The following is a 144,179-nucleotide window of genomic DNA, read 5'->3' on the forward strand; positions in this document are numbered from 1 at the left end:
TGTCTCTGTCTCGTGGAGGAACTTGCCTGGGAAACCCACCGCGTGTCACTGAAATGGGAGCTCTGGTGGAACCTTTCCCAGAGTGAACCCAAGGGGTGAACTCCAAACCCACAGACTCCAAAAACAACGACACATAGACTGTGATAACTGTGTAGTTGCAGCTTGTGACTATGGAGTTGGAACTCAAGCCTTCTAACTTCATGTATATTTCTCTGTCTGCCATTCCACAGTGCCAGACAGGGTGAGGGGTTTGAACTTGGGGAGAATTCAAGTCACCTGGGCCTCCCTGGTGGTGTAAGGAGTTAAATCTCATCACTAGAAAGCACAAGTTCGATCCCCAGCCACATGGCGCAGCAGACCTCTCCTGTCTTGCCCACTGCTTCCCTCAGCAGCATATTTCAGTCAATTTGCCTGTTCTGCTCCCCACTCTGTCTCTGGTAAATCCTCTCATGTCTCCGAACTTCTGGCCTGCACCCTAGTTCTTGCATGCATAAATAAATAATACATTTTTTTTTTTAAAAAAGAGACTTCAAAAGGTGCTTTTCACAAATTCAAAAAACCAAAAAGTTGAAATTTAAACCATAGAATATCATGATTCAGGGGTAGGTGTGTGTGTGTGCGCGCTAACAGGGTCACTGAAAAATTAGGTCTGTTATAGCAGCAAAGGGTGAATTACTTTCCAAATTCCTTTCCCTTAGTAGCCAATAGAAGAAGGAATAAACGTATGGAAGAATAAATCTGCTTAAAGATAAATATAAGATCAACTTTTAAAAGTTCATGAGGCACTGACAGAGCATTAGACCTACTTTGCAATTGAGCAGAAAGTTCTTTCTAGAACAGTCTCACCGCAGTCCCTTGTAGAGACAGAAAAGGGGACAATGAGACCATTCAAGGTCACTTCCTGCAAGATAGGGGTGTGGGCATATTACTGGGTCATTTTCACTTTCTGTGATTTCAAAATCTTACAGATTCTATTATTCTTTCTCCTTTCTGTGCTTTGGGAACCACTCATTCTATCTTAAAGCTTTTCTAAATCCCAGGGCAAACATTCTGAGTGAGGAATTTATTGAACTTAAAAACAGCATGCTGTGTCATTGCATTTGGAAGGCAATCATTAAGATAGTTTTCAGGGAGGTGAAAAGACCAGCACAACAAACTGATAAAACGCCTCTGTCATCTGATCTCCTGCCGCCATTCTGATGAGGAGCATGTTCCTGTTAGGAACCTGAGCAAGAAACTCTGACCAGGAGACCTTTATTGTGCTAGAATCCTGCCCCAACTTTGGGTCAGGTTGCAGCCCTCCTCCAAACTTGCTCTGTAATAGGCTGTATTACTTAGAAAATTTCAACAAAGTACCAGAATGTCTGAGATAAGAGAGCTCTTTGTAAATTAAGGAGAAAAATAAAGGACATCAGCGTAATCCTATCTCTAAGCCAAATCTGGATAATGTTAAAGGACTTCAAATAACACCATTTAACTCCTTCTTTGCTAGAACTACAACAATTTGCATTGGGCAGAATCTTGTGGGTTTTCTCTCTTAAAAAAGCAAGTAACACCTCATGATCTTACCATTTAAACTGTGAGAAGGAGAATTAAAACAACAACAACAAAAACAAAAGGTGGCTAGAAAGAGTGAGTGGGAAGATATCAAGGAAATATCTATCCCACTCCAATACACACACAAAAAAGTGTAATGCCAAGGTTTGCTCACACAATTTCCTCAATCCCAAAATACCTAGAAGCCATTGCCTTGACACCTGTCATGGCGCCTACCTCCCCCTACATTTTGTATCTATACTTCCCTCCTTACCCAACTTCCAGTCATGGCCCCTGTGTATATCTTTAACTTCTTTGTCCCTTTCTCTCTCCAAAGTCCTTACCTGGCAAAATCCTAACTAATTAAAACCAATTCTGCCTGCTTAGGCTTAAAGTGTTGGGAAAAACACATAACCATGCTGACTGGACTAAATTTATTTTTTTTTATTTTTTATTTTTTTCACTATGGGACCCCAAGCAACATAAAATTCATGACTTTTTTTTTTTTTTTATAAATTTTATTGTTATATTCCCCATACAATTGCAGCCCCCCCATTCTGACCCCAATCCCTCCCCTCCCGCCCACGCCCCCCTAAAAGTGTCTCTGGTTCATAGTTTTTTGTTGATTTTGATTTTCACTTTCTTATAGTTATTCATTTTCCTGGTCCCTTATTTAAGTTTTCTAGATTCCTGCTATGAGTGAGACCATCTGGTATTTTTCTTTTTCTTTTTGGCTTATTTCGCTGAGCGTGATCCCTTCCAGCGCCATCCATGTTGCTGCAAATTGCATGTGTTTATCTTTTTTGAATGCTGAGTAATATTCCATGGTATATATGTACCACATCTTCTTGATCCACTGACTGGACTAAATTTAAATGCATGCTATGGACATCCCTCGGCCTTCCATGTTGCCTGGTTAGTACATTGCACTGTCTGCTCCTCTGGATGACTAGTTCACACCTGCTGTCCCTTTTACTTACTATTCCTTTTCTGAATAATCAGAGGAAACTTACATCTGCTCCGTTAATCCAGTTCCCACACCACTCACCTCTGCTAAGCTTTTGGAAGACGGTGCTCAGCCTTGCCTACACGCTCTTACCTTAAGTTGTCATTTACTAAAAGGGCAGAATGTTTATTGGATGTTAAAACAATGAGACAGCATCAGGATTGTACTGCCCTGGGCAAGCTCCCCGACAGTAGTGTCCCTCTGCCCTGTGTTGCTGCTTCTCTTCTGTTTGAAGAGTAAGTGAATGCAAATCTGTCTAAACCAGGAACCCAAGTGTACCCTGCCTCTGTTTTTTGCTAAACTGCAAATCATGTGTCATTGGGCTTTTGATTCTCACTCCTCTTATATTTTTTATTTATTTATGCATACAAGAACTGGGGTGTAGGCCAGAGGTGCGCGGTATGAGAGGAATCACCAGAGTCAGAGTGAGGAGAAGAACAGGTGGATCTGCTGAAATACACTGCTGAGGGGAGCAGCGGGCGAGGCAAGAGAGGTCTGCTGTGCCATATGGGTTAGCAACCTGACCAGGAATCGAACTTATGCTGCAGTGGCTGCAGATAGCTTGATAGCGCTGAGACTTTAAGGCCCGCACCTCCAGAAAGGGCCCTGATTCTCACTCCTCTTAACCCCGTCTAGCCGCTACCCAAAGCCCTGCCAAAGTTTCTTAGGTGTGCATGTCCCAGGGGTAGGACGGGACCATACAGCCTAGCATCTGTGTAGGACTCTGGGCTGCCCTGCTTTCTACTACCTCCTTTGATGTCAGCCAAAAGAAAACAATGTTGGGCAGAGTTATATAGCTACTGTTTATTGAGTATCTATTAGGTGTCAGCTGCTTACATACATTTACTTAATTTCACAACCACATTCCAAGGTCAAGTTTCATTGGCCTCACTTTCTAGATGCGAACATCCTGGTATCTCCAAGGTCTCAACTTCAGATTTGTGGATCGTTCCTCCCCAGGCAAGAATACACATTTTCCCAGGCACAAGCAACAGAGCTGTCCTGATCCATTTAGATTCATATGAAGAGAAAGAGACAACTTTTTCCACCTCAAAAGCAACAAAACAGGCAGAGATAAAGCACAGCTAATAAGCTCATGATTGTGTTACCACAATTATGCCACAACCCAGGGAAACTAAGAGTTTTCACTTTTGTAAAGGTTGGGTCATGCCACCAGAACACAGGGTGATAACAATGAGCAGTCACATTTTTGCCTCTTTTGAGACTGAAAATTTCTTTAGCTTTTCTAGATTGTTTCAGTTTCCCACCAACCCTTCCCCTGCTTTGAAAAAATTTCCAAGTTTTGGGCAGCCTGTTGAAACAACCCCATTTTAGCAATTAGAAACCTGAGATCTAGAGAGGCTTCGTATTTTGCTCAAGATCAGTCAGTACATGAGCCCCAGTCTTCATAGAACATATATGTTCTCCATCATGAAACACTGTAAAATTAAACTGGTGTAAAATCAAATGAGAGCCATTCCTTAAAAAGGTTGTAGAAAAGAAGCTAACCCAAAATTTCCATGGAACTATAACTGGAAAAATAAATATTGATCTCATTTCTGATAATTCTGAATTCTAGATCACAAGAGCCAACAGTTGGTAAGCAAATTTCAGACATTTAGTTCAAATTATAATTTTTAAGTGTAAGGAGAAATTCAGAATAACCTTATTTAAAACAAAAAATGCCTTTAAGTATAACACCATTTTCACAAACACATTATTGATAAACGGATCTATTGAGACTAAAATATTAGGATAAGGTATCTTTGACATTACAACTGGTCCTTGTTATGTTAATGGTAAAATTACAGGTTGAAACATGTTAGGATAAAAGTGAATAAAAGCTGTTTTACAAAGATTGAAAGTACAATGAAAGTTTCAACTTGCATAAAAGTTTATATTTGTTTTGTGGATTATTCCTTGTAATTGGATTTAGGGTTTAGATAATCTATGTGACTTTTATGAAAACAGAAGTTTTGGCCAAGCATGTCATTTTGACATGCAAAATGAAAACAAAATACTTTTTCTTTCAAGGACTAACCTAGTTACACTTTTAGCTGGAAGTTCATTGCAGCTACATAGGCATGATAATTAAATCTAGCCTCTAACAAACTTAAAGTTAAATTTTAATGAACTTTCACAGCTGGGTAATAAATTGTATGTAAATGAGTCGTGGTTGAAGACCTTAGTTTATAGAAAATGTCAAAAAATAAAAAAACTAGTACTGATTGAAATACTGCAAGAAAAACAGACCTTGGAGATTTGTGTTCTAGACCTAACTCTGCCACCATAGGTACTTAGTCAAATCATTTAGTTATTCTGAGCCTAAGTTTTCTCTTGGTAATGTATAATGATTACTTTTGGTAAATTGTAACTAATGTGTGTATAGTGATTAAGTTTTCAAAGCTTTTTTCTGTGCAAGGTCTAATTTAATTCTTTTAATTCTATGAAGTAAGGGCAGTTGTTACCCTCATTGTTCAGATGAAGAAACTGAGACTCATAAAGGTTAAAATAAAGGACAAAGTCACAGTTGGCAGAAAGCTAAGATTCAGACTCAGCCCTTTAGATACAATTTTGTGTAGGTAGGCACCATGCCTACCACCTCTAAAAGTCCCATATAATAAAGTCGTGTTTAGTCATTACTCAATTATAACCAGACTTTTAAAGTACCTTAAACACTATTCAGCAGGTACAACATGTTCTCTAGCCTGCAGGACTGAATGCACTTATGATTCCCCTGTAGGAGGATCCAATTAAATGCTAAGTTAATAGCCAACTTTATAGCCAAGTTAATAGAAAAGCCACATTACATTGGCTCCATCTTGTCAGACCAGCCACTCTTAAGACTTTGTGCTGATTTATGTCCCCTGATATTTGCTGGACACTCTAGGTTACTGTCAAATAATGCACTCTGTCATTGCTCTGTTACTAAAATGTGTCTAGCGCCAATAGTAGTCAGAACACTTGGAGATAAAAAATGTAGTACATTCAACTAGCTTCAGAAATGATGCTAGTTATATGTCTCTAAGCTCTTTCCTCAGATATTTAACCCCAGGCATTTGGTAACTCCTAAGAAGTTATTATTTCAGCAGTTCTTGGTTACCACTTGAAGTCAGGCCAAGTATTACATTCACATGACACACTGTTCTATTTTTCAAAGTGCCTTCACGTTCATTATTTCGTTTTATCTTTATGTAACACTAATGTGTAGGTTGAAATTGTTCTCTGTGGTCTCCAAAGCAATTATTTATTTGTACATTTATTTAGTCTCTTATTTTCTGTCTGCTTTTTACCCTCCAGGGCATTACAAATGCTAAGGAATAAATACTACAGGTGGATCACAGAACTTCCACGACGATGACATAGTGAAGAACAGTGAAGTGTGGTAACCCCACCAAAGGTTAGTGCTGCCTGAAACTAAAGAAGCAGCAATAATAAAATAGGGGAATGTATGTTTCAAAGTGATAAATCAATCTTAAAATATAAGCTATGTTCAGTAATGAAATTTACAATTTATGTTCAGTAATGAAATTTGCAACAAGAGAAAGTTGGGAAGAAATGGCAAAAATACCTTTGTAGCAAAAATATTAATAACACTTAAGGATTCAGAAGCAGACCAAAATAACTAATACTAATTGTTTTTTAAAAAATAAAATAAGAAATAGCAATCCATGAATAGTCAAAGTTGGAGAAGAATATGTGTGTCAGTTAATGTCACGGTTTAGTCAGTAGTCCTTTTTATAATACAGTTGAAAGATTAGTTAAAAGCGTTAGTTTTTTTTTTTTTATAAATAAGAAACATATTCGTTATCTACTTTAAAAATATATGGACGCGGGCCTCCCTGGTGGCGCAAGGGGTTGAGACGCAAACTACGAGGCTGTCTGCTGCCACTGCAGCGCGGGTTCAGTCCCCGGACAGGGAGCTGCCCACATGGCTCAGCAGACCTCTCTCAGATGCCCACATGGCTCAGCAGTCTCGCCTGCTGCTCCCTTCAGCAGTGTATTTCAGTCCATCTGCCTGTTCTGTTCCCCACTCTGTCTCTGGTGAATCCTCTCACCTCCCACACCTCTGGCCTATACCCCAGTTCTTGTATGCACAAATAAATAAATCTTTAAAAATATATGTACATATATGGACGCATATAACCCACTTTATTAACTTCAAGGAGAGGCTTTATTTGTATGGATCTCCATCTGATATTATATGATACGGAAGTTTCCAAATGTTCTTGAAATATGTGTGTGAGTGTTCTTTTTCATAAGACAGTAAGCTCAGTCTCCTTTAAAAATTCCAGATGGAGAGTACTGATCTGCCTGTAAACTTACTATCCCTTGAGACATTTTTAAGTTAGTGTGTTTCAATCACAGGCCCATCACAAGTTGGCTTTGTGCCTTGCTCATAAATTCTAGTGCATGAGGAAGAAGGAAGAGAGGAGATAGTAAGAGTCGGAATCACAAGATGGCGGGTAAAATATTATGTTCCTGTTTTAACTCATCCAGGAATAGAGTGAGTAGCATTTAAAGTCTAATGCCTGTCAGTGTATTTCAGAGTACCCAGGGCCTTCTAACTATTTTATATCTGGAAAGGCTCCTAGAAAAAGCCTAATTTGGTCTACTGCCACTTTGGGGCAGTCCTGTCTCAGGCCCAGTTGTTTACCTCAGCTGCCTCCTCTGGGTGTAGTTAAGTGGCCACCTGCTGACTGGGTTGGGAATTGCAGTTTCTCTACAGCTCTAGTAGCTTTGCGGTTCAGCTGTGGAATGAAAGAAATTATGTTAGCAAACCTCTCCCTAGGAGAGACCACCTTAATGATCCACTTTTAAGTCTGTCTGCTTGTCCAAAGCCTCTCTCGTGGAACCTTAAAGTCTCGCATTACCTAACAGAGTTACCAGGGGAATAAGATGAAATTACATAAAGTGGAATGGGCATTGTTTTTTAAGTCACACTCTTGAAATAGGTCATAGCAGAACTTTCTTAAGTGCAAATCTGCCATGAGATCAGAGATGTTAGTGTTAGGAAAGACTTGGGAAACTGATAGTAAAACAGAGTATGGAGGTGCAGTGGTCAGGCTGTGCAAAGGGCCTCCCCCCCAGAGACACTGGGTCCCTTACATAGCAACACACTTTCAAAAGTGCACAGAACACACAAAGTGTGGTGATTCCATACAATGGAATATCATTCATCTTTAAAAAGAAAGTAAATTCTACACATGCTATAACAGGGATGAAACTTGAACACATATGCTAAGTGAAATCAGTCACCAAAAAGACAAATACTTTATGATTCCACTTATATGAGGTATCTACACTAGCCAGAAAGTAGAGTGCTGATGGCCAGTGACTGGATGAGGGGCGGAGATGGGGAGGAACTGTTTAATGGATACAAGAATTTCACTCTGTGAAGATGTGAAAGTTCTGGAAATAGGTGGTGCTGATGATTGTACAACCGTGTGAATGTGCTTAATGCTATGGAACTGTACACTTAAAAATGGCGAAAATGGTAAATTTTCCACTTATGTATTTTCCCACAACTTTAAGTAAGTACAAAGAAAGCAATGAGAATAAACCCACCGTAACCCCACACAATATGACATGAACTCGTAATATTGAGCAAAGGAAGCCAGACACAAAAGGATGAAGACTGTGTGTGCCCTTACTTAACCCATGTGTTAAAAATTACAGTGGTGGGCGCTTCTGGGGGAAGCAGAGACTGGATAGCCTGGACTTCAAGGGATCTGGTAATGCTTCAGTTTCTTTTTTCCAACAATAACTGACTTGTTTCCCCCAAAAAACCAACACTGGCTTAAGGAGAATTTCTATTATTTTTATATACAAAAGACATTACAGTGTGTATTTAGCCTAGGTGTATTAGGTGGTGGGTTTTTTAGTCTTCTTCTTTGCTAGCTTGGCAATTCGAGCCACAGATTTGGGGTCTAGGACATTGCCTCCCCAGTAATAGCAGATCTCAACATATCTGTTACCGTAATTGGTACTGATAGCTTCCACCAGCTTAGCCAGGGCACCTTTGTCCTCCAAGTAAACCTGCATGAAGGCAACGGTGATATAAGTCCTCCTGTGACCCAGATACTCCAGCCTGGCCTTCCCCTTGATAATGCAATAGGGAACCCCAGGACAGGCAAGAAGACAACCAGTTCAATGGGATCCACATCATACATAGTCACCACCAATAGAGCCTTCTTGTTCTCCATCACTGTGAAGACTGTTAAACCCTGTTCAAAGAATAGGTGGCTTCATAGTGGAGACACCCCCTTTGTCCGCATCTTTCTTCTCAGTCCAGGTCAACCATCTCTGCTTCTTCTTACTTGGTCTCTGTTCTGTACTCATGGGTCAGCTTAAGCAATTAACTAGCTGTTTGCAGCCCAAGGCCTGGGTGAACTGGTTAATGGCAGGAGGCACTTCCAGCTGCTTCTGGAGAATTGACCTTTGCCACTGCAGCCTGATGTAGCTGGGTCACTTGACAAAGCAGGTAATGTCCCTTTTGGGCTGGATGTCCTGTCCAGTGCCAAAATTCTTTTTTATTTTAAGAGTTTTTTTATTATTAAGATTTTATTTGTTTACTTATACAAGCACTGGCTACAGTCAGAAGTGCGGGAGGGTGAGAGAATTCACCAGAGCCAGAGCGGGGAACAGAACAGACAGACTGACGAAATACACTGCTGAGGGGAGCAGCAGGCATCAGGAGAGGCTTGCATACCATGTGGGACCCTCTCTGGTGGCCGGGGATCGAACCGGTGTTGCAGAAGCTTCGGGTAGCTTCGCAGCCCAGCGCTCAACTGCTGTGCCACCAGGGGAGGCCCCAGTGCCAAAATTCTTGGGCCTTTTCTCAAACAAGGGATTTACCGCCTCCTGGCCTTCTCAATGGCCAGGGTTACCTTCTTCCCCTTGGCCTACTTTCCTTCCAGCATTGTGGGTGGCTGCAGGAGAGAGAACTGCTTCTGGTCTTGATCAAGGAGTATTCACTTTATTAAAATTAATTGCACTGTATGTATATAATTTGTGCAGTTTTCTATATGTATGTGTTAAGCTTCAGATTTTGTTGTTGAATTATGGGACATAGATCAACTGAAGAAGCATCCCATAAACCTTCATGGGAAGGGAAGTTGAATATTTGGGGGATGTTTAGAGTGGTTTGTAGTGTTCAAGTAGCTAAAGGAGTAGCTATGGAAGAGAGAAATGACTTTGCTCATTAAAGAAGCGGTGAGTGGAATGGCGGTGGTGAGTGGAAGGAAATGGCGGTCGTGAGTGGAAGGAAAGACATAATTCAAGTTTCATAAAGGATGCTTCGATTGTAGGGTTGGAATGGGGTATGTCAGAGATCACACAGTAAAGTGGAATGAACCCTAACTTCCACTTCCTTGGATTACTTATGTTGCTCTATTGAGTCTCAGTTCCACATCTGTAATTTAGGGCCGGTGTTAACCATCCCTTGTTGGATTACTGTCAGAATTCATGATTATAATTACAGCACTCTGAGTGCACAGGAGGTAGAAAGTTAAACAGAAGGAGGACGACCTCCCGGCAAGGTATTAATATATATATTCAAGCATTGATCCTTATCAAACCCAAGAATCAGTGATTCTTTATAACTTTCCCAAGGTTACATAGCTACTAAGTGGCAAGACCTTCTGTCCCTGAGATCAGTCTAGTAGGCTGCCTTAGGCAAGAGAGTTGCTAGGAGGCAAGCCATTGCCCATCAGGGTTAATTAAATAATCACACCAGCAATAGGCCCTGAGGGATAGGACTTGGTTCTCTTAAATTCTAAGTGTGTTCTGGAAAGTTCAAAGAGGGGAAAACCTGGGAAGGTTCTTCAAATGGTGGGCTGTGATAGACAGGTTACAGCTTGAAGATACCATGGATCCCTGTGTGTGGAGGAGATGCAGATGGGGAAATTATTTTTAAAAAGCAAATTGAGGAACAAATTTGAAAACAAACTCAGTCTCTCTCACCATTTTTCAGAGCCCAGCTTTTACTGGTAAAATGAATAAATCATAAGGTATAAATAACGGATGCTACTTTGAAAACCAGTTTTTTTATTTGTAGGCAAACATAATAGACTCAATTTTCATATGCAAGAAAAATCTGGGTTAGTTTAGCACTTTGGGCTGTTTCTCCAAAGTCTTTCTTACCCTGACCCCAGGCTTCTTAGCCCTCTATTTCCAAAGAAGATGATTTGCTAGAGTAGGGTTTCTCAATTTTACTCTGGGCGTCCTGCCTGACCTCGCTTGAATATTTCTGTATTGGAGTTATGTCTTGCAAACAAGGAGAGTCCCTGTGACAACAGACCTGAGGAAACAGACACCTAGAAACAGTCTCTCTTTATCTTAGGCATTATACACTCTAGTCAGGCTGACTCTTTGAACTTGTTTATTCTCTCCAGCTGCTCAAATGTTTTATCCTGGCCCTTACAACTTTCATATTGGATGAAAAAATAAATGGTATGAATTTAGCTTGCTATAGCTTTGGTCTTAGCCAAAGGAAAGAAATACAGCAACTTCGTTTTGGAAGTGGCAACTTACCTAAGCAGTCTTCCTCTTCAGACTAAAGTCCTTGGTAGAAACCAACATTACAGGTCAAGCCCACACAAAAACCTCGGATTTTAGTCATATGTCTCGCAAGGATGTTACATCATTTCTTAGTTTACCAAAAGGAGACATTTCTTGAAACAGAGGCCCACTGCCAACTGTTGCCTAAAGGTTTTGGGGATGATTTCCTTACTTGACTGTCTCATTGACAGGTTTTTCTTTTCACCTCGGCCCTTGGTCCTTTTTTATGGGTGGGATACAAAACTGTTAGTTGTCTTATTTTTGAGATTCCAGGAAGTTTCAAGTATATTATGTTAGGGCCCCAAGGGAAATGAGGGCACACTCAAAATGAGTAATTTGAGGAGAGTATTACAAAAGGACTATTTAGAAAGGAAACAGAGTTTTGGTAGAAGCAACAAGGGATTGGACAGTATCTCAGGGTTAGTTACTGTGAACAAAGGACAGGTGGTAATAGTTACAGCAGTGATTCTCAATTTTAGTGTGCACCAGAATCACCCAGAGGGCTTGTTAAAATAGATTATTGGGCCCCACCCTGGAGTTCTTGCTTCAGTATGTTTGGAGTAGAACTAGATAGAGTCATCCCTCCGTATCTGTGGGGGATTGGTTTCAAAAACTCTTGCAGATACCCAAATCCACAACTGCTCAAGTCCCTTGTAATGGGCTCTCTACATCTGCATCTGTGGACTCAGCCAACTCATGTCTGTGGTTGGTTGAATCCATGAACGTGGAACCTAAGGATATGGAGGGTTGGCTGTATTTATTGGGAAAAAAAAATCCCTATATAAGGGGAACTGTGCAGTTCAAACCCATGTTGTTCAAGGATCACCCGTGCTTGTGTTTTTTAAAAATTTCCTCATGATGCTGGGTCCTGGTAGAGAGGTGCAGGCAACCTGAGGAGAACCAGCAGGTTGGACAACTGGGAATCTTATCCAGTCAACCAAATCATCCTCTTTCCAGTGTCCTCTGTTGATCCTCACTGGTTAACTCTACCAGCAGCCAAAAGGTGTAGGGGCCCATTGATGCAGTTTAGAAGTTCAGTCATGCGGACACAGATCAAGGTGGAGAATGAATCTGGACAAGCTAATGGGAAATATCGAGCACTTCTCCCTCCGCTGGCCCCCATATCTTCATATATCTTCTCCTCACATTTTTTTTTCATACTGCCTTATATTCCTTTCATGCTTTCTAGTAGACATCAACATTCATATACATAATATAATGTGATTCTCATAGTAACCCTACAAAATAGGGTGGGATGATATGTATTTATACTCATTTACAATGAGAAAACTGGGGCTCAAAATGGTAAAGACTGCACATCTGATAAGTGCTGAGACTTAAGTTTTCTGGCTGTCAATTCAGGACTCTTGCTACCACTTTACACTTCAGACTTGGGGGGAGCTGGCAGTGACACAGTAGCTCCACTCCATGCTTTCAGGAAGCTGTGTCTTTGCCCTCACTGCCCATGTACAAGCCCTTGAAGCTGCATTCTCTTCTGGAAAAAGAGGCCCCCTTCCCACAGAGGAGCTCAGTCCTTGCTCATTAACATACAGCAAATTTGGTCTCTTGCTAGAGTCACTTCTTTGGCTTATTCACTGGTTTACAAGACTTTTAGTCACTGGGCTATTTCAAATCTTTATTTGGGAGCTTTGAAGAGGCTGGTAACCCATAGCACATACCCACTCTGAGTTCAGAATCTTTGGAGAAACAGATTAGTGAATCAGACACATGGAGATACATAATCCCAGCTTTGATGGGCATGAGGCCAAAGTAGAGGACCCACTGGTCAGGGTTTACAACAGATTTTCTGTACTGTCTGAGGAAGCAGGTGTGTGTGTGTGTGTGTGTGTGTGTGTGTGTGTGTGAGAGAGAGAGAGAGAGAGAGAGAGAGAGAGAGAGAAAAAGAGAGATTGAGAGAGAGAGAGAGAGAGGTGTTCTAGGCTGGGATGCCCCTGATCTAGTGAGCAGGCCCAGAAATGAAAAGGCCCAGAAGTGGCCAAGCATAGTCAATGCATTCCTAGTGCCCCAATCAGATGAACCATACCTTCCCTGGGGAGAATCACTGGCAGAGCAGAAAGCAAATATTCTTCACAATTTTAAGGAAGTGAAAGTTTGTTTGACTTTCCCCAACAATAATGACCTTTGAGGCGCATCCTGCTCTTAGCAGTGTGTAAGAACGATTGATGTCATTAATTCCATCATATGGTCTAGGTACTGTATTTTAAAGATGTGACTCTCATTAGTGCATTAGTATAGCCTCAGGCCTCAACAGTACTATCGACTCTTTGGAATGTCACTCTTATTTCCTTTAACTGGATTCACTTCTGATCCCTTGGTCACCTTCTACAGTGCCCTGGATCAGGACCTGCTTAAATATTGAATAAGTTCCCATGGTTTCTTTCTGAGAAACCCTGCTTATTGAATCGAGAGCCCATTTCTCTTTCTCATCCAGGATTGGGTAGACTATTGGGAAAAGTTCTTACAAATATTTCCTGGGAACTGGATTTTTAAAACAAGTGCCTGTGGGAAAATACTCTTCAAGTACTGAGGGGCTCTGTTTTTTGTTTTTTTTTTTTTTTTTTTTTTTTTTCCCTCAAACTCCTTGGGGAAAGAAAGTCTTACAGGTCAAATCTTTTTTACAAGTAAGAACCACTGGACTATCCAAATATGTGGTATGGATCAGAATTTGGTTTCATTGACTGTAGCTTGAATTAGATTAGACATAAACAGGGCTGTGGAGGACCCTTTCCTTAAAGAGATATTTTCATTGTTAAGGTATTTATTGTAGAGAACTTATCTGAGAACTCTAAACTAAACAGAGAACTCTTCTAGCTAATGTTTTTACCAGGCTGATTCAGACTGGGGAGCAGCAGTGGGGGAACTGTGGACATAGTCTGCTGGCTGGCAGTCAAGGCAGAGGAAAGAAAACACAGGCAAAGTTCTGTGTGAAATGTGAATCTGAGTCACAGAGGAAGAGGAAGAAAATAGCATGTGTCATTCTGAAAAAGCTCCTCTTAGGGCAGTTTCTTTTGGCTCTAACCACTGCCTCTCCCCGGGAGAGCATCACAGGATCTCACTAAGTTCTTCCTGCTGCTTTTTCAGACTTAAAAGGAAACCACCTTCGGGCAAATTCCCTCTTCCTCCCAAGAAAGAAAATAAAAGGAAATTGAGTCCTAGTCTCTGAAGAACCTGGGTCAGGTTTTGATTAACCCAGGACTGTGCCCTGCTGGCAGGGGCTGGGAATGTTTGCAGTCACAGCTACGGTGGTGGTGGGGGGCTCCTCTGCTGCCCCTGGGCATGAGCGGATAGCTGTGTTCTTTAAAGTTTCCTAAATCTCCACCATTGGCATCCCCAGAACTCTAGTCAGTATGTCTACTTTTGTAGGCCTTGCCTCTCAGCTTGGAGAGTTTCCGGAACAACTTCTTGTCATTCTCAAGGTTTTTCTTTCCAGCTTTTTCTAGGGTCAACCCCTGTAGACTTTCCTCAATGTATTCATTTTTCTAAACAAATTCTTTCTCTTTCCATTTCTGCATTTATCTCTGGTGATAGAATTATTCTGTAGTAACTGTCAATCAATAACACTAAATAAATGAAATTCATTTAAAATTTTTAGTTTTATTGAAATATAATTTATATACCATAAAATTCACCCATTGTGCAACCACTGGGTACACATTACCGCAATCTAATTTTAGAACATTTCCAAAACCCCAGAAAGTTCTCTCATGAGTATTTGCCATCGATCCTCACTTTCACCTCTAGTTTAAGGTGACTGCTGATCTCACTCTGTCTCTACAGCTTTAACTTTTTTGCCATTTCACATAAATGGAAACATAAAATATGTAATGTTTTGTGACATTTTTTTCTACTTAGCACATTTTTGAGGTTCAACAATGAAGCATGTATCAGTACTCTAGTTATACGTCCTTTATCAGGTATATAATTTACATAATTTTCTCTCAGTCTTAGTCTTTTCAATTTGTTAAAAATATCTTTTGAAGCATAAAAAATTTCATTTGGAGGAAATCTAACTTGTCAAATTTTCCCTTTGTGGATTAGGCTTTTTATGTCATATTAAAAACTCTGCCTAGCACAAGGTCTTAAAGATTTTGTTTTGTTTTCCTCTAAAACTTTAATACTTTTACTTCAAATAATTAGAACTAAGATCTATTTTAAGTTAATTTTTGTACGTGGTGTGAGGTGAAGGTCTTTTTTTTTTTTGCACATGGATATGAAATTGTCCCAGCCTCATTGGTTGTAAAGATATCCTTTCCCTATTGAACTATTTTGGAAACTTCATTGAAAATCAATTGAGGGCCTCCCTGGTGGTGCAGCGGTTGGGTTGAGCGCTGGGTTGCGAAGCTGCCGGTACCTCTGCAGCACCACTTTGATCCCCAGCCGCCTGGTGAGGGTCCTACATGGCGCGCAGACTTCTCCTTCCACCCATTACTCCCCTCAGCAGTGTACTTCGTCTGTCTGCCTGCTCTGCTCTCGCCTCTGGCTCTGGTGAATTCTCTCACCCTCCCGCGCTTCTGACTATACCCAGTGCTTGTATAAATAAATAAATAAATAAATAAATAAATAAATAAATAAATAAATCTTTAAAAAAGAAAATCAATTGACCATAAGTATAAGAATTTATTACTGACTCTCAGATCTGTTCTTTTAATGTATGTATAGACCCATCTTTATACCAACACTATACTGTCTTGACGACTGTGAATTTATAGTAACTTTTGAAATTGGTTATGATAAGTCACATAGTTGTTTTTATATTTCATATAAATTTAGGATCAGCTTGTCCATTTCTACCCAAAAAAGGTAGTTGCATTTTGTATCAAATATATAGATTGATTTGGAGAGACTAACAGTATTAACAAGACTGATTTGTTCAATTCCCATTTACTTAGATATTCTACCTATCAGCAGAAGCAAACACTGATAAAATTGAAAGGAGAAATAGACAATACTACAATAATAATTAGAGATTCAAATATCCACTTTCAATAATGAAAACAATATAGAAAGTCAATAATGAAATAGAAGCTTTGAATAACACATAAATCAATTAGAACTAACAGACATACATACCAGCAAGATAGAATACACATTTTTCTCAAGTGTGAAAATACTCTCCAGAATAGAGTACATGTTATTCCAAAACACAAGTCTTAATACATTAATACAAAGGTTGAAACCACACATACATACAATATATCTTTCTGACCACAATGGAATGTATTAGATTCAAAAACAGAAGGAAAATTGGAAATGTGTAGAAATAAAACATACTCTTTTTTTTTTTTAAAGATTTATTTATTTATTTATACAAGCACTGGGTACAATCAGAAGCGCGGGAGGGTCAGAGAATTCACCAGAGCCAAAGGGGAGAGCAGAACAGGCAGACTGACTAAGTACACTGCTGAGGGGAGCAGTGGGCGGCAGGAGAGGTCTGCGGGCCATGTGGGACCCTCACCAGCAGCCAGGGATCGAACCGGCGCTGCAGAAGCTGTGGCAGCTTCGTAACCCAGTGCTCAACCACTGCGCCACTGGGGAGGCCCAATAAAACATACTCTTAACCAATAAAAAGAATAAATCACAAAGAAGATAAGCAACAATTGTCCTAGTTTATTATTACTACTGTGCCTAATTTGTAATTAAGTTTTATCATAGGTATGCATATATACATAAGTAAGTAGACAGTATATTTTGGGTTTGGTACTATCTGTAGCTTCAGACATCTATTAGGGGGTTCTTGGAATATATTCCCTGAGGATAAGGTGAACTACTGTATATTGATATTCTTTTTTTTTTTTTTAAAGATTTATTTATTTATTATTTATGCAAGAACTGGGATACAGGTCAGAGGTGCGGGAGGGTGAAAGAATTCACCAGAGACAGAATGGGGAGCAGAACAGGCAGATGGACCAAAGACACTGCTGAGGGGAGCAGTGGGTGAGGCAGGAGAGGTCTGCCGCGCCATGTGGGTTTCTCCCTGGACAGCCGGAAATCGAATCCACACTGCAGAGGCTGCAGACAGCTTCACAGCATGGTACTCACCCACTGTGTCACTGGCGAGGCCCTGTATATTGATATTTTTATTTATTCACTCTGAGGCACTGTTTGTTTTTCATTTTTGTTCTGTTTTTCATTTTGAATCATTTCTATTGATCTACCTTCAAGTTCACTGATTATTTCTTTTGCCTTCTTAATTCTCTTTTAGAGAATTTTCAATTAATATATTTCAGTTTCTTAATTACCTTTTGGTTATTTTTATAGGTTATATCTCTATTGAAATTATCTATTTGCTAAGTGATTATTTTAATGTTTTGATTTTTCAAAATGTGACTACCTTTAGTCCTTCGAACATGTTTTTTCTTTTTTAAATATTTAATTATTTATTCATGCATACAAGAACTGGGGTACAGGCCAGAGGTATGGGGGTGGGTGAGAGGATTCACCAGAGACAGAATGGGAAACAGAACAGGTGGATTTACTGAAATACACCGCTGAGGGGAGCAGCAGGCAAGTCAGGAGAGATCTGCTGCGCCATGTGGGTCAGCTTCTTGGCTGGTGATAGAAATCATGCTGCAGTGGCTGCAGATTGTTTCATAGTGCTGCATCTTAACCCCTTGTGTCACCAGGGAGGCCCCAAACATGTTTTTAATAAGTACTTTACAGGGGCCTCCCCGGTGGCGCAGCGGTTGAGTGCTGGGTTGTGAAGCTGCCCGGAGCCTCTGCAGCGCTGGTTCAATCCCCGTCTGCTCCCCGGCCACAGGAGGAGGGTCCCACATGGTGCGCAGACCTCCCCTGCCGCCCGCTGCTCCCCTCAGCAGTGTACTTCGGTCCTTCTGCCTGCTCTGCTCCCCGCTCTGGCTCTGGTGAATTCTCTCACCCTCCTGTGCTTCTGACTGTACCCAGTGCTTGTATAAATAAATAAATAAATCTTTTTAAAAAAAGTACTTTACATTCTTTCTCTGCAAAGACAACATCTGAGCTTACGCAGAGATTCTATTTACTGCTTTCCCCCCCTGAGTATAGGCCAAACTTGCTTGCTATTTTGCAATGCTCATAATTTTGATATTGAAAACTGGACATTTTAAATAAAATTCAGTAGCAAATCTAGTTTGTGATTTCCACTCCCATGATAATTTGTTGTTACTGTTTTTGTTTGTTTAATAACTTGCCTGGACTAAATTTGTGGATCTCTCTACCTCCCACTGTGTTCTCACTGATGACTCTGACTTCCTAGGGGTTCATCCTTGTGTCTGTGGAGCTCGGTGGTCAGCCTTGATTGGTCAGAAGTTGTGCTCCGATAACACACAGAGCCAGTAAGTCTTCTATTCTCTGATAATAGATATATGTATGGTTTGGAAAGCACTTTTGCATTTTAGACAAGTTTTCAGGTCTGTGTTACTTTTACTTTCCAATGGGCCCTGTTGTGTATCCTTTCTGTGTGATGCACCTTCTGGTTGGCCAGAGATCGATGGAGAGTCACTGTGTATTTCTAGATCTCTTTTAAATAACTGACTAGTTCTTGATCCATTGATGTATAAAGAAAAATACACAGAGTAATCCTAATTATACAATCTTAGGCAACCCCTTTTTTTTATATTCCCCATACAATTGCAACCCCCTGATTTTGACCCCAATCCCTCCTTTCCCCCTCCCGCCCCCCTTAGACAATCACTTTTAACATTTGGGTATACATGCTTCCAGATATTTTTTTATGCACACCCTCCTCTCTACCATACTCTTCATTTAAGAAGCATAAAATGAATGCTTATTAAGTATCAGTATAGTGTCAGGTGCTATTTTCAACTAAATGAGAGCTATCTTTTCTTTCAACAGAAGAAGAAACAGTGGAAATCCAGTTCTAGAGGGATTAATTTAATAGGCTCAATCCTTGTAATAGTATGTCATTCTGAGTGAAATTACCTGGGACAGAAGTGGAGATGGGAAAAGGAGAAAGAAGAGCCCATATTTAAGGGGGGAAAATGCACAGTCTAAAATTATAAGCTTAAGAGAGAATATTCCCATCCCTTTAATTTCAGGGCAGGACTTGGAGTCAGAGTCTAAGAACAAGTCTAAGGCAATGTATTCACTATCAATGCCAGGAAAGTACAGGGGAATGTACAGGCTCAAAGCCTACATTTAGGCCACAATTTCAATTCTTACCCCTAAGACTTTGTGATCTCTATCAAGTGGTTTCCTCATTCTAAATCTCAGTATCCTTTTTCTACAAAATGAAAGGATCATTAAAAGAATCATACAACATGACCAGGTGGGATTTATTCTATGGATATAAGGATGGTTTGACATGTGCAAATCAATCAATGCAATTCACCATATCAACAAAAAGAAAGATAAAAATCACATGGTCATATCAATAGATGCAGAGAAAGTATTTGACAAAATTCAACATCCATTTATGATAAAAACTCTAAATAAAATGGGGATAGAAGGAACATACCTTGTCACAATGAAGACCTTATCTGACAAACCACAGCTGACATCATACCTAATGGTGAAATATTGAAAGTTTCCCCTCTAAGATTAGGTACAATACAAGGATGTCGACTTTTACCACTCCTGTTGAACATAGTAATGGAAGTCCCAGCTAGAGTAATTAGGCAAGAGAAAGATTCAAAAGTAATTAAAATTGGAAAACAAGAAATAAAACTATCACTATTTGCAGTTGATATAATAACATACATAAAACCAAAAGACATGACTACAAAATTATTTCAAACATTAAATCAGTACAGTAGAGTGGCAGTGTACACAATCAATGTACAAAAACCCATTCTCTTGGGCCTCCCTGGAGGCACAAGGGGTTAAGATGCAGCACTATTAAGCTATTGGCAGCCACTGCAGCACCAGTTCAATCTCAGGCCAGGGAGGTGACCCACATGGTGCAGCGGACCTCTCCTGTCTCTCCCGCTGCTCCACTCAGCAGTGTACTTCAATCAATCTGCCTGTTCTGTTCCCCACTCTGTCTCTGGTTAATCCTCTCACCCCCACCGCACCTCTGGCCTGTACCCCAGTTCTTGTGTGCATAAATAAATCTTTTAAAAACAACAACCAGGGCCTCCCTGGTGGCACAGCAGTTGAGCACTGGGTTGCGAAGCTTCCCGCAGCTTCTGCAGTGCTGGTTTGATTCCCGGCTGCTCCCCGGCCACTGGAGGAGGGTCCCACATGGCACGCAGACCTCTCCTGCTGCCCCCTGCTTCCCTCAGCAGTGTTCCTCGGTCCTTCTGCCTGCTCTGCTCCCCACTCTGGCTCTGGTGAATTCTCTCACCCTTCCGCACTTCTGACTGTACCCAGTGCTTGTATAAATAATAAATAAAAATAAATCTTAAAAAAAAAAAATAAAACCAACAACCATTCTCTTCCTATAGGCCAACAATCAGAAAAGAAAGAAATCAAGAAAATAATCCCATTTACAATCACATAAAAATAATTAAGTATCTAGGAATAAACTTAACAAAGGAGGTGAAAGAACTGTACAACAAAACTATGAAAAATTATTCAAAGAAATAGAGGAAGACACACAAAAATGGAAAGACAGTCTTTGCTCTTTGATTGTAAGAATGGCCATCTTACCCAAAACAATATATATTTTCAGTGCAATCCCTATCAAAGTTGCAATGTCATTCTTCAAAGAAATAGAGAAAACATTACTGAAATTTACATGGAACCATAAAAGAGCCCAAATAACTAAACCAATCCCGATAAAAAAGAACAGAGGTATCACACTCCCAGACTTCAAATTATACCACAAAGACAGAGTTATCAAAACAGTATAGTATTAGAATATAAATAGATAGATCTATGGAATGGAAATGAGAGTCCAGAAATAAACATATATTTATATGGACAGTAAATTTATTTATTTATTATTTATTTAAAGATTTATGTATTTATGCATACAAGAGCTGTGGTACAGACCAGAGATGTGGGGGGTGAGAGGATTCAGCAGAGACAGTGGGGAACAGAACAGGCAGACTGACTGAAATACACTGCTGAGGGGAGCAGTGGGCGAGGCAGGAGAGGTCTATTGCACCATGTGGGTTGCTCCCTGGCTTGCTGGGGATTGAACTTGTGCTGCAGAGGTTTTGGATTGCTTCATAGTGCGACGTTTAACCCTTTGCGCCACCAGGGAGGCCCTGGACAGTAAATTTATAACAAAGGAGCCAAGAATATACAATGGAGAAAGGAATATCTCTTCAACAAATGGTGTTGGGAAAACTGGACATTTACAAGCCAAAGAATGAAAGTAGATCACTATCTTACACCATACACAAAATTAATTCAAATGGACTGAAGATTTGAATATAAGACCTGAAATCATAATATACATAGAAGAAAACATAGGCAAAACACTTCCCAACATTGGCGTCAGTGATATTTTTGGGGACTCATCTCCAACGACAATGGAAACAAAAGCAAAAATGTACAAATGGGACTATATAAAACTAAAAAGTTTCTGCACAGTGAAACTATCATTAAAACTACAAGACACCCTACCGAGTAAGAGAAAATATTTGCACAACATACAGCCAACTAGAGGCTAATATCCAAGATCTACAAGGAACTCTTATAACTCAGTAACAAGAAAATAAAGAGCCCAATCAATATTGTGCAGAAGAGCTAAATAGTCATGTCTCCAAAGTATTCCCTTCTTCAGCCAATGGAATTCAATCATTTAACCTGTGAGATGCTTTGGTGGGTTTTTAATTTCTATATTGAGAAGTAAAAACAAAAAAACTTTGGGTTTTAAAGCTTTTTATGTCTACATTTACAATATTCAATTCCCCTCTAAACTATGGTTGACTGATTTTAAAATGATGTCTCACTTTAAATAATGGTATTTGGAAAAGTTTTTTTTGCATAAGAGAACATTGAGTAAATTAACATCTCTAAAGCCAAGGGATAGGAGCTTTTGACATACCGTTTCTTCTTACAGACAGTTTCACCCAGATTCTTCCCCATTCCTGAGCCAGGGAGACTCTTATGATCTAAATGTCAGTATCATCTTTTTCAGCATCTTTAAATGTTTAACTATTGAGGAGGTAAGGTAAGCCTTCTAATTTCCTTTTTGTAAGTTAACCAAAGATATTGAAATTTTTTAAATGTGAAAAAAATTATTTTAGAACAAAATATTACATTCTAAAAGGTCAACAGTTTTAGATAAAATGTAAACACTTAGGGAAGATTTCAATAAATTAAAAAATGTTCTCACAAAAGAAGTCAAAATGGATTTCCCCCTGTGTTTCTGCATAGATATCAACACAATTTCAGGATTAAAAATTTTAATTAAAAAATTAAAAAAAAGGGCCTCCCCGTGGCACAGCGGTTGAGCGCTGGGTTGCGAAGCTGCCCGCAGCCTCTGCAGCGCCGGTTCGATCCCCGGCTGATCCCCAGCTGCTTCCAGGCCACCAGAGGAGGGACCCACATGACGCGCAGACCTCTCCTGCCGCCCGCTGCTCCCCTCAGCAGTGTACTTCAGTCCTTCTGCCTGCTCTGCTCCCCGCTCTGGCTCTGGTGAATTCTCTCACCCTCCCGTGCTTCTGACTGTACCCAGTGCTTGTATAAATAAATAAATAAATAAATCTTTTAAAAAAAAAAAATTAAAAAAAAAACCTCTATATTAGGTTACAGAGATGAGAGCAGGCTTAAAGAGAAGATGGCCAGTTAGAGCACACTAGAAATATTGAGGACAAACCCAATTCATCTCTGAAAACGCTCATACTTATATTCTAAACCTGCAAATTTAGAAAATTCTAGAAAACACAAGAATATGCAAGTGCACATTTCACCAGCCTGCAAAGTGCTTGCAAGTCATTTATCCTCTTGAAAAGTCTACACTCCAGAGAAGGTGACGTGAACAGTAAATGACATTTCAATAATATTACAATATAATTTTGACTTGGTGCATCCCTACAAAAGGGTCTCCAAGACTCTCAGAAATCACCAGATCACGTTTTGAAAACTACTGTGTTAGAGTCTGTTTTATTTTATTTTATATATTTCTTACATCATATTTCATTTTTGCACAATGTATGCATCTTCATTTTGGTTATATTCCCCATACAATTCCCACCCCCCTTATTTTGACCCTAATACCTCTTTCCTCCACCCCCTAGTGTGTCTCTGGTTTATAGTTGCTTGTTGATTTTAATTTTTTCTTTATTAGTCTTTTTCCTGGTCCCTTATTTAGGTTTTCTAAATTCCTGCTATGAGTGAGAAGTTGCAACAACAAATGTTGGCGAGGTTGTAGAGAAAAAGGAACTCTTCTGCACTGTTGGTGGGAGTGCAAACTGGTCCAACCACTATGGAAAGCTGTGTGGAGGTTCCTCAACCTACTACAGATAGAGCTTCCATATGATCCAGCAATTCCACTCCTAGGTATTTACCCAAAGGACACAGACACATTAATTCAAAAGGGCACCTGCACCCCTATGTTTAGCAGCACTGTTTACAATAGCTAAGCTATGGAAACAACCCAAATGCCCCAAAATAGATGACTGGATCAAGAAGATGTGGTACATATATACCATGGAATATTACTCAGCAATCAAAAAAGATAAACTCATTTCATTTGCAGCAACATGGATGGAGCAGGAAGGGATCATGCTCAGTGAAATGAGCCAGAAAGAAAAAGGAAAATGCTGGAGTCTGTTTTAGGTAATAGCAATGGATTAGATCTGAGCCCTATCGAGAGACGCCTACTGTGATCACTTCCAAAATGGAAAGAATGCAGTGTCGTGGAGGGGCAGACAGCGAGGGCTCTCCTTGCTGGCCAGGTAAGGGACATCGGCCTCAGAGGAGTGAGTGACCTTTACCCCGCGACCTGCCGACTGCGGAGGGGAGTCACTTCCCTCCCTGTGCGGCCCCGACCCCAGGAATCGGACCGGGCGGGAAGCGATAGTGGCCTGAACCCGCACTTAGACTCCGCGACACAGGCCGCCGCGTCGCCTCTGACCCCCGGCCCCCCGGGGTCCCCGGCCCGGCCGGGCGGGGCGAAGTGCCGGAGGGACGGGTCAGAGCGGCTTCCTCAGGAAGACTCGGAGCCTCGGGGGACCGCGGGGTGTTCTCCGAGACCCGAGGAGTCGGGGTCCCCTCTAGGCGCCAGCGGCTGCTCGCGGGCGGGGCGAGCGGCCCTTGTGGCGCGGACTCGCGCGCCCCCCGGAGGCCCCTGCCGGCAGCGCCGCTGTGCGTGTCCGCGGGCGCCAATAAAGCTTTCGCGTTCAAACAAACAGGAAGCGCCTACGGAGGCCGGGCGGCGACCGGGCAGGGCCGGGCATGAGGCCGGGCGGCGGCCGGGGCGCGGGCGGCGATGAGCGACATCGTGGAGAAGACGCTGACGGCGCTGCCGGGACTGTTCCTGCAGACCCAGCCCGCCGGCGGGGCGGCGGCCGCCAAGACGTCCTTTTCCTCGCGTTTGGGCAGCCTCGTCCGCGGCATCACGCGCTCACCTCCAAGCACGTAGGTGCCAGCCGGGCGGGGAGGTCAGGGGCGCCGAGGAGGCCCCGGCCCAGGCGGGCCCAGGGCGGCGGGCGGGCGCCGGGGCCTCCCGGGGGCGCGGGGGCCGAGTGTGTCGCTGCGTCCCGAAGTCTGTCTGGAAGCCGCACTCGCCTGCGCCGACCCACAGCCGCGAGGCCGGGTTTCCACAGTTGGCCCTGGCCCTGACTCATTATGATCTGGGGCAAATCCCAGATCTCCCAACTTCCATGTGCTTCCTGGACGCGGGAGTGGGAACACGCCGGACGCGTTTCATGGGTTGTGTCGGGGGTGAGGCGTCAAGCGTGTGTGTAAATACCAGGGGTGATGCAAGGGTTTGCGTGATTCACCCATGAAGTTTCTTTCCTTACTCGTTTTCCTGCTCTCTTCCAGTCCCGTCAGTCAGTTACTAGATGTCACACTCAGACCCTGTCATCGTAATCTGTTGACTGTCTTTGGGGAGCTTGAATTCTTAGCTTAGACCATTGGGTTGAGCAAAGAAAAAATATCATTCTTCCAAAACGTAAAATTTGCTGAGTAAGTCTCTGCCTCAGGATGGACTTGGGAAAAGAGCAATTATGATAGAAGTTATGGTCCCACAGACTTTTGGTGGCTGCATTAATTGTGTAAAATACTGACTGCAAGTTGCAAAGAGTGTATCTCAAAGAGATCACGTGTTATATTGTACTTTATTATGAAGAGATGTGTGCGGAAAGTACAAGTGCCACACTGGTGTTTTTGTTATTCTCTGTGTGAGAGAGGTAGGAAGTGAGGGAAAGGATATGAAGAATAAGGAAGAAAATACAGGGCAGGGAATATGGAGAAAATTATAGCACAGGCTAAAAGAAGATTGATTCTGTTTCTGTGTTCTTAGCCTATTTCCCTATTCCATGAAGACTTTTTACTTCTAAGGTGCAGGTATGGGCTCTTATCAAGGGCAGATACAGGAAGAATTTATTTTCTACTCTCTCTCCACTGTTCTTTTTTTAAAAATCACTTTCTGCTAAAGAGTCCTTGAGAAGAGAGGAGAGAGTAAAGAAAAGAGAAATGATGGGTTAGCTTGGAAATACTCATTCTTTCCAGTGATGACTCTGAGGGTTGGAAAAAGGCCTTAAAGGCATATCTTAAGCACATAATTTCTGTAACTTTTAAAATGTTTGTTTAATTGAAGGTATTATAAATTACATTTTCCCTTAAAAAACTCTGTTATATTTGTCTTTTCAAAAGACAGTTATTAAAACATTTAATTTTCACTTTTTCAGGAGGAAGAGAAATTAATCCAGCAGGAATTGAGTAATCTGAAAGCCATGGTTTCTGCTCCTTCTACAACGCTGGTAAGTTTTTGTAGTCAATGCCAGCGCATATTGAATTGGAAATCTGGTCCACTATGGACTCATGAGAGGTATGGAATTGGTTGCTAAAATCTAATTTATCATAGTCAAAAAAACTCACTGGTGGTAGCAATTCAAACATTAACTTCAGCCTTTTATTATTTACTGACTGCACTGGATCAAGACTTGTTTGACTGATGTCAAGTTAGTGCCCATGTCGTGCTGACTGGATGAATGCGGTGATGGTCCGGGACCCCAGTGCTCATCTTAACTGTTTTAATGTTGATACTGGGAAAAGGATAGACTATATCATTTAAAATTGTATTTTCAGACCTGAGTTGATATATTGTAGCTGTAGCTGTTTTGTTTTACTGTTACACATATTTCTTGGAGTATAATTTGGTTGACAAAATGGAAATAATGTTTTTTATTTATTTGCTATAACACTGAGTATTTGCACAACGGCTAAATTCATATTGAGTTGTTTTAATCTTGGTCCCATATCATATCATTTTTCAGATGACAGTCATTTAATAAGAGACTGCTACATGCAGGCCATTGTGGGATTGTCCTTGCATAGTTAGATTAAGACCTAGTTTTTTATTTTAATGTGATGAGATTTTTTTTTCCCCAAGCAACATTTATTCAGCAAATATTTGGTGTTTTTGTGTCTAAATGCCTGGGAATTTTTTTCCTTCCTCTAATAAAAATATCTGTGATCATTTTGCATGAGTATGTGATCATGTATAAGAGTAACACTTGTAAAGTCCGAAAGAATGTTTTGGGCAGACCTGGTTTCTCTCTTTACTTTGTTAGATTTCATTTTCTGTAATTGGAGTACTAAACACAGATTTTCTTGCTGCCAGGCATAAACCTGCTATGGGCAGTACTAAGATAAATAGGTAGAAGTTAGGGAGTCAGAAATGGGAAGGAAGATTTTATAAGTGATTATGGTCATCCAGCTTTGGGCATTCCTGTCAGAGTTATCTGTCCCTGAGGTAGTCATGTAAATGTTGGATGACAGTTTGACAGAGAAATTGTAGGGATAATTCCTGCGATGGAGAATGTGCTTTCTTTTCTAAAAGTAAGTGAACAATAATGTATGCTGTATAATTTTACTTAATGTTTGTAAAGACTTTTAAAAAACTGTGATATAGTGGCCTCCTTAGTGGTCTAGAGTTAAGTCTCAGCGCTATCCCCGCTATGGCCTGAGTTTGATCCCTGGCCAGGGAGCTAACCCACAAGGCACACCTGTCTCGCCTGCTGTTTCCCTCAGCAGTGTATTTCAGTAGATGTGCCTGTTCTGTTCCCCACTGTCTCTATGAATCCTCTCACCACTCCTCCACCTCTGGCCTACATCGCAGTTCTGTGTAACTTAAGTAAAATAAATTAAAAAAAAAGAAAAGAAAAATTCCGATACAGAATGTTATAAAATCAGGATTGATACTTAGTGGTTTAAATGAAAACTTTCACTCCTCTAATTGTTGTAAAAACCATTGAGAAGGAGTTGCCAGTATCTTGGAAGCTTTTTTCCCTCAGTATTTAGTAGTCTTAATTAATGTGCTAGTGAATTTAGTTGTGTTATTTTAAACACCAATTACCTGAATTAAATTTTATTCCCCTAAGATTTTGCAATGGTTTTTAAAAACTCTTTATACTTACATATATATAAACACCCAAATATATACATATATATCAGAAATGTCAGACATTATTATCCTATAAATATTTAAATATTTAAAATATTTTGCTGTTTCCTAAGCATTTTGTGATATAGTGATCCTGTAATATACTAACCCTAATTAAGTTTTAGATACTAAAATAGTATATGTGTGTATATTTTTTCCTTGATTTTTTTAGCTTATATTGAAACACATCCCTTTTATTTCTGATAAAAAAAATGCTGTAAATATTGAGAGTGCAATATTATACTGATAAAACAAAAGTATAAACTATTAATTTGTGTTATAAATATTGAAAGGCTTAATTACAAATTAAATATTGAATTGGCTATACTATTAATGAAGTCACGTCCCTTAGTTCATTATAACTGTTGAAAAAGAAAGCAAACTATTGCATATTTTATATAGCATAATTCTGAACAAATCCCTGTTATAGTATGGGTTTTAAATGTGAAAATTATTTTCATTGCAGAAATCATTATCAACTTGTGGACCTTGTATGGATTTTTTTACTTGATAAAGTATAGTAAAATAATATGCCAAATTTTAGAAGCTAAGTAAGATTTTTCATGGGTGAAATTATGACCAAATTTTACAAAGGGCTCATAGTAATAGAAATAACTATAGTTGATTTGTTTCATAATGTTACCACTAACAAGATATTGGAATAATTTTACTAAAATGAATGTTGTTAAGTTGGGGATCAAATTTTTATTCATAAAATTTGATTTGAGGTGATTATTTGATTTTGTGTGTGTGTGTGTGTGTACACATGTAGTGCCAGGATGAAAGGATTTCCCCTGTTAAATGATGACAGCATAATGAAACAAAAATCAAAACATTTTATTTATACAGTTACTGGATATTTTGCTTTTCAGAAAATGATGAAGGAATGCATGGTGAGACTTATATATTGTGAAATGCTTGGATATGATGCTTCTTTTGGCTATATACATGCAATCAAGTTGGCACAACAAGGAAATCTTTTAGAAAAAAGAGTGGGTATGTATGTATTTAAACCTTTCATACTTTAATGTTGCTCTTAATGTTCCAGCCACCATATAAAATGAATGATGACAGGCACAGTATATTTTTTAGAACACTGCTCTATAATTTGCAAAGCTTTAAAATACATCACTTCAAAAACCAAAGCCTATAAATGGAATCAGTTTACCTGATTTATTTTTGAGGTTTAGAGATTAAAAATTGCCTGTTCTTGTATTGGTGGTTAGATGGCTATATATATTTGTCAAAATTCATTGAATTATACACTTAAAGAAGGGGACTTTTTTAGTGTGTAAATTTTATGTCAATTAATACTAATTTTAAAGAGTCTGTCTAGCCTCATTAAAGAATAAAACAGAAATTGACTTGAATAATTTCAAATTGCCTGTTCTCAGTTTCACAGATGTTACTAAGAGAATTAGAGGCCTTTAAAAAAATTTTGGCTCTGTAATCAATGCTTAGGGCTATTAGGAAAACTCGTTTCAAAGATTGAAGCCTCCTATCTATATAGGTTCAGCTTCTTTAACAGAATCTCAAGAATGAAGCCCTTTAGAATATTATAGAAGTACAACATGTTTTTTATTCAAAGAATAGTGTCATGTCAAGGACCAGCATTATTCATAAATTGTATTTGCATGTTGTCAGATGATGGTTGGGCTGGGAGATGTCTTAATAAAGATGCTGAGCCTGCATACCCATAATATTCCACTTGTTGAACCCATTCCACCCAAAATACTCTTGTATCTTCTATACCTGTATACTTTTATTCAAGAAGACTGTCCTCTAACATACTGTCTCTCCTTTTCCATATTCCAAATCAAATTTTAATTCTTCTCTGATTATTCCGATGGCTCTTACTATCTGTAACCTGGGGGTTGTCTTTTCATGTATTAATGTCTTAGCGCCTGAGCTAATTCTAAGATCCGTAAAGGCAGGGAATGTTGAAAGCAATACATATTTTGTATAATTGTGGCTGCTTCATAGATTTTCATGTAATTGTTTTCATTTATAATTTAATTTTATTTTAAAAATATGTAAAGTATTAAATGGTTCCAAAGTTAAGTAAGACCTTATACAAAGGTATAATCAAGATGTCTGACTTCATCTGTTGCTCTTCTGTCTAATGTGCCCCTTACTTCCTTTTTTTAATAGAACTTTTTTTTTTAAAGATTTATTTATTTATGCATACAAGAGCTGGGGTACAGGCCAGAGGCATGAAAGGTGAGAGGATTCACCAGAGACAGAGTGGGGAGCAGAACAGGCAGACTGATTGAAATACATTGCTGAGAGAAGCAGCGGGCAAGACAGGAGAGGTCTGCTGCGCCATGTGGGTAGCTCCCTGGCTCGCCAGGGGATGGAACTTGTGCTGCAGAGGCTGTGGATTGTTTCACTGTGCGATGCTTAACCCCCTGGGCCACCAGGGAGGCCCCTTCCTTATTTGTTTCTGATTAACCTTTTCTCTTTTTGAAAAAATAAGTAAATGTATTTGTACATACTCAGATAGTCTCTTTCACAAAGGTAGCATATGATATACCCTGTCTCTTAACACAAAAGATAGATTGTTTTATAACTTGTTTGACATCTTTATACTTTGTATACTTGTATAGCTTTTATTGGGTGGATGGATATGTTATTTTTTTCAACCATATCCCTACTAGTGGACATATGGGTGGTTTTTGATTTTTTGCTCTTATAAGTTATAATGTTGCAGTGGATAACTGTGTACATGAATTAATGCATTATTATGGGGGTTTATCTTCGGCTTGTCTTAGACTCTTAGGAGACCTCAGAGTCATTTTTATTGATATTCAGGTCTCTCAGGAAAGTAATTTATAACCAACAAGACAGACCTATTTGCAGACATTAGACATTCTGTATATGTGCTAATTAGTGGAAGTTATTTTTAAGTAGCATTTAAACACTTCTGTCTGTCTTTACTCTGGTACTACTGCCTCATTCACTTTGCTGAGATTTCTTAGCCTAGCATTGTGCTTTCTTTGACGGAGAATGCCTTCTTAGTTTTTATGTGTATGTTGTTGAATAAATTTCAATACCCATTAAGTCAGGTGTTACGTTAGGTTCTTTATCTTGTAAGATAGCACTTATCTTCATTTTACAGATGAGAAAATTAAAGCTTAGAAAGGTTAAGTCACATGTCCAAGGTCTGAGAGCTAATACATGGTGGAATCAGAATGTGAATGTAAGTTTATACGTGTCAAAGCTTATATTCTTACACTATACCCCACTTTATATATATTGAATGTACTTTATAATCATAGTTTAGTTTTGTTTTTCTGAAACCTTTTTCATTTTTTTGAGTCACAGAGTATCTTGCCTTTTGTTTCCTGATGTTCAAAAACGGTATTTTTTGAAATGGTCTTTGGGTTAGTTTATCTTCTACCCTGATATTTGTGAGTTGATCATGTGTGATACCTTAGCTAAACACAGGTGTCAGAAACCCTTAAACTTTGGGGCCTCCCCAGTGGCATAGCGGGTTGAGCGCAGCACTGTGAAGCAGCCTTGCAGCGCGGGTTCGATTCCCAGCTGGCCAGGGAGATTCCCACATGGTGTGGCAGACCTCTCCTGTCGCGCCTGCTGCTCCCCTCAGCAGTGCTTTCGGTCTGTCTGCCTGTTCTACTCCCCACTCTGTCTCTGGTGAATATCTCACCCTCCTGTGCCTCTGGCCTGTACCCCAACTATTGTATAAATAAAAAATAAATCTAAAAAAACAACAACCCTTAATCTCTGCTTTAAATGTTCTTTGTGGTTTTTCTCATCTTTCTTGGTCCTGATTAGTTCTTTTCTTTCTCATGATTGTGGGAGTAATCGCTCTGCTCCTCTGACCTTCATTGTAGATATTGCATTAAGTCATGCTGCAACATCTTGGCTGTGAGAATAGCCAATGGTTTTCCCATGTTCCCTAATAGGTGCAGACAGTGTGGATGCTAATAATGATGGAGATAGTTAACATTAAAATCCTTTTTTTTTTTTAAGATTTATTTATTTATTTATTTATAGAAGCACTGGGTACAGTCAGAAGCGCGGGAGGGTGAGAGAATTCACCAGAGCCAGAGCGGGGAGCAGAACAGGCAGACTGATGAAGTACACTGCTGAGGGGAGCAGCGGGCACAGCAGGAGAGGTCTGCACGCCATGTGGGACCCTCCTCTGGTGGCCGGGGAGCAGCCAGGGATCGAACCGGCGCTGCAGAGGCTGCGGGCAGCTTCGCAACCCAGCACTCAACCGCTGTGCCACCGGGGAGGCCCAACATTAAAATCCTTAATGAAAGTGCTAAAAGAATTGAGAAAAGGCCTCCCTGGTGGCGCAGGGGTTAAAGTCTCAGCACTATCAAGCTCTATCCTCAGCCACTGTAGAATGGCATGAGTTTGATCCCTGGCCAGGGACCAAACCCACATGGCGCAGCAGACCTCTCCTGGCTCACCTGTTGCTTTCCTCACCTCAGCAGTGTATTTAAGTAGATTGCCTGTCTGCTCCCCACTCTGTCTTTGGTGAATCCTCTCCTTTCCCCCCACCTCTGCCATATATGCTAGTTCTTTTGTGTATTAATAAATAAAAATAAATCTTAAAAAAAAAAAAACAGTGAGGAAGGAGGCAAGGAATAATGCCTCAAGGTGTACTGTGTGGAGAGACAGGATGGGGTTAAAAACATCTGACTGCTGCTTGCTGAGTTTGTGTCCTTGCTTCCCCATCTAATAGTTGTAGACTTTGGGCAGTTATCTTTATTGGGGCCTCATCATGTTTAGGATAATACCTACCTGCTGGAGTTTTAAGCATTAAATGAGGTGAGGCTTGTGATGTACTTGACCTATAGTAACTGTCTAATAAGTGCTAGTTTTTACTAATATGAAGAATGACAGGAAAATTATATGGAGCATCTAGATTCCATGCACATGACATTTGTCAGTATTAATGTGTTTTCTTAATACTAAGATGTATATCTTTAGGTTTCAGTATTATTCAAATGAAAATGCTTATTTAAGTCAATGAGTACAATTAATGCAGTAGACAATATTTTTCACTCAGCAACTGCTATTCATTCAATAGTGTGTCTTCAAATGGAGACAATAAACTATTGGTTCATTTAATACATGATTTACATTGTATCGGTTGGTATATGGTAGCTCATTCAGTAATACAAATGGAAAGTAATTCACTATTAAATGTAGTAGCTTTTACTATACCTGAGAGGAGAAAGCAAACATTGTATAAAAATGAACAATTATGTAAAATATATATAAATTTTTTAAAATGTAGTAATTAGTTTTTGAATAATTTTATGTTTGGCTACAAGATAGAAATATTTTGATTGATTGTGAATATTTGCAAAAAAATTAGAAGACATATTCCTGATATCATTACAAGACCTTATTTTGGTATACATTGCCTGTTTTCATTTCAAACGTATGCTGTGAAATACATAATTCTAAAAAATTTCAGAATGAAAAACACTTGAAATTTTCCTTATTGAAGTTTTTGTACCTAATATTTTGCAATTTGTTTTTGTATTGACCTGTAACTGGTACCTTTGTGTAACTTGGGAAAGTTACTTTGAGCAGGTAATAATGAGATTTTTCTCCTCAACTTTTATAGGTTATTTGGCTATTTCTTTATTTCTACATGAAAGTCATGAACTGCTGCTGCTCCTTGTGAATACAGTTGTAAAGGTACTGTATTGTATGTTGGTTAATTTGAAGTCTTAAATTATTCCTGCAGATGTGACATTTCCCCTTAATCATGTTGAATTAGATGTTTTTGAAAGAAGATAGGCTTATAATGGGCTTATAAAGGTCATTTAGATCAGTTTCTGCATCTGTAAAGTGAAGATAATGATATAACTTAGCCAAATTGTACGGGTTACTGCTTCTATTTTATTGTTTCATTTTAAAAAGCAAAATTAGAATTATAGCTCATTTCTCTAAAGATGCACTTTTCGTATTGTTGCCTTTTTCTTTAGGATCTGTTTTTTTGTTTGTTTGTTTGTTTGTTTTGATGTATTTATTTATGCATACAAGAGCTGGGGTTAAGTGTGTAGGATCTGTTCTAAAGGAATATAGATTTAAATGGAATGTTGAAGTCTTTTAAATTTTGTCATTTTAAAGGACAATAGAGTACAATTGGATGAATGAAATATACAGATGATCAAAGCACAGTTTAATCCATACTTCTAGTATTTTTCCTGTTAAACTTTTTTATTTTAAAGATTTATTTATTTTTATACAAGAATTGGGGTACAGGCCAGAGATGTGGGGGTGAGGGTGAGAGGATTCACCAGAGACAGAGCAGGGAACAGAACAGGCAGACTGATGAAATACACTGCTGAGGGGAGCAGTGGGCGAGACAGGAGAGTTCTGTCCCACCATGTGGGTTTCTCCCTGGCGGGCCGGGAATCAAACTCCTGCTGCAGTGGCTGCGGATTGCTTCATAGGTTTCGTCTTAACCCCTGCGCCACCAGGGAGGCCCTTTCCTGTTAAACTTTTAATGAAAATTGATTATGAAGTATAATTGAATTGTTGAGCTTTCTCATGTTTTTCTTGTGTCAATCTTTTGTGTATTTTGTGGGCAAACACCTTTATTCTGTCTTATGTTAATCTTTTATATGAGTGTGTATATGTATGTAGCCTTTTCGAATTTTGAGTTATAGGCTATTTTAAGGTTTCTAGTTGTTTAAATTTTTTCAAATTTATTAAAAACATATTTTCAGGTTTTATTAGAATGACTTACAAACTTTGTGTAATATGTAAGCATATGTGAATACTTGCATTTTATTGTATAGACTTGAGAATTACTTCCTTTTTAACTTTCAGTAATGTTATTAACAAGAAAAATTCATAAAATTGATTGTACTGGTTTGGAAAAGTTTAAAGACTGTAATAAATAAAGACTGTAATAAAGACTGTAATACTTTATCCAGTGTTAGAACAAATACAATTACTTTTTGACTGTGTTTGTCTCTTGGCTCTGTTAAGCCAAATGAAATAGATATATTCCATAAAATATGAGGTAAGCCTGAATGTACAAATTACTTATATAATTGGTGGAAAACTATCAAGTATGTAGGACCATTGATTGCATTGTTGAGCTCACCATCCGGAGTATCAGAATTTGCACTAAATGTTTTCTTTGCTTAATAATTATGTCAGGACTTGCAGAGCACTAATCTGGTAGAAGTATGTATGGCACTTACGATCGTCAGCCAAATTTTCCCTCAAGAAATGATTCCTGCTGTTCTTCCATTAATAGAAGATAAGCTTCAGCATTCTAAGTAAGTAAATTGTTTTTAGATAGGTGTTTATGCTGTGTATTTCAAACCAAAATTCATTATAACTTTAACTTAATACCACCAGGGTTGAAGATACTCTTCAATTGCTAGATACAATGCAAAAAGCCTCAGTAGGATCGTTCTTTATTTTTATGTGGGTTTATAAAAATATTAGGGAGTCTTTTTTTTTTAATGTTAAACTGAGAGATAGGCTTAATGTCAAGATTCTGTGACTTTCCACTTCTACCATTAAAAACAGTGATTGAGTTTTTCCTTACCTACATTGGATTGGTTGAAGCACCTTAGTACTCACAGGTTGTTTTGAGGATGAAGTAAAATAATGGAACACATTTGGAAATGCCTCAAGTCATATGAATAAAAAACTTTGCTATCTGGGGATGCATATTCTATGTTATAGCACAGTATATCCAGAAAAATTTTGCTAGTCTTTTAAGAATTCTTAACTCTCTTCCTTATTAGCTTGACTTACTTTTTCACCACACTTGGAATTCTTTTGTTTTTGACCAAACCTTTCAACTTCATCATCTTTGAAAGCTTAGGAAACATTGTGCATTTTCCATTTTTCCTTTGTGATCACAGTATTTTAACTATTCTTACATTCGTGATAGATTTATTTTGTTACTTCTACAATATTTATTTCATACGCTTCTTAAAGTCAATATAATGTTCTAAGATTATAAAATACTGTTTATGATCTGTGTTCTTCAGGAAATCTTGGACCATGAATCTTTTAGCTAAAATAACTTTTAGTAAAAATTATAGAGTAGTTTAATAGGGTTTTCAGACTTTTTATAATGTTTCAGTTATGTCAGATCTGTTTTAGAACAAATTTTCTGGGTATAGACAATTATTGGAAATAAAATGTAGTTTTTTCTTTGATAATTATAGGTGGATCTGATCATAGCAGAGCATATTTTTATGTAATTTTTCCATACCACTACCATTTTTGTGGTAGTCATACTTTACAGACCCTTTGCATGAAGTTCTTTTGAGAATTGAATTTTTTTTCTTACTGCTTCTCATCTACTCTAATTTCAAGTCCTGGCTTCTCCTGTCTTCTACTGGCTAGAGTTTAGGCTTTTCGAAACTGCTTCTGCTGTTATGTCCATACCTAACTCCATGCTGTGGAGTAAAGAAGAAAGAATATGGGACAGAGCTACAGGTAGGCTAGTAGATGTCACAAAGATAATGTGAGACAGGGCTTGGACCTGACTTTTGAATCCCAGGCTGTGTTTCAGTATGCCAGACCTGCAACCCAAATCTAGGTGTCTTGATGTCTTGCATTAATACTACCATTTAGGGCAGGCCTAGAGATTCCTGAGTCTCTTCAGAGTTTGTATCCTTCTTCTGTATTCTTTTATTCTTTTACCTACTGTCTCTGAGAACTAATATTGGTTAATACCCAGTAACTATTGGGTAGTTTACAGTCATTAAGGTATTAATACTAATGGAAAGTCTGTTGTTAACTTCTTTCCTTTCTATGTGAAAAGAATTTCCATCATGGCATAGTTTGCTTACAAAGAATGAGTTGCCTGTAAGGGGAATTTAGCAGGAGTTAGGTGATCATTCATTAGGACTCTTGTAAATGCTATTCTTTAGAGAACATGGGATTGCATTGAAGAATCTGATTTTAGAAAACAAACTATATTTAAGAACCCTTAGAAGTAAATACTTCACTTCTGTGACACATGTGAACACTGCTGTTGTATTCTGAAAATATGAGATATGTGGATATAGGCATGAGACAGAAGAGGAAGAAATACACTCCCTTGGAAATATGATCAAGGATAGTAGTGCCTTATTTTTGTTTCTTGTGTGCTAGATTTTCATTATCTGTTACAAATGAAGAGCAGAATTTCTGTATACTTACCCTCTTTGTTGTAATGAGATTTTTGAAACATGAGCTGGGCACTGAAAGGAGTAACACCTTTTAATTTCACGTGAATCTGCCAACAGAAGTATTTGGAGTATGTGTCCATGATATAAAAAAGAGAAACATGAAAAGCTCAGAATGTTAAAGAGACTTTTAATATTAACAAAGAGATTGTTTAATGGTAATACATAATACCTCTTAGTGATGTAAATTTACTATTGATCCATTTCCTAATTTCAAGACATATGACTTTCAAAAATGGTGTTAGAGTAGTAGGGATTTGTTTATCTTGTTTGTTCTGGTTTCAAATGTAGTATATGCTGGTTACCAAAAAATTCCATAACTGGAGAAATATATAACATGATCAGCTAAAATTTCTTGAGGCCTTACCTCTAGAAATAACCACTTTTTATATTTTGGTGGATTAAAATAAAGAAATTGATAATAGATGTATTATTTTCTCATTTTAGATTAGGATAATAACTGATATACATGTATATACATTTTTATTGAAGTAACATTGGTTTATAACATTATGTAGGTTTCAGGCATGCAACTTATAGATCAGTTGTCAGTGTATACTATATTATATTCACCACCAAAAACATAGCTGATATTTTGAAATCATTTGATCCATAATCTTCACCCTAAATCCCTGACGATTCAGACGACTTGCTTAGATTTCATTTTTTACCTTTAGGGAGATTATACGAAGAAAGGCTGTCTTGGCATTATACAAATTCCTGCTTATTGCTCCTAATCAAGTACAGCATATCCACATTAAGTTTCGGAAAGCACTTTGTGACAGAGACGTTGGGGTCATGGCTGCTTCCTTGCACATATACCTTCGGATAATTAAGGTAAGTTGGAGATTTCAGCAGGTACAGAGTTGGTACTGTTAGCAATATAAAAGAAAACTCAGATTTTTCAGTAAAAATGTATAATACATGTTTATTATTTTTAATAGTAACTTTTGAAAGTTGTCGATGGCAAGAGTTATAGGCACATTATAGAATTAGTCTTTTTTAATGCTTAAAATTTTTTCTTGTTTCTAGTATCTATTGAAGGTGCTGTAAATGTGTAGATTTGTGCTTTTTCAAGTAGTCAGTCTTTTATATAACTTCATGGGATGCATAATAACTTACAGAAATGAGGAGCGCTAGTAGAGGCTGTGCAAGGTATAGACTACGCTTTCAGACAAGGAAGGACAGAATGGTATGGTAAAATTTTTCTAAATGGTGATGACAAGTTCATACTAATTCAGCCCCAGTTTATTGCTGTTTGAAACCCTTTGTATCTGAAAGTATGTATTTGTTAGAGAGTTGATGAGTACTTCATAGTGAAATAGAATATGCTATTAAATTCAATTTAAATTTACAGAACTGAAGGTTGTTTTCACTTTTATGTATTGTTTTCCAAAATAATATGCTATAAGTACACATTGAATAATGTCTTATTTTTCCTCTAACATTTACTAAGCTTTGAAAAAAACTATTCCCTTCCAAAAATTTGTCCTTGGTACATAATGAAAATTACAATGAAGAATCTGATGTTCATTTTGGGGAATTTGTATTTTATTTCTCATTTGTCAGATAATCATGGCACACTCACTCAGAAATGCAAACGGATTAATTTTTAATAAGCATGTTCACTGATTTTGGGGAGTTTAAATATATAAGTAGTCTTGGTTATGCTCTTCCACATAGAGCACATTTACATTAGAAATACATACAAAATTCACATAGTATACAGTCCTTTTATTTTCATCAAAAGAGGAGATATTACTGCCCTCATTGAATATTATAGTTCTTTACTCTTTTCCCCCTAATTGCTGGTATAGGCATATCTCTGAGGTACTGTGGGTTCAGTTCCAAACCACCACAATAAGGCAAAAATTGCAATAAAGTAAGTCACAGAATTTTTTTTTCATTGTCTAGTGCATATAAAAGTTGTTTCCACTATACTGTAATCTATTAAGAATTCCACAGCATTATGTTTGAAAAAAATAATGTACATTAAATGTGACACAGACATGAAGTGTGCACATACTATTTGAAAAATGGTTTTGATAGACTTATTCAATGTATAGTTGCCACAAACCTTCACTTTGTTTAAAAAAAAAAAAAACAACAAAAAACTTGGTTGATGTTATCAACCAATGTTACTTTATTAAAAAAAGAATTGAAAAATCTGGGCCTTCCTGTTGGCGCAGCAGTTGAGCGCTGGGTTTGCTAGGCTGCCCGCAGCCTCTGCAGCGCCGGTTCGATCCCCGGCTGCTCCCCGGCCACCAGAGGAGGGTCCCACAAGGCGCGGCGCGCAGACCTTTCCTGCCGCCCGCTGCTCCCCTCAGCAGTGTGCTTCGGTCCTCCTGCCTGCTCTGCTTCCCGCTCTGGCTCTGGTGAGTTCTCTCGCCCTCCCGCGCTTCTGACTGTGCCCAGTGCTTGTATAAATAAATAAAAATAAATCTTTAAAAAAAAAAATTCTTTAAAAAAAAAATTAAAAAATCTGTGAAACTCAATGTAGTGATGCACAATAAGATAAATAACCTGTATTGGCTATTAAAGTCTTTCTAAGATGAAGTTATAAGAACATTTAAAATGTGGTTAAACTGTTTATAGGGACAAACAGAGTGGTTGACACTTTTCAGGGGATGATTCAGCTTCATATGGGATAGGCAGGGTTTCGTCATGGAAGAAATTACGCATATTAAAGCTCTGTTTCATTAAATGTGAACATGAAACTCCTAGGTAGCTTGTATTAAGTTAGAGTCTATAAGGCATTTTAACCAGGTCTATTTTATATTTGTTAAGACATTATTAGTAGTAAAGTTTTTTGTTTTATTTTGTTTTCTGGATGTAGGAGAACTCATCTGGATATAAAGACTTGACTGGGAGTTTTGTAACAATTTTGAAGCAAGTAGTTGGAGGCAAGCTCCCAGTAGATTTCAATTACCACTGTGTGCCAGCACCATGGTTACAAATTCAGCTCTTGAGAATACTAGGACTTCTAGGAAAAGATGATCAAAGGTAAACTAGTTTAAGTAAATTTGATAACCTTAAATTTTGGTCACCTAGAGGTTTCATGATAAGCTAGGTTATTCCCAATGCTTAACTTAATAGTGATAAAGGAATCTTTCTAAGAAATATATAAATTCAGGTTGCTGGGATAATCCTGGCTCTCTGCTTACCTTAATCTTGCTCATGGTGAAAGGTACCTTTGAGGCTCCATAGCTTCTGTTAAGCTTTCTTAATTTTGGTTTAGGGGTTGAGAAACTTATTCTGTAAATGACGAGGTAACAAATACTTTTTGATTTCCAGGCTATATGTTGTCTCTTACCATTATACAACTCTGCTATGTAGCTCCATAGTAGCCATAGTTTATAAATGACTGAGCACACCTTTTTACTGATACAAAACAACTATTTGTGGACTCTAAAACTTTAATTTTCCTCTCCAATCATTAAAAAAATGTAAGCATTTTTGGGCCTCCCCGGTGGCGCAGCGGTTGAGCGCTGGGTTGCCAAGCTGCCCGCAGCCTCTGCAGCGTCGGTTCGATCCCCGGCTGCTCCCTGGCCACCGGAGAAGGGTCCCACATGGCACGCAGACCTCTCCTGCCACCCGGTGTTCCCCTCAGCAGTGTGTTTCGTCAGTCTGCCTGCTCTGCTCCCCGTTCTGGCTCTGGTGAATTCTCTCACCCTCCCGTGCTTCTGACTGTACCCAATGCTTGTATAAATAAATAAATAAATCTTTAAAAAAAAAAAAAAAAAAAAAAAAAATGTAAGCATTTTTAACCTACAGCCATACAAAAATAGACATGGAATGATTAGGCCTGTGGACTGTGTTTGCTGACCCTTGCTGTAGTTGGATGTGAGCACTTCACCTTCTTAATTCAGTTAATCTGAATTCCTCTTTTAGCCAGTAATTTTTATTAAACTTTTGTGGGTGTTTTTTCCCAACTATATATACTTATAGCTTTTTATTTTGCCATAGTTTTTCAGACTTACAGAAAAGTTCCAATTGTAGCATTTGCTTTATCTTTCTCTGTTTACATGTATACACAGTTACTTTTTTCTGAACTGTTTGAGAGCAAGTCCAGCTAGATTTTAGTTCCTTGAGAGCGAGGACCATGGCATAAATCCCTAAAGTATTTCTATCCTAAGAAAATTGCTAATCAGTGTTCTGATTTTATTAGACTTTCTCTTTTAGGCAGTAGTGTACATTTATATTCTAATTCTTTTATTTGGTTTTCCAAAAGAACTGTCCACTAGGCTTTTGCTACTAGAAATGCCTCACCATCATCTTGTTAGCATCCATTTGCTCATGAGCTTGTGATGAACACCACTTGGGCTCTGATTGAACTCAGGTATAAACCTGAAGGTCATGGAACACTCACACAGATTATTAGTTCTAGTTTTATTTTATACAACTCAGCCTATCCTAGTGTGGAATTTTAGTTAAAGTTCACTGGAATTTTGTTTTAAAATCACAAATTTTATAGTAATGTACCCCAACTTCTTTGGTCTAAAAATAATTATTGCCATCTTATGTTGTCAGGAAGTAACTTTGGAGGCATTTAGTGAATTTACTGAATTGACTAGCTCATTATTCTCTTTCATTCCTTCATGGATGAATTTAGAGACTATATGAAAGGATGAATAAGATAGTGCTTACCTTTATGGAGCTTAGTTGAATAGTAAGTAGGCTCAATTCCTTCAATAAATAAAGACTAGAATTCCTTAATGTTGTGAAACATTAAAATGTTTCTCCTTTGTAGTTCTAACTTTAATGAGATTTTATGTTAATATCAATTTTACATATGATTAATTCAATATGGCAAAGTAAAAATATTAATCTATTTTATAACAGGATTCTGAACCTTTTAGTTGAAAGAATTAATTTACTGGAAAAATATTTTATTTTTATTCTTTTATATTTATTTTCTTTTGTTCTGTAGTATAGCATTCTACTTTTTAGGCTTCTAATATTTAGTTTGATCATGTCTGCAAATGTTTCCATATTTCATGTGGTTAATTGTGACTCTTAATGCTAGACATTGGCTTTGGATTTTGAAATTGAGTGACTAGGCTGTAGTTGTTTTACTGAATTTTTTTTTTTTCAGGGATGGGATGGGAAGATTTGCAGTGTCTATTATATGGTGTTATAAGTGGAAAAAATGCTTATGCAATAAAACGAGGGATTTTAAAGTATGGTTCTGGCTTCTCACTGGATATTTGTACTTTAGTAAAGACAAACTAAAAGTATATGCACTTCAAACTGAAGTACATTTCTTTTTTTTAGAATAAACATTTTCTTGAGGTACATACCATAGCAAATGTGTACAACCCCAGATTATTTTGGTCTTTTATTTGTTTTATATTGTAGTTTCTCAGTGAGACTATTGTATGTATTCTCTATTGGTATAACTTTTTTTCTCTGTACTTTTAAATTTGTAAAATATACAGAAATACCAGCTCAGAAGCCATAGTTTTCTCATTGGCCTATTGGAAGAGGAATTTTTTCTTCTAGGCTTAGGACTCACTGAAGCACTGTATTTTCCTAGTGTATTGACCTCAACACAATTACTGTTCCTATAAGCAGTGACCATAACATAGGAATAGTGGTAGTGTGTGTGGTGTGTTAACATACACTAAAAGGGTGTGATCATGTATCTCTTAAGTCATATATAATGCTGTAAGCCAATGTCTCCACAATAAAAAACAAAAACAAAATAAAATATAAAGGGGTGGTACAGATCTCTTAATTCTACAAAATATGGTTTCTTTAATATAAATGAAAGTTAAACTTTACTTTTGAAGAACTTAGTGCTAAAGACTAGTATTTGTATTTTTTTTGAAACTGTGGTTAAAATATAGATAGAAATAATCTGGCTATATAATGTATAACTGTAGAAACTTAGAAACATTTTATTACGAAGAAGTTATAAAAGATAGTGTATTCAGCTACACCAAACCAATCAAACCAAAATCAAATTTGTAAACTAGATACAGATTGAGGAAAGAATTAATCAACATATTTCAATATATCTCTTTATTGAGTAGTCAGCTTTGATAAAGAGCAAATGGAATCTTTAAGAAGTGAAATACCCATAACTTCATAAAATGAATTTCTTTCACTTCTTTTCTGTAGATCCTCAGTTTTAAAGAGAAGTTTGAAAGCAATGTTTTATTGGGTTATAATACTATAATTCTACTGCAAATAAAATATCTTTTAAACAGGACAAGTGAATTAATGTATGATGTTCTTGATGAATCCTTACGAAGAGCCGAATTAAATCACAATGTCACATATGGTAGGTAACATGTAAATACTATGCTAATGACCAACAGTGTGTTTCAGTATTATGACTAAATCTGTGTCATATTACTATAAGTTCCAATAGAGTGTTACATGTTCATTTTTAAGGTGGTTCTTTGAGTTATTATTTTTCAATGTAAGCACTGAATAACAAATAATTTTCAGTTGTGACATTGTTTTAAATGTTGACCTGAATTCATTATGATAATTTTCTTTTCCTTAAGACTTTATTTTTAAGAGAAATTATATGAAAGCATTAAGCATTTAATTGACTGTGAAGATAACTCAGTAACCTGTTCCTTATTTTATAAGCCTATATTTGAATGTAGTTCTTAAATAAATCAATGAGTCAACTAGTTGTCAAATATTTATTATAATTTCTCTTATTTGTCAGACCCTATGTAAGATGTTTGGACTATATCTGTGAGTAAAACAGAAACTAACCACTCATTGAGCTCATAGAGTAGAGAAATGAAAAGGGGCAGGTGCTATAAATGTTGCAAAGAAGAGATACGTGGTGCTCTGGGATGTCTTAGGTGAGGGGAAGAACATGGAAGGTTTTTCTAAAAAAGTGATTTTTAAGAATATAGCCAAAGAATTCATAGTAACATATAAAGATATATAGATATAGAGTAGTAACATACTATTTTGTGAAGAGATGATAAACTGTGTTACATACAATTTTAAAAAGTAATTTTATGATAGGAAATAATAAATTGGGGAAGACGGTAGAGAACTGAGAAGAGTAACCAAAAAAAATTTCCAGTTTTAGTAGCAAAGGAAGGAACTATTTATTAGTTCTTTTATTGGTGAGTTTGAGAAAGCTCAGTGGAGAAATTGAGCTATTTGGAGATACTTAAGAACACTTAACACAGTTTGAATTCTGCATGCTTTGGTAGAAGAGGTATTGAGAGAGATGACTCAAATGAGAAGTAATTTCTTAATCTGTGACATAGATTTGTGTTTCATATGCGTAGATGGTAATGAAGGCAATGTGAGTGGTTTATTCATTTATTTAACCAGTATTTGTTGAATACCTACAAAACAAAAACTTGATTTGCCAACTAAGTGTAGATTGAGGAAAGAGGTGATTGATTTAATGTATTCCTCCATGCTAAATGTAGAAGATTAAAAGAAAAATAAGGTAGACACAGGCCCTGCCCTTATGAGTGTGTAGGCCAATGAACAGTTGATATTATCTAGGGCCCTGCTATATAATGAGGTTTAAAAAAGGGAGGGGCAGAAACCACTTTTATTGAGATAGTTGGTTTGGATAGAAGTTGTCAGAATTTTTCCAGGTAGCTAAAGTAAGTTAAAAAGTTTTGTTTGAGATAATCACCATCAATGATAAGGGTTTTAAAGGCTTTCAAGGAATTCTGTTAAAGCTCTGCCTTTTTTACTTGCAGAACTTTTTTCTTGGGGTCAATTGACGTTTCAGCTTTAATTTTTTTTATTTTTGAATAGGTAATATATGCACATGGTTCAAAATTCAAAAGGTACAAAGGGTATACAGTGAACAGTAAGTGTCGCTTCCACCCTTATCACCCACCACCTAGTTCCCCATCCTAGAGATAACCACTATCATTTGCCCCTTTTGATTTGGAGAAAACTATATATGTAAGGAAATATTTTTTAATGTTCTCTACTAGGATACCCTTCTTTTTATTAAGATTGCTGGAGCCAACACCAGCCATTTGTAGACTGTTAGTCTAGTGTTTTTCCTTGCCACAGAAGCCTTATAATTTCTGTTCTCATTTATTTCCTTTACTCATCTTTCCATTGTTATGCTTTCCCATCGTATTTGTTTTGATACATTTTATAGCTTACATTGATTATGTGAGTGGTGTTCTCTAGTAATCTTAGTATAAATATTTTATTAAGAATGTCAATTTTAAATTTCAAACTTCATAAGGGCAGGAATTGTGTTTGTCTTATTGACCAGCAAACCGCACTACCTGGCATTGAATTCATTGATAAGTAATATGTTTCAATAGCACTAAAGGAAGAGAAAGTTATTTAACTTTTATCAGTTATCTGACTGGTTTTCATTCTTAATACTTTCTAAGCCAAATTCTTAATGAGAATTGTATTATTGTAACTTAGTGTCAAATCAAGAAATAAATTACATCAAAGACATTTATTGAGTATCTGCTATGTACCAGGCATTGTATAAAGTAAAGTAGAGGATATGAAGAAGTATAAAGCAAATCTTTGTCTTCAAGGAATTTACAATGTAATGGTAGAGAACCTATTTAGGAGCCCATATAGTAAGGCAGAATGCAGAGGGGTAGCACAGGGAATAAATATTACTGGAATTCAGAAGTGGTAGGGCACACATAAGATTTACTGATGTAGTGGCACCCTGAAAGTACAGGGTTTAGATAGCTAGTAAGAAGGGAGGTTAAACAGAATTATGGCTAAGGGAGCATGAAGGAAGGAGCAGAAATGGGAGTGTAGAATGTTTCAGAGAACACTGACTCGCTGATCATTGACTAGACAGTGTGTAGTGGGAGCAGCAGAAAGACCATGTTGCAGAAGTCCTCTCCTACAGCCACTTGAGTTTGGATTTTATACTTTATAAATCTAAAGGTGTGAAAGATTTTGGGCAGGATACTGATTTATTTAAAAAAAGAAAATTCCCTCTTAAACAAGGACATTGATTATTTCATGTAACAGGAAGTATGGCAGTTCTCAGGGCTGATAGTTTCGGTTCTTCCTTGGGCTGGCTTTAACGTCAGGTTGGAGCCGAGATGGCTGCCACAGATCCACGCCTCTGTTCCAGGCATGGTGATGGCATTTAGAAGAAAGGACTCACTTGCACCTGGGTTCTTCTTAAGATCATAGTAATTCTCTCTCCAGAAGTTCCCAAATAGACTTTCTGTCATTTCCCATTCACCAAAACAAATTCCTTTCTCTAAGTCTACACTTGGATAAAGGAATGAGATGATCACAGCTGGTTTTCACTAATTAGGGCTCATCCCATGGAGTTGACTCCCAAAAGGAGTTAACATTTTAGGAAGCACATGGCTGAGTTACTTGAGCCAAATTACTTGGTTACTTGAGCCAAATTAGAATTGTGCTAGAAAGAAAGGAAGTAAAGGCTGGGTAGACACTGAGCAGCATCTTCTAGAAAACTAACTTCTTAGTTGTTTTCCTTGGGGAAATTTTATTAGTAAAATTACTCTTGTTAAGATTAGGAGCTATGGGGCCTCCCCGGTGGCGCAGCGGTTGAGCGCTGGGTTGCAAAGCTGCCCCCAGCCTCTGCAGCGCCAGTTCGATCCCCGGCTGCTCCCCGGCCACCGGAGGAGGGTCCCACATGGCGCGCAGACCTCTCCTGCTGCCCACTGCTCCCCTCAGCAGTGTGCTTTGGTCCTTCTGCCTGCTCTGCTCCCCGCTCTGGCTCTGGTGAATTCTCTCACCCTCCCGCGCTTCTGACTGTACCCAGTGCATGTATAAACAAAACAAACAAACAAACAAATAAATAAATAAAACATGCCTCTATTAAAAAAAAAAAAGATTAGGAGCTATGCCAAGGAATGAGGGAACACTCAAGTGCTAAGGGAAAAGAGAAGTTAGAAAAGAATAAGAGAAAAAAAGGATTATCTCAAAAGACAAGACACAGATGAATTGTACAAAAGGCACAACCAAAGTGCTTGCCCAGAAGGTGTGAATGCTTATAGAAGTGATTATGAGGTATTCTGAAGCACAAGTGGGACAGAGAGAGAACTCAGGATTTAGAAAGATATGGGGATCCGGTGTCTAGAACAATGAGAAGGAATAAAATGACAAATGAGAAGAAGGAAAGAAATAAGGGGAGGAAAATCCCTGCCGGGCAGCAGCCACTCAGGGGAAGGTGCTGTTGCTGCGAGGCCTGTGCTGCCGGGAATTAGTCCCTGACAACTGGCTTCTGACGGGGAATGGTTTTTAAATAGCTGACTTCCTTTGTACCTCTGTTCATTAAAAATATAATTTAATAGTGAGGGAATTCAGCAGAGTTGTAATTTGGAGACTAGAGCCTGTGTTTACCATCTAGTGAGAGAAATTACCTATTAGGGTAAACTTCTGTTTCAGTCCTGGCTCAGTTTGAAGATGTGGTATTTGAGTGTGGTCTGCCCAAGGGATAGGAATGGACATTATAATTAACAGTAGTTTATTTCCTCCCCAACTTTTTCCAGAATGACTTAGTAAACCCTAAACCATCACTTTGTTCTTTAGAATGCTTCCTGGGAATATCATTGTACACTTGCTTCCCAGGAACACTCTAACCCTCAGAACTTCATTGCCTGTGATTCCTGTTATGTTGTGTGTGAAGCTCAAGATTATAGTACATGACAGCATTATGAATATATACGTAATGATCTGTGACTTGCATAATTCAGCTCTACAGATACTTTATGCTTTGGGTATTACTGTGTAACAAATGGATGCCCAGAATTTGCATTTAAATGCAGCTTGACTAATATGAGCAAAATGCTACAAAACTATGAAAAAAGCTAGCCTTAGATAATAGCCCATTTTCTGGTACCTGTTTAATTGGTCATTTTTTACTTTGGTTCTGACATGTTTTCCAACTTCTGTCAAGTGTCCATCTTTTGTAACTTCTTAGATTCTGTTATAGGCTTAATATCTTAGTCCTATCCTCAACTTTTTATCCAAAATAGTCTTCTACTTCAGCTCCCAGAATGACATTTTTACTAAGCCACTTCGTAAATTGGGGGATTTATATAAAATGGAATATAAATGACAGAACCATGAAATTAGATAGAAGTACTTTTCCACTAAGTTCACTTAAAAGTCCTGAATATTGTATGTAAAACAAACAGTAGACTCTGAAAGGTGTAAAAAAGAAGATGTCTTTTCTTGGCATAGAAGGACTATATCGTCAATAACCTGAGTTTTCTTTTTGCTTGATGTACCCCAGAGTAGGTACTGGAGAGTCAACAACCTGGAAATGGCAACAGGGCAACAAAAATAACCCAGAAACCCTCCTCTCTAGCCAAAGGACCAAGAAGATAAGGGCACAGAAGAGACCAAGAAGATAAGGGCATACCAGCAGGGAGAAAACATCTAGTCAGTAACCTCTCTATTCCAGCCAAGCAGTCATGACTGCAAAGGGTGAGGGAGAATCAGACTTTATGACAAGGTGCCTTAACCATCCCACTGGGATGGTGGCAGAGAAACCCAAGAGCTGGGATTTCATCCCTGCCAGGCAAGAAAGGAAGCCGTCTACCCTGAAGTGTCAGTGGAGATGATGTGGGAAGACTCGATTTCATCTTCCAGGAGTGGGGAAGAAAGAGCTACCCTCCTCTCTTTGCTGGAATGGTGTTAGAAGAAGCCTAATGTGGAAAGTCAGTATCTCACCATTGGTCAGTGATGCCTTGGCCACCTCCTCACTGTTGGTGGAGGCTGCCTGGGGAGTCGTAATGAGGTGCCCCTCCCTTTCCTGGGCAGGGTAGCATCAGCAGTTACTTCCACCCCCACCTGGCAGGAACCGGGAGTCCTTCCCCCAAAAGTCAAAGGAGACTTTATACCCATTGGGCAGTACTTTCCTCCCCCTTGCCAAAGTGATGTCAGTAGATGGAGACATTCCTTATTTAAAATGAAAATCTAGGGCCTTCCCTGGTGGCGCAGCGGTTGAGCGCTGGGTTGCAAGGCTGCCCGCAGCCTCTGCAGCGCTGGTTCCATCCCCAGCCACCTGCGAGGGTCCCTCACACACACAAAATAAATAAATAAAATAAAATAAAACGAAAATCTAGTGTGAAGGATGAAGTATCAGTAGAACTTCAAGTTTGGTTTGAGCATAATCCAACCCAAAGCAATCTAATAAAAACCATGTCACAAAGGATAGAACATTATTAGTTTTCATTTTAGTAATTTTTACTTAATGGTATTTTGGTCAGGACTTACTTGACTCCTGAAGAATAAAGTTCCAGATTGTGTATTCACATTTAGAAAACCTTAGAAGCACTTTTTCTTTCAACCACTGAGGGGTGACACAGCAGAATGTCTGCTTTTTCAATTTTGGACTTCCACTCAGATTTTGGCAGAGTTGGAGGATAAAGGGATTTAGTTCTAGGTAGGAAAATGATTTAAAAAAACTATCAAATTCATTTTCAGTTCATTTATGCCTAAGTTGACCAGTAAGTACACATTTTAAACTATTATTTTTTCCTATATCACCTTTCTGGAAATCTTATTCACATCTGACTATAAAAGTTTAGATTTTAGATGGGTAATGAGAAGCTTTTGTGAGTAAAGTAATTGGATAGCAAGTAAAGGAAAATGTGTTAGTTATGACTGAAAATTGAGCAATAACATTTTTCATCTTTCTTGGGACTGTCATGTCTGTTCAGGGTTTGGCAAACTTTTTCTGAAAAGGGGGCCAGATAGTAAATATTTTGACTTTGCAGGCTACATGTAGTTCTATCACTTTTTTTTGTTTGTTTTGTTTTTTATAACCTTTTAAAAATGTAAAAACTATTTTTAGTTTACAGGCTTACAAAAATAGGCCGAACACTAGAGTTAGTGGCAGTTTGCCCACTCCTGCCTTAGTTTGATAATTCAGTTGACCAAGGCAAGCTCCCTTTGTTTAGTTTTTAGCACAGTAAAGACATTTTACAGCACAAGTATCTGAAAGTACAAAGTATGTTCTTAGGCTCAATTTACTTTATAATTTATCCTTTAATTAAGGTCACTTCCCTTCTTAGGGAGAAATTTATATTTCAGATTTTTTCTGATTTCTTTCTCATCTGTCCCTCTCTTTTTCTCTCTCTCCCTCTCCCCTTCTCTCAGAAGTGTGCAATACTGAAATAATCAGAATTTATCTTATATGCAAAGAAGTTCCCAATTGTTAATGTTTTAAGCTTTTGGAAATAGAGGATTGATTCTGTCAAGAACTTGATATATGGGTGTGGTGTGGTAACATACATCTGTAGAGGTTTTAATAACCTATACTAGCATATATAGTGTTGTATATTACTGTTCCCTCAATTAAAAAAAAAGTTTTAAAAAAAGTACTTGATATGCTTCAACTTGCAGTAGAATTGTTTTAAAGTATACTGCTTCTGTGTCTCAGTTCTGATAGTTTGGTTATGTGGGGCATGTCCTTTATGATGCCTAAGTGATTCTTCTTTACCATGTCAGAGCTTCAGCGCTAGCTCCTTGATGCATGCTCTTTAAGAGAATTTGAAAAAAATTTTAGTGTCCACTTTAATCATCTATCATAGTTATCAGATCTTTGACTATTATTAGAAAATCAAGTTTGCACCCTATAAAGATATTCACTAGATTGTTCTGTATCCACTGAGGTTATTTTTAAAGAACTGACTTGGAATATTTTTGAGTAGAGGCCTTAAAATTATTATATTGAAATAAACTATATGATTTCTGCATGTAAATGGCAGAAACTTCCTGAGAATAAATGATTTTAAAGCATTCAAGGAGCATTGGAAATGTCTGTGTATAGGAAGAACAGTGAGTACGTTGCATGTTAATTAGAATGTGACCTGGAGGACAGGGGACTTTGTCTGTTTTCTTTATTTCTGTATCCATAGTACTAGAACAATGTCTGGTACATAGTGGGTGTTCAGTAAATACTTGTTGCATGAATGAATATGTCATTCTTATCTATTAATAAATATAATTCTCTTTAAGTTGTGCTATGGTAACCTTGTCATAATAACTACATAAACCGGAAAGCAGTAAAGTCCACATCTTTGAAAAAATTTCCAATTAGTTTGTTTTATTGTGATTTTATGCAATTTGTTTTATTTTACTTTAACATGAATCTTGACATTTTATATATTCTTTTTCTAGCTATTCTGTTTGAATGTGTGCATACAGTCTATTCTATTTATCCTAAATCTGAATTACTTGAGAAGGCTGCCAAGTGCATTGGAAAATTTGTTCTGTCACCTAAAATAAATCTTAAATATTTAGGTAAGATGATTGGTTTTTCAGCAGAAGTGACAAAGAAAGCTTTTGAAATTGCTGAGTATCTGTTTCATGTTACTTTGTATAATGTAATCTTTGTTTCTAGGACTGAAGGCTCTTACCTATGTTATTCAGCAGGATCCTACTCTGGCTCTTCAACACCAGATGACAATAATTGAATGTTTAGACCATCCTGATCCCATTATTAAAAGAGAGGTAAACTGGTACTTTGAACGTGCACATGAAGTGTTATAATTTTTAAACTTTATGTTGGTATTACGATGAGAGATTGGTGGGTGGTGTGTATGTGTGTATTTTAACTTGAGAGTCTTTTATTCTTCCAACTATGGAACTTTTCTAAAAAGTGCTTCAGTTAGTATCCATAGGAATGGTTTTAAATTATGAATCGGAGGATGTAGGTTCAATAGTTAGTGTACGGATTCACTAATACTTTTTTGGTCCAAGAATTGTATCAATAGGAGACCTGAATTCTATTGTCAGTTTTAAGATGAAATTTGTGGTAGTTAATAATTTTCATTATTGCCCTTAACATCTATAAAATAAAGTAATATATCCCCTGTTAAATATGTGGGAATGTTGAAAGAATTAATGAAGATATGCCTAAAATGATTTTTATTAGTACAGATGTACTAATTCCTTTGTGTAGGCATTTAGGAGAATGGCAAGGCACCAAAGGACATTAACAAATCTCTGTGGTTCTTCCTTTTTCACAGATAAAGAGTATGCATTTTCTTTGTGTGGCTGACCCCTAAATTGAGCAGGATTGACTTCAGTACAATTTTCTTTCTATTTTTTTTTAAAGCATGGACTTTATTATTGCTGTATTTAGTTATTGGGCTCTCAATTTAAAGGACTCAAAGGGCAATAGACTTTTAAAATTACGAAGTCTGATATCTTTGGTGTGTTACCTGCAGTGAAAAAAAATTAGTTGAATTATTTGAGGAAGGGGCTGAGTATCAGTGGGTACCCCAAGAAGGCACTGCACTATTGTCTGCTCAGTGTCACTGGCACGTCTAACCTTTATCAGTAGTAATTATATGCCAAGGACTTTGGTTGTTGGTTATGCAGTGACCTACTTCTTGGGACTGGGGTTCCCTTTTACCTGGCTTTATTACTCTCATACAGGGAGAAGAAAGGCAAAAAGGAGCTACCAAAGTTGAACAGAAAAGACCTCTAGCTGTGCCATTCTCATACCCCGGGCAGTCCTAGAAATGCTGAATTTCATGGCTTTAGTGTAAGAAGTTAATTTGATGTAGATTATCTGAAAATATGTAACATATAATTTAGAATCTACAGGGAGCATATGTGAAACAGCTCCATAAATTGAAAACTATTGGTAGGGAGATCTGTGTAAGTATAAGGTTTTAAATGGAGTTAACTGAAACAGTTTTTGAAAAATCAGACTTTCAAAATCTGTTATCCTTGGTACTTTCAGTCCTGGCTGAAAAATTAGAAGGAGCCCTTAAGATACTTAGGACAAGTTTGACAGGTAGGATAAGTCAGTGTATGTAAGTAAGAGTGTAAAATTCTCTTGCAGCTATTGGTGTTGTTCCTAAAACACTATAAAATGATATTTTCTAAATATTGCCCTTAGTCTCATATTTTTAGCACCTTAATGTAGAGCCTTAAGGCTAGTAAAATGGGAGCTCAATCTGGCAGTAGTCTTCCTTCATTTTACTTAAAGTAGCAAGGAGTATATTCCTCAGCACTGAGAAACTAGCTATAAAATGTTTCTGGATTCCTGAGTTTCTGAACTTTGCCTTGTAGGCTTTTAAGTGCTTGAGCCATCAACCTTTGCCCATCAACATTAGGGGCTGTTTGCTCTTAACTGACAAACCTACTCGAGTTCAGTTTTCTGTTGCTTGGATAATGTGGAAAATACACTTTATAAGGCTGGATTTTTATGTGTATGTCTGAGAAGACTTAGTAATGTAGGGTTGAGAACCTGTTGTATTTTTAGAAACTAAATTATAAACCTTTTAACTTTAGTCTTTACACGGCATGTCATGTAGAAATGTCAGATTGTAATTATATCAGTAAAGGCTTTTAGACTTTGAAATCAATCATAATTCATTTTTTGACAATAATTTTGCCTTAAATTCTGTTTCATTTAAAATATGCATTTCTTGAGCACCTATTAACTGATTTCCAAGAGATCTACATAAAAGTGGAAGAATCAACTATTACTAACCTATTTGTTACTATGTTTGTGTTATGCATTGTTTTATAATACTGTTTTTTTTTCCCCTCATTCTTAAACAGACACTGGAACTTCTTTACAGAATTACTAATTCACAGAACATAACAGTGATTGTCCAGAAGATGCTTGAATATTTATATCAGAGCAAAGAAGAGTATATTATCGTTAATTTGGTTGGCAAAATAGCTGAATTGGCTGAGAAATATCCTTTGCTTGAACCATAAGTAATAAAATACCTTTAGTTACACAGTGACTTTAAAAGAAAGTCAAGTTAAATTCAGAGAACCAGCAATCGTTTCTATTCCTGATTTTCAAACCTTTTATCAAAAACAAGAATTTATGTAGTACTGGTTTGGTTCTTTTCATTTGGTTGGTCACTATTGTAAACAGGAATCTGCCTGATTCCTCTTTCAATTCCTCCTTGAGACATTACTTCATACTCAAATTTCTTTTCTGAGTAAAAATTCTTGGGTTTTTATTTTGGGGTAGGAGGAGGTCGTTGCTCAGGATGCTAAAAATGATTCTTCACACTGTTGCTTATGCTGGAAATTGTCACAATAAAGTATTTAGGAACTGCATTCATCTGCTGCTATTTTTCATTTGCTTTGTAAATGTGAGAGAAACTTTAAAGGTCGCAAAGATATTTCATTCTCTTTAAAGTGTCTTCTAAATCTAAGAAAGAAAAAAAGGAATAATGTTAACCCTTTGCACTCCGCTGTCCCCTCTCAGGGAACATTGGTAGCCAGTGTCCAGAATGGTTCGGAGTGCAAAGGGTTAAATCAGATCATCTTGGAAATTGTTTAAGGATTGTTTTGTTGTAGCCAATGCTGCCATGGGTAGAAGAACAATAGAATTTTAGGACCAAAGAGGAACAGATTAGAAAAGAGGTTAAACAACTTCTTCAAGTAGATACACCACAACGCTTAGCCTTTCTAAGTATTGATATATCGTTTTCCATTGTTTGTTCTTAGCTGTGATGTTTCTTTCAATTATTTCACATCTATATCTTGGATGGTTATATGCAAGTGCTGGATAAAGTGATATCATAGTATCGGTTTATTAAGCTTTTACTGAGCACCTGTTTTATTTAAAACTGGAGTATAGAATAGTTTATTGTCAGCAGTTAAAAGTAAAAATGCCACACTAGGTGAATAGGGCTATTTTTAAAAAAGGTTGATGCCACTTACGTGGCACATGGAAGTGTACTTTTCCTTAACACTGTGGACACATATGCTCCTGATAATGCATGGTTTATTCAAACAATGAATGCTGTGTTTTCAGTGGGAGGAGATGTAATGCATCCCGATATTCCCAATAACTTTCTAAGACTGCTAGCAGAAGGTTAGTAAACTGTTACATTGTAAAGAAAAGATTTAAAATTAAATGTTTTAATTACAGAGTCCTTTAGAAAATCTAGTAGAAATTAAAATGATATATTAATATCTTTGTAGGTTTTGATGATGAAACAGAAGATCAACAATTAAGACTTTATGCAGTTCAGTCTTACCTTACTTTATTAGATGTGGAAAATGTGTTCTATCCACAAAGATTTCTTCAAGTTATGAGTTGGGTGAGCAAAATACATTAAATCATAAATGTTTATACCATTGCTTTTATAAAACCAAATAGTACAATATGTTTCTTTCAGAAATCTTTCCATTCTGCTCAGCTAACTCTCTAGCTGTGAATTTTTTTTCTCAGTAGCTACTTTCTCTCATTTAACTGTTGTCTGTTCTTTCTCTTTGCCATCTCTTATCTAGTCTTTTAAATATGTATATTTATTTAGATAAATGTTTATAATACATTTCTTGTGTTTTCATTGTGAACCTATGTTTGTATCTGTGAATACTTATGTACCTATGTTGCATTAGTTTTTTATTGCTGCATAATAGTGTTACCACAAACTTAGTACATAAAGCAACACAAATTTAATGTCTCAGAGTTTCTGTGGGTCGGGAGTCGAGGCATGGCTTAGTCGGGTTCTCGGTTAGAGTCTTTCAGGGTTACAATCAAAGTGCTGGTTGGGTTGTGGTCTCATCCAGAGGTTGACTGGTGAAGGATCTACTTCCAAGCTTATGTGTGGTTGTTGGCAGGATAGTTTCTTAAGTCTTAGGACTGGGATTTGAGTTTCATACCGTTGACTATAGACTGCTGTTGAATTGCCTTCAGCTTTTCCACTTGGGCCTCTCAACATAGATGTTTGTGTCTGCAAAGCCAGCAAGGGAATTTATGTCTTTGCAAGAAGATCACAATTTTATGTAATATAATCAGATATTATTGCATACATGCCATCATCTTCATGTATTTTTTGTACATAAGGGTCAGTGTTTAGGGGGAGATTTGGTGTAGTGTAACTGATGGGTCATAGATTATATTTAATATTTTGTAGTTCTGCTAAATGTTAGCATATTAATTTAAATTTAAACTTCTTTTTTTTCCTTCTTCCTGGTGTCAATATTACACCAAAGACAAGAAAATATTCTATTAATGTCACTTCGGAAATCTCTCAATTCCACGAATTGTCAGTTTATTAATAATTTTTTGACTAGTAGGATTATTTCACTTGAAATGTTAGCTGTAAGAAAAAAAATATGTAGCATGGACCAGTGTTCTTCAGAGTCTCTTCCGTGGATCATCTACATCAGAATCAGCTGATGCTTGTCCAGGATGTGTATTGTAGTTCCTCACATACTAAATCAGAAAGCTAGGGCGAGAACCTAGAAATCTGTATTTGTATAAAACAGCTCAGGTGACTCATGCATACTAGCATGTGAAAACTACTTGTTTTACTACTTACAGGAAATAGTAATAGTGTCAAAGTGTAGAAACTAACAACTGCCTCTATAAGCTCAGAAGAAAGCTTACTTGTAAAGATATGCTGCTTTATGTATTGTTAACAAAGATATAGAAAACCTTTTGGTGTTCATTTCCTATTCTTGTGTAATTTTGAACCCAAATGTACAATTATATCTTTACCTAATAATTTCTTCATCATTAGAGTATGTTTAATTTAAATTCACTCCAGCTGTAGCTATTTGTTTATATTTTCAAGTATAGTTTGCTATATAACTTGATATTTATATCTTTGTTTTACTCATAGGTTTTAGGGGAATATTCCTACCTCCTAGATAAGGAAAAACCAGAGGAAGTTATTACCAAGCTATATAAATTACTTATGAATGACTCCATTTCTTCAGAAACAAAAGCCTGGTTAATTGCTGCTGTGACCAAGTTGACACCCCAAGTGCACTCTTGTAACATAGTTGAGAAATTAATCCAGGAATTTACTGTATCTTTAGATACTTGTATGAGACAGCATGCATTTGAATTAAAACATTTGCATGAGAATGTTGAACTTATGAAGAGCCTGCTTCCAGTTGATAAAAGTTGTGAAGACATGGTGGTAAGACATCTGTGTTCCATCTTCTTAAAACTTGCATTGTCTTTAAACACAGAATAATTTTTGCATTTGTGATATATCGGAAATATCAAAATACAGTTTCTGTAGCACTTACGATGAAGGTTGGAGTTTTTCTTCCATTAATATAAGTGACAGTTTGAGAACTTCCATTCAGTTGTGATCCTAAACAAGAGTGGAAGAGTATCTCTTCTGGAGAACTGCAGTAAAGGGATTTATTCCCCCTGTAAAACTCTCTTCCCATATGTAACTCAAGGATTTCTTTTATTGTTATCTCTTTTGAGTTCTATGATATATGCCATTTTATTATTATTCTGTTTTCCTTGAGAATATAAAAGAAATAGTTTTCATTTTATTTAGTCTATCTACTATCTAAATTCTTTATCACTTGGGAACCTTACCAGCTAACTTTCCTTCCACTTACTTTCAGCCCATCTCCTCTTTTAGTGCTTAAAGTTACTTCTAATCCTTCAAAATCATGCTAGTCTCTTCCTCAGATTGATATAAATCAGAAACATTTCAAAAGCCAAATTTATTCACATTTTTATAGTTGAGAAAGAGGAGATAATGGGCAGTATTCATTAGTTCTTTCAAAAGTTCCTTTTTTTTTTTTTTAAAGATTTATTTATTCATGCATACAAGAACCGGGGTACAGGCCAGATGTGTGGGAGGGTGAGAGGATTCCTTAAGGACAGATGCCTTGCCTTAAGGCATTCCAGTGAATGTTCTTTGAAATGGTAAATGAATACAATGTGTATAGAATTAAACTAGGAAGTAACTACTCTTTCCCTTTCCTCTAATAAAAGACAGTGATGACACAGCATCATCTGTTAAGATCTTATTGAAACTAAACATTTCCAAATTCAGAGTGTGAGATGCTACTAAAATATTTGAGAATTACCTGTTGTTCTAAATTATCTGAGCTGATTGCATGCACTTGGCTATATCATGAGAAGCAAATCTGTGGTTTCTGAGATCATCATCACTGGTATTATCCTTTTGTGTATATCTTGTTTTTCATTTCTTCCTTATTTTTTCTTACCTATTTTCCCCTTTTTTCTTTAATCATTCTTTTATATCTTTCTGTTCTTATTGAAATGAAGTAATTTTTAATCAGTTTGTGAAAAAACATTTTCAAATTTAAAGGGGATAGGATAGATAATGGTTATGTGGGAGGCTGAATAATGGCCCAAGAAAGATGTCCATGTATTAATCACTGGAATCTGTCTTTGTTACCTTATATGTTAAAAGAGATTTTTTAGATGTGATTACATTAAGGGTTTTGTGATAGGGATATTTATTCTGGATTATCCATGTGGCCATGATACAATAAAAAGTGACCTTATAAAATTAAGGCAAGAGTTCAGAGAGGAGAAGGCAAAATAACATTAGTATTAGAGATAAGAGTGATGGGACCATAAGCCAAAGAATGCTAGCAACCTCTGGATACTATAAGAGACAAGGAACTTAGTCTTGTCTGGAACCTCACAAGAAATCAGTCTTAACAACACCTTAATTTTAATCCTCAGTAGCAGGAAACTAATATAGATGCTGTAATTCATAGTGTGTGTGTGTGTGTTCTCTCCTAGTAGGTTACAGGCTCTCGAAGGTAGAAATTCTGTCTTCCTTTGTCTCAATTAATGCACCTAAAATGCTGGCTTAATACAATGGATGCTCAAAAATGTGTTCTGCTTTGCAGGGAAATTAATAATAATTGCAAATGATTTGTTAGGGCCTTAGCTTTGGGAGGTTTGATTAGAGATGTTTCAGAAAACTAGACATTTGGTAGCACTTTTATTATAAAATTGAAGTTCTATTTTGCAATTAAAAATTGTTTTTAGGATATATGGGCTGAAGTTATTTGAATGTACAGTTTATTTAGGATAAAAAATTTTTAATTCATAATTTTTGCTTCATTTTAATGAAGGTAGATGCTTCCTTATCTTTTCTGGATGGTTTTGTGGCTGAAGAACTCAGTCAGGGGGCAGCACCTTACAAACCTCACCACCAAAGGCAGGAGGAAAAGCTTTCTCAGGAAAAAGGTAATTTTTCTTGGTTTATAGTAAACTAGATCATAGGGACATCATTTTTTTTTAAAGATTTCTTTTTTTTTTAAGATTTACTTATTTATGCATATAAGAACTGGGGGGAGAGAGGTTTCACCAGAGACAAAGTAGGGAGCAGAATAGACAGATTGAAATACACTGCTGAGGAGAGCAGTGGGTGAGACAGGAGAGGTCTGCTGTGCCATGTGTGGGTTAGCTCCCTGGCTGGGGATTAAACTCATGCTGTAGCGGTGAGAGTGTTAAGACTTAACCCTTAGGCCACCACGGGGAGGCCCCTTTTTATTATCTTTCTTTAAATCTGCTTATGATTTGTTTACCCCACCTAGATTTTTGGATATCCTGAAAAAAATTTAGTCTAGCAGTATTCCCATAGTCATAAGCTCCATCTACGTAAAGCACCAATGATAGGATAGTTACGATGGAATTTCGAAAGAACTTGAAGGTGGAGTTATCTTGTTGGTCATTGTGCTAGAGAGCTGACAGATATGAACCAGGGCTGCAGAAAAGTTTCTGGAAAAAACTGGTTATATGAACTAATGAGCTTCATTTTCATTCTGAGCAATCTTAAATATTTTAAGTGTATTGGAATATTTCCTCCAACAAAGTGTCTGATCAGCAAAGTTCACAATAGTTAAGAAAGGAAAAAATAACTTCATATTTAAAAAATGTAGCCTCTTAGGGAATGACTTCTTGGTCATGATTTTGGTAGAGGAAATCTTCGAGCTATTTGGGTGGTGAAAGGGATGTATATATATATGCATAAAGGGAGACCACTGAATGTATCTATATAGGAGTTCAGAATGTGAATACTGAAAAGTCAGTGTTGAAACGTGTTTTGTTCCTATTCACTAATGATTTTATTGAGAGCTTATTATTTTCCAGGCTCTGTGCTAGACATAATCAGTTTTGAGTCCAACTAAATGATTGATCTTAAAATGAGACCAAAAAGTTACAAATACTAGTCATAGACTTGATGCTATCTTTTTACAGAAGTATTTCCTCTTTTAAGGCTTTTGACACGTTACTTAGCTCAGTGTACCTAATGACCTAGAACAATTTAGTTCTCTCTCAAAGAATAGTCACTTTCCCTCCTATGAACTACTTAAATATTTATGGAATGTTTTGTGGGGGAAAATTAAGTTTTAAGTTACAATTATTGTGCATATGACTATAGTTCATATAAGAACCTGTGATATGCTAGGCCTGATGTTCCTGATGTTCCACGGTAGGAGACATAGTCCATGGCCATATTTCCTTACCATACCCGTATTTCCTTACCATAGCAATATTTCCTTATTTTCACATGAGGAAATATGGGTAGGAAAGAAGAGGTAGGTTGAAGAGCCGAATTCTTGGTATCACTTGTCTTCTTTCTTAAAGTAAGTTAAATGGCTGACACAAATATAATAGCCCTGGAATTCCCCAAATTAATGCATTCCTCTGCCAAGTATATTTTTTCCCACAGAACTATCATTATAAAGATGATGGTTCTCAAATCAGGTTCTTCCTCTTTCCTCCCAAAACTATTCTTTTAAGTACTCTAGAGTACAATTGAAATTTCGTGCTCTATCTACATCATATATAGACTATCTATAGCATAGAAAAGGAAAGTAGTTATGAAACAGGATATAGTGAGTACTAAATAAATATTTGAGGAATAAGTCACAAAAATTACTATCTTGGAATTGAACTGGCTATAACATAGAAAATAAAGAATAAGGGGAAATTAGGTATTTTTTGTGTAAAAAGTTTTTAATTCTGTAATCCTTCAATTATCAGTAATTCTGAAACTGATCTTGAGATTTTCATAAATCACTTGCAGAAAGTAGTAGCTAGTCAGTGATACTTAGCTCTAGGGTAGACAAATGCCTAGTTTATAAGAATAAACTTCAGGGAAATGTTGTAAGATACTAAGAATTGGCAAAAAAAAAAAAAAAAACTGGAATGATGGGAAACAGACTTTATTACCAGTACCCTCCCAAAGAAAAGCATTTAGGTATCAGTGTGGACTATTCTATTAAAACATTATTGGCATATCTTACAGCCGCAATGTTAGAGACAGCCAGGAACAGTTTGGGAAAACAGCAGTATGATTTCCTATCTACAGAATTACGGCTTTAAAAAAAGATGTCACATTGAAAAAATAATAACTGGGGTCAGTCAGAGTAGTTTTTAGCCAAATGATCACAATATGAAAGAACTGCAGTATGGAGTATGAGAAAGGAGTGTATATAATCATATAAAGAAGTGTGCATATTATCAGGGCCTCTAAAGTCACAAAGGTTGTGATCAGGTCAAATATTGATTTACTCACTTCTGCTGAGGATACTTTACTTTTTATCTCTCCCTGGATTACTTCAGTAACTCCTAACCCCCATGGACTCTGCCTCCAGCTAATGCTTTCTCTTCTGCATGAATTGTCCTTTGCCCTCACTATTCATCTGGTTAATAACTGCTGTGTATTCGTTAAAGTTTCAATTCAGCCATCTTCTTCCTTCTCCTGACTTTTTCTGCATACCATTCTCTGTCTCTCGCTCCCCACATGTACACACTCTCTAATACATCTAGTTAACTCTTAGAAATCTGACTCTTCTAGTCATTTACCACTAAAAGGACTTGGGAAATGTTCACTAAAGAATGAAAATGATGTGATTTGAACTTTATTTTCAACTTCGAGCCTTTCCAGGCCTTCCTTAGATGACAACCTTTATTCTTTTCTCTCAGGATTGTCATTTTATCTGCCTACTCTGCAGAGGCTTTCCCCTTCCACATCTATTCATTTTCTCTCTTCTCTGAAGAGAGAAATTTTGAATTCTTCTTCTCTTTATGTTTAAATTCATTATCTTAATTGCTCTTTGACTTAAATTCTTGGTCTTCCCTTGTGCATAGGAAACATTTCTTGAGATTTCTTGAGCTATTCACTCTTACTGAAAGTGTTAATGCAGAGGCTGATGACTGTCGTAGATGCTATTAAAAAGAGGCCAATATGGGATAGAAGGTTAGGCTAGATGATTGAAAAGCTTAAGATGAGATGTTCTGGCTGAAAAGAACCTTAGAGATTTTTAAAAATGGCTTCCACCTATGATTATGAATCAGAATCATAAAGTTTTCAAAGTTGATGCAGACTATTAAACATTATTCCTTTACATTCTGTATCTGAATCTCTGAAAGCTGAACTGTATGTATAAAAAAGGTCTGTGGGAGGTTTTATGAAGTCAACTTGATCCTGGTTATCAAATCAACATTTGGAAACTACTGAACTTGTCTGAGTCCTACACTTTACAAAGAAATTAGGTCTAGTTCACACTCAGAGTTAACACCTACCTACATCAAGAACTCAGTTCTTCTAATTATTTAGCACTTTTTGGCTACTGCACATTGATTCATCTTCTGTATAACTCATTCAGCTAACAAACAAGCATATAGATAGTAATATTTGGATAAGGTCCCCTTTACTTTGGAATAGGCAATATTAAGTTTCTTTGTAATCTGGGGTAAGTTTATGGCAAACTCTGCCAGTTTCCTCATTAGTCAAATTAGGATTATAATCACAGAAGTTAACATTTGTATTATCTAAGATAATTAGATAATTTAAGAAGATCCTTTGTGTTGTAATTTAGATAGCTCAAAAAGATAAATATGATTAGAACTAGGTTTAACTAAATAAATAGCATGTTAGAAAACAAAGACAGTTTTGCTCTTTCCCATTAAAGAAATCCTGAAAAGGACAGCCTAGAATTGATGATAGTTTTCTGAATCTAGAAGAGGAAAGCAGAGAAGGAAGATTTTTTTCTTCCGGGGGTATTCCTCCCAGAAGTTACATGTAAAATATATGCATAGTTTCATTGGCCTGAACTTAGTCACATGGCAAAGGAGTCTGGAAATGCCATCTCTTCCCTGGGTGGCTGTGTACCTAAGATTCAAAGGCTTTTTTATTTAGAAAGAAGAAGAGAATGGATGTTGGCTTCTGCTCTACCATGATAACAATATAAATTTTCATGGCTCTGATTGGATTCATTTGCATTATAAAGACTCAAAGTGAACCTTGTTCTTTATTACTAAGGGAGATTTCACATTGAAGGCTCCATCAGTCCATTTGGCACTGGAATGTGTACAAGAGCATTTTGTTAAGTGAAACTGGTCATATTTTCATTCATAGCTCATTTTGCACAAGAGCAGTGACTTTTCACTATACCTGGTTTATCAGTTGTCTTTCCTAATGAAATCCTTTCTTATCTTCTAAGGGAGGTAAAGTAAAAATGAAGGACAGCTTGTCTTTGAACAACTAGTACTGCAAAGATGCATAGTAGATTTTTTTTTTCCATCTTTTTTTGTACTGGTTTACAACCAATATAAAACAGTGGTTTTGAAACACTATGTATGAATCAGATCTTGTAGTTATTTTCAGTAAATCTTAACTGCATTATTATTAATGTAACTATTTTATTAGACCATCTGTAAAATCTAAAAATTGTTTCTGGATTCCATTCTTTTTTAAAATTTTTTAATTTATAGTTTACATCATTGTTCATTTTTAAACAATATTTGCTTCCCACCCCCTCCCTCAGGTGTAGTCCCCATAGAGTTTCCTTCACCAGTGCACCTCTGCATCATCACCACAGCCCCTGTGCTCCTCCCTCCTTCCCTCTGATTGGATTCCATTCTTGAATTATAAATGGCCAGACCAGGTCTTTTGCTCACAACCAGAAAGCCAAACTCTGAACCACAAGATAAGTCTTTATGTGGAGGAGTTTGTTGTATGAGATGACCACCAAGGAAGTCAGCGAAGTTAGCACCTTAATGAAGTTAAATGGTGGGAGCGCTGTGACTGAATAAGGGAGGAAGGAATGTGAGGAGAGTGTGGCACTTTGTATTTCCACGTCCAAGGAGGTGCTGGGCAGTCTAGGCGACATGAGTCAAGTCGTTTAACTTTCCCTCCAGGGTGTTTTCTCAGTAATAAGATGTTTTCCATGCCACTGTCAACCTCAGAGGCACAGAGAATTTTTGTTAGGGATGTAACACAATCATTTTTTCCTAATTTCCAGAAATGCAGTTGGAGCAAGTCAGTGGTTAACCATAAGAAAAGAGTAGAGGGAGTACAGTCGGAATGAGTTAACAGTTAAACATAGGAGAGTAGGGAGCAGAGAATGCAAAAAGTGATTAGTATTTAATTCTACTTAGGGGAGTTTTTATTGCAAAGTGGAGGGGATCCACCTACCCAGTTGTTTTAGTAGTCGTTGGTCACTTTGAATAATCTTTGCTTTATTTTAAATGTGAACCTTTTAATTGTTTTAAAATTCTAGTTCTCAATTTTGAACCATATGGACTCTCTTTTTCTTCATCTGGCTTCACTGGACGACAGTCTCCTGCTGGCATTTCTCTTGGTTCAGATATATCTGGGAATAGTGCGGAGACAGGACTGAAAGAGTAAGTTCCTTTCTTATTAAAATTGAGCATATGGGAGTGTTTAAATGTCTTTAAGCATTCCATTTGCCTTCTTCTGCTTTGTACCATCTTGATCATTATTTGCTTTTTTTTAGGATAACTTCCAAGAAGTTATATCAGTGGTCTTTAGTTTTCAAAGGGAAAGGCACATTAGTAACAATGTGTTTTAATGTAATAGCTAAATTCTGCATGGACTATTAACTGGTTCTATTTATTGTTCTTGAGGTGTTGATACTGTACAATATGTTCTTTAAGAACTCACTTGCCTTCCAAGACGGCATAGGATATATACAAGCTTTATCCATAGTAATAATGTATAAATTGAATTTATATATGTACATATAAAATATGGAATAGAATGTAGATACACACACATATATTTATCTAATTTTTTAAAAGAAGCATATCAAAACTTATGCACCCAGGTGAATATTCAGATTTCTTTCTGTATTGCTTATCTTTGTGTCATTCTTCTGATAAATAGCCCTTATAACTCTCTCGTTGGAACAAATAGAGACGGGCATAAAATAAGGTGACTAACTTCATCTGAGAATGCTTTGTATTCTTTGTTCAGAGTGCTTTCAGAGCTTCTCTCCAGATAACTGGTGATACCTATGTGTAAATATCTCATGTGGATCCAAATCTTCATACTTTTTAGTTAGACTTTGATTTTAGAAATGTAATTAAATTGATTTTAGAAACATAAGTAAGTTGATAAAATGAGTGTAAGTTACCTCTTACTACCCAGGGCATAGTAAATGATCAATAAATGGTAAGTGCTATTACGATAATAATTGTCATTGCCATGATTGGCCTCATTATCCAAAAGCTGAGTTTACCAAATAAAATTGGTGATCAAAGGTGGATAACTTTGGTCAGCATTTTGATATGACATAAAGCAAGTAAATGTGATAAAATTTTAAAGGTGACAGCTCTAAAAGATGGCATTTGAATTTTGAGTTCTCATAATGTTCATTAAGTAATTTTATGTTTGTCTTTGCATTTGTCACTCTTACAATGAGATGGTTTTAAGAAGTACTTACCAGAAGAGTGACATGTACTGATAGATTAAGGAGTGTAAAATGATATGCTGAATAAAATGGCATAAATTCAAATTATCTTTCTTATCCTTTTTTTCCTACTCTCTTGTCCACCTTCTTTTCTTTCCCAGTCATTTAATTTTGGTACTCCTCGCAGGTTTGTGGGCATGTGATGGTGTAGTAATAGCAATGAAATGCCCTAAATAGAACAGGGAGTCAAGGGAAAAAGAGAGAGATAGGAACCCTCCAGACCCAAGGAGGAAACTTACACATTTTCTTTCACCTGTGCAATAGGTGATAGCAATTGCTTTTCTTTAGTATTGAAGTAGGATCTGGGAAATATGACAAGACCTTATAAATTCCCTATGTATATGTGTGCTACCCTCAGAGAAGTGACATTCGGAAATGCTGTTTGGGAATTATACATGCTGCATTACCATGGAATGGGACATGAGGAGGGATGAATTTTAAATTTATTTCCAAAGAGGACTACAGCTTACACATTATTTCAGACTTGGAACCTATGTGGTAATTGGCAAGATACATCAACTTTAGTGGAGAGACCATAGCTCTTCTGCAGTAACTAGCAACTGAGAATAAACCCAATTTAAACTTTCTTACTTGTGTATCCTATTACAGGGCAGCACCCTACCTCAAATGGGAATTCCTAGAGCTGAATTGAAGTATATAACTAATCTTTTGACGGTTGCTTTGCCAGAGTTTATATTTGTGTTTAAATGGTCTGATTAAAAGCAATGCAAAGTATACCATCAGTGTTGTCAAAATCAGGCAAAGATGACAATTTAAAAAATTCATTTACAGTAAGTTTCATATCATAAAGAAGCGTATTTTGTATATGAATGACTTTATGCTGCTCTTATTTATTTTGCTGCTTTTTTTAAAGACTATGTAATACGTGGCAGAGAGATTATTTATGTTGATAATAAGCATGTATGCAGATGAAATAAGCTAGAAAACTCATTAAAATTGCAGGAGTGATGTAAAATATATATATAAATAAATAGATTTAAACAACTGGAGGTTCCTTTTAGGTTCCCTTTCCCTCCCCTTTCCCCTTTAACCTGTTGATAAGGATTGGGCTCCCCAGGATGTGCATTCCACAATGGAATTCTAGCATACATAGTATTGAGGAGTGCCCTTGGGATCAGCCACTATGGAAGGCAGGAGAAAGAAGCAAGTTTAGGCAGAGTGAGTAGTTAGATGCAGTATAGTGTCAATGACAACCTCTGCTGACCCCATAGGGAACTCTAAAACTAGAATGGCCTCTCAGAGTTATATTGATTTGGGCCTAAAGAGGTTCCAGGACTTTATGCTTATATTCATCAGTCATTAGATGTAGGCTCCCCTCAGAAGGAGTGTGTTCTCAGGTGAGGTGGCACTCTGCAATTGGGGCATTCCTGAAGCTGTTGCCAACAGTTGTGGCAACACGTCCTTCCTTTAAGGAGGATCTGGCTGGAGCATCCATTGCCCACCACACCTGTCTTTTTTGTTAAACTAGTATTTGAAGCATTTATTAGTAAAACTAGGGGAATTGCTATTTTTTTTTTTTAAAGAAAGGATATGTTTTGTTAAAAGGAATGACAGAAACACTGTAATCCTGCTGTGGGTACTCATGAATCCCATGAGTTGCTGCTTTTGAGCATCTTAGAGTTCCTGGGGACATTTTAGTGGTTCCCATCAACCTTTTGGATTTGCTTGTGGAGGGACAACCAGTTTTTTTAAATTTATTTTATTTTTATATTCCCCATACAATTACAACCCCCTTATTTTGACCCCAATCCCTCCTTTCCCCGCCCCCCCACCCCCCATAGTGTGTCTCTGGTTCATAGTTGTTTGTTGATTTTGATATTTTCTTTCTTATAGTTATTCATTTTCTTGGTCCCTTATTTAAGTTTTCTAGATTCCTGCTATGAGTGAGACCATCTGGTATTTTTCTTTTTCTTTCTGGCTTATTTCGCTGAGCATGATCCCTTCCAGCTCCATCCATGTTGCTGCAAATTGCATGTGTTTATCTTTTTTGAATGCTGAGTAATATTCCATGGTGTATATGTACCATATCTTCTTGATCCAGTCATCTATTTTGGGGCATTTAGGTTGGGACAACCAGTTTCATTTTAAGAGCGCTGACAACTAAGTTTTTATTATTTTAAAACTTAAAAAAAAATTCTTCTTGTACCTGAAAGAGAAGGAGGTTTTTGTAAATGAGCTTTCAGCAGTAAATATTGAGGAGGAATAGACTAATTCCCTGGATGGATTCTTTATTTACATTCAGGTTTTCTTTCTTTCTCATTTTGAAGTTTCACCACTTGTATTTGTTTTTGGCCTACTATGACTATGGAAAATCAAATTGATAATGATTCCAACAAAATTAGAATGGAATAATAATCAATCATTTCATTTTTATGGAAGTACCTTTATAGTAGTTGAAAATGTAGCTAGTGTTCACATTAAGAAGCCCTTGTGGATTAAAGGTAAGTTTATATGTAGGAGTGAATTTGAATGATTTTTTTGTTGTTTCAACAGGGCTTTATTTTGTGAATTTATGTAGAGCGCCTTCATTGAGTGATTATAGCTAAGAAACTTAATAGTCAACATTGATCTTTAACCCTGTAGAATGAAAGATATTTTTGAAAAGTCAATGAGGGAATGGAATGAATGACAGTAGTTCTATTTTTTTTTTTAAGATTTATTTATTTATATAAGAACCCGGGTACAGGCCAGATGCGTGGGAGGGTGAGAGGATTCACCAGAGACACAGAGGGGAACAGAACAGGCAGACTGAAGAAATACACTGCTGAGGAGCAGCGGGCGAGACAGGAGAGGTCTGCTTCACCATGTGTGATTCTCGCTGGCTGGCCGGGATCGAACCAGCACTGCAGAGGCTGAGGATAGCTTCACAGCATGGCGCTCAACTGCCTGCGCCACCAGGGAGGCCTGACAGTAGTTCTATTTTTAAATAGATGCAGATGAAATTAGCAATTAAATAACCTGGAGTTTTAAAGTAAGTCTAAATTTCTCTTACTTTAAATCTTTTGGCTGGAGCATGGAAAAGGGAATATAACTAAAATAAAATCTGGCATAAAGTATATAATATAAAAACTATTTCTAAAAGATTATGGTAATGATGTTTTTTAAAAATGCCTCAAGAAAGTAACTGTTTAGAATTGATTTAAATTGACTTGTTTTCATTGTCAATCTCCTTAGGACAAATAGCTTGAAGCTGGAAGGCATAAAGAAACTGTGGGGGAAAGAGGGCTATCTTCCCAAGAAGGAAAATAAAACCGGTGATGAAATTGAAGCTCCAGCTGTTCCTCAAGAGAGTATAATAATCGAAAATGTAGATCAAGCTATAACAAAAAAGGATCAGTCTCAACTCCTTACCCAATCTAAAGAGGAGAAAGAAAAGTATCTTTTGGCATCATCATTATTTGTTGGCCTGGGATCAGAAAGTACAATTAGTTTGGTAAGTAGTAATATTCCTCTGAGAATCTATATTCCTTGTTTTGGCAAAAAAAATCCGGCTCTATAAAAGCTCTTGACTGTGGCTTCCCCAGCTCCAGAGCCACCAACGACATACTTTTTATATTCCTGAGAGAAAGTTCTGACTCAGCTTGAGTCACATGTTCTCTCTAGTCCAGTCAGCTGACGCAGGAGTCCGGGTCCAAATAAAGTTACAAATAGGATCTTTGGTACTCTCATTACCATGGATGAACAAAACAGTTAGGGGGCTTAATGAAAATATTGTCAATAATGATAGTTAACGATGTTGATATATCTAGGGAAAAAATACTTCTTAAAATGAAACTTTAGTTGTAAAAAGTAAGATTTTCTTTTTTCTTTTTTTTTTTTTTTTAAGATTTATTTATTTATTTATTTATTTATTTATTTATTTATTTATTTATTTATACAAGCACTGGGTACAGTCAGAAGCGCGGGAGGGTGAGAGAATTCACCAGAGCCAGAGCAGGGAGCAGAGCAGGCAGAAGGACCCAAGTACACTGCTGAGGGGAGCAGCGGGCAGCAGGAGAGATCTGCGCGCCATGCGGGACCCTCCTCCGGTGGCCGGGGAGCAGCTGGGGATTGAACTGGCGCTGCAGAGGCTGCGGGCAGCTTTGCAACCCAGTGCTCAACCGCTGCGCCACCAGGAAGGCCCAAAAGTAAGATTTTCTTTAAAAAACAAAAAAAAAAAAAACAAAAAAAAAAAAACAACATGGCTAGACCTCTGGGCACTAGCTCTTGAAATTTATTTTTTAATTTTTAAAAAATATTTATTTATTTATTTATACAAGCACTGGGTACAGTCAGAAGCACGGGAGGGTGAGAGAATTCGCCAGAGCAGAGAACAGAGCAGAGCAGGCAGATGAAGTACACTGCTGAGGGAGTAGCAGGCGGCAGGAGAGGTCTGTCGCGCCATGTGGGACCCTCGCCGGCAGCCGGGGATTGAATCGGTGCTGCAGAGGCTGCGGGCAGCTTCATAGCCCAGCGCTCAACCACTGCGCCAGCAGGGGAGGCCCTGTAAAAAGTAAGATTTTATTTAGATGTCTAACAGTAAGAGAATTAGCCAGACTATCATTCAGCCATTAAAAATGGTAAATGCTTGCCTTGTAAAGTAAAAAAATGATTATGATATATTAAACAAAACAAACAATATAAAGTTCTACTTACACATTGTTCACAAATGCTAAGAAGATAAAAATGTATTTGTACCAAAAGGAATTAGGCAGAAATGAAATTACAGTGCTAATTTTCAAAGCTTTTTATGCTAATAGATCGTTCTCACAGTCAAAGAATAAAAAATAGGCATGAAAACAGTTGCCTTTTTTGAGCATCTGGGAGTTCCTTGTAACTTTCTATTTGGTAGGGTAGTAAGCCTGACTCGTGCAAAATTGTGATTAGAGCTAAATTTTCTTTACCTTTATGTCATCCCAGTTTTTTCATCCTGCTTCTCAATTGTTAGAACTTTCCATTCCTGGTGACACCAGGCTGGATGGTATAACACACTACACTGTTTACCTATGTCCCTCTCTTTTCCAGACCTGTTTCTGTCAGATTTGATTCACTCTCCTAAGAAAAAACAAATACAGCCTAAAAGTACTACTAAGTACTGTATCTTAATACTGTCTCAGTTACTCTTTGCAATTCAGCACCAAAGTGACTGATCTTAGGGCTTTAAGTTGTTCCAGCTCACTGTTGTAAGGGCACCAGTGAATGCGATGGCCCTGATGGGACAAATTCTCAGTGGTCAGAGTGTACGCAGGACAGAGTGCTCCCCAGCTGATGAAGTCCTGATTTGTGAACCTCAGTGCTTGTGTTGAAGGATTTTTGTCTTAACAAAGTATGTAGCTTTTAGTTAATCTTTCTCAGGAGAGCATTTAGGGTGACAGATTAGTATCAGACTTTTTTGTGGTGAATTTGAAGTCAGAAATGTAATTAAAGATTTTTTTCTATTTAAGTCATGCTAAATTCTTCTTGCATTTACCCCTTATACTTTTCTCCCCCTCCCCCCAGCTATCATTAAAATAGTAAAAAAAATAGCAAAATGTGTATTTTCCTGTTTTATGGGACTCTGAATTCTGTGAGAAACTGTTTATAATGCAGATGGCATCTGCAGAAAGAAGGAAAAGCAAATGACTACAAAAAATTAGCATATGTCCTTTCACCCCTCATGCCCAAACTTTCCTCTGTCACTAGAGTAAAGCAGATAGGACTAGCACCAACCAGATATGTTCCATCTGTATGATGCCTCTTTTTGGATGGCTACTTTCTCTAGCAATCTTTCCTAATGTTTTTTCTAATATTTAAAGTTCTAGTTACATAGATTAAAGCTATATTGGTGTTTCATTTTAACTAGCTTTTATTTGTTAGGTCTGTGGTCCATTTTGAGTTAGTTTTTAAATATAGTTCATAAGGGTCAAATATTTTTTCTCCCCATCTTTATCTTTAATTTCACCCTCACTTTTTAAAGATTTTTTTTGGGTTGACTGTTTCTTTAAATATTTTAACAAAGGTATCACTCTAGTGTTTTCTGTCATGTGTAGATTCTGATTAACTGCAGATTAGACAGTGCAGCAGAAAAGATCATTAAATTTGGATACAAAGTAATAGAAATTATAAAACATGAAACTCAGAAAAAAGGAAAGACAAAACAAAGAAAAGCACCAGAGTACTGTTGGTCTGAAGAGCAGTATCTAGCCATTTAATATATTTCTAATTTGAGTCCCAGGACTCCTGGAAATGGAAGTCCTTCGCCCCTGTTTTTGTTTCTATGTCAGCAGAATGTTAGTTCTTGTTTGATGACTTCCAGATTGAGAGGTAGGAGACAAACTAACTCATCCGTTGAGCGTTGGAAGAATTGTTAGGGCTTTGGGGATGGAGAAGGTATGAAAAGGGAACTAGAATTCTGACTAACTAGAGTCATGGAAAGGTTGGCCACACAGTATTGAAGCCTCCAGGAGGATGGAGACATGAAGTTAGAGTAGTGGTGGTCTCTGCACCAGGTCTCTGCACCTGAAGCAGGTAGAACTTTGTGAGCAAAGGAATACTTGAGTCATCACCCTGCTTACAGGGTCTCGCAGACCATTCTTCAGGATAACTCAAGGATGGCAAATTTGGTTGTTCCTGTCTTGAGCCTGTAGCAAGCATCAGTAATAGAGTTCTTTCCAGTTGACTCTAAGGTAAAATCAATTTTTCTTCCCTGAAGAAAATATATTATAGATAATGGAGCCAGAATTTGGACTATCACATTTGAGGCTCTCCAGCTTCTACAAGCCAAATCTAGAAACTCAAAAAATGGCTGCATTCACTTTTTTTAATTTGTGCAGTAATGACCTCTAGTATTCTGTAATCTAACAGGTTTTAAGAATTTTTCATGATTGACTTTTTCACCTTATTTCATTTTCTGACTTCATGAGAAATAAGATTTATCTAATAAACTTATGTAGCTGTTAGAATTTTAGGGCATACAATTTTATTCATTTCTTTGTTAATCTATGTTTTATAGATGGAACCATAACAACTTAGTGAATTGCTCATTTGAAATTACACTTAAAACTCGTGACTAATAGCATGATTTCTTTTTATGTTATTGTTAAATTTTGTTTTTACAGCTAGGAAAAGCAGATACCACCCCTCACAAGTTCAAAAAGAAATCAAAAGTCAAGGAAACCAAAAGTGAAGAAACAACCAGTGTTCAGATTACAGCTTGTTCTTCCTTTAGTTCTTCGTCAGATGTGACTTACGAAGAAAGTTATTATTTGGGTAATTTGCCGGACAGAGGAGACAAAGATTTAAGGAAACTTCCTCTCAATTCAGAACTTTTGGATTCTGAGTCACTCAAAGAACAACGCTTGGTTGAAAAACTCTCAAATTGTAGGCTTTCTACTCCTTCTTTATTTGCTGATAGTAATATGGAAGTTTTTCACTCTCCTGAATCCACTGCAGTTGCCAGTGAAATCTCTTTAGCTGCTTCTTTGTTGGAAGAAGCAACTGAACACATGTACTCAGATCTTACGGAGGTGTGTAATAATGAAACTATATCAGTGTCTTCTTACAAAATTTGGAAAGACGATTGTTTACTGATGGTTTGGTCACTTTCTAATAAGAGTGATTTAAAGTTGGAAAGTGCTAACTTAGAAATTTCTCCTGCAGAAAATTTCAAGGTAAGACAATGAATGATTCCTTACTTCTGCCTTAAATGAACAGTACTTGCAAAGTATTTCTGCTGTTGACTCTTTTTTTTTAATATTTATTTGCTTTCTTTGCACAGAACTGGGGTATAGGCCAGAGGTGCAGGGGGCGAGAGGATTAACCAGAGACAGAGTCAGGAGCAGAACAGGCAGATCTGAAGTACACTGCTGAGGGGAGCAGCGGGTGAAGCAGGAGAGGTCTGCTGTGCCACAAATGGATTAGCTCCCTGGCCGGGGATTGAATTCCTGCTGTAGCAGTGATAGTACTGAGACTTAACACCTGGGCGACCGGGAGGCCCCTCTGCTGTTGACTCTTTTGATGATTTATGTTTCTTCCACATTCTTCTTTCTTCTTTAGCAAAGAAAATGAAAGGTGTTACAGTTTTTTTAATATTTGTAGTAGAGACAAGAAAGACAGTAAACAAAAAAAGATTGTATTGAGGAAGGTCATAAATATAAGCTGAGTTTCAAAAATGAAGCACAGTAGTTAAGAATGTAGGCTCTTAAGTCAGGTAACTTGACATTGAATCTTCCTTCTGCTGCTTGTTAGTTTTGTTACATGATCCAGTATGTAATTGTTCTGTGGTTCAGTTTCCTCATGTTTAAAAATGAAGATATTAAATAATAGTGTGTCCCTGCTGCTGTGAGGATTAAATGAAGTTAATAGCTGTACAGTGCTTATAGCAGTACATGGCATGTGATGTTACTGTGTTGTTATTTTCATTGTGTATTTTGTGTTGTTTTCTTGCAATCTTTAAATGTTTCATTCATTCTTCATAAGCACTGAGACAGAATGCTCAATATGACATCAGAAAACCAAGTAAGAACATTGAAGGATAATTGTGTATTCTCTCTACTTTTTCTCTCACTGATTTGCTATTCTTTATTGAGTGCCATTGTGTCAGTTCTACTTCCCTAGCTCTGGGTGATGGTCATTGTGACTTCTGGATGTATACTTAATTACATTGCTATGGGTGCTTCTTTGTGGAGATATGATATTTCACAAACTGACCCAATTTCTTCTCTAAGCTAGAATGTGTTTAATAAGATCTCACCTGGGCTGATGACCAGGGCAGAGCTTCCTCACTCTAGGTGTGCATTAGAGTCACCGTGGAGCTTAAAAAAAAAAAAAAAGACAAACCCAACTCATGTACTTGAACTTTACCCCAGAGTTTGAGTGACACTGGAGAATAAGAAGGGTAGACATAGGTTTTTTTTAGACTCCCCCACTTTTAAAAACCTGGTACTAGCCAGGATTGAGAGCTATAAGACTAGAGTTTATTAATCTTTTTGTTGTTAAATTAGACAGAGGTTTTTATTGTAATGCCACTTGTTACATAACTTTGACCCGTATGCTATTTATTATTTCCTAATTATGTATGCTAATGAATTTTTCTCAAGTAAAGTCAGTCATCTTCATAATGTGTTTTTTGTTTTGTTTTTTTTTTTTAAAGATTTATTTATTTATTTATACAAGCACTGGGTACAGTCAGAAGCACGGGAGGGTGAGAGAATTCGCCAGAGCGGAGAGCAGAGCAGAGCAGGCAGATGAAGTACACTGCTGAGGGGAGCAGCAGGTGGCAGGAGAGGTCTGTGCGCCATGTGGGACCCTCACCCTGTGGCCAAGGATTGAACTGGCGCTGCAGAGGTTGCAGGCAGCTTTGCAACCCAGCGCTCATCCGCTGTGCCACCAGGGAGGTCCCATAATGTGGTTTTTATTAACATCTCACAGAATACAGTTTTGTACCACCTCAAAAGTTGGTGTTCATGTGATAGTCTGTGTTGATACCTTCTTCAATGCATCCATTACTTTTATTTACAGGTCACTGAGCAGCTTGGATGCCTCTTGCCTGTGACAGAAGCAGAAAGCATCAAAAACTTCCAGTATAGTGTGCAGATGGAAAAACCTTTTACAGAAGGGAACCTTTCCGGTTTTATAAATTATCAAATGATGGATACTCATTCTGTTCAGCTTGAATTTTCAGTAAATTTATCACTGTTAGATTTCATTAGGTAAATATTTTCTGAAATGTTAATTCAAGTTATTCATTCTTTAGGAAATGTTTATTAAGGCTTCATCACTGAAAAGAATCCCTGTGCTAGGTACTAGGGGATTACAATTCAAAAGTAGCCATAGTCCCTACCTTTTGGGAGTATCTAGCCCATGGAGGAAACATTGAACATCACACAAATACACATATAATTGTGAATTATGCTATGAAGAGAAAGTAAATGTTACGAGAGATTATAGTATGGGACCTGACTTAGTTGGGGTCGATTGTGGTTTTCTTGGAAAAGTTCTGAGTGAAAGAAATATTGAAAAATGTTTAAATTGAAATTGCTGTAAAGATTCTGCATTTTTAAAGCTTTTAATGTTTTTTCATTTGTATTTCATTTATATAATTATATCATAAAATCTGTTCATTAATTTTGAGATCTACAAGAAAATTACTCACCAAAGTTAATAAAATATTATTAGGCATGCATTTTTTAGCATTATGCTAGGCACTGTGCAGCATTACCGAAATAACTGAGAACAATCTCTTAACTTTTCTCTCATTTAGTTTTATGTGAATATATTGTACTGTGTTCAAGCATTTTTTAAAAGGAAGCCTGCCTGAACAATGCAGAATACCAAGAGTATCTGTAAACTTTAACTTCTGCACATCCACTGTATTATACTACTATAATTTTTGCCCACTCTTTAAAGTTTTTTAGTAAGAGCATGTCTGTCAGTCTGTCAAGGAGTATTTATGCACATGATGCCATTGTGTAAGATAAAATCCAGACTGCAAAAACTTAAATTCTGACTATGAAGATAGATCGCAAGTGAGCATTTGTAACCTGAAGAAACACAATATATATAACACAAACAGTTCTTCTGTATGTATTTTAAAAATCTTCTCTACCTTAAAATTTTTTTCCTAATTATAAAACATTAGTACTTGAAAAAATTCAAATGCTATAGAAAAAATAAGTAGAATATAAAAATTCCTATAATCACACCTAAATGTTAACTCTTCAGTCTCATGAACCAGTTTTTTTTTTTTTTTAAGATTTATTTATTTATGCATACAAGAACTGGGGTGTAAGCCAGAAGTGTGGGAGGTGAGAGGATTCACCAGAGACAGAGTGGGGAGCAGAACAGGCAGATGTACTGAAATACACTGCTGAGGGGAGCAGCGGGCGAGGCAGGAGAGATCTGCTGTACCATGTGGGTTGCTCCTGGCCATCAGGGATAGAACTCATGCTGTAGTGGCTGGCAGTAGCTTGATAGCGCTGTCTTTAACTCTTGCACCACCAGGGAGGCCCCTCATAAACCAGTTTTAACATAAATTTGTTGAAATCTTTTCTCTTGGTCTAATTTACTTAAGGTGCTAGGTCTTTGTTTTCACACTGTTGTAAAGCAGGTCCTTGAATAATATTTTTTTCACCATCATATTTTTTTAAAGATATTTTAAAAATTTTATGCATACAGGAACTGGGATCTAGGCCAGAGGTGTGGCGGGTGGGGGTGAGAGGATTCATCAGAGACAGAGTGGGGAGAACAGGCAGATCTACTGAAATACACTGCTGAGGGGAGCAGCAGGTGAGGCAGAAGAGGTCTGCTGCACCATGGGGGTTACCTGCCTGACCAGAGATCAAACTCATGCTGCTGTGGCTGCCGATAGCTTCATATTGCTGAGACTTAACCCCTGTGCCACCAGGGAGTCCCTCACCATCATTTTGTTTTTACTTTGATGGGAAAAATCAATCCTGGCAGAAGTTGAACGACATGATGTTATTGGAGCACCTGCTATTCTTACAGTTTGTTTAACTTAAGGTCTCAGTTTCCTAGAAACTGCTAATGACCCTATAGAAAATTTACTGTGTACAACTTAATAGAGTATTTAATGCTCAAATTCAAAGTATACGTGGAAGCAAATTTTTCTTTTATATTTGAATGATTCATGAAATTAAAACATGGTAAAATTTTACTGGAATGTCTAATACTCAGAAAAAGAGAAAATTGACTGATTTCTTGAAAAGACATTTGCAATTTAATAATGTTGCCTGTTTCCAGTATTTTCAGGTTGGAGGATGATGCATTCTCTTCCTACTTTAAAACAAATTTTGTTGGACCTAGATTTTCAATGATTATGTTTTATTCTCTTGGTTCATTTTAAATGTGTTTGTTTGTTTAGAATGATTTTATTCTTTGAAAATACATCTAATTTTAAAAAATTATTTTCAGACCATTAAAAATCTCGACTGAAGACTTTGGCAAACTGTGGTTATCCTTTGCAAATGATGTGAAGCAAAATGTAAAAATGTCAGAATCTCAAGCTGCGCTGCCTTCTGCCCTAGAGACCTTACAACAGAAACTAAGATTTCATGTTGTTGACATTATAGGTTGGTAATGTTCCAAAAAAGACAATCCTTGTGTAGGATTGTCTTTCTCACAAACTGAATATAACTCATTTATAAGTATGAGATTTGTTACTGTATTCTTATTATGAGAATTTTTCAGATAACGTGTTCAGATTTTATCCAGGACATTTTTTTGGTAGTAAAATATACATAACAAAATTTATCATTTTAACCACTTTAAAATGTATAGGTCAGTGGCATTAAGTACTTAACATTATTATGCAGCCATTACCAACACCATCCTAGAGTTTTCTCATCTTCCATAATTGAAACACTATGACCACTAAACACTAACTCCCCATACCCCCTCCTTCACTAGCCCTGGCAACTAACATTCTGCTTTTTATCAGTTTGACTACTCTTAGTACCGCATATAAGTAGAATCATCAAATAATTTAATTATCCTTTTGCGATTGGCTTTTTTTCATTTAGCATAATGAAGATCATCCATGTTGTAGCTTGTGTCAGAATTTCCTTCCTTTTTAACTCTGAACGTTGTTGCATTATATGAACATACCACATTTTGTTTATTCATCTATCGATGGACACTGAATTGCTTCCCTCTTTGACTATTGTGAAAAGTTCTGCTTGTGAATATGGGTGTCTAAGATCTGTGTTTGAGTCCCTGCTTTCAGTTCTTTTGGTTAGAAGTGGAATTTCTGACTAATGGTAATTCTGTACTTACATTTTGGAGAAATCGCCATATTACTTTCCACAGGAACAACACCATTTATATTCCTATCAGCAATGCGCAATGCACTTTCTCCATATCCTTACCAACACTCATCCTAATAGCTTGAATTGTTTCACGGTTGTGATTTACATTTTCTTATTCAGTGACGTTGAATATCTTTTTACATGCCTATTGGCCTGTCGGTATTTTCATTGGAGAATTGTTTACTGAAGTCCTTTTTTAGTAAGTAATTTTTAATTTTTGCTTCATTGTAGGTAATGAAGGGCTTTTGGCCTGTCAGCTGCTCCCATCCACCCCCTGCTTGCTGCATTTCCGGGTTCATGCTGATGTGGTAGCCTTGTGGTTCAGATCCTCCTGCTCTGCTCTTCCCGACTACTTACTGTATCAGTGTCAAAAGGTGATAGAGGGATCCTAGCAGAAATTCTGCTTTTATTTTATTTTATAAAAGTAAATGGTTTACATAGATAAACTTATTTACCAAAGTGAAACAAGCTCATGGTACTTCTAATGAAAATGGGGATAACTACAAGTTGTGCTTTTAAGTGTTTTCTTTGATTCCTGGTCAAGAAGGATCCCCGAGAAATTGTATCCCTAATCTTTTACTCAGGATTGTACAGTATGTTTGGGTCCCAAAAAAGTGACCTAAGCTAATGTTATAAACTGTAATTGATTTATATATCACTTAGTGTAGAGGGACTAAAAATAATTTATTTTGTTATAAATAATTTTATAGCAAATTTATCCTACTGCTAGCTGACCTGTAGGGAAGCCAACTCTTCGTTCTCTGCATTAGTGAAAGATAAACATGGAATTGATAATCCCAAAAATTGAATTCATATTGGTCTTTCGGATGTGGTATATGATTTTTGGTAGAAAGTTACTATCAATTATATTTTGCTTAAGTTGGTGTTGAACTATTTTGGCACAGCACACACTACTAATAGTTCAGGAAATCTGTGAGCATGTTGGATATTTGGGGGAAACCAATCTGATATATGATATAGTTTTTGTTACAGATACCTTATTTCACATAATTACAGATAATTTGCCTATAAAATTTGTTTCCCACTTATATTTATTTTTAAAAATCAAAGCGAACTACTGTGTTCTTACTTAAAGCCATTTACAAAATACTATCATAGAGAAACAAAACCCTTAAGAGCACACAGTACTAAAGCAAACAGATACAAAAGAACTTTTTCATTAAGTCAGATCCTTGCCACTTAGATCCTTTTGGCAAATTAGAATTTGTGATTACAATGTAAGTGGCAAAACTATCTTTCCTAGCTTTTGAATCTAATACTCACTGGATACCACTAAAGTAACTAAGTACATGACAGTAAAATATATTATTTTCCTGTTATAGTTGCATCTATGTGGCCTCTGTCAAAACTGTTATTAGCAAGCGTAAAGAGTAAGCTAATATGAATGATGCACCACACTCTTGAGATTATGCATTTAATGTTGAAAACTGAGAAAGTATTTTATAAAACTTTATGGTGCTGTGGAAAATAATTACTCACTTTTTTCTGATACTTCACCATGGAGTCTATTCAGGTAATACAGTTTAAAGTCATTGCATTTAATACTTTGGTTAATTGGTACTTTTTGCCACCTAGGTGAATTCTGGTTTTAGGTTATCTCATTAATCTTATCTGATAAAGATGGTAAGGGAATTTTCCAGAGCTGATAGATTCATTAGTCATTTGTGTCTAGAGTGTTCCTCCCTAAAAACAAAAGCAGTATTGTAAAAATTAAATTTTAAGTTGCTCATTTTAAAAAATGTAATAATTTCATGCTTTCAAAAACACAGTAAAATCTTGCTCTAAGAGCAGTGATAAGTGATTGGCATTTCCTGCATGGAAGGTTTCTCCTTTTGAATAAAAGATCTCCATCCCCAAGCTCCAGCAGTGTCATGGTAAAGGGAATGTGCTATTTCAGTGGTGGACTCTGGTGGCTAACCTTACCAGCTTCCTCTTTATTCCTACCTCTGTCAGTGCATCCCCACTCCACCTGATTTTGCTGCTACTCTGACAAAGAGCTAGGACATATTTTCTCATTTTTTAAAGGAATGTAGCATGTGGCAAAGGAGGTGCTCCAATTTTTTGTGTCCTTACTTTCCTCTGTTTGCATGGAGACTGGGTTGAGTGTGGAGAAGTGATTGTAAGGTGCGCAGCAAACAAATGGATAGTTATTTGGGAGAGGTTACCATAAGCTGTTCTGTTGCTTTGCCACAAGGGTATTCATGAGGAACAGTAGCATTTTTCAGAGAGATAGTTGACCTACAAAACTGTCTAATGGTGGGAGACATGTAATGGTAGAGTAGGACTGGAAGGAAGATTTCAGGTCTGCTAAAGAACATGGTACCATTTTTGTTCTTTTTGATCTCAACTAAATAAAAATAGGGTAATGGTTTCTACTGAAATGTTTAGTAGAATGTTTACAACTTTTATATTTTTATGATTTTAAAAACAACAGTAATAGAAAAGAAGTTTTAAAGAACTACAGGGCAGTATATATTCTGCTTAAGCTAAATTCAATGTTTTAAACTCTAAGTCAGGTATTGCCGACCTTTTTTTGCATTGTAGAAGATGTGACTATGAAGTAGGAAGAATGATTTTCATGGATAGATCAACTCCCTATAACGTGGTCAGCTAAAAGGGCAAGTCTAGAATAAGAGCTCTGGAGGGATGCTCAGCTGTGTGAATTCTATGCCAGGCGTTCTGCTGAGAATGGAGGTGGCAGCAGGTATGAATCTGAGGGAGAATAAAAAGAAGACAGGAAAGCCTTAAGGGTAGGTGAAGCAAGAAGGATAAGCCTCCCACCAAAATAGACCTGTGGAGATCAGTCTGAGGGGAAAGTAGGTCTTGAGTAAGGGTTCTTCTAAAGAACTACAGGTGGATGCTGAGCAGTCACAAGTGCGAATGTGCCAAGCATGCCAAGCACAGCATGTGCTCTGCACAGGAACGTTGTTTTGAACCATATTGTCATCTACCAAAAAACTTGTGGTGAAAATGCAGTATTTTTTTTTTTAATTTCATGTCAGTGATATTTTAAAATATTTGAACTATTTGTCTTATTTTTTTGTGGATAAATGTGGTCTTTGTCTTATGATTGTGAGCCTCTGAAAGTGCACTGAACTTATTTACATGTCTTTAAGGTGTCTTGCTGTGTTAAAATTTTAGGAGGGAAAAATGCAAGTGACTAACAACTTAAAAGGCATTAATTACCTTATTTTGCAGTTGAATTCTGTAATATGAAAAAACTCAGTTAAACCTGTAATAAATACAAAATGATCTATATTGTTCTTTGGTCTATACATTTATTATCTAAAGGGCAGAATATTAAGTAATACTGTTAGTAATTTGATGGGTATTAGCCAGAAAGAGCAGATGCAATTGGAATGGGATGAAAAGAATAATTTGCTTCTTACAACCCCAAAGAAGCTGGTCTGATCTGCTATTTCTGCATGATATTCAGGAGGAACTTTGTGGACTTCAGACAGGTGAGAGCATGGATGGATCCTCAGGATGCCTGTCCACATCCCCTGCCTTCACACTAGCCTGTCCAGGGTATTCAAAGTAAAATGTGCTTTTTCTCTAGTGCCCTCTCCTTACAGTTGCCTCAAGATGCAAGGAACATGGTAAGTCAGCTGGAGACTTAGTAACCAAAGATTCTAAGCCTCCTGGTCACCCCTGCATTGTGTATCCTAAAACACAAGCTACATCAGAAGTGGCATTTCAGTCTCAGTGATTTATGCCACTGATATATAAGTAAACTGAGACCAGGTAATACCCAGGGACTGATTTTAGTAATTCTGTGACTCTCTTAGTATAAAAAAAAATCATCTGATGCGGTTAATAGATATATTTACTCTTAACTTAGAGATGTAAGTCAGCAAACAGGGATTCTGGTGAAATAACCAGTTTGTACCAGGTGATAGGAAACACACCAGCTTGATGAGACCTTTACCAGTTTGAAGGCTAAGTCCTCTGAAAACTAACCATACAATGTGAGATCTTTTCATAAAAACAGTGTGATTACAGATAAAAATTATGACTTGGAGGAGGGGTACTTTTTTTGCATATAAAACTGCTTGTTCTAGGGTCTCCCCTGATGGCACAGTGGTTGAGCGCTGGGTTGAGAGGCTGCCCGCAGCCTCTGCAGCGCCAGTTCAATCCCCGACCACCAGCGAGGGTCCCACAAAAACAAACAAACAAACAAACAAAAAAAAACAACAAACTTGTCCTAGTATAGAAAGCAGTGGACATTTGATCAGCAAAATTAGATAGGGAGCTAAGGCTGATTTGCCAAGTAAATTAGTGTCACCTGTTTAGAAAAGTGACCACTTTGATAATGGGAGAAGACAGCTATACATTAGTAAAGTCAACAGCATCAGTAGTAGGAATAGATGTTACCTAAAAGGAAATGTGTTTCATATGTATCACACAGAAACTTGATCATAGGTGCATGGATCAAAGATAGGAGGGTACTGAAGGAGAGTCCAGAGAACCTTGAGAACTTACAAATTGTGGTCTGTTTACAGAGATGGTGGAGGGCAGGGTAGGCAAGGGTGGGGGAGCGGGGGCGGGGGGATAGAGCTGGTGATATCAATCATTGAGTTTCCTGCAGCAACCCTAATGTTGAAACAGTAGTGGGGCCTTCCAAGTGGTTGCAGCTAGATTGTGGGCGTCTTTCCTAAGAGAGGAATCAATTTCCTTTAGTTACTTTAAACTATTTTCCTATGTAGAGGAATAATTTCCTTTCCCCAAAACATTAAATTGCCAATACCACTAAATGGCTGACCTTAGTAAGTTTTCCCCTCATGGGGTCAGGCTGGATATGTACTAAATGGATAGACTAGTGCCTAGAGATTATTTGTATTCCAGTGAGAAAAGGTAATTAGAAATCTGTTTAATTGCACATCTCCACCCCTAAGTCACATGACAAGTAAAAAGGAACAGAGATGTATATAGTTGTACTGGGAGGCATTTGGTCTGGATTGCTGCCACATGAAGGTAAGGGCAAAACCAGTCACTGGAATAAGCTGTCTCCATAAGTGAGGCACAAGAATTTATTTTTTTCATCTTAGTTGACTGGTTAATGGTTGATGGAATTGATTAGAAGAGTTATTGTGAACTATAGGAAAGATGAAATGATTTAAACCCAAATTTTGAGCCCAGTCTTCATCTATGGAAGTGGTAGGAATGAATGGGCCTCCCTGGTGGCGCAGCGGTTGAGTGCTGGGTTGCGAAGCTGCCCGCAGCCTCTGCAGCGCCGGTTCGATCCCCGGCTGCTCCCCGGCCACCAGAGGAGGGTCCCACATGGCGCGCAGACCTCTCCTGCCGCCCGCTGCTCCCCTCAGCAGTGTACTTCCATCCTTCTGCCTGCTCTGCTCCCCGCTCTGGCTCTGGTGAATTCTCTCACCCTCCCGCGCTTCTGACGGTACCCAGTGCTTGTGTGTATGTATCAATCAATCAATAAATCTTAAAAAAAAAAAAAAAAGTGGTGGGAATGTTTTTTGTTATTCCAGAGGAACTTGTTAAAGTGTACTTGAGTTTATGCTAATAAGGCTACTTACAGGTGGGAGTAGGGTTACATAACCTCAGGATGGGACTAGTCTGTGGAAAGACCAAGTAGTGAGGTGGTTGAAGCTTTCAGCCCCACCCACCAACCTCTGGAAAGGTGAAATAAGAGAGGTGGCGTGGAGACTAACCTCTACAGGAACTTTTGAACAGTGGGATTTGATGAGCATCCATGTTGGTGGCTGTAGTGCCAATGAGGCACAGAGCAGGTTTTCTGTGATCCGGGCATACAGGTAAAGGAGGAGTCATGGAGCCCTCAATGGCTTTTAATGATCTTTCTCCTCCATTGTAGTGAGGCAACCAGGTAGAGGGCAGGCAAGGGAAGGGGACGGGATAGGGGGTTGGGCAAGGAGGCTGGTGAAGCCCCAGGTGAAGCTTTACTCCTGCTGGGCTCTCTGGCCTTCTGTGGTGGTCTTTTCTGCACTCCGCCGCACAGTCCTCTACCGCCCCGGTCCTCTGCTGCCTGCCCAGTATGCTCAGTCTCTGGCTCAGGTGCGCCCACTTATGCATGCCCACACCATACTCCAGGTGCCGCCGTCAGGCCTGCGTGTAAGACCACAAGTGTCGATCATAGATGCTAAAGGCAGGAGGGCAGAAAATACCTGATCACTTCCATTTACCCTACAGTGGCATACCCGTTTCATGGGAACAGAGCTCCTGAGCTTTGGACCCTTTTGGAGCTTGCAGTATTTGCCTTTTCTGGTTGTGGTTAGTCAGAATTGCATTTTACCTGGACAGATGACAACCATCCCACCCGCTTATATGTATACCTGGAGGGTACTGATAGGAGAGTCCAGAGAACTCTTCCAGGACCTGGCTTCTCTTAGAGTCATCCAGAAATTCCCAAGAAGAAAGAGTAATGAGGGATTCTTCCAAAGCCCTAAAAGCATCCATTATCCAAAATAGACATCCAATATGTCCATTTATGACTTGCCATAAATACCAGCATTAGCAATGTTTTCTTCGAGTTAGGAGTTGGCTTCATAGTGTTTTGGGAGTGAAAACATCATAAATATCTATGAATTAATATGTTATTTTTTTCTGTTCTCATAATTTACTCCAACAGAATTCTGGCCAATTTAGACATCTCCATGTAAATATACGAATATAATCATAGGAAAAAATGGAAACAGAATAAAATGAGGTCAAGTATCACATTTAATCCACAAATATTATGATAGGATTTGAAACTGTTTTATGGGTGGCTAAAGTAAACCTTTTCTGAAGCAGTGATGATGTTATGTATAGTGCCACCAATCTAAAAAGAGAAAAGATGCCTAAATATGGACTGCATGGAGCAGGCATTTTTAGAACCTCTTTTTTCTCTCTCTCTTTTTTAAGATTTATTTTTTATTTATAAACTAGCTGGGGTATAGGCCAGAGGCGCAGGAGGGTGGGAGGATTCACCAGAGACAGAGTGGGGAGCAGAACAGGCAGACAGACCGAAAGCACTGCTCAGGGGAGCAGTGGGCGTGACAGGAGAGGTCTGCTGTGCCATGTGGGACTCTCCCTGTCTGGCAATCGAACCTGCGCTGTGGAGGCTGCGAACAGCTTCACAGCGCTGTGCTCAACCCGCTGTGCCATCCGGGAGGCCCTTTTTTCTCTGGTTAATAGTACCCGTCTTGATAAATGATATAGTGGTATCTTAAAGTACTGGACCTAGCACATTTATGTACATATACATTTATATAGTCACTTTAAGACTAACAAAAGATGTTATTTTACAACACTCAATTCCCTGTGACATGTTTGGAAGTGTGCCATAAAGAAAATTCTGAAATGGAGTTTGTCCATCCTTTGTCACTAAAGGTCATTCAGGTGAAAATGAACACCTCTGATTTGACTCTATGAAGGTGTCAATTAAATTAAGGAAGCAGTTATGGAAGTGAGTTACGTATTATTCATTCTGGTTTCTAAAAATATGCCTAATGTGTGATCTATGATTCTTCTTTCCTTGGGTCTGGAATCCTCTCCTGCTCCCCATTACTTTTTCAGCTATTTGGGATTCTAGGGGACTTTTTGATTTCTAGCTGTGGTACAGGTTTGAAGGAGGCAGATTTCAGGTTGAGACACACTGTGGGGGGAGTTGGCTACTGTTTGAATGTCCATACTGAATTAGTAAATTGTTGATAGGGTAGATTGAAAAACCACTGCTTAGTGGCTTGCTGGTAAGTGACTTCCTCCAGTCTTTCTCTTAAAGGTTAGAAGTGGACTCAGTATTTCCAGGAAGGGGTGGAAGTGGAGTCTGTGAGCATATTGATATGGAGAATACATGAGACTAAGGAAATGTCTAGGTCTGGAAGCTTGGTTTATGAGGGCAGGAGATGTGGCTTTGCAGAGCAAATATCTGCTACAATTATAATATGCCTTGGAAGTAAGCTCTAACAAAAGGGGAATGAAAAAATACCTAATGTACCATTTAGTCTAAAAGAAAAAACTACCTCTTATAATCCCTTCTCTCTCAACAATACCTTAAACTAAATTTTTTTTTTTTTTTTTTTTTTTTGCTGTTATTTTTAGTGGTAGTAGCTCTAGGACTACTTTGGATAGTGAATACCAGTGACCAACACTTTTTAAATGCCTCCTGCTGGGGTTTTTTCTCTCCCATCCTGGTTTCAGTGGAAACACAGCAACCTCTGGATCCTTTTACAAAGCACAATTGGAGCATACAAAGAAAGAAGACAGTTAGGAACATTTACAAGGAAATACACCCACAGCTGCTATAAAGGATATAGGTAAACTACATATTCAGCATGTTTTAATGGTGAGGCACAGTCAGCTTATAATAGAACCTAGTGTGACTCAAGGGACCATTTCTGAGATAAACACACTTATTCAAATGCCACAGACACACTGTTTCCCTAAACAGAGAGACTTGAGGCCCAGCAGTTTTTATGCTGGAGCAAAAGATTTGGGTCAGAATCAAAGTTTTAGAGACTTTTTATTGAAGAAGTTCAAAGATTCATTGGCCAGCAGCCAAGTGTGGTCTGATTTGTTTGCATTTCCTCTGGGAACTCACAGGCAAGTAAGGAATTGGCCAGCCAACACTGTGAGGATCACCCACTCCCCTGTGGGCCTTTTCTCCCTGGGCATTTACAAGGTGGGGGAGGAGAGCCAGGAGGAACTGTAGGCATACAAAGGCCCAGTTCAATAGCCCAGTCAAACTGCCTTTCTCTTCTTGGTGAAGGGAACTACAATCTCACCTCACTTCAGTGCAGCATTAATTAGTCCACAATAAGACCAACATCACTCAGGGGTAAAAAGCCATGAAATGAGAGGTGGGAGGTGAAATATCACTACTTTTCCTTCTACTAGTAATGGTTGGAGGATTTGCTCCAGGTTCATAGGCATCAAGCACATGTACTCATGGACTGGTTTTCTTTGTTCCATTTCTTGCAGATTTTAAGTTTTCAAGAATCTCTAAAGCAGTCCTGTTGTTTGTAGTTAACTCAAGGAGCTGTTGTTTGTAGTTAAAGAGCTTTTGAAAAATAGTTAATTGAATTTGATTGAAAAATATATTTTTGTGATGATTTGGCAAGTTAGAGAAAAAGATGCTTGACCATCTCCACACATATATACATACACACCATAAAGGCCCTTCCTCTTTTCTTGGGATTTTTATCACATCGGTAGAAATTTGGGCAAAAATAAAAAGGATACATGATTACAAAAAGGCGAGGAAGGGGAGTTAGGTTTAAATTGATGGATGCCTGGTTCTCCTAGACTGATAAATCCTGACATGAGTCTCATGGCTGTTGCTTAGAAGAATTCACTGTCTCGATGATGGTTTTAACATTCAAACAGGCGATGGAGTAGGAAAGCTGGAGATCATACATAAACAGACATGATAGGCATGGGATGACTAAGCACATAAGAGAGAATAAGCCAAGGAGGACTCTGGGGAAAAGGTGAAGTAGTAAGCACCAGGAATCTATCCCCAGCTAGACAGCAATGGCACTAGCAGAATCTATCTAATGTGATTTTTTTAGAATTCTGTAATGTATTGAATAAGAAAGACTTGCAGTTTCCAGGGGAAGTCTTGGGTGATTTATTTTGGTTAATTTCATCTCTGCATAGTAGCATGTACCTATTCCTGATCCCCAGGCACTTGTCAGTCAGTTGTGTGTGTCTAAGGCAGCTTCTACAAGCAAGAATGGGCAAAAATTAACCTGTCCTCCAAATATCAGGGATCTGTCCTCTGATCATTTATTACTGCTTCTGATCACAAAGATAATGATAAAGAGTATGGTGATCAGTGTTGTTGCAAGACCCTGCCCCACTAGCTAAATCAACTTTGAGGAGACTTAAAGGGTCAATGCTCTCCTCCCTTCATATAAATATATATATTTTTCCTTTTGGGAGCCAGATATTATTGATATAGGACATTCAAAAGCAACTTCATATGTGGGAAGATTAATAAGTGACTCTACATGCCCAGGGAAAGGCACAGCCTTGGAAAAGACCTGAGAAGATCTATGTTTACACTGCAGATGGATCCTTGGCACAGAGATAGCCTACAACAGTTAAAAAAACAACAACAGTAAGAAAATAACAAAGCCCAAGAAAACCTTGGGAAAGGGGAGAATCTGATTTCCAGAGGTACTTAATTGTTAGATTCAAGTGCCTAGTTTTCAACAGAAAATCTCAAGGCATACAAAGAAATAGGAACAAATGGCCCAAACAAAGGAAAAACAAACAATAGAAACTGTCTCTGAGAAAGGCCTGATGGCAGACATACTAAACAAAGAGTTTTTCTAAAGATGTTCTAGAAACTAAAGAAAGATGTGGAGAAAGTCAAGAAAATGATGTATGAACAAAATAGAAATACCAATATAAATTATGAGATGAGATATGACACCTAAAAATAAAAAAAAAGGGGCCCCCCTGGTGGCGCAAGGGGTTAGGCAGCGCACTATGAAGCGATCCACAGCCTCTGTAGCACAAGTTCAATCCTGGCTGGCCAGGGAGCAACCCATATGGCGCAGCAGACCTCTCCTTTCTCACCTGCTGGCCCCCTCAGCAGTGTATTTCAGTTAGTCTGCCTGTTCTGTTCCCCACTCTGTCTCTGGTGCATCCTCTCACCCCCTGTATTTCTGACCTGTACCACAGCTCTTATATGCATAAATAAATAAATCTTTTTAAAAAAATAAAGAAAAAAAATTCCAGAGTACAATCACTAAAATGAAAAAAAAAAAAAAATCAGAGGCCAACGAGCAAATAGAAGCCAGTATCTTAAAAATAGAGCAGTACACGCATAAACAACTAGTGTATTGAACTCACAAAAAAAATTAGACTATATCTGGAGATGAGTGGAAAAAATATCACAAAATTTATGGGATGCAGTGAAAGCAGTGCCAGTGGGAAAATGTACACATAGAAGTGTATAAATAAATGCTTTTTAAGATCTCAAATCAACAATCTAATTTTACAACTTTAGGAAACTAGGGGAAAAAAAACTAAACTCAGAACTAGCATATGGAAGGAAATAAGAAGTCAAAAGAGATAATGAAATAGAAAATAGAAAAACAATAGAGAAAATAAATGGAACAAAAATTGGTTGCTTTGAAAATACCAACAAAATTGACAAGTCATTAGCTAGACTAAGAAAAAAAAAGCAAGACTAGTTATAAAATCAGAAATGAAAGTGGGGATCATTACTATCAATTCTACAGAAATCAAAAGGATTATAAGAGAGAACTATGAGCAACTGTACTCCAACAAATTGGATAACTAAGATGAAATGGATAAATTCGTAGAAACAACTACCAAGACAAAATCACAAAGAAATAAGAAATCTGAATAGAAATAAGAAATCTGAATAGTAAGGAGGTTGAATCAGCAATCAAAATCTGAATAGTAAGAAATCTGAATAGTAAGGAGGTTGAATCAGTAATCAAAATCTCCCAACAACAACAATAACAAAAGACGCCCAGACCTGCTTGGCTCCATTGGTCAGTTTTACCAAACATTCAAAGCAGATTGAATAGCAATCCTTTTCAAACTCTCCTAAACTGAAGAGCAGAGAATACTTCAAAATTCATTCAATGATATATTACCCTAATGCCAAAATCAGACAAAGACAACAAAAGAAAAAAAAAAACAACACCAAAATTGCAGACCAATATACCTTATGAACACTGATACAAAAATCCTCAAAATACCTGCAAACAGAATTCAACAGTATATTACAAGGATCTTACACCATAACCAAATGGGACTTACTCCTGGAACACAAGGATGGTTTCGCATATGAAAATCAATCATTGTAATACATCACATTAACAGAACAAAGAAAAAATCCACATGATCATCTCAATTGATGCGGAAACAGTATTTGCCGAACTCAACTCCCTTTCATGGTAACACTCGTCAGTCTAGGAGTAGACAAGAAAAGGAAATGAGAGTCATCCAAATTAGACAAAAAATTTATCTCTCTTTGCAGATGATGTAATCTTACATGTAGAAAACCCTAAAGATTCTAGGAGATAAACCTGTTAAAACTTAGAAATGAATTCAGCAAAGTAGCAGGATACTCAACACAAAAATCAGTTGTATTGTATTTTTGTACATTAACAAGGAATTATCTGAAAAGGAAATTATGTAGAGAGTTTCATTTTCAAATAGTATCAAAAAGGATAATATATTTAGAAAAATCAACCGAGGAGGTGAATACTTGTATCATAAAACCACAATAAAATGCTAGTCAGGTCAATTGAAAATGGCTCAAAGAAGCATTAGCTTAATGACTTTAGATATGGCAATAATGTCTTAAATATTACACCAAAGACACAGGCAACAGAAGAACAAATAGACAAGTTGGAATGAAAACAAGAGTATCAACAGAGTAGAAAGACAGCCCATACAATGAAAGAACACATTTGCAAATCATTTGTCTGGTAGGGGATTAACATCTAGAACATAGAGTGAATCCCTAAAATTCAAAAACAAAAATCAAGTTACAAAGTAGGCAAAGGTCTTGAAAACATTTCTCGAAAGAAGACATACAAATGGCCAATAAGTACATGAAATGATGTTCAAATTACTAGTCAGTAAGGACATGCAAGTCAAAACCACAGTGTGTTACCACCTCAAAACCAGAGGATGACTACTATCAAAAATCCAGGATATTGATTTTAGCAAGGATATGCAGAACTCTTGTGTACTATTGGAGGAAATGTAAAATGGCTCAGCCACTGTGGGAAGTTCTATGGCAGTTCTTCAAAAATTAAAAATATAATTACCAGATGTGATCCAGCAGTTCCACTTCTGTGCATAAAAGAATTAAAGGCATTGTCTTGAAGAGATTTTGTACACCCATGTTCATAGCAGTTTTATTCACAATAACTAAAATATGGAACCCCAGTATATATTAGATAAGTGATGAATAGATAAGTGAAATGTGGTATACACGCAGTGTATATACAATGGAATATTATTCAGCCTGTAAAAGGAAGATTTTGATACCTGCTACAACATAAATGAAGCTTGAAGACATTATGATACATGAAATAAGTCACAAAAAAGACAACTACTGTATGATTCTACTTTCTGCGATAGTATAGTCAAAATCACAGAAATGGAAAGAATGGTAGCTGCCATGGGAAGGGGGAATGGGGAATTACTATTTTATGTGTATAGAGTTTTAATTTTACAAGATAAAAGCATTATGTGAAGATGGATGACAACATGGTGGGAGCACTTTCATTTTTTGCTGCACTTTAAGATCTCTTTCTGAGAGGAATTCCCCTGTCCTTTCCTGGCAAGAAACCCCAGCTCCTCTTTGCTTAAAGAGCTTGAATCAGAACCACTGAAGGGGTTGGGTAACCCTGATCAACTTGCAACACAGGGAACCAAATGTCCACGTGCCTGGAGCCCTCTCCCCTTAGTCTGTGGCCAGAATCCTCCCTTTCTGGGAGTCCTATGGCTCACTGATCTTAACTGGCAGGTGCTACTTCAATATCCTTTCTTACTATCTGAAAGAAAGGCATGGCACCTGGGGGTGTCTTTCTGCTCCTTTTCCCCTCTAGTTTTCAGGAATAATCCTGTCATTAGTATTTCCAGGATGTCCTGTGTTACTGAAGAGAGGGCCTTGAAGAGGAAAGTGCTAAAGAGGGGCGCCACAGAAGAAACCATCTTTAATGTGTCCTGAGAAAAACTTATTCTTCTTAGAGAAACTGGATCAAATATAATTCTGGAAATTTTATTTCCAGATCAGCATTTTAGATCATTGACCTTAGAAGAAAACTTTAAGAGAGCCACTGTAAAAGGTAATTAAGAAATGATAAATGTAGAAGGTAATTAATTGAGAGATGAGAAATGGAAAAATAGAGCAGATGTGAAACTCACAGCATTGCCAGCACAGCAAAGGTTTCCATGTTTCTTATATTCCGGTGGCTCTTGGCATTGGTGATAATTGATGGTGTCCACTGAAGAGAAGGCATCCTTCTCGCACTGCAGCTAGTAAAAACAGGGCTTGAGCAGCCCTAGGTAATGGAATGCATGAGAACAGCAAGACCCTAGGGGGTGGCTCATGGATACAAAGAATGGATGGACTCAAATTCAAAGATGGAAAAGGCGGGAGCCAAGCAATTCAAGAGGGAATTACATCTTCTGAGAAGCACAGGATTAAAGATGCAAAGTATTTCAAGTTGTGCCCTCTATACTGGGTCAACAAACTTCACTATATCTAAAAATGACCAGGAACTTTTACACAATGCAGATCTCTAAGCCCCATCTAGAGGTTTGGCTCAGGCAGTTTTGGGGGTGGACCCTGGGATTCTGCTTTTTTCACAAAACCATCCCCACCCCCTGGAATTATGATTGCAGGTGGTTCACCATCCACATTTGAGGCTATCTGTCCAATGCAATATCTGAGCTCCTTCTATGGCACCTCCAGTACATGGCCACTTCCTATATCCAATGATGGAGTGGCAGGATGATGAGAGAGATGCCAACCTCAGGAAACTCTTTTAGGCCTCCTGGTTGGCCTTATACCTGGTGGGGTCCAGCACCCTGCAGAGCCCTTCTGTTAAGTAACAGGCTGATGAGTCTTGTTCTTGTGGGGATAACATGACGATGCTTGAGGCCCACCCAGCGTAGCACAGTGAGTCTTAGTCATTTGTGTCAAGATTTATTCTCTGAATCTGTGGCCATAGTGCAGTTATATTGAAAATTTTTTTTGTGGTATTTTGGAGCTGGGAGAAGAACAACTTTTATATTGCTAATAACATGGGAAGGAGGTGATCGCTAACAGCCGCCATGTTTCTTTTTGATGTGAGGAAATGTTCTAAAATTGATTGTAGCTGTAGTTGTACATATCTGCATATATGAATACACCAAAATTCACTGAATTGTATACTTTAAGTGAGTTTATGTTATGTGAAATATACCTCAATAAAGCTGAAAAATAGGGGTTCATAAGAAGGGTGGCATGAATACACTAAGCCACATCCTAAAGATTTTCAAGGAATGGTAGTTGTAGATATGGATGAGGATGGTGTTGTTCCAGTGAGGGAGTACATTCACCACATGGAGGCATGGAATACACTAGGCAAAGGAGCATTTATTAAGGATGTTTCACACAGCGGTGGTGGCAGAGGAGGTTTGACAACTCCATCAAATGTCCCATTTGTTGGGGGAAAGGCTTCATGTTTATATATAATTCTCATAATTTCCTGTGATCTCTGACTAAAATCAGTAATGATTATTCATGAGTTTGCTTATTACTCTGTTATTCCTGCAGAGATATATTATTGGCATCATACATTTCAGTTTGAAGTGCATGTCTCAATAGAGGGTGGGTGTGGACATGGAACCCCAGCTGAAGTAGCTGTGCTGGCGACTGTCTGATGACCTCAGCCCAGAATGTGCAGTTCACTTGTGAAGGTCCTTGTGGATTTTGCTTTGCATTTTCTGGCTTAAAGCTTTTCCTTTCTGGAATCATGAACTTAGATCCACCAAAGTCCTGACAGGATCAGGGGGGAACTACTTCTCAGCCTATTTGGAAACTATTGCTTTGTTTAAATGATGAACAGGCATCCCTCCAAAGAAACCTAGAATGCAGAAGTATTCAGAACCTCTCTCAGAGACCTTGTGCAACTTTCTGCTTTTACAGTTGAGGAAACAGACCTAAAGTAGTGAAGTGTAAAGAAATCACCAGATACTGGGGGAACTAAGACTTAAAATCCCTGTCTTGTGGCCCGATTCATGTTCTACACTTTCTGCTGCCCGTGAAAGCTGAAAAGGAAACAAAACCCCAAATACCCACTCCTGTTTTCCCAAACCCAACAATCTATTTCTAAAATCAAATCATAATTTTCTGAAACAGAACAGGGGCAGCCCCATCCCGTCGCCCCAGAGGAAACATGACCTTCTTGGCAGGGAAGATGCAGCTCTGAGGTAAAAGGAGCTTAATGACTCCCCAGAGACCAGCCCACAAGCTCTTCCTTCACCAGTGACAGAGCCTGGAAGAACACGTCTCTCCCTTTACAACATAACCTAATTGCTGCTTCCCCACCAGCCTTGGCACTTGCTCTGTGGCAACCTCTGGCTTCCATCCAGGCTATCCTTGGGATAGAGCCAAACCCCAGACTCCCTGTCCCAGGAACCAGTCCAAAATGGCCTTAGCAATCAGTGAGGAGCTCTGTACCACAGCCTGGGGGGCCTGGCTGCCTGAGTGGGTGGCCAGAACCCCTCCTCTTTAGAGGTCTGCCCTGACTCAGGAAGGGGAGGCTGAGGAAGGAGGACAGGTCAGTGGCAGCACTGTGGCGCTTCTGGGGCTGGGGCATGAGAGTGCTCTGGCTGACTCTTGAGACTGGGAGGAATTTGAATTCAGTGTACCTGAATCTGAGGGTCACATGCTTTATTCTTAAATTCAGTCAAGGAATTAACTTAGGGACTACTGGAACCACACATTCTTAACACCTAATTTGCCCCACCAGCAGGTAAAGCTGGAACTGGGACAGAGCAGGTACAGGGGCTTGTTCACAAGACTTCTTTAGGCCCTTTTCTAAGAGAATGGGGCCTGGTGGGTCCAATCTGATGTCTTTTGTACTGTTGGAATGTATTGCTAGGACAGGTTGGTCAAGTCTTTGATTTGCATGTTGCACCTTTTCCTGACAATTTTTAATGGGCAGGTAGGGTGTGTGGGAGTTTGCTTCTTTCTGCAGCAAGCCTTATGTCTCCCAGATACCAGTTTACCCTCAACCTTTGATACCCCACAAATGAGTAACTGTCAAGGGCAGGGTGAAACTGATTTACTTTCTGCAAGTCCTCATTCTCATGTTATAGAAGCAGTTCTCAAATTGGGACTCATGGACCCCCAGGCTATGTCTATAGACATCTAGGGATTGCCTAGCCTATTCACATTCAATTCTTTAAGTTGATCAATGAGCATGAATGACAATTGTATAAGCAAGGAGAAACTCAGACTCTGAAGCCAGATGGTGTCATCTGGCTATGAGTAGTCATCTTCACATGATTCAGAAGTACCGGTGTTAATTTTGATTTTTAAAAAAGTTGTTCGAATGAAACAAAAATCTAGAATCTCCTTTTAGAATTCACAGTCTCTTCCTTTCTCTTGCTCTCCCCATTCTTAGAACTTTCAGGGATTCCTAGATGCCATTCCGAGGAATAGGATTATAGAAGATTCCTGACAAACAAGATGTCCATTTAAGGGATGAGCACGAGGTAGGCCTGGTCTCGTCTATCAGCTTCATGGGAGGCTCAGACTAAACAAGGGAAACACTGGCCACTCAGTTGGAAATTGGGAGGACCTTAGGGACAGTCTCCTTCAAGGCCATCTGATTTATGACTTTATTGTCAACATCCTAGTCTACTACAGGGCCTGCTAATGTATTGTCCTTGCAGCCAGAGTTTGCTGATCTAGAACTTTAAGACTGGTTTTGCTTTTGACATCTTTGACTGTATTGAATTAAGAGTGGTAAAAAGTCTCAAAGATGTTAGGGCAGGGGCATATAAGCCTGATCTGAATGCCTTTCTTTTTTTATATAAATGGATACAGTAAGTTTTTTTTTTTAATTAAGAAAAATCGTTTATTTCTTTTTTGGAAGAACTGGGGCCAGAGGTGTGGAGGGGGGGTGAGAAGATTCACCAGAGACAGAGTGGGGAGCATAACAGGCAGCTCTACTGAAATACACTGCTGAGGGGAGCAGGAGGAGAGACAGGAGAGGTCTGCTACATAATGGATACAGTAAGTTTATTTGAGCAGCCAATGAATGTGCTGACTTGGTTCTGAAAAATGTACAGACGGGAGTTTGGCGGGGAAGCACAGATGGAGAAGGCTTTCATTTGGATTTGTCACTGAGCTGAGACTTTGTTGCTGAGGATGTCAAGACTCACAGATGCAAACACAGGGAGCAAGAGTAATACAGACACATGGCAGGCACAGCAGGCAGGGAACGTGCTTCTGGAGGGTTCAGGTACATGAAGGACACATAACCAGGAGCGGTGGGAACTTGAGCACAAGTCCCTGTTGTCCTCCCCAGGGAACAGAGCTGAGTGTTCAGGAATGCTTGAAGACCTAGTGATATTTCCAGATAACTTAGACAAGCTACTCCTACCACCCCCCATCCCCGATGCTTAAAGAAGGAATCCTGCCTCTGCCCTTCCTTTATTGAGCCAGGCATAGTGCTCTGAAATTTGTGTAGAGTTGATCAGTTGAGTGATTTTGTACTGAAGCTTCTTTGGGAATCAGTTTTCTTTCTGGTGCCACCTAAATGTAGATATTCTAATTTAGCTTTAGTGGGTTCTCAGTATTCAAACATTTTATAGAGTTCTGAGTTCAGATATATATTTACAGAGTCTGTTTTTAAAAGTATCTGCCGGCCTCTGTCACATGTTTTGAGCCCAAATAGTTTTTTCATGGCCACCAAGTAACAGAATTGGAATCCTCAGGATATCCTAATAATGAGATTCTTTCTTTGGTCACTATATTGTTATGCAAAACTTTTGGAATTTGTAAGCTTTGCAGCTGGTTGATGAAACTCAATAATCACTTGAGTTTACATGCCAAAGGTATGTTGGAAATAAACACATGGGTTGGTTTTAGCTGTCCATTTTTAAAAATGTAGTGGGTTCATTGTGCCCAAGTAGCCCAGCTTCTCCTGGCCACTGTTGATAAGTTTGGGGTGTACCCAGTTGGTCTTATCCCAGAGTCCCTTGGCTTCCTAGTAGGGAAGCCTAAGGCTGTGGAACATGCTTCAGACTACACTTTGTTGTTGCACTTGCTGAGTCCTGCTGGTAGAACTGTTGATCCTTCTCTGACCAGAACAAGAAAGACCCAATCTCCTTAGAGATATACAGCTGTCAGAACTTACTCAGCCCTCCTCTGCTGCCACTGCTGTGCACTGTGGTCTGGGGATCCAGAGGAACCTGCAACTCTCTTCTGTCTAAGATAGACAGAAGACATTTCTACCCACTCTCTTGGGTTTGAGTAGACTAGAAACGCCCACCTTCCTATTAAAAACCAAACCAAAAAACAAAACAAAAAACAACCCCGTTTCTAAAGCCACCCCCTCAAACTAGAAAATAGTCCTTAATCAGATACTGTAGACAAGGCAGACATTGAATACTGTGAAAATTCAGTTACTGCTGGCCTATGTGCTGTATTAAAGGGAGGTAGGAAGGCAGGGAGCCTCCCACTTGTCGCTTCCACTAGCATTCCCCCCACAAATGAACAATGACCCCCCCCCCAGCCCAGATGTGCACAGGGTATCATTTTTCAGTTCTCAGGTCTGTGAGGAGGGGTAGGCCATGTTTGTCAAATATGGAGAACTTAACTATTCCATATTTCCTGTCTTAATCCTTTCTATTTGGGAACATTAATAAACAGAAACTCTTATTTAAGTGAGGTTTGAAAACTGGAAAGAAAGTGCCTAGGAATGTGTAAATCAGTAAATTACAGGATCCACTATGCCTTACATCTACCACAAGAGGTGATACTGTTTCCCACTCAGGTTAACTTTGGACTTGGTTCTGTCCATGAACACATTCTTCAATCAGCTCTTCTGTTATTTCCAAATAAACTCATTTGTTGTTGGAGTAACTGATTGTTTTGTTTGAGGTCAAACACTGAATGAATATTGAGTGCTGGTGGCCCACTGTAGGTTCAGTAGATGTTGTTCCCACCTTCCACAAACCAGAGAGATCGTGGGGTGGGATAAACCTAGGGCTGAGCTAATGTGATATTTTCACATTATCACAGATACAAAAGAAGTCTAGCAGGACAGTAGGCAATGCAAGAAGAGCAGGTCTCTTGATGTGATGTCCTCCAGACAACTTTACGAGGAGATAAATATTTTGTCTTAGTGTCTGTTAAGACTATTCTGAAAGATGTCATAAGTCGTAGTGTGAAGTGTGGCTGTGAGCCAGAGAAGGTGGTCATGGTGGTCATCAGCTAGCTCCCACACTGCCCTGTCCCATGTGTATTCCCACTGCAGCTACTTCTCTTTAGAATCCAGAAAAAGAGTTCTTACTCTTCATGTTCTTCTTCCTTTCAATACCATTATTCTCATCACTTTACCTAACTCCAAGGAATTTTATTTTTAAATCACAACTCTAGAACCTCTTGTTTGAAGGGTACTGTCAATTTATTAACGAACCAGAGAAAACAGCACAAAATGACCATAAAGTCAAGAAAGACAGATAGGAATTCATTCATTCAGCTTGACTCTCTCAAGCACGCTGGAATAATAAACCCTCCTTGTGCCTTACAGATGGTGCCCCTGAGATGGGGGGAGGTGGTTCTGCAGAGTTCCAGCATCTGGATTTTGGGTGGGCAACACTCTCTTTTACCCCCACCCCCTTGGGAAGTTTCTCTCTGCAAGATCATAAACTGCACATCTAAGACCTAAAAAGCACAGCTCTGTAAATTTTTCCAATTTGCAGCTTTACTTTATACCTTTGGAGTTGTCATTATCTTTTCTGAAACAGCACATTGAGAGACAGATTGCAAAACCAGCCCATTAGCTACTATTGTTCTTTTCTTCTCTGCTGCTTAACAGTCTAGATCCAGGTCGACACCTCCCACACTCCAAAGGAAGAATAATAAGACCTTACACTAGAGTTTTCAAAATGTGAACATATATCGTCTCCTTTGATCAATCAGCAGCCCTGGGAAGTAGGACGGAGGCATGGTGGTTCTGTGATCCAGAAGATAGAATTATTGTTGGTGGAGCTGGGAAACAAACCCTTGTACTCCAACCCCTGATTCAGAGCTCCTCCGCGCTACACAATGGATTGGGCTCACCTTGGCCAGCAGAGCAACCTTTTGGCATCAGATACATAAAATGTCCTTGGGGCTTGCAAACAAAAGTGATTTTAGTTACAGACCTTGTCAGTGAGCTCAGAGGACAAACACACCTGAGCTCAATACAGCAGCAACACCAGAAGAAAGAGTAGGGAAGAACATGGGGCATTTTCAACAAGGGTTTCTTCTTGTTTTCTTGATTCTCACCCAGACCACGCCGAGTGCAATGACTTGAACACAGCAAAGTCCAGGAGGGGCGAAGGCATTCAGAGGACTTTCTCATCGAGCAATTTATTGATTCCTTCACAAATCCTCTTGAGGTTGGGCCTACAGTCTCCATCCAGACTATAGAGGGTGGAGAGGAACCCTACATCAGCAAAGTGGTTGAAGACGTGATTGATGCGCCCATGGGTTCTGGGCGTCAGGTGTCGCTGCACCAGTTCATGCACCAGGTCCTTGCACTCATGGAGGAGCTTGGAGAGCACATTCCTATCGAAGGTGTACTCCACCTCATAGAAGCTGACAATGGTCATGGCCGTCTGGTTCAGCTTCTTTCTGAACTTCTCCACAATAACAATCTCCTCCTGGCTAAACTGGTTGTTCCGATAAAGGATTCCAATCTTGATTGCCACCTTGATTAAGTCTTTCATGATCTTATGGGCCTCCTTCTTATTGTGGGTGTGCTCTTTGGTGACTCTGTAGAGCTCATCAAAGATCTCACTGCTGGTGTCATCAATTAACATGTTGGCTACAGTTTTGCTGGCTATTTTGCTCAGAATTTTCTTCTGGGCTTGAAGGGCAAGGCTCTTTGAACTAAAAGCATCAGGACCTATGGTAAAGAAAGAAATAAAAGTTGTAGAAATATGAGACCCATTTTTATGTTTCTACAACTGGAACACTAACTTGAACATAGATTCTTAGAACAAAAACTCACATCTTTATCCCCCACAACTCACTAATTAATCCCTGACCCAGCCTGGCTGGCCCTGTCCTGTCCTCATGATATGCTTGTTTACCCTTCCAAACCTTCTGTATTACACTTTTTCCTCTCTGAATGTGATCTCCTTTTGTCCAGGCCAGATCTTACCTTTTTAGACCAACTTCACTCATAAAGCCTTCCTGACTCTATTAGCTCCCAGAGACCTTCCTATAATAGCTATTGCACTAGAAACCATTCAGCTTTGCAAATTATACAGGAGCAATTATTGCTTAATGACCGGAATTTAACACCAATGCCAGCCCCATTCCCAGGGCACACAGTGTGGATCATGGTAGTCTTTTTGACTGAGTCTCACCCATACTGCATTGAGTCCAAGATGTGTTTTTTTTTTTAAAGATTTATTTATTTATGCATACAAGAGCTGGGGTACAGGCCAGAGATTGCCGGGGGTGGGCGGGGTGAGAGGATTCACCAGAGACAGAGTGGGGAACAGAACAGGCAGACTGACTGAAGTATACTGCTGAGGGGAGCAGCGGGTGAGGCAGAAGAGGTCTGCTGTGCCATGTGGGTTTCTCTCTGGCCGGTGGAGGATAGAACTCGTGCTGCAGAGGCTGCGGATTGCTTCATAGTGCAGTGCTTAACCCCTTGTGCCACCAGGGAGGCCCCCAAGATGTATTTCTTATCACAGTGGATAACCATGGAAGTTGGGAAGTGTCTTATAGCTACTGTTGCCAGGTGGTGGTTGTGCTGTGGTTGTCATTGCCGGTGTGTGCACCAGTTTGACAACAGAAGCCAGAGGCTTGGAAGAAAAGTCAAGAGCACTCTTGTAAGAAATGTTACCTCACCAATGCTCTTGATGGCTTAGAGAACTATGCTGCTTGGGAGACAGACATCAACAATTCCAAGTCAAAGATGCTTCAGACAAGTAGTACAGTGGTGGTAAAGAAGCTTAGAAAAACCAAACCCAACATATTTCCTTATTATTTTCCACTTTATGAATGAAGGAGTGTGATCTATGTTAAAATTACACCATATCTAAGTAAGTCTAAAAAGGATCTTTCAGTAAGTATATAATTAAAATTCTAAGTAAGGAGAAAGCACACATTCACAGTTTCACTGACGGCATATTTTTTTTCTTAAGAGCACATAAAACAGCATCTTAAAATCTATGTTGTCTTAGATTTAATTAAAAACTTCATGGAATCACCAATTATTTGGAGCTAACATTTGATTTTTTTATATTTATTTATGTATACAAGAACTGGGGTGTAGGCCAGAGGTGTAGGGGTGAGAGGATTCACCAGAGACAGAGTGGGGAGCAGAACAGGTGGATTTACTAAAATACACTGCTGAGGGGAACAGCGGGAGAGGTCCCCTGTGCCATGTGGGTCAGCTCCCAGGCCAGGGATCAAACTGGTGCAGTGGCTGGCGATTGCTTGATAGTGCTGAGACTTTAACCCCTGCATCACCAGGAAGGCCCTGGAACTAACATTTGAAATAAAGCCCACTGGCCATCCTCACATGTGTGTGTATTACTCTCATCTTCCCAAGCAAACTAAAGTTTCCTGAAGACAGAGAAAATATCTCCCACAGTCCCTAGCTCAGTTCTGAGGACAGGGATAGAATGTGTCTGCTAAGTAATACTGCAGAACAGGTGAACTGGTGGTGGGAATTCTATGCGGATTACACCCAAGAGGAGAAAGCAAACATTGTACAAAAATGAACAATGATATAAAATATATATAAATTATATAAAAATTAAAAAAAGAAATACTGCAGAAGAGTAAGAAAGAAGGAAGCTATAATTCAAATATGTGCTGGGAAAAAAATCAATTTTCTTTTGAAAATTGAGGCTACTTTAGGATCCCTTGAGCTCTCTTCAGTGCTCTGTGGCCATATGAAAGTGACAGATGTGATAGGCAGTGGATACAGAAATGGCCATCCATAACAGCTTCCACAAATCTTGGCCCCTTACCGCCTCGTATTCCACCCTCTCTGCCCACCCTGGACTCATTCCCTCAGAGGATAATGATTAATTCCTGAATGCTCAGGTCTTGAAGATGCAGGCTCTATAACAATCAAATAGAAGTTGCACACAAATGCTGTGCTTCCTCCACATATCCCCTCACAGACTAGCTCAGCCTTACTTTCTCAGCCCAGGGGCTTTCCAAGACAGCTACATCTGCTCTTGAGCCTCTTTCAGCACAGGTCCCACAGCTCCAGGAATGGACTTGCTGTGGTGGGATCAGCAAAACTAAAGCAATGGGCATCTCAGTCCTCCCACAGCCTCAGGAAATTTTCTCCCTAAAGTTTGAGACCACAGAATCGTCAAGCAACTTCACAGCAAAGGGACCCTGACGTGGCCAGGATTTCCCTTCTGCCTCGGTGTAAAGGGAATAAATGCTGTCTGTTGACTCTTCTTTACCATAAGAAAGCCTGACCACCTCATTTACTCTCTTCCAGAGTTTGAGACAGATAATATTCCTTCCTGGTCAGATCATCTACCATGGTCACTAGACCTTTATGTGAATAATACTTGATTCTAAAAACATCAAATTCATCCTCTAAAGACAAATATAAGCAGTAAGGATGTTCTAAAGATTGTGCTGTGTGCTGTGAAGTCAGTTCCACAGGAGAAGCTAAAAGACTTTTTTGAGTAATGGCCCTATCTCTGAAATAGGTGTATGCCTTCTCAGGTGATTACTCTGATGGGAAGAATGGAATCTAAATGGATCTGTTCTAGAATATCAAAAACTGAGTCATTTCTGGTAGACAAGCTCCTAAAAACTGCCTGAGGATAAAATATTTTAAAAGGCTCTCTAGAACTATAGCAAACATGCATCTACATAGAAGCAATAGATCGTATAAATACATTTTTACTGGAAGGAGGCTATGTGGGAGCAGGGACTGTATGTAGCTAAGCCCTCCTGTACATCCAGGGCTAGTGTAGGGGTACACACAGCTACTGGCTGCATGAAGGCAGTGCGTGACTCTGTGCCACACTTCAGGTTTTAACCTTCAGAGCTGGATGAAACTCTTGTATTTGAACCAAGATATTCCTGCTAGCCTGATTCTGAATTCTGCTTCTCACCAACAGCATCCCCAACATTTTTTCTCTAGCTGTCACACCTTTTGCTGATATAAGAATTTTGAAAAATGATATGCCTTCTTGCATAGCTTTAAACTTGTCAGCCAGTATTTTTCACTTTAAGGTTAAAAAGCGGTTATGATTGCTAAGTAGATATAATTTCTCGGTGCAGTGAATATTAAGAATGATGTTAGTCCTTATTTAAAATATGTCCGATGTAATGTATGCACCACAGTGATAAAGCACCCATAACTGTCCAATTGAAAATGACCAGAGCAAGCTCTTCTTTAAAAAGCAGAAATGTCACATTGCTCCCCAAAGGTGCTCACATTTCTCCTTAAAACTGCCTCTCTATTCTATGTTACCCAGACAACTTTAACTTAATATATGTTTTTATGATTAAAAATATTTTATTTGATCAATCCATGGTAATTCTTTAACCAAAGGATTCATACAAATTGAAATTTAAGTTACAAGAAGATTCCAGTGACCATAAATCTTCAATCTTTACAAAGTTTCTTCTGGAGTGAGCTATCATTCTAATTATATTGGGTGCAATATAAAATATTAACATTATGGTAAGCACTGAGCATAGAAAGTGAGGTTTCATTAGAAATGCACCTCTAAATGAGGTAGGTAGGGATGGGTTCTGGAACTTTAATGAAAAGGTGTCACTGGGCCTCCCTGGTGTCACAAGAGGTTAAGCACAGCACTATGAAGCTATCCCAAGCCTCTGCAGCACGAGTTAGAACCCTGGCCTGCCAGGGAGCTACCCACATGGTGCAGCAGACCTCTCCTGTCTCGCCTGCTGCTCCCCTCATCCTTGTATTTCAGTCAGTTTGCCTGTTCTGCTCCCCACTCTGTCTCTGGTGAATCCTCTTATCCCGGGCACCTCTGGCTTGTACCCCAGTTCTTGTATGTATAAATAAATATTTTTTTTAAAAAAAAAAAGTCACCAACACTAGAGCTTCACATTGTCCTTTTGTTTGCCCAGGGAGGTTTGGCACCCCGGACAAAATACTTTCTCTGAATCATATTCTTTATGGGTGAGAGAACCTCATGTCTGAAATAGTGGAAAAAGCCATCTTCCAGATTGTCTCTCATGCAGATGAGTTTAGAAGAATATGCACTGATGTGAGAAAGAGGAATTGGATCTATAAATCAATTCCTCAAAGCTCTCTTCCGCCTCCACATCTCATGAAAAGTCTCTGGACTTCAGCAGTGTGCTTAGTAGTTTGAATGCCACTCTTTGGTAAAAGCAGCAGTATTCCAAGAGATGTTATGAGGTATTCTGCTGGTGTTTTTTTTTTTTTTTTTGGAGGGGGTGTTCTTTTTAAAGGAAAGTGGTAAAGAGTTTCCAAATAAGTTTGAAAATGCTGGGTTAAGCAGTGTTAAACAGACTCCTGTGAGACTTTAAAATGATTTCTTTAATACATTAAGGTGTTTCATTAATTCTCACAGAGGGGTGGGTATGGTAGGTGGAATGACTTTTCTCCCCCGCAAAGAGACACCCCCAACCTAGTCTCTGGAACTTTTGAATGTGTTACCTTATCTGGCAAAGGAAACTCTGCAGATAAAATTAAGTTTAGAATTTGGGGATGGAGATCTCCTGGAAGAGGATCAGACTGATGTGATCACTAGTTTGGAGATGGAGAGGAAGCCACCAGCCAAGGAATGTGGGTGGTTTCTAGAAGCAGGAAATGGCAAGGGAATGAATTTTCGCCTAGTCTCCAGAAAAAAAAAATATGCAGCCCTGCTGACATATTGAGTTACAGCCTTTTAAAAATCCCATTTAGGGGCCTCCCCGGTGGCGCAGCGGTTGAGCGCTGGGTTGCGAACCTGCCCGCGGCCTCTGCGGCGCCGGTTCGATCCCCAGCTGCTCCCCGGCCACCGGAGGAGGGTCCCGCATGGCGCGCAGACCTCTCCTGCCGCCCGCTGCTCCCCTCAGCAGTGTACTTCGGTCCTTCTGCCTGCTCTGCTCCCCGCTCTGGCTCTGGTGAATTCTCTCACCCTCCCGCGCTTCTGACTGTACCCAGTGCATGTATAAACAAAAACAAACAAACAAACAGATAAATAAATAAATAAATAAACATGCCTCTATAAAAAAAAAAAAAAAAAAATTAAAAAAAAAAAAATTAAAAATCCCATTTAGGATTTCTGATCTCCAGAGTGTAAGGGGATAAATTTGTGTCGTTTTAAGTCACTAAGTTTGTGGTAATTCAATAGTCACCAACAGAAACGAGTCCACGTAGGTAGAATGTGATGTAGCATGTCCCAATTTTCTTTGACCAGGGAATGAGTTTCTGTCTTTTGAGCACAGTGGCCAGATGCCCTGGTTCTCCAGGATTGAGGGGATTCCCATATAGTGGATTTTTAGTGCTAAAATTAGAAAAGTCCCAGGTAAATCGGGTCAAGTGGGTCGCCCTAGTCCTGGACCACTAGACTGGAAGAAGATGCTAGATGCCTAACATTCAAGATGCTACCATCTCAGCAGGGAAAGCTGTATGCCCATGCCCGCCACATTTATCACCCTTCTCTGTTTGCTTTCTAATTCTACCTTAATTAAACCCTAACTTAAAAAAACAAAAAACCACCTTTTGGACCAAAGTCCCTTTTGTCCCTGGTTTCTCTGTAGTTACTGAGCATTTGCTGTTTGGCTGTTTGGGAAAAGCCCCAAAATGTATTCATTTGGGTCCTTCTCTGAGTGTGGTCCTGTTAAGAGCGGAGACAAAGACAAATGAAATAAAGAAACATGTGAATTAGCCCACACTGGCATGAGTGAGAACAGGTGGGAGAAGCTCCGTGGGCTCAAGGTGGATTTGAAGGTGGATATATTCCGATGGCATCAATGTTAGGAAGTGGTTTCTAAAGTCATAAATACAGGCCAGTAATTTTTCCCAGATCAGAGTCACTGGAGTGATTTCCTGCATGAGTTTTCAGCCATCTCTTTTGTGTTATTTACTTAGAAGCGGACTTTGGTACATGCTTCTATGGTGAGGGCTGAGAAGAGTCACAGGTATAGCACCTCTGCAGCCTGAAAGGTCAAGCGTCTACAGCAGAGAAATTATGGGTCATCATCATCAGAAAAGCTTTCAGAAAAAACAACAAACAACGTAACAACAAGTGAGTCTACCTGGATGGTCAGTATTAAAACCTTTAGGAAAGTCAGTAATCACAAACTCCCCAGGTGATTCTCGACATGCTGTATGTGGGGTAAGTGAATTAATCAGGCTTTTTACACAGCTAGCCTCTGTGGCTATCACCTGATGCCTTGATCGTGCTGATGCACAGGGTGCTTGGGAGTGTGGGCATGGGGCACCCGTGCCTGATTATGGACACCTGAGCATGGGTGTGTGCGCATGTGTAAGTGTGCACATCTGTGCCTAGGAGGGAGGGGCTAAAAGGGCGGTGTCACCCTAGGGAAGGGAGCTCAAGTTGCTGTCTCTCTGCTGGCTTGTTTCTCCTGCTTACCATTAAAATCTGTGAAAATGACGCCAAGGACCTCAAAATTCTCTTTCAAATTGCTAGAACTGACAGTGAACCTACCCGGGCCTGGCAAACACTGTACATAGGACCACTTATCATGGTATGCCCCCAATGTGCATCCTGTAGAGCGCTGGTCCTGTTACATGATACAGAAAGATTCTGTGGACAGTTAAGTGAGTTTATAGATGATTACACATAGTGCATGGCTCTTCATGATTCACTATACCAGGCAGCTTAATAGAGGCTTTGAGAAGTCCTATAGTAACTACCTGTGTAGTTTTGTTTAGTAGCTACCACGTCTCTAAATGGACCTTAGAAATGTGCGTGTGTATGCATAAATATAACATGTATCTCATTATGTATTATAATACAAATATACATAAAAATATAAATACACACATATATACATGTATATGTGTAAGATTAAGTCTCTAACTTACAATGGTTCCACTTACAATTTTTTTTTAAGATTTATTTATGCATACAAGAACTGGGGCACAGGCCAGAGATGCTGGGGGTGAGAGGACCCACCAGAGACAGAGTGGGGAACAGAACAGGCAGACAGACCGAAGCACACCGCTGAGGGGAGCAGTGGGCAAGCCAGAACAGGTCTGCTGCGCCATGTGGGCTGCTCTCTGGCCAGCCAGGGACCGAACTCCTGCCGCAGACTGCGGACCGCCCCACAGTGCGGTGCCCAGCCCCTTGCGCCACCAGGGAGGCCCTCCACTTACAATTTTTTGACTTCCAATGGTGCAAAACTGACACACAGTCAGAAGAAAGCTCAGTGTGCTTTTAGCTGTGTAGGTTAATTGGTGAGAACCCAGACAACCATCTGCCTCCTTCACTACAATGTTCAATAAATTACATGAGATTTTCCATACTTTAGTATAAAAAAGGTTTTGTACTAGACGATTTTTTCCAACTGTAGTCTAATATAAGTATTCTGAGCATGCTTATGGTAGGCTGGGCTAAGCTATGCTATTCAGTAGGTTAGGTGTAGTAAATAATTCTGATATTTTGAATTAATAATGTATTTATTGTGGTATAACTTCCTTGTAACTGAGGAAGACATCTACCTGTCTGCAACATCCTGTGTGTAGCAGCAGGAAGGGACGGAGCAGGTTCTCTATGATCAAGCAGACGGGTGAAGGAGGACAGTCCTGGAGCCCTCGGTGGCTTTTCAGGATTTTATTGATCTTTTACCAGGTACACGGCAGGCAGGGGTGTCGGGGGGCAAGGAGGCTGGTAGGCCTCCTGGCCCCCAGCGAGTCTACTCTTTCTGGTCTCTCCGGCGTTTTCTCATGGTCTCTGCTTCTAATGGGCTCCTTCGTTCCTCTTTTGCTCTCTTCTGGAAGCTCTGCTCTTCCTCTGGTGTCCCTGTGACGCCGCCCTTATAAGCCCAAACTCTCAGCCCAGGTGTACCACCTACGTAGGCCCACACCCTACTGCAGGTGCCCGCCATCAGGCATGCATTCAGGATACAGATCCATCATCAGTCTTAACGGCAGCAGGTCAGAAAAGCCTGGTGCTTTTTTACTTACCCAACACCATGGAATACATTGTAGGGAATGTTTTGACAGGATTGAGAAAAATAAAAGCAAGATACTCTGGTCAAACTTTAATGACTCCCAGGGATCTGTGAGGGAGGGGTGGGGAGACCCCGCTGTTTGCAACATGCATGCAGGATTTAAGGGAGGCATGTGTACTAAGGGACAGAAGGAGGTCAGGAGGAATGTACCTGGGATGTTTGGAGTAACAGGCCCAACCAGTTGGTCACATGTTTGTTTTGGGGAAACACCGGAGATCCAGGTTCTCTCATGCCTATGTACAAGCTTTACGAAGGCTCTCTTCTGGGAGGGATGATCCTCTTAACCATATTTGAACAAAGATTCCTATTTTCCAGCCATGAAAAGTAATGGATTGTTTACAGTACCTCAGTCTCTGAGAATGCAGATAATGTGATTAATCAGCTATCTTATAGCTCACCTGACTGTCACAATGTGACAAGATCAGGGAGATATACATTTCATCCTTGCAGAAAAAAATCAGGTATCCTTATAGCAGGACTGATAAGAGCTTCAGTGAAAGAAATATGCAGTCAGGGCCTTCCCAGTGGCGCAGCGGTTGAGCGCTGGGTTGCGAAGCTGCCCGCAGCCTCTGCGGCGCTGGTTCGATCCCCGGCTGCTCCCCGGCCACCGGAGGAGGGTCCCACATGGTGTGCAGACCTCTCCTGCCGCCCACTGCTCCCCTCAGCAGTGTACTTCGGTCCTTCTGCCTGCTCTGCTCCCCGCTCTGGCTCTGGTGAATCCTCTCACCCTCCCGCGCTTCTGACTGTACCCAGTGCCTGTGTAAATAAATAAATCTTTAAAAAAAAAAAAGAAATATGCAGTCAGTACTCTGACGATAGGCTCTCTTAGAATATTTACAAGGAAGGGGAAAGCACCAGAATTGGGTGCAGTGATAGTGATCTAGTTTAAAGAGAAAAAGCAAAGATCATTTAAGTGGGCCCCTTACTGCATAGAAAAGTGCTGGGGCGAGACTCAGTTGCGACGTCTACAAATGATGTTCAGCTGTAGTACAAATGATGTTTTCAAGTTGCTAGAAAACACTAAGCTCTCCCAGATGGTAAAATGCCAAGCTCATGGTGACAAACAGCAGGAAGATCTCACCAAGCTGGATGAGTGGGCAGAAAAGAAGCAGATGAGCTTCAGTGTGGCAACGACAAGGTAATAAATTCTGGGAAAAATAATGTTAATGATGGTTATGAAAGATAATGGGCTCTGAGCTGTCAACTACAGCCCAGAGAAGAGGTTTGAGCATCAGCTCAGGATGTAGAGATGGGCTGAGGGAGCAGCCTCAAGTTTCTTCTTCCTGTCAGGACTCTGTAACTTGTTTCCCTCTGGCTAAGGAGTGTGTGGAAAGCTGCACCTGAGTATGGATCACTGTGTCAAAATGATAAAATTAGAAATTATGTGTAATATCCAGAATGTACACAATATTACTCTACTTCTGTAAACTGCTGCAAGTGAGGGCAAGGAAGAAAGTTAGCTAAAAGTGTTGAGTAGAGGTTAGTAGTAGAGATGATACCCTAATCTGAGAAAAAACCCTACAGAGAAAACTCTGTAGTGCTTAATAAACACCATATACCAAGACAGGAGACCTAGAATCCATGGAGGGAGAGGAGTCCCCAGGACATGGGGTGAGACTGAGGGTAGAGGGTGGTTCGTGCCCAAGTTTCTGGCACTCAGTCATACTTAACAGTTGGAAAAAAAAACTTTAAGCAACCGCCCAAACTACTTTGAACTTGAACTTTCATTGTGACCCCCCCATCTGTCTGCTCACCTGCTTATGCACCCTGAAAAGCTGATTGAACCTGTTGTGTCCCTCACGCTCCATCCTTCATTACTGAAAAGGCGCCAGGAGCCAGTGGGGAGAGAGACCACCCCTCTACTCCCTTCCCCTTTCCATGTCTGTTCTCTGGGTGAATGATGAGGAAGGGGGCTGGCTTTGGGGGTGAGGAGGTCTGCAGGATGGTAATGATGAAACACCTTATAGAGAAGACATCTCTGCTTTGGTTTTGGCTGTCCCTATGGAGCTGTGGGGACAAAACTATTAAGAACCTTAAGTAGTGTTTTGAAATGCAAACCTAATGCAGTTATGGTTTCCAGAAAAACTTACTGAGTTGTTGTTTCTTTAGTGGCATCAAACTAGAAGACATTTTCCTTCCCTTATATAAAACTATAGCTTATATATCATTGGAATAGTAAAGAAAAAGTGTAGAGGTACAATGACATGAAATCATCAAGGGATGGTGGGACAAGCTAAAAATCTTGACTTCCTTCTTCCCTCACAGAAAAAATGATCAGCGTTTAGAAACTCATGGGAAAATGCCTTTTGTTGGTCTAATCCTTTTCATACTTGAAGGAGATGATATTTTTGAGGATTAAGAAAGGTATTTTGGGAGACTTTAACATGTATCACAATAAAACTTAGATGACCTGGTAGGGTTAAGAAAATGGATTTTTCAGATTATGGGTTAATCTAGCATATTCTGAGATCTCCATGGTCTGGTGTCTCCCCTTCTCTCCAAGTCACTTGCCTTGAGGACATATCCCCTAGATTTAGCTCTACTGCTAAGACCTAAGGTTCCCAAAGTTCTACCACCTGCAATAAGAAGCAAACAGTGTGTGGGCCCTACAGGCGGTCACCAGAACTCGGAAGGCAGCAGCCTCTGCCAGGCACCGCTAGAGGGTGTGCAAAATGAAAATATTAGAACATGTATTTCTGCTTTCTTGTTTCCTAATAAGATAAAAGAAGCTTTACTAATATTTAACATACAGGCTGACGCTGGGCCCCACTTGTGTGGCATTCTGAGGAAAGAGGGTATGGTTTCCACTTTGGGGTAAGTGGGTATTTAGTGTAACCCTCATTGTTTGTTCCCTTTCAGCAGTCTTGATTTATCTCCACATATGTTTATGTATGCTTGGTTAAACAGACTCACTGATTATATTATTTAGTTCTAACTAAACTAACCCTCACAAAATGCACTAGTGATTTCGAAAGATTCCTACAAGAAACAAAACCGAGGTCTGAAAACAATATGCTAATCATGCAAGCAAAGTGAGAGACAAGAAAATGGCAGAGCTGACGATTATGCTCCTCATAGTAAGTAAAATTATAAGATAAAAGTAATGATCTAATCAGATCTGACATGTGATGGGACATAAGAATGGCAAAAATTGCAAAAGGGTGATGTGAAATGTGGATTTTAAATACTTTAAACATTCCCTTGAGGTAGTCCTCAAGCAGGAGGAAGCTGTGGCAACTTGCAAGGAAACTTCAAGGCATTGTGATTTTAATCTTAGCTTGTCCTGTGGGTGATGGAGAGCACACTACAGAACATCATGGGTGACTGTTGTGGGAGATGGCAGTAGTTCAGGCTGAGACTGAGCATTGCTTTTAGGTTTGGAAACTATGGGAAGAGGCTACTGAGGCATCACCAACCAGATCAGGCATCTAGGAGTGTGGGGGGAGATGACTTCATGCTGGGCCCCAGGGGACATGGGTGGTGTCTAGTAGGCACCTCAAACTCTATCCATTCTACTCTGGATTTTCTATTTTCCCATCCAAACCCTGTTCCTTTCCATCAAGCAATAGATGGTAAAGAGACCCATCTTCCTTAAATAACTAGTCAGTTAGGGATCCTGAGGAATAAATTGTTCTGCTTTTAGAATGCAAATATCTATTTAGATGGTTGAAATATAATCTTAATCGCTGCTAGAATCACTTTAGTCATAGTCACAGTGATCCCTCCTAGAGGTTTTCTTTCTCCTTTTCTACCCACCACCGAGCCAACCCCCTCTCTACCAAGAGCAGGGATGATTTAAAAATGAGGTAGGAAGTGAGAGGCAGGCTTGGGTACAGTGGGAGTGGCCTGGAGGGTGGAAAGAGGAAGGACTGAACTGCTAGACGACCAAAAGCAGACGAGAGGATGTCTCATTAGCCAGTCTTTACCCCCTTAAGGCCTGGCCAGTCATCCTGTTTCCAGCTTGGACTTGAGTACCCCTGAAATCTTGCGATTAGTTCTAGCCTGAGGGCTAGGGACAGAGTTTGACTTTGCCTTTTGTTGGTCTAATCTTCTCAGCCCAAGAGATTGATTTATTCAGTGGTCAGGAATGAGGATTCTAGTGTTTTCGAGGGATGAGGCATGGTGAAATTTCCAATTGAATGTTGTAGGGTAATGAGCAAGGACAGAAGCAATGGCAGTCAAAATGCAATGCTTCTTGGGCCTCCCTAGTGGCACAAGGGGTTAAGCACCGCACTATGAAGCAATCTGCAGCCTCTGCAACACTAGTTTGATCCCCAGCTGGCCAGGGAGCCACCCACATGGCACAGCAGACCTCTCCTGACTTGCCCGCTGCTCCCCTCAGCAGTGTATTTCAGTACATCTGCCTGTTCTGTTCCCCACTCTGTCTCTGGTGAATCATCCCACCCCCCACATCTCTGGCCTGTACCCCAGCTCTTGTATGCATAAATAAAGCAATCTCTTTAAAAAAAAAAAAAAAAACTACAGTGCTCCTTATAGAAAAGCAATTTCAGATCATTGCAATATCTTGCATTTGGATAATTGTACCTTAAAAGCAGCACCTTATCATCTTCAAGATAAAGACCGCATTTTTTTTTTTTTTTTCATTTCAAAAAAATTCTAGGACCTTGAAATAACTTATTGTTTCGGGTGAAGCAAAGAGAGATTGGCAAAGAGAGTTGGCTAAAACCTTTCAGCTCATTCTCTTATTTTGTCTTAGACTTCCCCCGCCCCACCCCAATCTACCTATCCATCAGCACTGAGGATTCTGTAACTCAATGATCATGTCAGATTGCACAGATTATGTACCTGAAGTAGTGTGACCATGTATTTGATCCTCACAAGAATTCTGCAACAGGACTGTGTCCCATTGCAGAGATGAGGAAACTGAGGCACAATACGTTTAAGTAATTCACTCAAGGTTATGTGCTAGTAAGGAGCAAAGGTGCATTGAATCCAAGTTCAAACCAACTCTAGATACAGCCAGTAATCTTTGCCTTCCTGCATCAGCTTTCAGAAAATTGTCTTTGGTTCCCTAATATTGTGATTTCTCACTTATTTGGACTAGTAAGTAGGTTCCAATTTAAATCCCCATGTAACAAGGAGATTTACATTTCCTTTTTTTAATGCAAAAAAAAAATTCAATCTTCGATGCTAAGACAACACCATATGGTCATTAAAACTTGAAGGTAGATGTGACTTTCATTTTTAATGGGAATCTTATCTACAATTTCAACAGTCATATATTGATTTTGTTTTTCATACTGATTTTATAGCTAGCTCTGAAAAGTAAATGAGTGATAATTTTACTTCCCAGAGCTAACTGAAGCAGATACTTGTGAAGTCACTGCGGGGTGGGGTGGGGGTGAATCATCTCCAACTCAACAGGTTAATTTTGGAGATCTGAGGGATATTTTTGTTTCACTGCAGTTGAAGAGCAGCCATCACTAAAAACAACATCTACTTACATGATTGCTTTAAACACCCCTCGTCTCCTCTCCTGCATCTAATAAATAGCTAGTGTCTCTCTGAATGGTAGATCACATTTGGGCATAATAATAAGAGAGTCCACTTATGTAGTGCTTGCTCTTCCAAGTGCAACTCACTATCCTTGCAGCTCTGAGTAGGCATTAGTAGTAGCAGTAGTAGCAGTAGCAGCAGCAGCAGCAACAGCATTTTCCATCCACAGAAACCACAGTGAAAAGAGATTCAGTAGCTTGTCTAAAGTTACCATTTAGGAAGTGGCAGAGCTGGATCCAGCCCCAGACAGGCTACCCCAGAGTCCTGGGTTTCCACCAGGCACACTAAACATTCATGAAGTGCTAGACATCAGTTAGTTTAAATGGCTTCCTGAATTACTGTCCATTTTAGGATGGAGATTGAGTAGGTTTTACCCTAAGAATTAATTTTTAAAAAATCATTACACATCTCATATAGAGGGAGAAAATAGAAAATAATATAACAAAATACTTGGATAGCCACTCATCCAAATGGAACACATTTTACTATTCTGTCCTCAGAGACAGAGCAAGGTGAAGCTCTTTTGTTTTCAATTCTCTTTCTCCCCCTTCCAGTTCCCACATCTAATTGCTCTCCAGAAACTGGTGTGTCTTTGTCTCATTCACAATTTTATACTTTTGCCTCATGAGTGTGCATATGTCAACATTATATTTCGATGATTTTAAACTTTAGATAAAGGTGTTATACTACACAGAGCTTTCTGTGAATTATTCAATACTGTGCTTTCAAGACTTAACAAGTTTAGTCATTTAGTGGTTTATGTATCATTGTTTCCTGTGGATGGTCATTTAAATTCTTTCCACTTTCTGTAAGCATATACATCCACAGATGTGTACACACACACACACACACACACACACACCCCACCCCCTCCTGGATTCTATACCTAGAATTCAACTGCCTGCTCCTGTAACAGAGGCTGCTGACTGCTTTCCAGGGAGACTGAACTAATTTTCACTCCCAGCAGCAGTGTATGAATCCCTGTGGCTCCACTTCCTCATCAACACTTCCCATAATCCAGCTTTTACATTTCTGCTAATCTGGTAGGTACAAAATGATATCTTGTTTTAATACTCACTTCTCTTTTTGTTAGTGAGTCTCAATAATTTTTTTGTTTTACATTGAGGTCTTTTTCATCTGTGAATTGTTTATTCATATAATTTACTCATCCCCCTCCCGCCCCCAGCTGATTTGCTGAATTGCATGTCTTTTTGTTAGTTCGTAGGAGTTTTATATATTATAGATTCTAATTCTCTCTTGATCCTGTGAGTTACAATTATCACTTCCCAGTCATGGTGTTTTTAGCTGAATAGAAATTAAAATTTTAACATAGTCCAATTTACTAATCTTTCCTTTTGTATCTAATTTTATTTTTTTAAAAGATTTATTTATTTATGCATACAAGAACTGGGGTTCAGGCCAGCGATGTGGGAGAGGGGTGAGAGGATTCACCAGAGATAGAGCGGGGAACATAACAGGCAGACTGACTGAAATACACTGCTGAGGGGAGCAGCAGGCGAGTCAAGAGAGGTCTGCTGTGCCATATGGGTAGCTCCCTGGCTGGGGATTGAACTTGCTGCGGATTGCCTCACGGGCTGAGTCTCACCCCTGTGCCACCTGGGAGGCCCTGTATCTCATTTAAAAAATCCTTGCCTGACATGAGAGGATAAGTGAGTTTTGTGCATTTTCCAAAAGTTTTAAGGTCTTGTTTTTCATATTTAGTTCTTTAGTCCAGCTGGGATTTACCCTGCTTGTTATATATGGTGCTTTTTCCACCTCACAATTTATTCAATTTATTGAATAGACCATTTTTCTGCTACTGACCTGTAAGGCTGCCCTTTTCTTATTAAGTTTACATATTGCACTTTTAAAATTCTGCTCTAATGAGCAATTTGTCTATTTCAGTTCCAACACCACACTGTCTTAATGACTATAATTCATAGTACATCTCCCTATTTGATTCTTAGAAATTATTTGGGGGCCTCCCCTGGTGGCGCAGGCAGTTGAACACAGTGCTGTGAAGCTGTCAGCAGCCTCTGCAGCACTAGTTCTATCCCGGCTGGCAGGTGAGGGTCCCACATGGCACAGCAGACCTCTCCTGTCTCGCCTGCTGCTCCCCTCAGCAGTGTATTTTGTTAGTCTGCCTGTTCTGTTCCCCACTGTCTCTGGTGAGTCTTCTCACCCTCCTGCGCTTCTGGCCTGTACACCAGGTTCTTGTATAAATAAATAAATAAATCTTTTTTTTTTTTTTTTTAAAGAAATTATTTGGACTATTCTTACTGTTCCATATAAATTTTGGAATCATTTGACCTAATGACATGAACACCAGTAAATATAAGGAAAACTGGTATCTTTATAATATTGAGCTTCTCATCCATTAACACTATATATCTTCCTATTTATTCAGATCTAAGTTCTTCCTTACTATTTTATAGCCCTCTCCATAAAGCTCTCGCATATCTTCCATTAGATTTCTTTTAGTTTTAGTTTAGGTTGCTACTGTTTTTTTCATATTATAGTTCCTAAATGTTATTAGTTATAGGAACCCAACTGTTTTCTACATGTGTATCTTCAATTGAGAAATTTTGTTGAGTTCTTTTGTCAGTTCTAACAGATTTTATGTGGCATCTCTGGGCTTTTCTTATGTGGACAGTTGTATTGCCTATACAAAATGATTGTTTTCTTCTGCCTCCATTTCTTTTCCTTGCCTTGTTGCAGGGGGTGGGAAAATCCAGGATAATGTTAAATAGAAAAGGTGCTTTTTGTCCTCCCTCTCTTTTTGCTGACTTTAACATGATCGCCTGTAACATTTCCCTACCACTTGTGATAGGTGCTGTGGGTTTTGAAAGATACCACTTGTCAGTTTAAGAATTTCCCTGCTGTTCCTATTTGGCTAAGGCTTGTTTGTTTTAAGTTAGAACCATGTGTCTAATTTTATCACACTTTCTTTGTACCTATTTAGACGATCAGATGGTTCATCCCTCTGAATATGTGAATTTAATCAATTATTAAGAGATTTTAATTTAGATCATCATATTATTCCCAGGATAAGCCCTACTTGGTCATAATGCATATGTGTTTAATATATTGAAAAATTGTACTACTAGAATGTATTTAGCATTTTGTAACTATGCTCAAAGGTGAAATTGATGTCTAACTTATTCCAACTCCAGTCCTTCTCTGATTTTCATTCCACCTCCAGTCCTTCTCCATTTTTCTATTATCTGAGCCTGTGAAAGGTGAGAATTAACTGTTATTTAAGGGTTTCATAAAAGTTTCCCATGAAGCCACTTATGACTAGTGTGTATTTTGAGAATGGGGATAAATGAAGAATCAATTTATTTAATGTTTGTTCAGGCATAGAAGAGCAATAATCCCCTAAAACATCATGCACAATTTTTTATGTAACAGCTATCTTAACCTTTTTTAAAAAAAGATTTATTTATTTATGCATACAAGAACTGGGGTACAGGCCAGAGGTGTGGGGCGGGAGTAAGAGGATTCACCAGAGAGAGGGGGAGCAGAACAGGCAGACTGACTGAAAATATACTGCTAAGGGGAACAGCGGGCAAGACAGGAGAGGTCTGCTGTGCCATGTGGGTAGCTCCCTGGCTAGGTATCAAACTCAAGCTGCAGTGGCTGCGGGTAGCTTCATAGGTTGTGTCTTAACCCCTTATGCCACCAGGGAGGCCCTTTTAACCTCTTTAGGTTTACTTTTCTTTTCCTAGAACATCCACAAAGTAGGTAGTTGTTCTGAATAGTAGATGAATCTCAGGAATAAAGTGATGACACCATTCACTGGTATAATCTTCATTACTACACTACTTCTTTTAAGAGAGGAGACAGAGGATTTATTTCTCAAAATGTTTTCTTTAAAAAGTTTATTAGAAAAGTTGGTACAAGAACTCTGAGAAAAGTAAGAAAGGACACAGAAGTTAAAGGAAGAAAAGGAAAATTCCACCACTTACCACCGTTAGTATATGTATATATTCTTCCAATTATTGTCCCAGGCATATGCACTTTAATATTCACAAACATGGTGGGCCTCCCCTGGTGGCTCAGCGGTTGAGCACTGGGTTGTGAGGCTGCCCGCAGCCTCTGCAGCGCCAGTTCGATCCCCGGCCACCGGCAAGGGTCCCACCAAAAAAAAAACACAAAAAAACAAACAAACAAAAAAAACCTCACAAACATGGTATCAGTGAACACTATTTCCTAATCAGTATTTTCACTCAACACTCAACACTCAACACATATCTTTCCATGTCAATAAATGCACTACCTCATCATTTTCTGATGGCAGTATATGCCACTAGTTCCTCTCCTGATAGACTTAAGCTGTTGCCGGTTTTTGCTATAAAACATCTGCAGAAACTAACAAATAACCTAGCCCAGGCTACATGTTTGGAAAAAGGGTTTCCAACAGTGTCTTTTCTCTTTTAATTCCCCTTCCTAAGCCAAGAGCAACACTTAGGGGGAACCCCACAACTCCACTGGCTCTTCCAACCCCCGTTGCTCTCTCACCAGAAACCTACCTGTCTGATGTCAGAGGACATACTGAGATCAGAAACCAAAGGGCGGATCACCTCTTCTGGAGGGTTCTGCCCAGCCCAACTGGTTGAAGATAGCCAGGCAGATGTGGGACAAGCAGTATCAGAAATCAGATCAGCTTTCCTGAGGGTGGTGGTGTCCTAACCCTGTCATGCCTATAGCTGAATCCAGGGCACCCCCATCTAGATGCAAGAGGCACAGTGGCAGCTTATCTGTTCCTGCTGAAGGTCTCTTCCCACCTGACCAGCCCTCACATCCCTCTTTCCAGGGAGGGTGGCCCTTGCACCCAACTCCAGCACAGTCCTATTCCTGTGCTGCACTGTGACTAGTGCTGGGTTCTTACAGTCTCAGAGGACTTTGTGTCCTCACAAATAAGGCAGAGCCTGCCATGTAGAAGTTTTTAATGAATCTCTGTTAAATGAATGATTGAATGGGTGATTTTAGCATGTTCTTTCTCACCTTTGAGGTTCAGATTCCTTCTGCACCAAATATACATTGGAATGAAGCTCACATTTGCAAAGTGCAGGTTGAACTCAGCACAAGGCCCCACCCTTTTTTCTCATACCACGCTGCCTTCCCTGCCCAGTTGCCCTGTACCCATCTGCTCCCCTACCAGCAGCAGTAACGACGACGGAGGGGAGGGGGCTGTGGGGGGGGCAGGCACAGTGCCCACCACACCCTTGGTGCTCAATTCCAGCAGGAAACCTCTCTCCATGGTAGCAGCACTCAGCCCTCCTGCCACCCCCAGAGTCTCCCCATTCACGTCCCTTCACGCTCACAAGCTATTTCAATGCTCAGGAGCTGTTGGGGATCAGAATAGCACAGGCCACGTCTGTCTCTCTGAGTGATTCTCTGTGTTGGCAATTTCCAAACTGTTGACAGGCACTCAAAAGCGCATGCTCAGGCCATCAGACAGCTAACAAGGCCCTGGCGGGGTGCCGCAGCGGAGGACACCAACTTGGTAACGTGAGATTAGTAAATAGGACCGATGCAGTAAAAATGTCAGTCTTTGGAATTCTTCAATTTTTGGAGTGTAGATACAAAACCTAAAATGTTAAAAAAAAAGCACACAGTAAAATGGGACAAACTTTAGTTTATATTGGAACAAACAAAATATGACTTGATAGAACAGGTATTTAATTCTAAAGGACTGAGGATCTTGGAAAATGCAGTAATTAGATTAATAGAGTAATAAACACTCAGCTTAGTAAGCCTCAAGAAAAAAAAAAAGATAAGCTGCTATACTAGAGAGGTCGGAACACATGAGAAAAGAAACCAGAAGGTACTTCTGGATAGGAGACAATTTGGCAGACAGCGCTATGCCTGCTCAATGTTCTATTTAATTTTTTTTAGTGAAATAAGAATTTTGTACAATGACATTTTTGGATTTCAGTCAATTTGAAAGTTCAACAGCAGGAAGGGGCACGTGTGATATATCAATCATGACGCCACTAAGTATATTCAGCAGCTGTTGGATTTTGTTCATGAATTTGAGATCTGAGACATGAGTCAAGCCACATTTTGAAAGTCCACCAGTGCCACTGGCAGTATCGAGCCCAGGGGATGCCAGTGTTAAAGGAGGCAGTTTGCAGATAAGAGGTGGGAGGACAGATAGCTCCCTCTCCTGCAAGGTGCTGAGGCCGGGCCCCAAAGCTCTGCTGGGCCACTGAGGTTGGGGAGCCGACTCAAGCCAGAGGGCCAACCTAGCTGTGGAGACTTGCCTGCCTGCAAGTTACTCATAAATGTGTCTTTCTCTGAGGCTTCCTTTCTAATTAAACTCTCCCATACTTTTCTCAGAGGAAAAGTAAATGTCTTCAGCTAAAATTATTTGTACTTTATGGTAACGTACCACCAGAAGTTAGCACTGTTTCAAATCAAGTCACTGGGTGTGGTCACCGCAAATGCTGACAATGGTTGTCCTGTGGAGTCAGGATGCCAGGGCTGTGGCCACAGAGGAGCTCCCCAGACACAAGGAAAACCCCAAGTGCAGGGAAATGCAGGCAGTCAGTCCCCCCACCCCTGGCCCTGTCTCTAGCCACTGAGCCCATGGGCCTTAGGCCCAAGTTTCACCCTCCTGCTTTCTCTGTTAAATGAGAGTGCTGAACTATATGACTCTGTTCTTTGTTTTCTATTCTCACTTTCCTACTTACTTCTTTAGACTCATAAATTGAGTTTTTAAATCCTTAAAAACCAGCGCTGGACACACAGGAGCTGTGATCCCACGCTGTGGAATGGATACCAGCTTTCACTTCCTTCTCTTATTCTGATGCCTCGTCCCCAGGCCCTCTCCCTGCTAGGTTCCTGTCAGTGCTTCAGGGGTGCAATGCTGCCTGCTTTCCGGGGGGATGCTGACCCTGGAGCCTCTGGCTCTCCTATGGTTTCCCTCCAAGATGCCTCCCCCCACCCCTGCCCCTTGACTCTTCGCCATCAGACTCCAGCAAGCAGGCGGTCAGGTCAGCAGCCTCTCCCCAGGCCTCTTCTGCGCTGGCCTCAGCGCCCACAGACCCAGCCGCAGGCTGCCAGCCCAGCAGGCGGCCTGTGCTGACGCAGCGGCGTGTGGGAGTTGTGTCCAAAACCCCAGGGCCAGTTCTTCCCACTAGGCCTGGCATCCCTGTCCTCCCACCTCCCTGCACCAGAGTCGGTGCTCAGCCTTTCCTTAGCCTCACCCATTTTGCTCTGTGTCTCATCGCTCCAGGTCCAAGCACTCCCTGCTGCCTTCCCTTGCACCCTTCCCCGAACCCTCCCTCTATCTAGAAATCTCCACCAGGGGCCAGCTTAGGACCTCCCAGATGACTTCATTTGTTTGTTCACTGCAAGCGGGGAACCTGGACCTGGATGCTGTGTCCGCTTGGGTATCCCTGGGACACGGCAGAAATTTGATAATAAACCTCTAAAAACCAGCCCAGAACTGATGTGACGGGGGAGAGGATGAAGACTGGGGCAAGAAAAGGCCTGAGGAGAGATGGCAGCGGTAGGACAGGGGAGCTGTGGCCTTTTCCTTTCCTTGTTTCACCCCAAACTCAGGAACAACTGTTTTCACAAGGTCACCAAGGGACCTTATTGTCCCCGGGAGTGTTTGGAAACAGCGGACATTTCTGTTGTCACAGCATGCGAGCAGAGGGTTCTACACTAGAACGGGAGGTGACCGCGGAGAAAAGTCCCCCGAGGTCAGAAGTCCTCCAGTGGAGGCCTGGAATTTGAGTCAGAACTGGCTGGGGGCAGGGGCTGGGGTGGGGGTGCAGTGATTGGGGTGGGAACCACGTAGAACAATCATCCTGTAGCTGAGGGATGAAAGCGGAAGGCCAGAAAAGCCTGCTATCCTGCAAGCCCCAGTCACACTCCTCTGTCCTGGCTCACCTCTCACAGCGTCGGGCCCTCCCTCTGTCTCTGCCTTGCTCAACCTCTTCTCTTGGTCCTTCTCCGCCATTTTCAGGGCTCCCTTTCCTCTGTCCTTGCCTGAAGTCCGGGTATTTGCCTGTGTTTACTGGGGACCCTCTTCTCTCTTGGCCACATTCTCTCCCTGTGTGTGAGATATCACCCCCTCCCCATGTGCTGACTCCTTGCTGATAGGTCCCCAGCCCACGACTCTCCCCCAAGGTCCACCCCCATATATATGACTGCTCATCGGACCCTTCACCTGGAGCATATTCAAAATTTCACTTACCTCCTTTCCCCTGACCCCTGCAACCCTCCTCCCTGTGTTACATGCAGCTCTGCTGACCACCCAGGGGCAGGAAGAACCAGGGGCCATTCTTGCATTCCATTTCTCCCTCACCTCCGACATCTAGGGGGGCATCAGACCTCCTGAATAAGTTATTTGCGTTCAGCATCTGCCTTTCTCTGCCTCCCTGACACTACCTTAGTTCAGACCCTCAATACAACTCAGCCGAGCCGTCAACTGTCTCCTCGCGTCTTTGTGCCCAGCTTCCATTCTGTCTTCCTCCCTGGGCTCTGGTGACTCTACTCCTCTAGTAAGAATGTCCACTGGCACTGAAAACAAACCTTGAATACAAAGTCCAGACTCTTGAGCATGACACGCTGGAAACCACAGGGCTGATATCTAGTTTCTTTTTCTTTTTTAAAGATTGATTTATTTATGCATACAAGAGCTGGGGTGTAGACTAGAGGTGCAGGGGCTGAGAGGATTCACCAAAGACAGAGTAGGGAGCAGAACAGGCAGATCTACTGAAATATGCTGCTGAGGGGAGCAGCCGGCGAGACAGCGGCATGTGGGTTGGTTCCTGGCTTCCTGGGAATAGAACTTGTGCTGCAGTGGCTGGCAATAGCTTGATAGTGCTGTGTCTTTACCCCCTGTGCCACCAGGGAGGCCCCTGATATCTAGTTTCTGCTCACCCTTCCAGCTTTACCCTCAACAAACTCTAAGCTCCTGACTCCAGGCTACAGGCAAGTCTTACCTGTTCCATCTCTCTCATGTCCGAGTTCCCTCTATGCCTTTGCATATTCCGTTCCCCATCCTTGGACATCTGCTCTTTTTTGTCCCCACCCCAATCACTTCACCACTGTCCCACCCCTTAACCCCCAGCCAATTCTGACTCAAGCTCCAGGCTTCCACTGAAGGACTTCTCGCCTCTGGGAACTTTTCTCTGCAAACACCCTTCCCTCCAGTGTAGTCTTACAACCATGCAGAGCAATCCTCCTTTAGCTGGATGAATGACTCCCTATCTTACCAGTCTGTGAACCAGCTCCTCGAGGGCAGGAATATGGTGTATTCATCCTGGGATTGAGACTGTTCCATGCATGAATGAATGACTGTCAGTCGGGACAATTTATTGACATGTACTCAGCCTCCCATCAGAAACAATAATGATAACTGCTGACTGGAGCTGGCATGGGTCTGGACACTGAAGCCTGCTTCCTCCACCCAGGGGCTCAGGTCGCCCTCATCATGTCCATTCTCCAACTGGACATGGTTTCCAGGGACACCACTTCCTGGGCTGACCAGACATTAGTCATTTTTCTTTTATTAAAAAAATTTTTTTCCCAAGTAATACACGTGCATTATTTTAAAAGTCAAATTATTCTGTAAGGCTTATAGCAAAATGCAGCATCCTCTGACCCACTTCTGATGCTGGCAATTTGGAGGCAAACTGCTAAGCTATTTTAGCTGTTTCAATGAATAATTACCCCTATACATACACGTAACAAGCTTATACTATAAGTTATTTGCTTTCAGCTTTCTGTTATGGAAGGGATAATTGAGCTCTTTTCGCCTCTCATTTCTCCTGCACCTTCCAACATGGTTCTATTTTAATATTAGGTTAACTAAAACTTCAGTGATGACATTCCTGTGATTTAGATACCATCCGTAGCTGAGTCATGTATGTTCTGTGACTTCCAGCACGCATTTCCTTTCTTACTCATCTTGTTTTCCCAGGGGTTAAAGATGGCCTTGTTTATCTTTCGGTTACTTTTCTATCTATCTAGCACCAACTCACTCCTGACATTCCTGCAGAATATAAAATTCTCAAAAATAGGTTCAAACACTTCAACTAACCTACCACTTCAGTTTTCCTTCTCGCCCACCTGTGGGAGAGCAGGGGTCGTGGTGCTGTGCCCTGGCTCAAATCCGAGCATTTTCCTCTAAGCCCGCTCCAGGCTGACATCCCACCCCAGCCCCCGTTCTCTCCTCTCTCGTGTCCCTCTCCTGCTTCTTGGATCTCGTGGACTTCGCTCTTTATTTACTCCCCATCTCAGTGGGCCACTGTCTAGCACAGATGTCAGAAAACTACCTTAAAGGACCAGAGAATAAAAGGCCAATTGGCAAAATAGAGGCTATCATGTAGGTACTTATGGAACTATTTAAAATATAGACATTAAAAAAGGATGCTCTTGGGCCTCCCCTGGTGGCGCAGCGGTTGAGCCCTGGGCTGAGAAGCTGCTCGCAGCCTCTGCAGCGCCAGTTCGATCCCCGGCCACCAGTGAGGGTCCCACATGGCACGCAGACCTCTCCTGCTGCGCCCGCTGCTCCCCTCAGCAGTGTACTTCGGTCCTTCTGCCTGCTCTGCTCCCCGCTCTGGCTCTGGTGAATTCTCTCACCCTCCCACGCTTCTGACTGTACCCAGTGCTTGTATAAATAAATAAATAAATCTTTAAAAAAAAAAGTATGTTCTTAGTTGGGGGGCCATCCATAAACAGGTAGCTGGCCAGACTAGGCCCGAGGGCCTGAGTTGACCTACACTTGGTCTAGCAACTCCCTAAAGAAGGGGACATGGTAAGGCAACTTTTAAGAGACCTTAAATATCATAAATGACTCCATTCCACCTTACAGCTACTGGAGGTTTGGGCTCAGCACTCTCTGCTGACAAACATGCGCCTTGAGGAGTCAGTGTGACACTGTTTGGTTTTCACTATTGCTATTTAGAAAACTTGTCATTGGTTAGGGTCTGCCTTTTCTTTCTGGAAGATTTTTTAAATTACTTTTTTCAACTTAATTTTAATTTTTATTTATTTATTTACTTATTTTTTAAAGATTTATCTATCCATGCATATAAGAGGTGGGGTACAGGCCAGAGATGAGGGGGGGTGAGAGGACTCACCAGAGACAGAGTGGGGGAAAAGAACAGGCAGATTGACTGAAATGCACTGCTGAAGGGGAGCAGCGGGCGAGACAGGAGAGGTCTGCTGCACCATCTGGGTTTCTCCCTGGCTGGCCAGGGATTGAACTTGTGCTTCAGTGACTGCAGATTGCTTCATAGTACAGTGCTTAACCCTTTGTGCCACCAGGGGGGCCCAACTTAATTAAGTTTTAAATTGAGGCACCATTAGGTCCTCAAGCTCCACAGCGATCACCATAATAGCGCACCCACCACCAAATCACCTGGCGTCCTCCACCATAGTCCTCTGCTTCCTTCCCTCCGTGCCCCCACCCCTCCCCACTCTGAAGCTTCAGGTCTCTGCAGTAGGCTTCCGTGGTCAGTTATCAGGCTTCTCTGTATCTGACCCTTAGTTTGGTTTCTCTATAATCTACATATGAATGACATCACCTGGTATTTCTCTTTCTCCTCCTGACTTATATCACTTAGCATTATCCTCTGCAAGTTTTTATTTTTTCAAATATTTACTTATTTATGCATACAAGAGCTGGGATCCATGCAAGAGGTGTGGGGGGTGAGAGGATTCACCAGAGACAGAGGGGAGCAGAACAGGCAGATGTACTGAAATACACTGCTGAGGGGAGCAGCGGGCAAGACAGGAGAGGTCTGCTGCACCATGTGGGATGCACCCTGGCCAGCAGGGAATTGAACTCGTGCTTCAGTGGCTGGCGATAGCTTGATAACGCTGATTTTAACCCCTGTGTCACCAGGGAGGCCCCTCTGCAAGTTTTTAGATCTTTACCTTATGATCAATCTCTAGTCATGACTGCAGGTCTCGGAGTTCTGCCTTAGTCTCTCTGGCACCCGAAAAGCCTCATGGGATGGGGTGGGAAGCATGCCAAAGAAATGCAGAGGAGCACATGGGTGGGAGAGGTTGCAGGGAGACTAGCTACCAGGCGTGAAGTCAGGAAGGATAGCTCTTGGAGTTGGGGTGAAAGGTCAGTAGGCTCCTACTGGGGAGCCTTAAACATTTTTTGAAAAATGTTTAACTCTTTAAGATTAAGAAAGGCTGTCCTTGATGTGGAGAGGCCAGGAAGGCCTGGATAGTCACAAGTGACAAACCAGCTGCAGACCTGGTGACTCAAAAGAATGGGCCCATCCTGGAAAGCCACTGCCCCTGGCTTCCCTGCCACATCACCCAACATCCTGGCCAGTACCTCTTAAACTTGCTAGCCCCATCCTGTCTGTCAGACAGTCTGTGCTCCTACTTATCACCAGCCTTCACCCCTCTTCATGTTGCTCAGAGATCAGCTACTTACATCAGTTATCACCATTTAGCAGTGTCATTTTTAGGAGGAGATGGTTGTTTTTTAACAACAACAACAAAATGATGGTTGAAAATAGACTTCATCCCACTTATGAGCTTCAGCCCACACTGACCTCCCTCCTGGGATGAAGAGAGAGCAGGGGGTGGGGATGCCTGGAGACAGCTCCCTGGCAATAATACCCTGGGAGTGGGGGGTAGGGTTACTACACTGGCTAGTTTTAGGATGTGCCATCCTTCATTCTCTGCACAAATACCTGCTTACTCCAAGAATTCACCCCATCTCAATCATTTTGCCTATCACAGTCTCTGATCTTCCCTTTAAAAATCTGTGGTCAGGGCCTCCCCGGTGGCGCAGCGGTTGAGCGCTGGGTTGCGAAGCTGCCGGCGACCTCTGCGGCGCAGCGGTTCGATCCCCAGCTGCTCCCGGCCACCGGAGGAGGGTCCCACATGGCGCGCAGACCTCTCCTGCCGCCCGCTGCTCCCCTCAGCAGTGTACTTCAGTCCTTCTGCCTGCTCTGCTCCCCGCTCTGGCTCTGGTGAATTCTCTCGCCCTCCCGCGCTTCTGACTGTGCCCAGTGCATGTATAAACAAAACAAACAAACAAACAAATAAATAAATAAATAAAAACATGCCTCTATAAATAAAAAAAAAAAAATGTGAAAAAAAAAAAATCTGTGGTCATATCCCCTCATTTGTAAGTAATAAAGAGATCTGGGTGCTTAATACAGGAATTGATACTGCTTTCCACTTGAAAATTAAGGAAGTGATTTATCTTTAATGGGAAGAAGTATAAATGTGTATAGTCAATTGCAAAGGGGTTAAAATAAATATTTTTCATAATATAACCAAGAAATAAAGATAAACAAAATCCTGTCTGATGGGGGCTACCAATCATTAAGAGTGGCTGGGGTGAATTTAAAATTGGGTTAAAAACCCTGCTAAATGTGACACTAAAGGGTGACTAATTCTGTTTCTTGTAAGTTCCCTGCAGGGAACTGGAATAGAATAAGGTGGGGATACGGAGGCAGTAAAAATATTGGGGTCATGATATAACCTCTTATTTTCACATCCAAGATGCACAAAAAATCCTCAATTATATTTGTCTAATTTTTTTTAAAAAAAGATTTATTTATTTTACACAAGAACCGGGGTACAGGCCAGATGTGTGGGAGGGTGAGAGGATTCACACAGAGCCAGAGTGGGGAACAGAACAGGCAGACTGAGGAAACACACTGCTGAGGGGAGCAGCAGGTGTGGCAGGAGAGGTCTGTCGCACCATGTGGGACCCTCGCTGGCCGGCCAGGGTCTACAGAGGCTGCGGACAGCTTCACAGTGCTGCGCTTAACCGCCTGCGCCACCAGAGGAGGCCCATAATTTCTTTAAGATATATACACATTGCACTTAATATCATACAATTTCTCAAAAATGAATTTTTTGGAAAGGCAGACCATATCTTTAGGAGGCAGAGCAATGCCTCCTAAAAGCCAATAATATTATCACAAAATTTTAAATGCTCTTATTCCTTCTTACCTCCTCCCCAATTATAAAATACAAAGTTTTACAAAATTATAAAATATGAAGACATGAAATCAACTTGTAAATGAAAAGGTGGAAAGTGAGAGTCACTGATATGTGGGAGGGAGTCAGGGACAGGGAAAGAGTCGTGAAGGGAATGAATGAAGGTCAGGGATGCCAGTTGTACATATCGTTGGTCAGTAAGCTCCGGCGAGGCCTCGGTCAAGACACCAAACAGCCCAGTCAGCAAGCTCACCCAGCAGGTCCATTTGGCCTTGGAGCCTCCTGTGCCCTTGACCAGTCTGTAGGCTTTAAATTTATAAGCTCGATACCAGCAGCCTGTCTACAACCATTTTGTGGCATTAAGGTCCCAAAGTGTCAGGTAGGGTGGACTCAGAGGGGAGGATGGAGATGGGGTGGAGGCACCAGAAGTTGGGGAGGGCTGACGTGGGAGCAAGAGGTGCATGAAGAGGGTTGAAGAGAGAAGTCTGGAATACCTCCCGACCACCGGGCTGGAGGAGCCGATCAGATGTACTCATGAGGGGGAACAGGACGGTGGTGAACTGAGGGAAGAAGGAGTTTCAAGAAAGAGGATGTGTGTGGGGAGGAGGTCGCTGAGACAAAACTTCAAGAAAGCAGAAGGACGAGCAGTGGACCAGGCCGCTGGTCCTCATTGGATTGTTGCTTTCAAAAATAACATGTCCTGGGCATCTCCGGCGGCGCAGCGGTTGAGCTCTGGGTTGCGAAGCTGCCCGCAGCCTCTGCAGCACTGGTTTGATCCCCGGCTGCTCCCCGGCCACTGGAGGAGGGTCCCGCATGGCGCGCAGACCTCTCCTGCTGCCCGCTGCTCCCCTTGGCGGTGTATTTCATCAGTCTGCCTGTTCTGTTCCCCACTGTGTCTCTGGTGAATCCTCTCACCCTCCCACGCATCTGGCCTGTACCCCAGTTCTTGTATAAATAAATAAATAAATCTTAAAAAAAAAATAACATGTCCTGCTGAAAGTTATATGTACTCATTGAAGAAAAATCTAGCAGTGCAGAGAAGGAAATGAAAATTACATATAAATTCATTATATAGAGTGGTTAATTCTGTTTCAGCACTAAATTTTTTTAATGTGTTGATATATGTGAATGTGAAGAAATTTCCTTCCCGTCTCTCTATAAAAAGTAGTACATAGGTGTGTGTGTAGATACATATGTATGTATATACACATGTTAAAGCAAAACTGAGATTATATGGGTCGTTTTCTTTATACATTATAATGCAAACACTTTTCTATATCATTGTATCTTCTTCAAATTAAAGTTCTTCCTAGAAGTTGAATAATATTCCTCTTTGTGGAAATTTCATTATGTTTTTAATCATTCAGTAACTACTTGACAGCATATTTGTTTCTTCCTTCCTTTGTATGGGGGAGGCAGTTATAATAATGAAAGTCTGATACTTTGTGATTTAAGGTAATTTAATTTTTTTGATCTGTTTCTTCATCTGCAAACTGAGGATAATACCTATTTTATCCATGTCCTGGTTTTGCTATGAGATCATGTGTGCAGGATACTTCATTGTTCTTATGACTTCACCACTGTTAAACTTTGAATGACCTGGTAGCTGTCGAGGCTAACAGAAAATTTGGGAAAAAGTGAGAGCCAGGTGATGGATGGTCTGAGTGTGGATGTGTTGAGTTGCGGTGTCTCCTGAACAGCGAAGAGAGGCCCAGAGGCCAGCAAAGGCAGGATTCCTGCTTGGAAGAGAGGACTAGTCTAGAATACTGCTTTAGGAATCTTTAGCTCTGTACTGTAAGAATGAGTGGTCTTTTCCAAATGAAAGTGTATTGTTAGAAGAACAAGGTCAAGGGCTCAGCTTTAGGAGGTGACTGAGATTAATGAGGCATGCAGGAAGAGCAGTTGAGGAAGGGTACAGGGAAATCAGGACTACATAGTCAGAGAAGTCAAAAGGAAAAATACTCAAGAAAATTCAGGTTAAATTCTTATCAGATACTGTTCTGAGCTGTCTGTAAGTTGACTATATCTGTCTGACTGAACTCTCTCTGTTTTGCCACGAATGTCTGCATTTCATCTTTCCTTATGGCTGAATAGTATTCCACGGTGTGAATATACCATATTTTCTTGATCCAGTTGTCTGCTGATGGACATTTAGGCTGCTTTCCATGTTCTAGCTATTGTAAATAGTGCATATAGAGCACACAGTTTTTTGCATTGATGGTTGCATGTTCTTTGGATGGATGCCCAGGAGTGGGTTTGCTGGGTAGATTGTTATTTCTATTTGTGGTTTTTAAAGATGAATCCGATTGTGTTCCATAATGGCTGCACCAGTGTACATTCTCCCCAGCAGTGCAATAGGCTTCTTCTTTCTCTGCATCCTCTCTAGTACTTGCTGTTGGGGGTCTTTGAGATATGTGAAATTCTCAATGGGGTGAGATGGTATTTTATTGTGGTTTTAACCTTCATCTCTTATTGGAAGTGATGATGGGTATTTCTTCATATATCTGCTGGATATACCTTTTGGTGAATTATCTGTTTAGATTTGTTGTCCATTTAATTATTAAATTGTTCATTTATATCTTGGATATTAACTCCTTGTGAATTATATGTTAAGTGAATATTTTCTGTCCTTCAGTAGGATGTCTTTTTAATCTTTTTACATATTTTTTTTCATTGTGTGAAAGCTTTTTAACTTGAGGTAAACCCAATTCTTTATTTTGTTTTTTTTATTGCCCTTGCCATGGGGTAAAGTTACCAACAACATCTTTATTATAGATGTTATAGAACATATCAGCAATATTTTCTTATAGTTATAGGTCTTATATCTTTAATCCATTTCGAATTTATTTTTGTGTATGGAGTTAGAAAATGATCCAACTTCATTCTGTTATATGTGGCTTTCCACTTTTCCCAGAACCATCTATTAAAGATACTCTCTCCATTGTATAGTTTGGCTGCTTTATCATAGATTAAGCACTGATATGTACATGGATTTATTTCTGGGCTTTCAATTCCACTGATATGTGTATCTGTTTTTGTGTCAATACTTTTTTTTTTTTTAAAAGATTTATTTATTTATTTATACAAGCACTGGGTACAGTCAGAAGCGTGGGAAGGTGAGAGAATTCACGAGAGCCAGAGCGGGGAGCAGAATAGGCAGAACGACAAAATACACTGCTGAGGGGAGCAGCGGGTGCGGCAGGAGAGGTCTGCGTGCCATGTGGGACCCTCGCTGGCAGCTGGGGATCGAACTGGCACTGCAGAGGCCGTGGGCAGCTTGGCAGCCCAGCGCTCAACCGCTGTGCCACCAGGGGAGGCCCTGTGCCAATACTATTTTAATACCACTGCTTTATAGTAAAGTTTGATGCCTCTGTTTCTCTCCTTTTTTTTTTTCCCCTGAGGATTGCTTTTGCTTTGTGGTTCCACATAAATTTCAATATTTTTTCTTCAATTTATTTGGAAAATATTGTTGGTATTTTGATGGGAATTGTGTTAAATTTACTTATCACTTTAGGCAGGAGAGTCATTTTGACTATACTAACACGGGCTATCCTCCATCTCTTTACATCACTATCTGAGTCCTTTAATAAGATCTTGTAGTTCTCATATAGCTCCTTCACTTCCTTAGTTAGGTATTTCCCAGGTATTTGTTTCTTTTTGAGATGATTGTAAATGGAGCTATTTTCTTGATTTCGTTTCCTTCTTGTTTGTTCTTTGTATATAAAAATGCTATGGATATTTTGTATGCTGATTTTGTAACCTGTCACTTTGCTGTATTCATCTATTGTTTCTAATAGTGTTTTGGTGGCGTCTTTAGGGTTTTCTCTATATAGCATCATGTCATCTGTGAATAGAAAAAGTTTCCAACTTGGAATCTCTTTATTTCCTGTTTTTGTCTGATAGCTCTGGCCAAAACCTCTAAAACTAAGTTAAACAGAAATAGTGACCCTGGGGAACTTGTATTGTTTCTAATCTTAAGGGAAAGTTTTCAGTTTTTCACCATTAAGTATTGGCTGTTAGGTTGTAATATGTGGTCTTTATCATATTGATGTAGGTTCCTTCTATTCTTTTTCTACCTTGTTTAGAGTTTTTATCACAAGTGGGTGTTGAATCTTATCAAATGCTTCCTCTGCATCAACTCTGAACCTTTTAAAAAATTACATGTTTGGGAGAATGACAGAGTTGCCAAAGACTCTGGCCTCCAGTTCTGGTTCTGACATTGTTTGGCAGTGTAACTAGATGTTTTTAGTATCCCAAGTAAACATTTCATTCTCTTATAAAGCTCCCTTCCTCCCCCAATAAGCTTTTATAGTATTTTTCAGAACTGTTTTAGGACTACATTCTTTCCTTGGGAAAAGTACATCTCAAGGGCTCAATCTCATTTTCATCTTTGTACTATTCTCACATATTCTGCCATGAACGTGTATTCCTTTGGTCAGAAGATAATGTTACTGAAAAGCAGTAATTAAGGGACTATGCTGGAAACCCAGACCCAGGTTGTCAGCTCTCCATCTCCAATTCTCCTCTCCACGCTATAGGCTCACCTTTGAGTTTTATCTCGCTCTTGGTCACCATGTTATGGGAATTCTACACTTGAAATTATTCTAAATGCCGTTGTGGGAAAAGTGGTTCAGTACCCTGCTAAGTATACTCTGATACAGGGACCATGTGTCTCTCTTGACTCTGCTTTTCAATCCTCCTCTCAGTGTTTGTCTCACTCACCACCCACCGGTCCTCATCATCCTGAAGATGCCTGCGGCTGCAGGTCTTTCCAGAACCTTTTCTCCCTGCCAGCTATTTGTGCTGTTCTTCCCATTTCCCCCCCACTCCCAGACCACTCCTGACCAGATTCTAATCTGGGGCTTGTGCCAGTCAATCTCTTGCCCATGTGTTTTTGGGTGGATGCAGTTTATGTCTGTAGGTAAAAACAGGGCCTTCTGGAGACTTAATGCCCCAACCTAACAGATGGAGCCTAATGTTCAGGGTTCTGGGCATAATCGTGGTCTCTGGTTGGGGATGCAAAGGAACCTAATGGTCAACACTGACCTAACTGTGGAGTTGACCTGATACAAAACAGAGTTTTTAAGAGTTAGACTGCCTTCATATCCACTGACAAGAGGCACATCTTAAAGCAAGTTACAGTTAACCTCTCTGTGCCTCAGTTCCTTGGTCTATAAAATGGAGCTATTTATAATACCTAAACCAGAGGCTGGTAGAGGGGTAACACCATATAAACCAGTTAACTCTGTCCTAAATACATTGTAAATAAGTAAAAGTAAAAAGTATCACTATTATTTTACCTTAGGTATTAGCTCTCTGGGGCTGATTAGCTCTTTGGGGACTAGCAAAGATCATCCTCACAGTTTCTCATCATATTTGATATTTGCCACAACAACTTTTTTTTCCCCACAATGTCTTAAGCTCTAGTTTCTCTTACCCTGTAACCTCAACCCCAGTCTTTTCTCCCTGACTTCCTGGGTGTTATCCCAAGGAAACCAAGGAAGCAGACTGAAATGTGGTAGAAAGAGTTGCTGTTAAAGCCCGCCTTGCAGAAGACCCCCACCACCTCCCTCCCATTTTCTGTGCTGGAATATTTGTCTGCCTTCCCAGCATAACCCACAGACTCCAAATCAGGATCGTGGGACATGTGTGCTCACCAGGAACAGCTCTTTACAGAATTTCCTCTTGCACATGAAATGAGATTCCTTTAGCATAGAAGTATAAACTGGGAGTTTCCAAAAAGCCATCTATTACCAAAACATTTCCTTTCAGGGCTAAAATAGTTTCACAGAAAGAATAATTTACATTTGAGAAAAGACCCTAGAAGCTAGTAGCTGCTCCTGTGGTTTTTCAAGAGTTTAAAGCAATATTTGGAAGCCACCAAAGTGTTTCTCTCTCTTTCTTTTTTTTTTCCTGGAGAACGGAGTTACAAAATACTGGTTTCTATTAGGGTGTGTCGAGCACTTTCTGTGCTGCCAAACTTCCACGTTTATAGTCTGCACACTAGTAGATTTTCCGTGAATAGGCTCAAAGTTACTCCCAGGCAGTGATGTTTAGGAAACCCAATATGAAATTGAAGACTGTTCTAAAGCGGTCTCAGAATGTGTGCCATGCAGTTGCCTAAAAAGAGCATTTCTGATGTATAAAAAGTAACATATTTTCCCAGCATGTCTTAATATATGTGGAGGAAAGGCTATTCGCTCTTCTATGTTTTCTTAGATTAGGTTGTTTTTAAATTTTTCTTCTCTATCCTTTTATTTCTATACTGGTACAGATTATAGCCCAAACACCCACCTACACAGGCATTTTACATAAAGAGTTGGAAATGAAGAAGCTGAAAAAGAAAACAAAATTATGTACATCATATCTTTAAAGATATTTGCATGTGAATTGAAATGGGAGCCAATGGAAACTCAGGGAAAATGAACCAGTTAGAGAAAAGTGCTAGTGGAAAGTGTGACTGTAATTTGGTTTTGCTGACAAATATAAAAGCAGGTGCCATGTTTTTTAAAGAGAAAAATAACATAGAAAATAGAGCTTTATATTTACATACACACAGGCATTCTCTTTCCATCTCTGAGAACTGACACTTTGGCTACAACCACAAGCTACGACATTGAAATCTACACTTTTGGTCTGACAGCTATCTGTTCTCATTAGTCCTGGAGAGGGTAGCCCCGTTGGGTCCGGCCAGGGGCTCTTGGTTTCTCCTGGCTTTTTCTTCTCCCATCTAAATCCTTCACCCCTTCAAGGCTATCTTTAAGGCCTATTTTCCCGATAAAGCCTTCCTGCCAGAACTCCAAACCAAAATGCTCCATACTGCAAATCTTACTTATTGCCACCTCTCTTGCAGATTCAGTTGGGGGTAGGTGTTTTTTCTCCTAATGTGTGCACAAGCCTCTGGAGGGCAGGGTCTCAGAAATGCCATTTCTGTATTCCACAGTACCCTGCACCGCTCTGAACACAAAACCGGTAATCAGTCCATATCTACTGGACTGTATGGGCTGAACAGTGGGGTACAGAGGTGTGGGTCTTGATTGCTTGATTTCATCTGGAAAGCGAAACTGCCCTACTCAGGTCCAGGTAAGGTTTAGAGTCCAATAGCTATTCCCTGAACTCTGCTGGTAGATAGGGATGCCACCTGCCATCTCTAATTTAACGATCCTATAGGATTTTGGAGGCTACCTGTGGTGGCTGCTGCAATGTACTGCCCAGGTTCCCCTTTGGGAATGACGGATTTCTTCTACAAGCCGCTGGGAGTGCTACCTGCAGAGAACCCTCAGCTGAAGGGAACAGCCTCACCACGGTCACAGCCTACTTCCTGGGATGGCCTACCTCTAATGATTATAATTGGAGGGAGTATAAAATCTGACCATCCCAACTAGGGATAGTTCTAAAGTGCCATTCCAGCTCCAGAAGCACGAAACTCAGCTTCTCGCTTGGCCCAGTCCAGCGCCCCTCCCCCCCTCTTCTTTAGGCATTGTTCCCAAAGAGCACTGCCAAATAAACTTTCTGTGTGCTAGCCTCCATCTCAGAGTCTACTGCCTGGGGAACCAACCCACAGCATCATCCATACATATCCAACTATGTGTGCATTCATCTATGCAGCCAGCCATTCAACCAGCTAGGAACCTTCCACCTGTTGGGGACACAGGTGGTGTTGGGGGGAGGTGATAAAGATGAAGAAGTCCAGTCCTGCCCTTAGGGAGCTAACAGTCCACACAAGAGGTGAGACATGTTTGGGAATAACCAGAAAGCACACCATGGAGGGAGGGTAGTGTCAAAGAAGGACATATGACGACACAGCTGGAGTGCAGTCTCAGGGCAAGGGGTTCAGGTAGGGGTCAGGACTGCGGCCATCAGTATGCAAATCCTGTCTCCCCACCTGATCTCAAGCCCTGGAAGGACAGGATGGTCTGTGTCCTATCCCTTGCTCATTCCTCATACCTCCTAATGCTGAGTCCCAGACCATGCAAGAAATCTTACAACACTGAAACAAAACAAGCCATTGATGGAAGTGCTCTAGCAGTTCTACCTTACAGCACAGGTTTCTGGCTGCCTAGCTGGCCTTTCAGTGCAGGGTTCTCAGAAGGCTCCTCAAGATGCTGGTTCATTTATCATGCTCATGAAATCTTGCGAACATGAAAGCACAAGACCAGATCCTGATCCCGAAAGTAGCTATACTCCACTGTCTGGATGAGGCAGAGGACCCTGAACAAGAAAAGAACAAGACATGGGACTATGACTAATAGAACGGTCCCTGCCCTGAGTTGGCCAGTGCATCAATCTATCAGTCAACAAAGGGTACTGAAAGCCTCCACGTGGAACCTCATAGTGAGAATCCAGCACCTCATATCCCCCAACTGTTGTCTGCAGGGGAAGGAGCCTTTCAACAAAATATCACTGCTAAGTGCTTGACGGAAAGAAAGGGACTGTGAAGCATTTGTGGGAAACCCGGCTCCTGCCTTCCCTGCCCTCACCCCCAACTAAACATGCTTGTCTCCTTCCACTCTCCCTCTCCTTTCTCTGCTTCTGTACAATCTGTCACCAAATTCTGTTAATTTGTTTCTCTGAAATGGCATTTGCATCCTTCTTCTGCTGCTTCGCCTTAGTGTTACGGTCCCCTTTGATATTGTGGCCACACCCCAGAAGCTGAGGCTCCCAGCCTGGGCAATCCTACACTTCACATCTGCCAGATGTGGCTTCTGAAAACCCAGCTCTCAGTCCATCTCTGCTCAACAATCAGCTCAGTGGGGGTTTTCGGCACCCTCAGGACCAAGTTACTAAGCTGCTTATAACTTGCCTTCCTAACTTTATTTGCTCAAGTGGCATCTGACTTCTGGAAGTCCTTTCTTCCTCTTTGCCATCTATTGACCCCTACTCACTCCTTGCCACTCTGCTCACATGGACCAAGCTTGGGTCCAGGGGAAAGGAGGAACGGGGAGGGCAAAAGTAAGGGCCTGCTATTGCTCCCCACTTTTGATCTCTTGAGGTTACCCTCCCAAAGCCAGAACATGGAAGTGTTTTTTCTGCAGACCTAACTAGCCTAAAGGAAGTCCCTTCAGCTCGACTGTCCTTGAGCAGCTAGCTGTGCGTGGAGAGAGCGTGTCTGCCCTCAGCAGGATAGTCTATCTCCGTCTTAGAAGCCAGAGTGGGGAAAAACTGACATGGATAATGTTTATTCGCTTGTTGCTTCTTACGAAAGACTCAGTCACTGAGTGAATACACCAAGCTCTAGGATTTCTGAGAGATGGATGGTGGGTTTGCCAAAGGAGAGACTGCCAAGATGGGTCTCTGGAATGACTCCAATGTTCCATAAATCCTGCCTCTTTCCTAATCATAGAAAGAACCATAAAATGACAGAAAAGCAGAGGGGAGCTGCAGGCGGCAGAGTGACAGAGTATCTTCCTGTGCTTCCTGAAAAACAGAAAACGCAGATCAGACAAATCTCATTCTCCTTTTCACTTCCAAAGCAGGGTATTGCTCCATGAGAGATTGGCAGTCAGTAGTGGGGAGAGCTTTGTAAGCCTCTCTTAAAGGGGTGCAGTAAAAAGTAAGATGGTCTGCAGAGATTTCCTCACTCTTCGGCCAGTTTCTGACAGGGAGGGTGACTGTGATGAGCACATTCAGGGCACCTTCTGGGCCTCCTGCCACCTTGAAGGGAAAAGATTCTCACAAGGTGGGGACGGGGATTAACCCCACTCTTGTATTTGAGATGGTATGAAAGAGAGAACCCCTCCCATCTCCAGGTTAGTAGGTAGATTGGGTAAGGGGTTCTCTGCTTTTCACAACTCTTCTGAGAGCTGGAGGAAAAGGTTGGTGTAAATAGTTGGTTTGAAAATCCCCATCTTCAAGTCTTAAGCTGGAAGGTAGATGGGGATGAGAAGCGGTAAATTAGGAATAACCTCCTCCAAATAAGCAAACAAACACAAATGCAAATGCATGCATTCCAGAGACACAGAGTGAAAAGGAGAAAATGCAAAACAAATCTCTTTAGGCAATTATATGAGTGTGATAATAATGAAAACAATGCGAGTTGTTTTACACAAGCCTAGTGATTTGCATTTTACAAAGCACTGGGGATACATAATTTAGCTGTTGTCTAAGGATAAATCCAATCAGGTGATAATCAAAATAGTAGCTATCGGTTACTGAATGATTATCAAGAACATTTGTCATGTGTTATCTAATTCCCACACCCTTCCCGAAGGGGCTATTGTTATCCCCATTTTACAGTGGGGGAAACTGAGGTTTGCAGGTGGTAAGTAATTTGTCCATCAGGGAGAGACTGAAACTCAGGTCTTTTCTGATTCCAGAGTCCAGGTTCTTGACTTTATAAGGTCCGTTGTATGGCAGGGCTTTTTTACAAGTTTGGGAAGGAAGTAGCACTGAGAAGTAAGCAGTCCTTACATCTCAATTTCCTATGATAGGTAAACACAGACATATATATAAATACTCCAAGAGGTCCCACTGGCCTGCTTTCCTTTCTCAGTTACACCCCCATCTAACTTCAGATGGGTTTATTACTATGAAATGGGCCCACAGATAAATGCTAAGTTCCTTAGAGCACAAAGGTCAGCCCCTATGGATGACATTTAATCTGTGTCTGAAGCTGTAACACGGGTTTCCATTTTACGGGATGCAGCCTATCACAGCAACTTGATGAATTAACATCTAGTTTTGAAGCATTGTCACGAAGGAGAATACTTTAAGACTGAAAATAATGAGTGAAATGGAATGCCATTTAGCAGAATAGCTGTGACATTCAAATCAATGTTCAACTTGTGAGATTCAAGCACAGAAAGAAAAAAGAAACTGAGGGAAACAGAAAGATGCAAACAAATGGCGACAGCTCACTCCAGCAGGCTGCCCTGTTCTTCAAAGGGCCCTTCTGACCTCAGTGGCAATGTCTGCTGTCAGCCTTGCAGCGGCCTCTGACCCAAACCTACATGAACATATACAGGCCTGCCCGGAGCTGGGCATACTGGGGGAAGAAGCAACAGGGCCCTGAGGAACCCCTTTGTGCCCCTTTCGCCCAAGACCCACCTCTAGTTTTCCCTCCCTCCTCTTGTTTTCTCTGAGCCCCCTAAGCCTCCTCCCCTTCTCCATCAACCAGCAAGAGCTCTGGAGTCGAGGCAGGGAGAGCATGTTAGTTCCTGGGATTTTGAGAGATTGAAGTGTCAGTGTTAATGATGTCTCCCACCCTTTTGGCTCTGGGAATACACTTAGACACACATAATATACCCTCTGGAACTTTTAAATGAGCGAGGAGATCCACATGCCACCTGTGAAAAATCTTGGTGCTCTTTAGTCACAGAAACATGGTTATCACCCATATCCACACATACCTAGACAAAGCAGGTGGCCCCTGTAACACAGTAACCCTTACACTCCGGCATCTCGGTGCCACCTTTCCTTAAAAGCTGGCCTCATCCCTTCCCACCCAACTGGAAGTTCTCCCCACAGCCACCCCGTGCGAGGCTGAGGGGTGTGACGCAGGAAGGGGCGTCACTGGGCCCCCTGTTCCTTCCTGGCCGAGACAAGAGCAAGTCACTCAACCTCTCTGAACCCCTGTAAAATGAAGATAATAATCACCTGGCTAAGTGCTGCGAGGAGGGAGAATTTGTATACACGTAGGGTCCTTGGCACGGCGCCTGGGGCCCCGAGCCTGCCTTTGCTACACCCCCACTTGGGCGGACCGCGCCTCACTTAGTCCCGGGAAGGGACGGGGGCTGGTCCGGGAACTCCAGTCTGCACCAGAGGGTCACAGCTCCGGGGCGCGGGGCGCCGGCCGGGGCCAGGCTCCGGGGCTGCGCAGGCGCGGGGAGGCGCGGGAGCGGGCGCGAGGCGGGGAGGGGGCGCGCGGGTCTCCAGCGCGCGGGCCCGGGGGCGGCGGGCGGCGCGGCGCGGTGGAGGTGAGCAGATCCCGGCGGTAAGTCGCCCCAAGCCCGTGGGTGGCTTTCTCCTCTTGCTCGGCGTCAGGGAGCGGCGGGGGAGGACATGCATTTTCCCCTAAGTAAGCATCCACGCGCGGCTTCAACAACTATCGATTGGGAAAAGCCAGCGGCGCCGCTCGAAGGCGCAGCCCGGCTCCGCGCGCCCCCGCGTCTGCGCCCCGGCCCCTCCGCGCGCGGCTCCTCCGCCGGCCGCGGGCAGCGGGGGGCCGAGGCGGCTGCGCGGCGGCCGGTCCCGCCGCTTCGGGAACCCCAGCCACGAGCTGGGCTTTCTTCTCCGCCGGTGCGTCCGCGCGGCCCTTCTCGGCCGGAGTCCCCGGGCACACCCTCGGGCCGGGTCACCTGTTCCTCGGCGTGTCTGGCTCCCCGGGTTCGCGGGCCCGGCCGGCGCTCCGGAAAGTTATTTCAAAAGGCAGCCGTGTTGCAACCCTCGCCGCAGCAAACTACACCACGCGAATTCCCGAGCCCGTCCCCGCCCCCACCCGCCCGGCGACCCGGCAGCGTGGAGAGCCACCGCGCGCCCCAGTGCCGCGGCGAGCGCCCCAAAGCAAACTCAGGGCGCAGCCCCGACCTGCGAGGAACAGGGCTGCTGGGCACCGGCCGCCTGGCTGCGCGGAGACACACCCGCGGGCTCCTGCCCCGGTCCCCCTGCTCCCGGCCCGGCCCCCCCAGAGGGGCCGCGGTGGCCCTGGGTACCTGCGGCGGTCACCGGCTCGCCCTCGCTCTGCTCGCCGGAGTCGGAATCCATCCTGCGGGCTGCGGAGCCGGCGTCCACTCTCGCCCGTCCGTCCGCCGGGCGCTCGGGCCGGCGTCCCGGCTCGGGCAGCCGGGGGGGCGGCCGCCGGGGGGGCGCGGGCCGGGCGGGGCGCGACGCGGCGCTCGGGGGGCGGCCCCGCGGAGGAGAAGGCGCGCGCGCCCGGCGGCCGGCGCTGGAGCGGAGGGAGCTCCGGGCGGAGGGTGGGGCGCGAAGAGCCGGGCGGAGGCCGCGGAGGCGGGAGCGGCCGGCGCCCCGCGGGCTCGGGCTGGGGTTAAGTAGCCCGGGGGCGGCGCCGCTCCTCCTCCCGCGCGCGGCTCCGGGGCCCGGCGGAGCGCGCGAGGGTGTGCGGGTCGGGGAGCCGCGCTCTTTTCCGCGGGGGACGCCAAATCTGAAGGGTTTGTCGGTGAGAGAGCGCCTCTGCCCAAGGGGGAAAAGGAGCGGGTCCAGATAGGGCGCCTGGGCTGCCCGGTCCAGGTCCGGCTCGAGGGCTCGGGGGACCTTAGACGAGCGCCCCAACCTCTTTTGGAAAATTGGGGAGATGACGGTTCCCTGCCGTAGTGAACGTCGTGGGGGGGGGGGATAAGATGATGCGGGCGCGGCGCGGCGGGCAGGACCTGGCGCCCGGCGAGGAGGTGCGCGGCGCCGGGTGGTGCGAGCCGCGGGGCCTCCCCGGCGTGGGCGGGCGGGCTGGGCCCCGGAGAAGCCGGTTCTAAGACTCAGAGCCCGGCCGGGGTCGGAGGCTGGACCCGCCCGCCCTGCCAGGCAAGGAGCCGCACTCAGAAACCATCCCTCCCTCTGGTACCCGCACCCCCCGCCCCCAAAACAGGAGACTTTGACTTTACAGTTGACTTTAGAGCCTTTTTTGTCTTGAACAGAGTGCCCCACCTCCCCCAAATCTAAAAACACTTCCACGTCTCAAAACAAAACAAAACAGCATTTGTCAATTTATTACTGATTGACAGACTGAACTGAGGGGGTCGGGATGGATCAAGGACCTGGAAGACCTCAGGAAGACCAAAAGGCCTCACTGTTCATTCTCCACCATCCACAGTCTTACTGTCTCCCCGAATTATCAGCTCCAACACTTACATAACCTCAGTCCGGCTTCTTTACATGAAAGTGCTTGGGGAGATGCAGACTGTTTACCTGAGCAAAATGGCAGCAGGAAGAAAGTCTGCTAAGAGCGACGTTTGCTGTTTCCTGGGTACGCTCATTTAAATCTATGCAGTGGCCCATTGAAGAAAGTAGGTTGAACCACTTTAACATCCTTTTTGGGAAGCTCAAAAATGGGTGAAAGTTGTCAGTTCCATAGAACTTGACCTATGTTGTTATCCCCGTTTTATAGCTATGGAAACTGTCTAAGAGGAGGTAACTGTCTGTGGCCTCAGGTGTAGTGAATGAGCTGGGACTTGCAATCAATCAGGGCTGTGTGAGTGGGGAATCTGCTCCTAACCACTAGTGTGTAGGGTCAGGGGGGAGTTTGACTTCTTGGCTAGCTGGGGGTTGCCTCCTATAGTGAAAGTATGAGCTTCACAAAATGCAAATACTGTTTTTTGTGTAATCAGAAATTTTTTTTCTTCCTGGATGCCCAAACTCATAGACTTCAGTTTACTGGATTTCTTTAGTTGGATGGATTTCCATGGAAGGTTCAAAGGCGCTCCATGCAACACGTGTCATCTTGGGCAAGTGGCTTACTCAGCTTCCTCATGTGCTGGCATCTCCTTCATAGGGTGGTTCTAAGAGAGTGAATGAAGTAATGAGTGTGGAAGCTATTACCCAATGCCTGGCATACAGTTGAAGTTTGATAAGTGGAAAGAACATTAGTTCTTAGATCTAATAGATGCCATTTAGAAAGCTGAATATTTTGGATTTGCATTTTTTTAAAGAGAAGAAAAAACTTGCCGCAACATTTGGGTAAAAATGGATATTCAAAAATCAAATCACTGGGATAATCTTTAAAGTTTGCCATCATAGCATTGCAGTCTTTTTTAAAAAAAGATTTATTTATTTATTTATTTATTTATACAAGCACTGGGCACAGTCAGACGCACAGGAGGGTGAGAGAATTCACGAGAGCCAGAGCGGGGAGCAGAACAGGCAGAAGGACCGAAGTACACTGCTGAGGGGAGCAGCGGGCGGCAGGAGAGGTCTGCGCGCCATGTGGGACCCTCCTCTGGTGGCCGGGGAGCAGCCGGGGATCGAACAGGTGCTGCAGAGGCTGCTGGCAGCTTCCCAACCCAGTGCTCAACCGCTGCACCACCGGGGAGGTCCAGAATTGCAGTCTTAAAGAAAAACAAGGAGACATCAGAGATCAGAGCATATTGAATTGAAAAGGCACCCAGCTTCCTCTAAAGGTAGAGCCTAGATTTAACAATAGGAAATGTGACACTTTTTTTGTTCCCTTAGACTTCCTTTCCTAGCACCGGAGTAGAAGCTTTTTTGTGTTTGTTGTTTTTGTTTATGTGTTTGTTTTAATGTAGAAATGGTCTGGGTTGAAGGGTGAGAGAGGCAGAAATACCACTGAGGCAGCTATGCTTCTTTGGGGTAAGGGAAACACTACTAGGCACGTGATCCATAGTGATCCAAGTGCCAACAGCATATTTAGGACATATATATGCCCCTCAGTCATCCAGTCTTTAATGAGTACCTTGCACATTGCAGGCCAGAGATCAGATGCTGTGGGGAGGGGGTAGAGAGGGCTAAAGATTGGTCACAGTGCTCCTGGAAGTTCCAGGAGGTGAGTCTAGAGAAACAATATCTATTCGTTTATTTATTCCTCTATTCAGTCCGAGCACATTTTTGCAAATGAAGACAGACTTAGAATGAAATACTGAAATAGTCAGTGTGGAATTAAACAATGGAGAAGAGCGATCCAAACTAAATAAGGTCTCCCTTCCAATTTCCTATGATATTCAGTCTGTTTTCATGGGATTGCAAGACAAAGGGAAGTGAGTGCTGGCACCAGTGTGTGTTTAATGAGGAACATTAGTGGAACATACCTTATCTGTCCCCACAGTGTGGAAAAATCTATATAAGAAAGGGAAATCCTTAAAATAGTATCCCACCACCACCACCCCCGCAAAAACAGTGAAATCTGAGGTGGTGAATCTCATTTACAAACCAATCCTACTATGTATCTTAAGAGAAAGAAAGGAAAAGCTCTCAGAAAAGAGGAAAGGATTTCTGTAGTTCCTCCTATATTTTTAGAAGAATCGCCTCACTATGCAGACTTGAATCTAGGCTTTGAGGGTTATAAACCACTTTTCTCAGTATTTCCACTACATCTTTTTCAGCCTGGCTGCTTTTCAGACACACGGATTTCTAACTCTTCTTGGTCATTTCTTAGCTTCAGCTAACAAAATTGTTGGCTTTTTAAGGAACTTGCCTGTCTGGTGGGAAAGCCATGTCTATTTGTAAGGTGTCAAGAAATGGATAATAAAATAGATCCATTTCTGCTAACACAATAATGCTCCTTTAATCTGAGCCAGTGCTGTGACTCATCCGAGTCTCCTCTTGTGGGATGGAAAGGGAGCTGTCTGCAAACCTTAGGCAGACAGCCGGGAGGAGGAAGGGAGGTTCCTCTCACATTCTAGGGCTGCTGGTCTGTGTCAAAAACTCAGGGGGGCTCAGAAACTGCAGTTTCTCCGAGCCGGAGTGACCCTTGGTACTTTGCAATAAGAGGTCTGCCAAGACAGCCCAGTTTTTAATAACCGTCTCAAGGGAAAGCTGGCACCAAGACAGCTTCTGTCCAGAGCCAAGGTGGCTTCCACGGGGCTCTTCGCAAACTGGAAAGCAGGGTCTGAACTGGCTTCATGTCCATCTGGCAGAACAAGGTGTAGTCTTGAAAGGGGGGGCTTTTCTTATTTCTTTCTGGCTACAAAAACAAGCTCCCCCCCCAACTTATTGCCAAAGCAATGCATATCATTGTAGAAAATTTGCAAAACAAATGCAAGCAAAGAAGAAAAATAAATAGTCCATTATAATTCTACCATTTGCAAAACTG

At 40.3% G+C, this 144,179-nt stretch overlaps 2 protein-coding genes, 1 long non-coding RNA gene and 1 pseudogene across 4 annotated transcripts; 2 read left to right on the top strand and 2 right to left on the bottom strand.

Moving 5' to 3' along the window:
* Positions 1-8,407: 8,407 nt before the first annotated feature.
* On the bottom strand, positions 8,408-12,227 carry LOC119239559 (60S ribosomal protein L7a-like; annotated as a pseudogene).
* A 6,176-nt stretch (positions 12,228-18,403) lies between these two features.
* Positions 18,404-24,389, top strand: LOC129146881 (uncharacterized). Its single transcript, XR_008554209.1, has 3 exons — positions 18,404-18,435; positions 23,715-23,913; positions 24,370-24,389. It is a non-coding gene; the product is annotated as an uncharacterized LOC129146881 (long non-coding RNA).
* Positions 24,390-24,435: 46 nt separating this feature from the next.
* AP4E1 (adaptor related protein complex 4 subunit epsilon 1) lies at positions 24,436-81,375 on the top strand. Its single transcript, XM_037502475.2, is given in 22 exon segments — positions 24,436-24,576; positions 24,579-24,595; positions 25,873-25,944; positions 28,502-28,625; positions 33,238-33,311; positions 34,788-34,909; positions 37,501-37,660; positions 39,660-39,826; positions 43,036-43,109; positions 50,930-51,052; positions 51,153-51,262; positions 53,330-53,469; positions 54,496-54,608; positions 54,719-54,837; positions 56,368-56,670; positions 58,613-58,727; positions 64,055-64,178; positions 68,462-68,720; positions 72,364-72,915; positions 74,765-74,955; positions 77,177-77,334; positions 78,301-81,375. Coding segments are annotated over 22 exon segments (3,408 nt in total). The 5' UTR covers positions 24,436-24,446; the 3' UTR covers positions 78,462-81,375.
* Positions 81,376-98,185: 16,810 nt separating this feature from the next.
* TNFAIP8L3 (TNF alpha induced protein 8 like 3) lies at positions 98,186-140,189 on the bottom strand. 2 transcript variants are annotated; one of them, XM_037502474.2, is made up of 2 exons: positions 140,116-140,189; positions 98,186-99,728 (listed from the first exon to the last, which is right to left on the bottom strand). In XM_037502474.2, exons 1-2 carry the CDS (start codon positions 140,165-140,167, stop codon positions 99,166-99,168), a joined length of 615 nt encoding a protein of 204 aa, XP_037358371.1. In that variant the 5' UTR covers positions 140,168-140,189; the 3' UTR covers positions 98,186-99,165. The 2 variants fall into 2 exon arrangements, with proteins under 2 accessions (XP_037358371.1, XP_054557442.1); XM_054701467.1 differs by lacking the exon at positions 140,116-140,189 and adding an exon at positions 117,487-117,534.
* Between the last annotated feature and the right edge of the window lie 3,990 nt (positions 140,190-144,179).

This window comes from Talpa occidentalis, unplaced genomic scaffold, assembly GCF_014898055.3.
Source record: "Talpa occidentalis isolate TD23 unplaced genomic scaffold, MPIMG_talOcc4v2.1 talOcc4.11, whole genome shotgun sequence".
Classification (NCBI taxonomy): domain Eukaryota; kingdom Metazoa; phylum Chordata; class Mammalia; order Eulipotyphla; family Talpidae; genus Talpa; species Talpa occidentalis.

Coding starts and splice junctions, on each gene's coding strand:
- TNFAIP8L3 (XM_037502474.2), bottom strand. CDS start 140,167: ATGGATTCCGACTCCGGCGAGCAGAGCGAGGGCGAGCCGGTGACCGCC. Junction 99,729..140,115: donor CGAGCCGGTGACCGCCGCAG/GTACCCAGGGCC, acceptor TCTTTACCATAG/GTCCTGATGCTTTTAGTTCA.